The following is a 144,179-nucleotide window of genomic DNA, read 5'->3' as shown; positions in this document are numbered from 1 at the left end:
CCTTCTGATTTTAATAGGAAGGTAGGGCACCTTGGCAGGACAGGGGTGTGGGTGGGACTGTGATTCCCCTAACTCAGTATTGGAGCAGACACACCAAAGTAAAACTAAGAATATTTTCTTTTACCTTCCAGGCTGGTCATGACTCATGATTCACATGGCTGGCAAGGAAAGATCATTGAACATAAGAAAATAGCAAAAAGTGAGCAGGCCTTAAAGGAAATGAACTCACAGGAGCAGAGGGTGGATGACATCACCACAAACAATACATTTGAAGCAGTGCTTAGTCGGTGGTGGGCCCTGAAGACCTGTCCTAGATAATTTCAAAGACCTAGAGCCCATGCATTATTAATCTGTGGGTGGAAAAGTGTTAGGGGATATACTGACCGTCAGAGGTAATAATGACTTACCGGGTATCACAAGCCTGTGAATCTGCAGCTTCACAGATGTCTAGAATGTATTTTTGCTTTCCATACTAAGTGGGTTTTATTTACTGATTGCCTGGGGCATTTCAGCTGCAGGCCAGGGGTCGAATCCTGAGCCTTGTTTTGTGCTATGTGCATGTTCTGCTACAAATGGACACTCCTTCACAACTCGTACATTTTCCTTCACTTCTGTGTGTGTGAGAGTACATGTTTGCGTGTATACACATATGTGTGCTGGTATGTGAGTATGTGTATGCACGTGTGCCTATGAGGGCTAGAGGTCCAATGTTTGGTGTCTTCCTCAGTCACACTCCACCTCTCTCACTGAGCTTGCCAAGTACTGCTAAGAAATCCTAGGTGTCTTCCTGTCTCCAGCAGCTGGGTTTACAGGGAAGAGAAGGTGAGGGAAGAGGAGAGGAGGTATATTAGTCAGTGTTCTATATGTAAGGGATTTGTTAGAGTATCTTACAGGCTGTGGTCCAGCTGGTACAACAATGGCAGTCTGCCAGCAGAAAGTCCAAGAATCCACCAGGCTGAACATCTAAGTAGGGCTTCAGTCTACGCCACAATCCCTAAGTGGTTCCAATGCCAGGAAGGAATGGACTTGCTAGTGAGAGCAAGAGCTCCAGGCAAAGAGAGCAAGCTCGCTCCCTCCATGTCCTTTGCCTAGGCTGTCAGCAGAAGGTGTGGCCCAGGTTAAAGATGAATCTCCCCACCTCAAAAGATCCAGATTAAAAGTGGGTCTTTGTAGTCGGAAGTTCCTGTGTCCAGCCTGGTCCCAGGGCTGCTCAGACCCAAGTAAACACACAGGCTTATATCAATTATGAACTGGATGACCTATGGCTCAAGCTTCTCGCTAGCTGGCTCTTATAACTTAACCCATTTCTATTCATCTATAAGTTGCCACGTGGCTGTGGCGTTACCAGTCTGCTGGCATCTTGCTGCTCCTTGGGCGGTGGCTGGCGTCTCCTCTCCTCTCCTTTCTCCTTTCACTTTCTCTCTTAGATTTTTCCACCTGGCTCCATCCTGCCCTGCCATAGGCCAATGCAGCTTTATTTATCAACCAATCAGAGCAATACATATTCACAGTGTACAGATAAACATCCCACAGCAGGTCTTCCCACTTCAAATTATTTAATTAAGAAAAAAAATCCTTCACAGACATACCCACCCACTTGGGTTTCAGTTAATTCCAGATATAGTCGAGTTGATAACCAAGAATAGCCATCTCAGGAAGGGAAGGGAGGGCAGGGAAGGGGGGGAAGAGAAGTGAAAGCAAACTGAACCCAAAATTCTTGTCAAAAAGATCTACCCAAACTAAGCCTAGCATAGATTCAGAAATCCAAGAGCCACCAGGGTTTCTTGTTACACATCAATGCCAGGCATCCTCATTAGTATGAATCATGTGTGTGTGTACATATGCGTGTGTAGGTATATGCGCCTGTGAGCTTCATGTACTCATGTATGCATACATGCACTACATGTATGAGTGTGTGCACGTGTATGCGTGCCTGTGCGTATGTGTATATGTTGTGTACATTCATGTGTGCGTGTGTGTGTGTGTGTGTGTGTGCGCGCGCGCACGCGCACGCGCGCGCACATGTGCATGGGTGCATCTGTGGGTGTGTACGTGTGCATGCATGTACCTTTATGCATGTGTCTGTATATGGGTGTGTGTATAAAGAAAAATCTCTCACCTCCCCAGGTGTATAGGAACCAAAGCTCCTTCTTGGTCATGTTCCCGTCCTCAAACAGTGCAGCCCAGAAGCTAAGGTCAGCTGGAGCCCTGGAGACACCACTCCCTGGCTTCTCTCCACACTTCTCTTCCACACTCCCAGCCTGGGGGAAGGGGTCTGCATGGCCACTGCCGCACGAGCGCGCTCAGCCTCTCATGTATATCCAAACCTTCTGACATCACACGGTATGAATTATTGTCCTAAATTCAATACTGACAGTGACGGGGCTCGGGACAGTCACAGCACCCCCAGGCCAATTCTGCTATCAGTTGCTGCTCTTTTTGTCAGTGGTCTCCAATGAGTCCCAAGGCCCCCTGCTCCACAAGAGTTGCTCTAGACTCCTAGAGTTAAATTCAGAAGTGGGAGTTGGAGCCAGAACCAACCATACAGAACTGAATTTCTGAGCAATTATCTTTCCACTGTAATTAATTCATTTACTTATTCAGCCTGCACAAATGCACATCTGCTTTGTACAGCAGCCTCTTTGCTCAGGAGAAATATTTCCAATCTTGTGCACTTTATGCCAGTGCCACACATGTTCATAAACAAAGCACAATAGTGTCTCATGTACAAAATGTATAGATGTTGGAATCAAAGAAATATTGATTCTCTCTGGGAATATCAGACGAATCTTGGTACCAGGGGTGTGGCTCAGCAGTTAAGAGCTCTGGTTGCTCTTGTAGAGGTTCCGGATTTGGTATACTGCAGCTCACAGACATCTGTAAGTCCAGTTACCAGGGGTGTGAAGCCTTCTTCTGGCCTCCTCAGGCACTAGGCACACACGTTTATGTACACCCAAGCAGACAAACACTTCTGACGTAAAATAAAATTAATGTCTTTTAAAAGACAAGCAAATAATCACTGGGTGGCTATGTAGGTAGAGGATGACAGAGAACACACTCAGCGTACAAGATCAAGTCCTCAGTAAGATGCCAAGCAGTTGGGGGGAGATGGGGGTTGTGGGAGAGGGGGAGGCCAATCTCTGTCTTGATGGAAGTCAACTGGAAGAGAAACCATTGTAAAGCAAAAGCCACATGATGGACAGGAGGGAGGGGTGCCCATGTCCTGTCAGAAGTATGGGCAGTACAGTGACAAATGTTTTTAATATGATCATAACATTTGACCAACTGACCCAACTTCTAAAAGGTTATCCCAAGAAAATACATACATACATACATACATACATACATACATACATACATACATACACGATCAGATTTAGTTATAAGCTGTTCACCTGAAACTGAGTTTTAATGATTAAAACAAAACAAAATTTTTAAAAAATGAAGAAGAAATGATGTAAGGTAAATGTAGGTGGCACATCCTTGGAATTCCAGAATATGGGGGGCTGAGGCAGGAGGAATAGAAACTTGAGGCCATAAACAGCAAGACCCTGTCTCGAAAGATGTGTGGTGGCCCCTGCTGCTAGAGCCAGTGCCTGGGAGGCTGAGGCAGGAAGATGGCTACAAGTGAAGAACTAGACAGGGCTATAGTGAGTTCTAGGCCAGCTTGACCCCATCTTAAAAATTAAACACAAGAGCAAAGGTATAATAACAGGCTATCGGGTTACCAATTCTGTTCTATCCTTGGAGATTTTCCACCAAGCTGAGGAAAATTAAGCTTCAGGTCCTTCATTTTCATGAATTCTTTCAACATACTGGGAGAGGCCCTTCCAAGTTCACATAAATAGCTTCATAGTCTGGTCTTAAAGAGAATTTCCCCCAAAAGTATATATCTTTACCACATCACAAACCTCAACCCCTTCCCCCGAGTCTATCTATCACTGCAGTTATAGTTTAAATTATTCAATAATAACCCAGGTACTCCAGCATGGATGAGGAGGTGCTCACAAGGCTCTGCCCCTTCTGAAAGCTGTTGGCAGTTGATGGTTACTGCAGGAGGAAAAGGCAGTTTTCTTCAGGAGTGTGGCTTCTCACGGTGCTCCTGCTCTCATGGCTGGCCCTCTGCTCATGTACGTACAGGCAGCACTAACTGGCTCAGTGATTTTCAAAGGAGGGGAAAGAGGATAGAGTCAGGAGCAGGGTGTGGAGGAGTCTTGGAGAAATTGCAGGGGTGGAATGGAGCTAATATGATCAAAATACATTGTACATGTGTGTGAAATTCTCAAATAGATTAATCATTTTAATTAATAATAGGTAAAAAATAAACAAGGCAAATGCCACTACAACACTCTGCCAAAACAAAAGACCCAAGCATCTCGTGACAGAAAAGATGCAGCTGGCACAGGAAAATGTTTGCATTTGTATAACCACCATGAGATGCCCCTTCCATCTACCAGATGTTAAGTTGTTGTGTTTTTATTAGTATATATTAAATGCACATAATAATTTGTTTCATATTGACATTTTATATATGTATATAAGGTATTTTTACATTTTTTGTGTGCATGCAAGTATATGTTACTGTGTATGTTTGTGTGTATGAGAGTGCACATATGTGCAGGCATGTATGTGGGTCAGAGGTCAGCCTTTGGTATTGTTCCTCAGGAGCTGTCCACATTAGTTTTTGGAGAGAAGGTCTCCTACTGGGATGTTGGGCTCACTGAGTAGGCAGGCCAGCAAGCCCCTATCAGCCAGCAAGGATCTTCCTGTCTCTACCTCCCCAGCCCTGGGGTTACAGTACGAACTACCACACCTTGTTTTTTACATGGGTGCTGGAGATGGGATGCCTGGCTTTTGACATGCATGCTGAAGCCTGAACTCAGGTCTTCGTGCTTGCATGGCAAGAATTTTCATGTCTTTTATGTTTAATTTAATATTTTGGTGATCAAGTAGGTTTAATTAGGGTTACATACAGGAGCATGTACCACCTACCAGTGGCTACATCACTTCCTTTCCCAGAAACCATTAACTGTCTATAGGTCCTCATTAGACCCTTCCTGCTAGCAACCTTTAACTGCCTGTAAATCTTCGGGAGGGGCAGGCCCTTGTGAGCCCTTCTCCTGTCTGTGACTGAAGTAGATGGGCCTAATCCTGTGCAAGTCTTAGCATTCAGTCACGGCCTCTGAGAGCTTAAGAGTGTAATGGCTGCATCAGGACCAGAAAGTAGCACTGTACAGCACTCCTTCATTGGGCCATTACATCTATTCTTCTCCCTCTGCCAGAGTGTTCCTGAGCCTTGGAGGGAATACATATATGTCCCTTATAGGGCAGGGCATTTCATCATCTCTCATTATTAGCACATTGGCTAGTGAGTGTCTGTGCAGTAACTGACACTCACTACAAAAAGAAGCTTCTCCAACCAACACTGATGGCAGAACCATCCTGTGTACACAACATAAATATTTAGTAGGTGATTTGATGGCATGGCATGTCCATTTGCAGAAACGACAGCAGTGGTATCCCAATTAGGGTCTATGACCTCCCAGTCATGGACTCTTCACCAGGTTTCCAGTAACAGATGCCTGCCTGTCTGTGGAGTGGGCCTCAAGTTCAATGAAAAAGCAGTTGTTTATTCCCATAAATAACAGTCATGTAACTGTTGTACCAGCAGGCACATTCTGCCTGGAGGGTGGGTAATATGGCATGCAGAGTCCACTGCTGATGACAATCTTCCCCCAGCAGCCTGAACAGCCCCGTCTAGCGCTGTGAAAGCTAGCCAGCAGGAAGGAGCGTGATTTCTCTGTATATCACACCCCAAAGCATGTGCCATCTCCACAAATGGGATCATAGCATCTAGTTCTGGTGAATAACAGCAAAGGCCTGTATTGTTTGGGTGGATCTTAAGGGCTTCCTAGCCAGGTTGTTCATAGGATGGTTAATTTTTTTTTTTTTTTTTTGAGACAGAGTTTCTCTGAGTAGCCCAGGTTGTCCTGGAACTTGTGTAGACCAGGCTGGCCTTGAACTCAATAAAGATCTACCTGCCTCTTCCTCTGAGTGCCAGAATTAAAGGCAAGCACTCCTAGCTTGTTAAATGTTGGGGGATATTAGACCATACTGTAAACCCTAAGTTTGCATTTGCATTGATTAAATAAAATTAACCTTAGGTCAGGAGGCTGAATTAGCAACTAGTTGACAGAAAGTCATCATCAAGGGCATCCAGGAGAGACAGAGAGACACAGGAAGTAGCAGGGAGGGATTTGGAGTGGCGCAGCCTGTCCTGGTCTGGTGGAGAGAAAGCACTGGCCTTTGGGGGATACCTTCAAGGAAGGAGGGGTAGCTATTTGCTACTCAGCCTCTCTGAGCTCGCAGGTTTTCACCAAAGCCTTTGAATCTGGAGTCTTACCTATAAATAGAAGGATAGAGATTTCGTTAAAGCTACCTTCAGTGGCAGTGGCAGAGCCAGAGCCTGCAGAAACAGAATTGCAGCCAGGCTGTGGCCTGAGCAGCCGGGCTGCAGTCAGAGCAGCAGGCCTGTAGCTGCAGAGATGCAAGTGCTGCCTGAAACAGCAGTGAGTCAGGCATAGCCACTGTGCCAAAGTTAAAACAACAGTTAATATCTTCAATTGTTTTAATACTGATAGAAATGCAGGGCTAATTAAGCTACTCTGCATTACTGGAGGGAATGCAAAATATTAGCACACTTAGGGAGAAAAGTTTATCAACTTATAAGAAAAAGTAGGTTGCTACAAAATCCTGTGCATAAATATTTATAGCCACTTTATTTATGATCTACCCAAACTGGAAACAATTCAACTGTCCCTGGCCTGGTGAATGAATAAATAATGTATGTTATGTCCATACAAAGGAATAATGTGCTGTGATAAATAAAAATGAGATACCAATACACTCAACAACATTGATGATTGGACATACATGCTATATGTGACAGGAGGCTGATCTAGGAGAGCTGCAAGACTTTGAGGCTACCCTGGCCTCAGTAGTTTTGGGCTAGCCTGGACTACAGTGTAAGCCTTTGTCCCAGAAACAAAAGTGAAGCTGTAGAAAATATTTAATGACATGAAACACTAGTTATACTATCCAGGTTTCTCTAGAGGAACAAACCCAGTAGGAAGTCCACATATGAGGGTATATATGTGCACATACACACATAAATAAGTATCACACTGACTTGTATGACTGATGTTTGGTCCCATGATAGAGAGCCAGAAATCTTGCTTGGTCTACAGTCTAAAAAGCAGAAAGCCTCAGAACAAGAGGACCAATGATTGCGTTCTAATAAAGGAGGAAAGCCTGGAAGCTTTCTAGTGAGTCAGTGGTATGCGATGTGTTGAAAGGCCAAGAAGCATCTGCCGCCCACGGCAATGACAACAGCTACAAACAGCTACAGATGTGTTCATCAGGAAGTGTAGCGCTTGCACACCTGACTGGCTTGCTGCTGCTGCTGCTGCTGCTGCTGCTTTTGTCCACCTGGGCTGCCAGCCTATTGCATGGTACTACCCATGTACAGGGCAGGTCCTTCACCCCCAGATGCTGACTCTCCAGTGTCAGCAACCTAGAGAACCCTCCCAGACAAAGGCGGAAGTGCCCTTGGCTGCTCTAAGAGGAGTATCTTGGTTCAGTCAAACTGACAATCAGACTTAGCCATCATGGCAGACATGGATTAAACTGTAAGATGAATTGCTAAACACTCTTATTAATAAAAAAAAAAACCCAGAGCCAGATATGGGGGTAAAAACTGAGAGATCAGAAAAGAAAAAATAAGCCAGCCACGTTCTTACCACTTGGAAATACTCAAAGAGACCTACTTCCTGTATACCCATGCTTATATGACTTTCTGTTCTACATCTCACTTCTTATCTGTCTGTACAGACCTCCAGACCTCTATGGTTAGTGCTGGGATTAAAAGCATGTGTCACCATGCCTGGCTATGTTCCCAGTGTGGCCTTGAACTCACAGAGATCCAGATGGATTGCTCCCTCCCGAAAGCTAAGATTAAAGGTGTGCCACCACTGCCTGACTCCTATGCTTACTATAGTGGCTGGTTTTTTCCTCTGATCCTCAGATAAGCTTTACTGGGGTGCACAATATATTAGGGAACACAATATATCACCACATTAAACAGTGATGGACCCAGGGCCCACACCTAGAATCTGCACTCAGGAGAATGAAGCAGGAGGATTTCAGTGAGTCTAAAACTGCCCTGGACTACATAGTCTAAATAAGTAAATGAACACCCAATTTTGTTATTTTTCTCATTATTATCACAAAATACGTGGGAACCAACTTAAGGGAAGATAGGCTTGTTTGGCTCACCATGTCATGATGAAAAGATGGCCGCATGGCTCCTTGGCAGTAGAAGTATACAGCGGAACTCCTCACATCAGGTGGGATGATGAGAACAGGGTCAGAATTAAGGACAGACTATGACTCTCAAAGGCTTACCCTGGGGACACAGGTCTGCCCAGGCCAAGTCCTAAAAGTTCCAGAACTTTCCAAAATGACACTATCAGCTGGGGGGCGAGGGGAGGGCAAGCAGGATATGAACCTGTAGGAGATACTTCACATTCAACCCATAGTACAAAGTATAAAATAATATATAGTTGTTTCTACAAACTGTTTTAGGATTACTATTGCTATGATGAAACACCATGACCAATAAAAAAAAACAACTTGGGGAGAAATGGGTTTATTTGGCCTACACTTCCACATCACTGTTCTGTGAAGGAAGTCAGGACAGGAACTCAAACAGGAAGAAACAGGAGCTGATACAGAGGCCTTGGGGGAGTGCCACTTACGGGCTTGCTCAGCCTTCTTTCTTATAGAACCCAGGACCACCAGCCCAGGGATATCCCCACCAACAATGGGCTTGGTCCTCCCTCATAAATCCCTAATTAATCAAATGCCCCACAGGCTGATATTATGGGGGCATTTTGTCATTTGAGGTTCCCTCCTCTCAGGCGACTATAGCTTGTGTCAACTTGACCTAAAACCAGCCAGCACACAAACCGATTCTCTTATGGACAGAGCTCATAAGTGAATGCTTTAACACAGAAATGAAAAATATATAGCAACATGTCAGCTGAATAATTTTTGAAGCATTAGGTGATGGGTGAATGTGGTAGTTTGAATGAGAATGACCTCCAATAGGCTCTCATGTGTTAGCATGCTCAATCGCTGGTTGGTAGAACTGTTTGGGGAAGGATTAGGAGATGTGGCATTGTTGGAGGAGGTGAATCACTGGGGATGGGCTTTGTGAAGCGTGAACCTAACTGGTCTTAAAAATAAAAGCCCTGGAGTCAGATACCTGAAAGATCAGAGAAGCAGAGCAGCCAAGCCACCAGAGACTTCCTACCTCTCCAAAATCTCAGAACACATTGGGAAATCCTGTCTCTACAAATCCTTTGACTGAATGGGCCTGAGATCCTGTCTCCACCTGATTTATATTCCTGTCTCCACCCCTTGGGATTAAAGGTGTGAGCCTCCCATGTCCTGGGATCAAAGGCTTGATCCTCCCTAGTGCTGAGATTAAAGGTGTGAGCCACCACAGCTCAGCTCTGTTTCTCTTTTAGACTGGTTCAATCTCCTGTAGCCCAGGGTGGCCTTGAACTCCTCATCTTCCTGCTTCCTCTTCCCAAGTGCTGGGATTAAAGATGTGTGCCACCACTGCCTAGCCTCTGTGGTTAACAAGTGGTTAGCTCCACCCTCTGATCTCCAGGCAAGCTTTATTTCTCAGAATACAAACAAAATATCATACAACAGCTTTGAGGTTTCAAAAACCCACTCCAGGCCTGGTCTCTCTCTGTCTCTAAATTGAGGATTAGGATGTAAACTCTTTGTAGGGGGAGTGGGAAAGGGGGTTTGACATGGGGTTTCTCTGTGTAACAGCCTTGGCTGTCCTGAAACTTGCTTTGTAGACCAGGCTGGCCTCAAACTCACAGAGATCTGCCTGCCTCTGCCTCCCAAGTGCTGTGGTTAAGAACGTGTGCACCCAGCCTAGGATGTAAACTTTTAGCTACTTTTCCAGTACCATGTTGCTTGATATCATGCTCCCTGCCATGATGGTCATGGACGTATGCTCTAAAACTGTAAGCAAACCCCAATTAAATGCTTTCTTTTATAAGTTGCCATGGTACCTCTTCACAGCAATATAAAAGTAACTAAGACAGTGAATTTTAACATTATACTTTTAATCATTTGTATTTCTAATTCTTTTTTAGTTTGTTTGTTCATTTTAAGATGGGCTCTCAAATATGCCATGCTGGCCTTGAAGTCATCATGTAACTGAAAGACCTTAACTGCCTCATCTTTCTCCCTCCACTTCTCAAGTGCTAAAACTGCAGTTGTGTGTCACCGTATCCAGATAAATTTGCTTTAGTAAGTATGTAGCTTATGTAATTTAAAGTGGATTTTGATTGATAGTGACAGAGTTGAAGGTTGTTTTGTTTTGTGTTTCATTTTGTTCAGGTGCTAGAGATTGAATATAGGGCCTTGTGAATGCTAACCACATCCTCTACTTTTGAGCTGTGCTTCAGCCCCATACTGAGAGTTTTTAAAGAGCATATCCCATAATTCAGAATGTATCCCAGATCCCAGTATATATGAAGTCCTGAGTTTGAGCCACAGCAGCACACACACACACACACACACACACACGCACACACACACACACACACACACACACACACACACACACCACAACACAGAGGTAAAAACAAAAAAAACAGGAAATGGAAAGAAAAACACTTTAGAGTGTATCCAATATAATTTGTGATTGTTAATATAATACTCCAGCCCCAAGTACAGGGTTTTTAAAGCATATATCATACAACTGAGAATGTAGCTCAGGTCCTAGCATACACAAGGCCCTGAATTGGTCCCTTAGCACTACAAAACAACAACAACACAAAGAAAATAGGAAGAAAAAAAACTTAACAGTATAAAGGAATATGTGAGATAGAAAATGTGATGGATGATTAACTTGATTGTCAACCCAACAGGATTAGGGTTTCCTAAGATATAAAATTCTGGGCATATCTGTGGAGGAGTTTCCAGATCAGGTTAACTGGGGTGGGAAGAGTTGCTCTGAATGTTGGCAGCACCCACTATGGACTGGAGTCCTGGACTGATGAAAAGTCAAAAGCAGTCTCAGTACCAATGCCCGTCAATCTCTGTTTCCTGACTAGGGATATAATGTGGTCAGCTGCCTCTGCTCCTGCTGTCACGCCTTCCCCACCATGATGGGCTACACCCTCAACCTGTGAGCCAAAACCCCACCTTCTTCCTTTTGTTAAGTATTTGATCATAGCAATGAGGAAATTAATTAATACAGAAAATTGGCACTGAGGTTATCAATTAGGGAAGAGGTGGAGGATTAGAGGAGAGAAGCAAGAGAGGGCAACGGGGAATTGAACATGATCAAAATACATTATGTGCATATTACATTCATGTATGAGAATGTACCAATGAAACCTACTGCTTTATTCAGTTAATATACACTAATAAAATTTTAGGGCTGAGCATATAGCCCAATTGATAGAAGTACTTGTCTACCATGCTCAAAGCCCTGGGTTCATTCCTCAACACCATATAAACCAGATGTATGGTCCACACTCAGGCACTCGGGAGGCAAAGGAAAGAGGATCAAAAGTTCAAGGTCATTGTCTGCTGCAGTGATTTGGAGTCAGCCTGGGCTTCATGAGAAAAATAGAAAAATGACTACAATGATGATTTGCTATCTTCAACAATAATATTTAGCAAATAACTAAGAATTTAAAAGACAATAGCCGAAGTGTCAATACAATTACAAGAAAGTAATGCTCTAGGCTTTACAAGTTGGTATTACAGAGTGAGCCTACCAGCACAAAGGAATTACATGTTTACACTAAAGTAAGAGCCTTCTTTTTTTTTTTCTTTTTATTTTATTTTACAATACCATTCAGTTCTACATATCAGCCACGGGTTCCCCTGTTCTCCCCATTTCCACCCCCTCCCCTTCCCCACAGCCCACCCCCCATCCCCACCTCCTCCAGGGCAAAGCCTCCCCCGAGGACTGAGATCAACCTGGTAGACTTAGGCCAGGCAGGTCCAGTCCCTTCCTCCCAGACTGAGCCAAGTATCCCTGCATAAGCTCCAGGTTTCAAACAGCCAACTCATGCAATGAGCACAGGACTCAGTCCCATTGCCTAGATGCCTCCCAAACAGATCAAGCCAACCAACCTATTCAAAGGGCGTGATCCAGCTGGGGGCCCCTCAGCCTTTGGTTCAGAGTTCATGTGTTTCCGTTCGTTTGGCTATTTTTTTCAGTAATTGAGTAAAACCAAAATTTATTATAAGCCACAGTCGTCCAAGGGACCTCCATGCTATATATATATAGCCTCCATGGTTCTATGGGTTGTGGTCTGATTGTTTTTTATTTTATATCTAGAATCCACTTATGAGTGAGTACATACCATGACTGTCTTTCTAGGTTTGGGTTACCTCACTCAGGATGATTTTTTCTAGTTCCATCCATTTGCCTGCAAATTTCATGCTTTCATTGTTTTTCTCTGCTGAGTAGTACTCCATTGTGTATATGTACCACATTTTTTTTATCCATTCTTCCATTGACGGGCATCTAGGTTGTTCCCAGGTTCTGGCTATTATAAATAGTGCTGCTATGAACATAGCTGAGCATGTGTCTTTATGGTATGAATCAGCATTCCTTGGGTATATGCCCAAGAGTGGGATGGCTGAGTCTTGAGGTAGTTCAATTCCTAATTTTCTGAGAAACCGCCATACTGATTTCCACAGTGGTTGTACAAGTTTACATTCCCACCAACAGTGGAGGAGTGTTCCCTTTGCTCCACATCCTCTCCAACATTGACTGTCATTGGTGTTTTTGATCATAGCCATTCTGACAGGTGTAAGGTGGTATCTCAGAGTCATTTTGATTTGTATTTCTCTGATGATTAAGGATGTTGAGCATTTCTTTAAATGTCTTTCAGCCATTTGTGATTCTTGTTTTGTGAATTCTCTGTTTAGCTCTTTAGCTCATTTTTTAATTGGACTGTTCAGTATTTTGATGTCTAGTTTGATGTCTTGAGTTCTTTATATACTGTGGAGATCAATCCTCTGTCAGATGTGGGGTTGGTGAAGATCTTTTTCCATTCTGTTGGCTGTTTTTAAGAGTCTTCTAAGCAGGAGCTGTAGACACAGCTCAGCAGTTACAAGAACTTGCTGCTCTGGCAGAAGACTGGGGTTCAGTTTCCAGCACTCATATGATGGTTCACAGCCATCAGTAACTCCAGTTCTAGGGGGCCTGATGCTTTCTTCTGACCTTTGTGAGCACCCTGCATGTGTGTGGTGCACAGACATACATGCAGGCAAAACATTCATGCACACAAAATAAAGACAAGTCTAACCAACAAACAAAAAGGATCTTCTAAATAAAGCATGGCCATGTTTTTTATGCCAAAAATATGTTGCCTGCTATGAGGTCATTGGCATCACTAAGTTAGGCGACAATCTAATGAGATATTATGTGCCTTTCGCCTAAGCTTTCAAGGAATACTGGTCCTTTGAAATAAAGATGACATTTAGAGTGTTGGGTGGCGAATAGGATAGAATAGAGAGGGGGAAGAGGGAGGGGTAGGAGGTAGAGAAAATGGAAAAACAAGACATTTGGTGAGACCAGAGATAGCTCCTATCGTGTTCTGTGAGGCTCGGCTTCTTTAAAAGCTAAGGAGGAGGATCAGTCAAGGACAGGGCAGGGTTTGTGGTTTTAGGACCTCTTCCCTTAGGAAAAAGCAGGGGCTGACACAGCACTCCTTGGGAACAGCAGGGAAAAGCACTGGGCTGGGCATGCAGAGAGCCTCTCAAGTGGGTGCTCTGGAAGCCTGGTGATCCCACCCACATTTTTGCTCAGTTTTTCCTTGGCACTCACCCATCTGTGTTACTCATTGCAACACTTCCTGAACACCCCTTTTCCAAACCTCTGCTCCTTCCTGGCCCTCTGGAATGTTATCTCACACCTCCCTCTCCTCCCAGAATTCCACCACCCTGCTGGGATCCCTTTGACACCTTGCCTGCCCCAACTCTCTCCAGGGCTAACTTTAACTCCTTAGGGTTCTTCATATCTCCCAAGCACTGCATATAGAACCTCACTGCCCTTAGCATCAGACTGTGAGAGCCAAATCAAGGTATATCCACAAACTTGGACACTATAATGGGCTAATTACTAGATTAGCCCCAGATACAAACCACTTACAGAAAAAAGAAACCACATTTATTCTTCCTAAAACGTAAGTCCTACCTACACCTAACTCAAGCATAAATATAATATAGGGAAGATTTATTTTAACAGTATTTATACTGCATTTCCTTTTTGTATTTTATGTCAGCAGTCTTTCTGTTCTATGTCTGTTTTTCTGTCTACAGGGACAGTTATTAACTTATTTTTATTTTGAGTGTCATGTCAATACACACTGTAAGAGAGGGACTGATCAGACCAAAGTTGTTCATTTTTAACTATAAAAATGCAATCATGATAAAGAACTATGCTTCATATAGCTGGATGACCTAGAAATCACTACAGCCAATATTGTAAATGTTTTATTCTCATGTGTACCTTGCTCATGTAGCCAATCTGCTTTACCATAATTTTTGGATCCTTTTGCATTCTATGATATTGATACTAGTTGGGTAGAATGTTGTGGAATAATATTTTTGTACACTGTAAAGATATGTCATTCAAATTGGTTTAATAAAAAGCTGAATGGCCAATAGCTAGGCAGAATTTCCTGGAAGAGGACGCTGTGAGGAAGAAGGTGAAGACACAGAGCAAACCGGATGGGCAGTATGGAGATGAAGCAATAAAGCCATGAGTCAGAAAGTAAATTAATAAAAATGGGTTAATTTAAGTTATAAAAGCTAGTTAGAAACAAGCCTATGCTAAGGCTGACCTTTCAGAGTTAGTATAAATCTCCATGTCATTTTTTGTGAGCTGATGGCCTAAAGAAAAATCTGTTTACAGTGGAAACAGGGGACTCCCAGAACAGTGACACAAAAGAAAACCAATCAACTTTACTGCAAAATGTACAGCTCTGAGTATGGGTGAGTGGGAGCTAGAAAGAAGCACAAAGCCTGTCTGGTCACCTCCCATGGGTGTTGTGACAGGTTGGCTATGTGAGTCAGAAGGCTGGAATAACTACTTTACAGTTGGGGATCTTCAGTTTTAAGGTGGTGATTGAAGTCATGAGATTGGTGATGATCTTTATTGCAAATGAGTAATGAAAGGCAAATGGAGGAGGCATATAAGTAGCAGGGAAAAGAAGAGCCCATCTGTCTCAGCCCATTTTATGTGACTATAACTGCATATCACAAAATGGGTAAATGACTAAGAACAGGAATGTATTTCTCAACAGTCCCAGATCAAAATGATTGTGCTCCAGTGTCTTATTGCTGTGTCCCCATAGGGCAGAAGGTAAAGAGGCAGCAAAGGACAAGCTCTTCTCCCTGACAGAACAAAGGACAATGAACCTACCCTACAAACACCCCTTAACAGGAAAGCTCTTCTTCATCCTCACATGAGGTCATAGTTCTGGGGACCTGAGCATCTCCAACTAGGCAGCTCAAACCACCACACTCAGCTGAGAAACTTATTTTCAAACTAATTTAAACAACTAATATTTGAATGACTAGTTGTACTACATTTCATTTCAACTCCAACTAGAGAGTGTCAGCTGAGGGACATTTCTGACACTGACTGCAGAATGGGCAGAGACCCTACAGGTTAAGGACAAAGTCTTCTACAATACAGCCCGCACTTCTAACAGTCAGGTTCCCCCAGGATAGCCTCATTTCTTACTGACTGTGTAAATCCAAAGGCTCCATAACATCATCACATCTGATCCTTTGCCAGAGCATAGTATTTGCAGTAATATTTTATTATAAATGGTGCACATAGTGGCATGAGATGTGTGATTGGAAACCATAGGGATATTGAGGCAGGAGAATTCAAGACCAATTTATGCTAATAGCAAGACTCTCTCTCTCTCTCTCTCTCTCTCTCTCTCTCTCTCTCTCTCTCTCCCCACCCCACTGTGTGTTTGTGTTTGTGTGTGTGTGTATGTGTGTGTGTGTGTGTGTGTGTGTGTGTGTGTGTGTGAGAGAGAGAGAGAGAGAGAGAGAGAGAGAGAGAGAGAGAGAGATCAATGACATGGCACCGTAGGTAAAGGCATTTGCTGACAAGCCTGATCTGAGTTTGATCGCTGGAATCCACATGATGAAAGGAAAGTATGAACTCCTACAAGTTGTCCTCTGACCTCCACACATGCACCACCAAGGCATGTGTGCCCACATACATGTACATATTCTTAATAGACTTCTAAAATAACATAGGAAACTTTGATCTGGAAGAGAGCATGTGTGGGATGCCAGCTCCCACATTTTTAAAGGGTTCCTATGAGGAGGAAAGAGTAATAAGAAACATTTTAGGTAGAAAGATGGAGGAGATGAGACAGACAGAAACACAGGATAGCTTCAGGAGGACTTGGATCAAATCCACCAGCCCCTTCTATCTCTTCAAAAGGACTTTTTATTACAATGCCAAGGGGTGTGGCAAAAGATCTCCCCCTTGTTAGATACCACACAGCCAAGTGCAGACCCTTCCAAATACCTGGTAACCACACCCTTGGATAAGTCATCCCCTTATGCAGCTCTGTTGGATAAAGCAAGCTCAGATCTCACTAAGAAACCTCTGTGGCCCTCCACAGTTCCCCTCTCTTAATATAATAAAGGACCCCTCATATAGGCTGTGTCTGCCTTCGGTCATCTTCTTCAGCTAGACAAGCCTTACCCATCATGGAGATATACTTTCTGTCAAGCCTATTCTGTCTTAGGTTGAGAGCTAGGAAGAAGGTTGCCTATCTCTGACTCCCAGCCTCTGGCAGGAGGGAGCACAAAGCTTCACTCAGCTCTGACTCAGGTCACTACTGTGAGCTTGCAAGTAGCTGGAACAACCACAGCAATCCGTAGGGCTGCCAACCACACCCCCAGTAAAGGAGTAGAGGATAATAAAGATGAAATGTTCTTTTTTGAATGGGTCTAAGATGTCTATAACAGCTTTAGCTGTGCCAAGCCCTTTTAAATCAATATGCTCTTGATGGAAACGCATCAAATAAACTGCACCAAATTTAAAGATTCCTGTAGCTTCAACAAACCATGGTGCATTAATATCAACAAATTAACATAATTCTAGTATGCACATTACTATACATATTTACAACTAGCATGAATATTACTATACATGTTTACACTTCTTACAAACTTACATTCAAAAACAACCTCTCTATAGGACTACTTTGTAAACTTTAGCAAATATCTAAAAGCCATCTCTTAACAGAACTATATACATTTTCTTCCAATAAGGCAAAGTACATGAATGATGAGTCACCACAGTTAAAATTACAGATGAACTCAAAAGTGTTTCATTTCTGAGGTTTGAAGTTCCAAGTCAGTTTTGATAACATCCTTAAAATTCCACTAAGAGTTTGAAATTAGAGCCTAATTCATCAGCTGCTCAAGGGTCTTTATATCAAACTCCCTGGACCCCAGAATTTAGTGAGTGCTGCTGCTAGAGGGCTGCAACACTCAGGATGAGGCCACTCCCCCAAAAGTCACCTTTCCTGCTGGGCCCTCCCAGCCATTCCAGAACAGGCAGAAGTGCACCCAGTGGCTGATGGTCGTCAGCTGGTGAGCTGTCCCTTTACTCATTGCAGCTCCCCTGAGTGCAACAATTCAAACAGATGTTGCTAAAAAACTTCACTCCCCTCTACATCAGCACTTTATGACAATCTTTCCCAAGAACCTTGCTTCTGGGTGAGGATGGTCACCCTAGTAACTGAGATGCTTATCTACTCAATTAATAGGACTCAAAAACTGCCTCTTGAAGGGGCCACACATTAATTTGCTGCTAGTAAACAGAAGCAGTGTGGCTCTGGGCTCCGTTTCATTCCAGCTTTTACTAAATAGCAGCAAAATCTTTGTCCCAAACTCCTCAGCAATCTGGTGGCCCCCTTATTCTCCTACTTTCTCCAGACTGCAGGAAGAAACATCAATATCAGGAACATTGGTTCTGTCAGCAGCTGTGGTGTCGTCAGAGCTGACATTCCTCTATTCTACACATCACACCAAGCACTCAGGTAACCATCAAGTTTGATTTGATGACTGAGGGTACAAGTCCTCCTTCTTAACTTTTTGAAGGTGCATTTTAAGACTGCCATGAGCTCTTTGAACAATGCCTTGTCTTTGATAGATTTCTATTAGCCCAATGCTAATGCTCTCTGGCATAACCCAGGTTCCTTATTTGCCCTTAAGTTTTTTCCACACCCAAAGCAACTTCCCAGTGTACCAACCACTTTCCATTGCTTTCTAAAGGATCTCAAAGAAGCCTGACAAGTGACTTTAGCATTTACTTGCCTCCTGACAGGCAAGCTTTGTTCATCTGTTTCCAGTTTCAGGGAAGTAAGGCTAACAAAGCTTGCAAAAAAATGGTATTTGAGGTTGAAAGAAAGTGGCATTTTGGGCTATATGGGCAGCAAGCCATTTTTAACTCCTTAAGTTGTTTAAAGGGAATTTGTAATATCCGTTTGTATGATATTTCCCTGAAAGTCTTGCTGCTCTATTACAGGGAACATTTGAAAGCCTCATCTGGACTCACCCTGGCCTAAAAGGGCTCTTTTTACACAGTCTGTATTTGTCTTGAAATCAAGATCAAGCTTTTGCTTTTGCCACAGGAGGGTTTTGTCCTCCCTGTGTTCACCTTAGGACACCTGCATTACTGTTTGACAGGTGTACTGTCTCAATCAAACTCCCCACCTGGCACTGTCCTCAGAGTGGGTTGCATGGTTCAGACCAGTGCTTGGTGTCAGAAACGAGAGCCCCTCAAGACTCATGCCCTGCTGCCCCACCTCACCAGGTCAGTGAAAACATGACGAGAGAACTTGAAACAAGAGCCTTTTCAGAGAGATTTCCTCCCAGACAGATCCCCTTTGTCTCCACTTGTTTCTTCCCTCCAGATGCAGAGTCGCTGATGCTGCTACCTCTGCTCAGGCTCTCTGCCAGCCACTTTCTGTTCTGGGGGTAGAGGCTTTCAACCTCATTTCTGCTTCATTTGTACAGCCAAACACCACCTCAGCATTTCTCATGCTGCCATTGCAGCTACTACTAGGGACTTAGACTCTGCTCTTTTCATTGCAGGGAGGATTTCAAAGCATCCACTGCTCTCTCCATGCCAGAGCTCATCCCATCTGCCATCGTGTCAGCCAGCACCTTTCTCCCATGTCCCATACACCACCTCTGCCATGGTTCCACCCTTGGGGATACTGCCTGGTGACCATATGGACCCCAGTATCCCCAGAACGCACTCAAACTCAGAGGCGCCTGCTCTCTGGCCCTCTGTTTCCCAAATGCTGGCTTGAAGAGGAGACGCAGTGCTAACAGTGAGAGTCTGCAATGCTCCAGGAGTTTTTGTGCAATTATGGGCAGCTTTTCCATTCTGATAGATGACCCCCCCAGGTGAGTCTAATTCTGCCCCTACAGAAGATAAAGAGACCTGAAGAGCTTCCAGTTTTTGAGTAAGAGAAATTACTAAGTTTTTCAAGCCTTCCAGTTCCTTCCTTGTCTCATCCCAAGACTTCTGTTGCCTAAACTCAGCTTCATGGCCAAGAGGAAACTGACCCTGATTATGTGATGCTATAAAAGTGTTTTCAGGCACTGCTGGCAAAGTTTTGTCTCATCCACATCCACCTCAGAGAAAACTTCCCCCAGTGTCTCAGGGGCTTAGATCTAAGCTATCCCAAATTAATGCCCACAGACCAAAAGCTTCCACAGGAATCTTTTTTGGCCTGTTTTTCTCATAGTATTTTTGCATTTTGATTCTGATTCTCCCCCAGGAATATGTGTTCAGAGTTCCATAGTAAGAAAACCAAGGACACACTTCCTCTATGAACTCCAAGCACATCTGTACTTGTTGTAGTTCCACCTTAACCCCTCTAGTTTTTTTTTTTAACTTTCTACAAGTGAATCTTTAAAGACCTGCTTATTATCTTTGCCCCATTTCAGCACTTGGAAAATTCTACTCATCCTAAGTTTCATCTTACCCAATATTCCTATATGTAACCCTATATTTTTACCTAATTTTAATAGATAGAAATTAAGAGAGAAAGAAAGAAAGAAACCTAGACAAAGAGAGATGCATGTTGCAGCCTAATCCTTTTTATATACAATTTTTGTTCCCAAAGAATTAAATACCCCCACCTTCACTTTTACTTCCAAACTGGACATGTCCATCTGCTTCCTACAGGGTACTTTCCTACTCTCACTTAACTTCATCTGCACCAAGTCCCTAGTTCTGGTGCCATCTGTGGTGGTCCCTGAACCTATGTCCCTGTTCAGGGCACCATCTGAGGAAGGCCAGCTCCCACCTTTTTAAAGGATTCCTATGAGAAGAAGAAAGGAATAAGAAACATTTTAGATAGAAAGATAGTGGAGATGAGGCAGACAGAAACACAGAATAGCTTCAGGAGTACTTGAATCAAATCCACTAGCCCCTTCTGTCTCTTCATCCACTGGTCCCTTCTGTCTCTTCAAAAGGGCTTTTTGTAACAATGCCAAGGGGCAGGGCAAAAGACCTCCCCCTTGCTAGATCAAATCTCACAGCCAACTTCAGACCCTTCCAAGCACCTGGTAACCATGCATGTGGTCAAATCATCCCCTTATGCAGCTCTGCTGGGTAAAGCAAGGTCAGAGCTCAAATCTCACTGGGAAACCTCTGTGGGCTCTCACAAACATGGAACACCACCCTTTAATCATATCAATGTGTTCAGAAACTTCAGTCTCAACAGGTCTCAGTGCCCATATAGTTATTGCAATTTTATTGTGAAAGCATGATTGATTGCATCAATGACTACATGGTTGATTTCCACCTCTGACTCCTCTCTCCAGAGTGAAGGTGCACCAAAATCCAAAGGGAACATTGTTAAGTTCTCCAGGGGACAGTGAAGCACCCCAGTCTCCTTCTGTGTGGGGTGGGGGTGGGGGTGTAAAACATACCTGCTACTTTCTCAAAATACTGAGGAGGTAGGAGATCAGCTAACACTAGATAGATAAGCTTTGAACTAACTTCCATCACACACCATGAATAGTGGCACCCATTGTGGCTTTCTCAGCCACATGGACATTGTCAAATCCTGCAAATTGCATTTGAAGTTTGTCCTAGTTAAGAGTTCTATTGCTGTGAAACACCTGATGGAAAGCAAGTTGAGGAAGAAAGGGTTTATTTGGCTTAGACTTTCGCGTGTGTGTGTGTGTGTGTGTGTGTGTGTGTGTGTGTGTGTGTGTGTATTTTTTATTTTCATTTTATGTTCATTGGTGGCTTACACTTTCACAACACTGTTCATCATCAAAGGAAGTCAGGACAGGAACTCAAACAGAGCAGGAACCTTGAGGCAGGAGCTGGTGCAGAGACCATGGAAGGGAGCTGCTTATTGGCTTGCTCACCATGGTTTGCTCACCATTGTTTTTTAGTAGAACTCAAGACCACCAGCCCAGGGCCACTCACAATGGGCTGAGCTTTTCCCCATCAATCACTAATTAAGAAAATGCCCTGCAGGCTTAATTATAGCCTGATCTTTTGGAGGCATTTCTCAACTGAGGTTCCCTCTTCTCAGATGATTCTAGTTTATGTCAAGTTGACATAAAATTAGCCAAGACAAGGTTCTATTCAGCAATGAACAAGGGAGGGGAAAGGGAGGGATGGAGGAAGAGAGGAGGAATGGGAAAAAAGAGAGCAAGAAAGCAGGGGAGGACAGAGGAAGGAAGGGAAGTATAAAGGTGTGAGAAGGTGTGAGAAGCTTTAATGCCCCCCTCCCATGAACCCTGCTTCCTAGCTTTTTGCCTTTTGGTAATCCAGACTCTGAGTTTGGTCAGATAGCCAACTCACAACACTCACACATTATAAAAAATATATATATATAAGCAGAAGTTTGATGCGTTTGTGTATTTGGACTTAAGGAATGCATTTTCTTAGAATCAGCTTTCACACTGTGGGGAAACCCAACAATCCCAGCCAGCTCCTAGCAGGTAGCCAGCATCATCTACCAGTCTTGTAATCTATTTCAGCACACCAGCCAACACCAAAAGACAAGAACAATGTGACCAACCACAAGAATCGTAGGAAATATTTGGAATGGTATGTTTTCAGCTGGAACCTCCAGCTCACTCCTGCTTGATCCACAAAGCCCCATTCCTCTCTCTCCAAACCCCATCCTCTCAGAGAATCTCCAACAAAGAAAAGGAGACAAAGAGCCAGCTTCTCATTCCTTTTTTCCCCCTCGAGAAAGGTTTCTCTGTGTAGTCCTGGCTGTCCTAGAGCTCATTTCATAGAACAGGCTGGCCTCGAACTCACAGAGATCCTCCTCCCTCTGCCTCCCAAGTGTTGAGATTAAAAGCTTGAGCCACCACTACCCAGCCCCAGTTTCACATTCTTCGCAGCTGTGGCAGTTCCTCTCCTGAAGTTGCCGGTAGCCTAAGACCCTGCCGAAAGCAGTTAGCTTTTGGTCATACTTGGCACAAACACAGCTTGTGGAAGACATGCCATCATCCCTTGCCTACAGGGTGTCTAATCTCCCTGCTTTAGTTTGGGCACATGAGTTTTCCGGCCCCAATCTCTGTGGCTGGAGGACTCACCCAGGAGTCACTTTGCTCAAATAAACCTGTTGTTTTACTTTTTCAGTTTGGCTTGATCTGGCTTACTGCATCTGAGGAGAGACCTATTATCACATTACAGAAAACCTATTAGTATGAAACAGCAATGAACAACAGAAACACAAGACCATGAGAGCAGAAACCTAAGGAGCCTTAGAGAAGCTGCTTGTCTGGAGGAGTAAAAAGCCTTCCCACAGGAATCAAGGCTTGGCATGGAATCTGAAAGAATGTGAGCTCAGTTCAGGCCAGGAGAGGAAAGGCTGGCGGCTGATGGAAAGAAAATGCCTTAAAGTTATATAGCTTATGTGAAACATATAGAAAGGCAAACATATAAGCACATGTACATACACATTTATTTTGTATAGTAATAACATATTTAAGCAGGAATTGAAAGCCCAGAGCTAAAACTGTTATCCTGTTTTTCCTTACTAATATAGACTTGCTATTATGAGCCATCTGTGCCATGAACTCACTGTGCTCAGACCATCTGTAATGTTCCTAATCTAATGGATTAAAGGATGGCTCATGCCCTCATTAGAAGACCTCAAAAAACATTTGTTACATATGACAAGATACTGACTGCTCTACATTGTATAAAGCAATTCAACATAAATGAATCTCCATAAGAGTGGGAAGAAAATGCAGCATGCCTACAAACCCTTCTACAGTCTCTTATACATTGTTCCTCTTGGTAATCTCATGAGCAGGTATAACTTATTTTTATTACTCAAGAAAGTAAGGCTTTCAAGGTTTATTAATTTCCCCAAGATCACATAGCTCAAAAAAGGCAGAGCCAAGATTTAAACTCCAAGATGCCTCCTTCCAAAATCTGTAATCTCCATGGTAGCTGCTGCTGGCTGCCTTCCCTGCATGCTTCTGTTCTCTCTAGACATTAGTTTAGATTCTCCCAGGCAGTCAGTGGGCTACCTTCTAGAGTGAGCCTCTTGCCTACAGAATGTTTCTTAGCAACGGGTTCAGCTGACATTTGAAGCTGGTCAGTTCTTACTTCTGCAGGAACATCCCTCCCATGCACCTTGAAACATTTAGCATCTCTGAACTCTGCTGTAATCATTCTGCCAACTCCAGATGCCCACTCATTCCTGCATGCCAGTCTCTTGCTTTAGGATGCCTGCTCCCTTGGGTGTGTTGTGCTTTCTGCCAAAGATGAGTTCAGTGTTTTACCTGTTAGTTGGTAAGCCAACCATCAAAGGGAATTTCTCTGCTGCAAGGAATGGTCCAGGATGAGAAAGATGTTTGGAACAATGAGATGTAAGGGAAAGTCTACTGGGGAGCTCTGTACACAAAGCTGAGCACTCTGGATAGAGTGAAGCTGAAAGAAGCAGCTACTCAGCCCTCGGGGATTGTGTGTGGTGGTAAAACACAATTTCTCAGCAAGGTCATCACCAATCTGAAAATGAAGTAAAATGCTGGAAGGGAGCTGAGCCTCTCAGGAAGAGAGCTGTGATGCAACGATCACTTATGCATCCCTGGGCTTTTTTGGGGGGAATGGCCCAGCAATTTACCATACTACTGAAGCAAAGAAAGTAAGTAGTAACTTCTCAGTGCTGGACTTTCAGTTGTTAACAAGGCAAATACCTTACCCACTATCACCCCTTTTATGGCCCCTAAGCCTTGTCTGAGTACATAGCTCAGTTGGTAAGTCATTTGCCTAGCATGCACAACCCCTGGGTTTGGTCCCCAGTGAACCAAGCATGTCACAGAGAAGAAGGAAGATCAGTTTAAGGTCATCCTATGCTACATAGCTAGTTCAAAGCCAGCTTCTCTCTATAAGACTGTCTTGAAAAGGGGGGTGGGGCACTTAAGCCCTAACTCTTTTTGCCTAGAAACCATGCTGATTTGAGCTAGCAGCCTCATGGGACAGAAAGCAGACAGGGATTTCTATTTAAAACTTCTCTCGCATGTTCCACCCCGATGCTTCTGGTAATCATCCCACGAAGGGACTTGCTTAACTGGCTCTGCAACTCCAACGTGTGTGCCCGCACACACACACACACACATACACACACACACACACACACACACACACACCAGAGTTGTATAATAACCACACCTAGTCACAGTAGGACTCCATGGAATTTGTGTCTGCTTGCTTTTGCTTAAATTTTTTTTCCAAAACAGGGTTTCTCTGTGTAGCCCTGGCTGTCCTAGAACTCATTCTATAGACCAGGCTGGCCTCAAACTCACAGAAATCTGCCTGCTTCTGCCTCCCAAGTGCTGGGATTAAATGAAGGTATCACCATCACCCTGCAAAAAAACCTTTTTTAAATTCATCGTGTGTGTGTGTGTGTGTGTGTGTGTGTGTGTGTGTGTCTGTGTGTGTCTGTGTCTGTGTGTCTGTGTGTCTGTGTGTGCGTGCGCGCGCACCTGTATGTGTGCCATATATATGCAGTGCCTACAGAGTCCAGAAGAGGGTGTCAAATCCTGTGGAACTTGTGTTACAGATGGTTATGAGCCACCTGATGTGAGTGCTGAGAACTGAACTCGGGTCCTCTGAAAGAGCAGCAAATGCTCTTCTCTCTCCTTTTGTGTTTCTTTTTCCTCCTCCTCCTCCTCCTCCTCCTCCTCCTCCTCCTCCTCCTCCTCCTCCTCCTCCTCCTCTTCTCCTTTTTGGAGTTCTGCTAGGATGGCCTCACACTCTGTTTTCCTAACTCTGCCTTCTGAGTGCTGGGCTGCACCTGCCCTCCCTCACCCCTATTGCCCAGCTCAGGGTATCCCAGCCTGGGATCTGTAAATAAAAAAATTGTTCTTTAAAAGTATCTTAACTTGGCCGGGCGGTGGTGGCGCACGCCTTTAATCCCAGCACTCGGGAGGCAGAGCCAGGAGGATCTCTGTGAGTTCGAGGCCAGCCTGGGCTACCAAGTGAGTCCCAGGAAAGGCGCAAAGCTACACAGAGAAACCCTGTCTCGAAAAACCAAAAAAAAAAAAAAATAAAATAAAAAAAAAAGTATCTTAACTTGCCGGATGGTGGTGGCGCACGCCTTTAATCCCAGCACTCGGGAGGCAGAGCCAGGCAGATCTCTGTGAGTTTGAGGCCAGCCTGGTCTACAGAGTGAGATCCAGGACAGGCACCAAAAACTACACAGAGAAACCCTGTCTTGAAAAACAAAAACAAACAAACAAAAAAGTATCTTAACTTTCTGAACTTCCTGTTCAGAGTGTCAACTTGGTTGTTTTTGTTAATGTGTGTTTCTCTCTTTGCTTTGATAGTGTCAACTTGCTAGAATCCATCAGGAAGAGAGTTTCAACGAGGGACCGTCAAGATTAGGTTGGCCTATGGGCATGCTTCTAAGAGGTTTTTTTTAGTTAGGCTAATGTGGTAGGAAGTTCCACCTTCACTATGAGTGGTACCACTTCATAGTCTGGGCTAAATGAAACAGGTGAGTGTTGAGTCCTCAGCTTCTGGACTGGAGATGCACTGTGAGTAGCTGTCTCAAGAGTCTGCTATTGTGACTCCCTGACAATGATGGATGGCAGCCTAGAACTGTGAACTAAAAAATACCCTTTCTCCCTTGAATTGCTTTTGTTCAGTAATGTTAGGGTCCTGGAGAAGTGCCACAAAAGACCACCATCCATGTATGCAATCAGCAAGCGTGTTTATTACCAGCATACTGGAGCCATCCATCCTACACAGAGGCAAGATGGTGAGGACCCTGAGAGAAGCTCACAGACTCCTTTTAAGCACAGCTAAGGGGAGGGCCTAGGGCAGTTAAGTCACTTTAGATATGATTGGCTTAAGCAAGTGGCAATCATATTGGTACACTCTAATTGGTTAGGGCTAATCAGGCTACAGCTTTTCTATTTTGGGGCAGGCCTGGACAAATCCAGGGCTTTGTCCTTGTTTATTTATCACCTTGAGCTGCTGATTTTGGCTCAGGCCTGGTGCCGCACATACCAGGCCTCCTCATCCTTCCTGACAGGAGTGTTGGAGATTAACTCTCTTGAAGCAGAAACTGAGGCCTAGTTCTTAACTGAGTTGTTAGGGCAGGCAGTCACGACACTTGCCTGGCCCTCTCACAGGGTATTTTCTAATAAGTGGAAAATAAACTGAGACATCCATCTTTCCTGCCTGGACGTACTCCCTTTCCTCCCCAGAAGACGTTCTCTTCTGGACCAGGTGACCTCCTTTGTTAGCCCTCTTGGTCCTGCCTCCTCCAGCCTCTCCCTTTCCCACATGATAGTGTTTCCAACTGTGGTGATAATAATAATATATATATATTTATTATTATTGTATTGTATAATAATATTATATAATAATCCTTATACAAAAAGTAACCCAAAATAGTAGCCAGTTGCTTTTCTATTGCTTTTTTTTTTTTTTTAATCCCTGCAAGGAAATAGCTAAAATGACCACTTGGCTTTGGTAGGGTTGAGATACTGTTTTTCCTTGTTTGTTCTGTAGCTGAGAACAGCCTTGAACTCTGATCTCCTGCCTTTACCCAACAAGCACTAGGATTACAGGCATGGACCACCACACCCAGATCAAGCTCTGGAAAACCATCCCTTTCTGCTTCCCCACTAGAAGACTTACTGCATTTTGTGGAATAACATGTTACCTGATTCTGTAATCAAAAATAAAGCCAATCATTATCTTTTAGCTAATGGGTTAGAACTTTGTTCTTTAACAATAGGTTCTGCCTAGCCAGAGTTCATGGACAGTGTAGATAGGGTGGGGGTAATTCCGCCTTTCACTGCCCCTAACTGATGTTTAACATGTGGAAGAACATGGAAATCAGCAGAGTCACTTACGTAATTTCTGAAAAAAGTTTTATGTATTTATTTATATATTTTATGCATATGTGTTCTATCTGCATGTACACCTACAGATCCCATTACCGATGGTTATGAGCCACCATGTGGTCACTGGAAGTTGAACTCAGGACCTCTGGAAGAGCAGCCAGTGCTCTTAACCTCTGAACCATCTCTCCAGCCCCACTTAGGTAATTTTTTTTTTTTTAGTAAATTAAAAATAAAATAAAAGGTAAAGCTTGATCTGGTGGTACCTACATCTATTCTCAGATGGACAATGTCTGGATGGAGTTCAAGGTCAGCCTCAGCTACTCAGTTTGAGACAAGTATGGACAACACGTAACTCATCTCAAAAAACCACAGCAAAAGAACAAAAGGAGTGAGTGAGGCCTGAGGGTTATGCAGTAAGGTTGCTTACCCCGGTTGTCTGTCATGACTCAAGACTGTCAACAAACAAACAAACAAAACAAAACAAAAACAACCCACAGACTTGCAGAAGCCACAGAGAGCCTACAGGAAAAGGAATTCTACAAAAATACATCTACCCACCAACTGCAGCAACTGTTTGTCCAGCCTCAGATCAATATCACCTTCTTACTAATCATATGATCAAGAACAACCTTGTTACAAACCACATGACTGGAGATTATTGTTTCAATATATCTGAAGCTCTCCTCCTATTTCTATCTTTGGAAACTTCCCTTGGGGGTGGGTATAGCTCAGTGGTACGGCCCTCTCCTAGCATATGCAAGGCCCTGAGGTCAATGCCCACAAATGGAAGGAATAAGGATTATCAGAAGCAAAGCATGCATTATACTGACATAAATTTGTGTCAGTATATATATATATAAATATATATATATATTTATATATATATATATATATATATATATATATATATATTTTTTTTTTTTTTGGTTTTTCGAGACAGGGTTTCTCTGTGTAGCTTTGCGCCTTTCCTGGAGCTCACTTGGTAGCCCAGGCTGGCCTTGGTGATATATATTTTTTATTTTACAATACCATTCAGTTCTACATATCAGCCATGGGTTCCCCTATTCTCCCCCCTCCCACACCCTCCCCTTACCCCCAGCCCACCCTCCATTCCCACCTCCTCCAGGACAAGTCCTTCCCCCAGGACTGTGATCAACTTGGTAGACTCAGTCCAGGGAGGTCCAATCCCTTCCTCCCAGACTAAGCCAAGTGTCCCTGCATAAGTTCCAGGTTTCAAACAGCCAACTCATGCAATGAGCACAGGACTTGCTCTCACTGCCTAGGTGCCTCCCAAACTGATCAAGCCAATCAACTGTCTCACCTATTCAGAGGGCCTGATCCAGCTGGGGGCTCCTCAGCCTTTGGTTCATAGTTCATGTGTTTCCATTCATTTGGCTATTTTTTTTAATAATTGAGTAAAACTGAAATTTATTATATGCCACAGTCGTCCTAGGGACCTCCATGCTATATATATAGCCTCTATGGTTCTATGGGTTGTGGTCTGATTGTTCTTTATTTTATATCTAGAATCCACCAATGAGTGAGTACATACCATAACTGTCTTTCTGGGTTTGGGTTACCTCACTCAGGATGATTTTTTCTAGTTCCATCCATTTGCCTGCAAATTTCATGCTTTCATTGTTTTTCTCTGCTGAGTAGTACTCCATTGTGTATATGTACTACATTTTTTTCATCCATTCTTCAGTTGATGGGCATCTAGGTTGTTTCCAGGTTCTGGCTATTACAAATAGTGCTGCTATGAACATAGCTGAGCATGTATCTTTATGGTATGAATCAGCATTCCTTGGGTATATGCCCAGGAGTGGGATGGCTGGGTCTTGAGGTAGTTCGATTCCTAATTTTCTGAGAAACCGCCTTACTGATTTCCACAGTGGCTGTACAAGTTTACATTCCCACCAACAGTGGAGGAGTGTTCCCTTTGCTCCACATCCTCTCCAACATTGGTTGTCATTGGTGTTTTTGATCGTAGCCATTCTAACAGGTGTAAGGTGGTATCTCAGAGTCATTTTGATTTGCATTTCTCTGATGATTAAGGATGTTGAGCATTTCTTTAAATGTCTTTCAGCCATTTGTAGTTCTTGTTTTGTGAATTCTCTGTTTAGCTCTTTAGCCCATTTTTTAATTGGACTGTTCAGTGCTTTGATGTCTAGTTTCTTGAGTTCTTTATATATTGTGGAGATCAATCCTCTGTCAGATGTGGGGTTGATGAAGATCTTTTCCCAATCTGTTGGCTGTCTTTTTGTCTTATTGACTGTGTCTTTTGTCCTGCAAAAGCTTCTCAGTTTCGAGAGGTCCCATTTATTAATGGTTGTGCTCAGGGTCTGTGCTGTCGGTGTTTTATTTAGGAAATGGTCTCCGGTGCCAATGCGTTCAAGAGTGCTTCCTACTTTCTTTTCTATTAAGTTTAATGTAACTGGATTTATGTTCAGATGGATGATTGTTTTGATGTATTCTTGGATTCGGTTTGCCAATATTTTGTTGAGTATTTTTGCATCAATGTTCATGAGGGAGATTGGTCTGTAGTTCTCTTTCTTTGTTGCATCTTTGTGTGGTTTGGGTATCAGGGTAATTGTAGCCTCATAACCTGTGTGGCTTTTTAAGGTGGAGATTGCATGACCACGCAGCGGGTACATTGATGATGTAAGATGTTAGACCCAGAAGAGCAAAAGCAGGATCTTAACTTTCCAGACTTTTGCTTAGTATAAAAAACAAGTAAATAGGAATATGGGCGTCGTTTCTCCCAGAAAAATTGTTTCCAGCTGACTTGGTGGGCATTGGTTGGCTTTTAGGGGGAATAGGGAAGGGGTTGTCTTCTGAAGTAGACAGGCGTTGTGGCATGATGTGCGGTCTGTCATTCATTGCTCTGGAGCCGTGCATCCCTCTTGGCTTGGCACTCTGGCTGCTTTTGTATCTGACAGGATGCTGGTGAGACAGGAAAAGCCTGAAGTGGATCCGACCTGTCCAGATGGATTTAAGCTGGTTTCTGGAGCTTGGGGGGGTCGGGGGGGGGGGGGATTGAACATGTTGAGAGGCAGCTATGAGAAAATCAGTGACCATTTGTGGTGTTTAGTACTCTGCTTGTATTGGTTAGTGTTAATGGGAGAGACAGAGAGATTGGGACATGTTTTTAAGCTTTATCAGAGACAGATTATTTAAGGCACCTACTTCCTTTACTAGCTTGGCATCCAGGAGACAGGTGATCAATTGTTAAAAGAATTTAACAGTAATAGATGGTTACATTAAAGTCTGTTTTTGCAGAGCCCAGATGCTTTTGGGTCTGGAGATGTAAATACCTTTGAGCTGTTAGAATTTCTTACTTGATGATCCCTGGACTCCAGTTCTGTGGTGGTACTGTACCATTAGCTGAGCAGTGAGTTAGAAGAGGGAACTGGGAAGAGAAAAGCTTGTGTTGCATGGGAACTTATTTCTTTGGAATTAGGGACAAGGCAAAGATCAGGGCCCTGTAAGCACAGGCAGGTGGGGCTGGAGTGAGGTACATGGAAGAGAGCAATGAAATGAAAGTTCCTATCTTAGCTGGAAATCTTTTCCCATTAAATAACCCTGAAAGTGCAATTAAGTCTGGTGAGGTGGGTAAGGCTGTCCTCCCTACCCTGACAATAAGGAAACGAGGAGAGGTGATATCCCAAAACTCCCAGGACCGGGTCAGTGGCTCTGGTGTCCAGAAGGAAAGAAATGGATCACTTCCCTGCTGCGTTCTGGGTTTCCTGCCATGTCTGTAGCCAAGCCTAGGTCTGCTGGAGGTCTTAGCTTGATGTTCCCATGCCACCTTGGTGCCTGGGGGCAGTCAGCTGACCGGTTGTCTTTCTAGGCGGCACTTTCAACAAGGCTGTTGAGGGCCTGGCAGGGCACTCGCTAGCTCGTGGCCTTTTCCTCACTTAAACAGGGACCCAACAGCTTTTGGGAGCCAGTGAGTGCCAGCTCTTGGCAATTTTGTCCTCAGGCCTTTTATCTCTTCCCTGGCACACCTTGAAGGCCACAGATGACACTTTCACCTGTGGGGTCAGGAGCCTTGCTCTCCAGATGGTTAAGTTTTAGTTGGGGAGGTCTGGGGAACAAGAGATGAACTTTACTCTGTGTCTTGAATTTTTCTTTGCTTGATGTTTGCTGGCTTGAGGACAGCTTTTGGAAGACTTGCCTGAGGGCAGGCTATAAACTGATCTCTGGCTAGAGCCATCCTGACTATTGTAAACTTATTTGCATGGATCTCAGCTCTTCCAGACCCATCTGTGCCTCTCACGGCAGCTTTAGAATGAGTGCGAGGAGTTAAGGTGAGTTAAAGTGAGAGTCAGCAGAAGCAGCCCACAGCCCACTCGTTTAGGAGTTGAGGTTGGGTGGGTTAAAGCCTGACCATTGCCAGAGAGTGGAAAGCGGAAGTCAGATAGACAGAAGTGGTAGCACATGGCAGAGAAAACATCAGAAATGGGGAGGGAGAAGGGTTCAGAGTTTTAGCAGAAAGCTTGGGGATAAGGTAACTCTTTTTATCTGCCCGTTTGCTGGCGGAAGTTCCCACAAAGCTGTTATGCAGCCAATTTTACTGATATCTGCCCCTTTATCCCATGGCTGCAGCCAAGAGAGAAAAATAAAAAATTAAAATAACAAACCTAGGCTCCTGTCTCAAGCGTCCCTGAGGTAGAGGAAAGATCTATGAATTAGCACAGGTTACCCAAAACGCCATCACATTATGAGTAAGGGCTGGGGCATACGCAGCACGTGGACCACCTGGTGGTCTGACAACATTGACCTCCTTGTCGGGAGAGAAAATGTGTCCTTGCCAGCGCAGCCCGAGGACCACCCCCGGGGGTGTGGCATGAAGACTATAGGTCAGGCTGCAGCAGGGAAATGGGACTCACTGCAGCGGCTGCTGTACACAGCAGGATGCAGCTGCAGAGGCAGTCGCATGAGCACAGTCCCGACATGTACTGTGGTGGCAGCAGAGGTGGTGCGCAGGGTCGCAGGCCCTCCGCATAGGGGTTTCCACAACACTCAGCCATGGACGCTGAGTGTGAAGGGAACCTACTATCCAAGATCCAAGTCCACGGCACCAATGAAAGGATGAAACAGCACTGGTTGGATGGTGGAAGAGTCACAGGCCACAGCAGAACCCAATATTAGTTTTTAGAGCTTTATTGGGGGGAAGGGGGGGGGAGAGAGCCAGGCCTGGTGGAGGCAGAAAGATGGCGGGAGCAGTGCAGAGAGGAAACAGGAAGAGGAGCGCAGAGAGAGAACATGGGGCTCCGTGAGGGGCTTTCTAAGGCGGAGATTGTGTGACCACACAGCAGGTACATCAATGACATAAGATGTTAGACCTGGAAGAGTGAGAGCAGGATCCTAACAGCTATTCTTCTGAATAGAGGATGCCCCCCCTCAAGGCCTTCAAATGATTTTTGCAATTGATATGGCCAGGCTTGGGGCCTAACTCATTGGTATAGCATTTGCCTAGCATACACAAGGCGCTGTGTTCCAGCCCTAGAATAACAAATAAATAAATAAATAATTTGTGTTGACTACTAAACTCAGTTCAGGAGACCTTTTTACCCATCTAACTATTTAGCATTGAGTAAAATCATTGAGCCAAAACTACAAGTGTCTTCACAGATCAAAAGAAACTGGGGTGTGGTCAGGACAGATAAAGTGAGAGTAAGCAAACCAACTCAAAGCACTGGGTTTCCTCGATTTTCTACCATGGAAACATCATCACCAAAGTAAAACAGAGGAGTTGAGCATGGTTGGAGCAGGCCTGCCAGACCAGCATTCACAGGGTAGAAATGTGATGATCACAAGTTCAAGGCGAACCTAGGATACATATGTGAATGCCAGTATGGATGGCATGCAGAGAATAAAGCGAGAGGGGAGAGGGAGGGTGTGGTGGTTTGAATGAGAATGCCCCCCATAGGCTCATATATTTGCATCCTTAGTCCCCAGTTGGTGAACTATTTGAGAAGGATTAGGAGGCGTGGCCTTGTTGGAGGAGAAGTGTCACTCAGGGTGGAAGTTTCGCAAGTCCACACCAGGTCCAGTGTCTCACTCTGCCTGCTGCCTGTGGATCAGGATGTAAAGCTCTCAGTTCCTTCTCAAGCACCATGCCTGTCTGCTTCCTGCCATGCTCCCCACCGTAACGATAACGTACTAAACCTCTGAAGCCATAAACAAACCTCCAATTAAAAGTTTCTCCTATAATTTGCCTTGGTTATGGTGTTTCTTCACAACCAATAGTGACTAAGGGAGGTAAGGGGGAAGGAAAGCAGAGAGGAGGGGAGGGGAGGGGAAGAAAAGAGGAGGGGAGGAGAGGAGAGGAAGCTTGCTCATGCTCTATTCAATTAGTCTTTAAATCCTCCACACCCTTCACTTCACATGGGCTTTACAAATCCTGAAATCTGGGACAGTGACTTCTTGCTGCCACTTGACCTTCCACCAGACTAATAAAGTAGGTTAATGCAAGTCTACTCCTGAAGGATGGAACCACTCTTGGTGTGCAGAGAAATCAGGTTTCTGGTACTGTTTCACCACGTGTAGCAGCCTGAGCAGTCCTCAGAGAAGCAATATATCCCTTCTTTGTGAACATACAGCATTCATCATTTCTTTGTGGTGGACAAACATGGTTTTGCTATTTGGTAAGTGCTGATAACATGTAAATTTGTTTGGTAAGGATGGAGCTGTCATTAGGCCCACAGATCCAGTGACCCATGCTGTCACTCATTAGCTGTGACAACATGAGAAATTATTTAGCTTCTTTAAGCCTCTTCCTCTATAAAGTATTGTTTAACTATGTCATGGTTTTTCTCAACTTGACATACGTGTTTCTAAGGATCTTCAGTTAAAGAACTGCCTCTGGCAGATTGGCTGTGGGCATGTCTGTAGAGCATTTTCTTAATTGCTAACTGATGGAGGAGGGCCTACCCATGTGGGTGGTGCCATGTCTAGGTGAGTAGACCTGGACTGTCTAAGAAAGGTAGCTGAGGGAGTTAGAGAGATGGCTCAGCAATTAAGAGCACTGGCTGTTCTTCTAGAGGACCTGCGTTTAATTCCCAGCAGCCACATGGCAGCTCACAACTGTCTGTAACTCCAATTCCAGTGGATATGGCACCCTTGCACAAACATACATGCAGGCAAAACACCAATGCACATTAAAATAATCTTTTTTTTTTTTTTAATTCTGAAGAGGGCGCCAGATCTTGTTACAGATGGCTGTGAGTCACCATGTGGTTGCTGGGAATTGAACTCAGGACCTCTGGAAGAAGTCAGTGCTCTTAACCACTGAGCCATCTCCAGCCCCTAAATCTTTTTTAAAAAGGAAAGAAATGAAGCTGAGCAAGCCAGAGAAAGCAAGCCAGTAAACAGAGTTCCTCTGTTGGTTTTGACTTCAAGGTCCTGCCTTAAGTTCCTGCTATGGCTCCCTTCAGTAATGGATCCTAACCGGCAAGCTCATTTTTAAGCTAGTTTCCTGCTCTCAACCAGCCTCCTGTGGCTGGAAAAATAAACACAGTTGGCCCTTCATATCCCTGGGCTCAGTATCTGTGGACTAAAAATATTTGAGGGGAAAAAGATGCTTCTGCATCAAATGGACAGACATTTTTCCTTGCCTTTATTCCTTAAATAATATAACATGATCTTAGTCACTGTTCTATTACTGTGAAGAGACAAAATGACCGACTCTTAGAAAAGAAAGCATTTAATTGGGGGTTCGCTTACACTTTCAGAGGGTTGGTCCATTATTATCAGGGCAGGGAGTATGGTGGTCCACATAATACTGGAGCAGTAGCTAAGAGCTACATCCTGATCGACAATTAGAGAGAGAAAGGGAGGGAGGGAGGAAGGGAAGGAAGGAGGGAGGGAGGGAGAGAGAAAGAGAGAGACTAGGCCTCAAAGCCATGTCCAGTGACATACTTCCTTCAACAAGGCCACACCTCCTAATCCTTCTAATCCTATCAAAGAATTCCACTCCCTGGTGACTAAGCATTCAAACATACGAGCTTATGGGGGCCATTCTTATTCAAACCACCCAAACCACCACACATTTATTTACATAGAACATTATAGTAAGCATTAAAAATAATGTAACAGGAAGATATGCATAGGCTATATGCATAGGCTATATGCAAATTCTATGCTATTCTATATATGGGACTTGAGCACCTGTATGATTTGGATATCCCCGAGGGACCTGGGACCATATCCCCATCTATACCAGGCCATGACCACATCTTGGCATGGGATGGGCAAAGCACTTAAAAGGACAGAGATGAAGACAGGAGTCACTTTCCTCTGGGTTTGAGAAAAACAGACTATACTAGTTTCCACTGTTGTTTCTCCCTTTAAAGGAACTGCTTTTGGTGTGCTTTGCAAAAACTTTTGCTATAATTTAATTCTGTATGACAGGTGAATTTTATTGATTTTTTTTGTTACTTTTATTGAATAGTCCAATGTTTTGATAAACTCTTTAATTTTAATAATTATCACGGTTTTTGGAGAATGTTTTCTAAGACTTCACCCAGGGTATGCCAAAAAAAACAAACAAACAAAAAAAAAACACATGAATGTAGGTGAGGGTTAAACTTTTCTATCTGAGGGGTATTAGGAAAGAAACACAAAAAAACTTTCTCTTTTACTTCATCTTGAAAAAGCTCCTTGAAAATTTCTCTCTTTCTTTGTCTTTACACAGTTTTTATACATATATGTTCCTAACAGAAATCTCTGGACAATGTATGAGTTACATTTTGAGGGTCACATTGCATTTCTTGAGTAGACAATAAGAAGCAGACTCATTCTGATAACACATGAGAAATCACACTGTTTCACTCGGACTTGGAATGCTACACTGACTGGTCTGCTGGTGCGACTAGAAGTGAGTAACCATGGCAATACTAGGCTGTCATTCAGGCTCCCTAATGTGCTGTCTGTAAAGCAAGGAGGGGGGCACACAGCGCTGAGTACTCCGCACTTTCTAAAGGGACAGTGACCTTGAAAGCGTCCCAGGACCCAAACATAAACAGTTGGCTGAACCTTGAGTCTTGTATCATAAAAGTGAGATTAGGAGTTTGTGCTGAGAGTGAGTTGCTGAGAGAATACAGACTGTATTGTATGTCTTTAATGTTATCAGTCAGAGTTTTGCAAGTGATGATCTGGCACTAAAGTTGCTTCATGCCTGACCTTGGTTCAATAACCAGACACCTGGGGATCTGTCCTTCTGAGATTCATTTGCAGAGGCAACTAGTCTACTCTGAATTTGCTCTGAGGTCTTAAATCATCCAATGGTATAAAAAGCTGTCTTTGTAGCAGAGAATATTGTTATTTTCCTATGTCAGCCAGAGCTATGAAAAATATCCTAGTACTATTTCTAATTATCAAAAGTATACAGCTTAAGAAGAAAGCATCTTTAGACAGTCCACAGAATAAATGCCCATAATATTGAGATTTAATCATGAGATTACATGTACACATTACATGAAAATGTATGGTAATGGGGAGATTCCACAGCTGTTTTTGCACATGAGAAATTACAGACAGAAGCAATTCAGAGTCTGTGGCCTTGTAAGCTTTGCTTGACGAGATTTCTCCATCAGAGAATTATTCATCTGGTAGGATGACATCTGAATTATTAATTGCCATCTACTGTAACATGCCATGGGCCACGGCAACTAATATAAATTTTAAGGTTTTTCATAAATTTGAAGCTAGTGATTTCTTACTCACTTTAATAGAAACCTTGCATAAGTTTAAGTGGCATATCTGAGTCATACGAACCTTTTGGATACATTTTCATTCCACTGGTGCTTGAATTTTTTCCCCTCATCTTTAAAAATGTTTTGTACTTAACTTTATAGTAAGTATGACTTCCATTAATCCATATACATTCAATGCTGCACACTGCTGCCATGGTAGGCAGAAATGTAAGACAGTCCCAAGGTCCTGTCTCCTGGTGTTCCCACTGTTCAAACATCAAATAAGGTGCTGTTGCAAACTGCAAGAATTTTCCTAATCAGCTGACCTTAAATTAAAGAAATTATCCTGAGTAAACCAGACCTAATCATTTGAACCCTTGAAAAAGGCTGCACCCTGAGTTGGGCAAGGTGGCATGTGCCTGTAACCCAAGCATTTGGGACATGGAGGAAAAAATGAACATGAATTTAAGGTCAAGGCAAGCCTGGGCAACTTGAGAGACTGTATTTCAAAGAAAACCCTAAGGAAGGAAGGGAAGGAGGAAAGTGGAAGAAAAGACAAAGGAAGAAAGGAAAAAAGGGAGGGAGGGAAGGAAGGAAGATAAGAAAGAAAATGTTAGGGCATGTATATATGAAGATATGACCCCCTCCTCATGTGATGATATGTGAACCAACACATAGGGTCAGTGTTTCCGGAAGTCATTTATACACTGAATAACTCAGAATCACCCACCTCTACATACAAGTAAATGACTGAGTAAATATAATCTGCAGATCTAAATGTATCCCCAACTCAACTCCTTATTGCCTATAAAAAACTGGACACATAAACACAAGAGGAGTTACAGACATTAGAACGGGGCTATCAGGACGGCTCAGCAGATACAGGCACTCAGCAGATACAGACACTCAGCAGATACAGGCACTCAGCAGATACAGGCACTCAGCACTCAAAGGCACTCAGCAGATACAGGCACACAGCAGACAAAGGCACTCAGTGGATAAATGCCACCAAGCCCTAGTATCTCAGTGTAATTCCTAGATCCTGTGGCACATGCATGTCCCACCCCAACACATAACCAATCAACCAACAAAATACAATTACAAAAATAAGTTAGAATAAAGAGGCACACAGAACTGAATAAGTATCTTCTTTTCAAATTTTAATTTAAAATATTAGTGTGGGGCTGGAGAGACAGCTCAGCAGTTCAGAGCATGTACTTATCTTGTAGAGAACCTGGCTTCAGTTTCCAGCACCCACACTTGTTGACAAATTATTAAACAGTCTTATTAAATAAAAAACACAGAGCCAGATATAGGGGTGAAAACCTGAGAGATCAGGAAAATAGGAAAAGCCACAAGCTAAGCTCACTTTACCACTTCACCGGCACCTCAGTCTCCAAAGAGAGCTACTTCCTGTATACCCACGCCTATATGCCTTTCTGTTCTGTTCTCTCATTTGCTCTCTCAGCCCAGCTTCCCCTTCCTGCCTAGCTCTGTCACTTCCTGTCTGTCTGTACAGACCTCCAGACCTCTATGGTTAGTGCTGGAATTAAAGGCGTGTATCACCATGCTTGGTTCTGTTCCCCAGTGTGACCTTGAACTCAGAGATCCAGACAGATCCCTGCCTGCCAAGGGATAGGATTAAAGGTATGTACTACCATTGCCTGACTTCTATGTTAATATAGTGGTTGGCTTTCTCCTCTGATCCTCAGGTAAATTTTATTGGGAGACACAGTATATTGGGAGACACAATACATCACCACACACACTGGGTAGCTCAGAACCACCTGTCACTTCTCTGTCTTCAGGCTGTGATGTCCAGGTACCAAGACGCCTCTCAGTGACCCATGCCTCTGGAGTTAATACCTCCACCTGCAATGGACCATGAATGATGTGTGGGATCAACTGGACACAGAATTAGTAGCATGTGGCTTTTGAAGCAAGGCCATAAAAAGATATTGAGGGTTTTGCTTTGTTCTATCTCAGAATGCACATTTTGGAAGAATTTGGCACTTTGCCATGAGAACACTCAGTGGTCCTCAGGAGACAGTCATCTAGTAATGAACTGAGGCCCTTGCCAGCAGCCATTACCACCCACTGCATCTCCAGCCATAGCTAAGAAATGAAGTGTCACCCAATGATGTCTTAAATCAGAACTCCCAGAAAGATTACTCTTAGATTTCTGTTTTCAGTTTTATTTTGTTTGTTGTTTTTACGAGATGGGGTCTCTTACAGCTCAGGGTAGCCTGCAAATCACTATATGGCTAAGGATGACCATAAACTCCTGATCCTTGTGCCTTTACTTCCAAGTGCTAGAAATACATGGGGATACGAATAGCATGGATTCCTGATATACAAAAATTATGTGAAAACAAAATTTTCCTGTTGTCTGGAGTTACGCTTTACTTTTTCATAATCTATTCATCTGTATTTCTTTGTGGGGGTAGGGCAAGGTCTTGCTACCTTGCCATAGCTAACCTAGTACTATGAAACCCAGGGTAGCCTTGAACTCACAAGCTTTCTGTCTCAGCTTCACGAATATGGGATCAAAGGCATACATCACCCCATTTGGCTGACAGCGTTCTTAAGAACTGACTTCCAGATCCCTTAGGCTAGGAAAGGAGTGAGACACAAAGACAGGCGTGGTGGCAAATGTCTGTGACCCCAGGAATCAGAACACTGAGGTGGGAGGAACGCAAGTTAGAGGCTAGCCTGGGCTACTGCAACTAGACACTGGAGACAGAGACAGAGACAGAGAGGGAGGGGGGAGAAAACAGTAATGACTCTTGGTATAATGTGAACTACTACATAGATACAGATTTTAATAAAAAACACGCTGGCAAAAAAATTTAAACTATCTATTTATTATGTGTGTGTGTGTTTGTGTGGGCGTGGCTGTACATATGTGGAGGTCAGAGGACAATTTGGAGGAGAAGTGCTTGTTTTTTCCCAAGCTACAAGGATTTCTGACTCTGTGGTGGTCATTGTCTTCTCATTCCATGTTGAGAACCTTGAGACTGTTTGCAGCAGAGAGAGGAGACAGAAGAATGCTGACGTGTGGTGTCACAGTTCTCAGTAACACTTACTTTGTCCCACACAAATGACATCGGTGACACGTCTTTCTGGGCCTTCTCCCAGGACAAAGCTAGCTTCTCATGTGCCCCGAGAATAGAGACAACGCGGGTCTCTCTTTATTGACACTTGACTATCTTTAAAGAGAGAAAAGAAAACACACTGGAGCACACGTGAGGGATGTTCCTCACCGGCTGCATCCGAAACGCCAATCTTTCAAATCAGGAATATCTAGAGTTTAACACAAAGCGCAGGGCATACTCAAAACAAAGCAAGGGTGGGTAGCCGAGGGAGTCAGCTCAACAGCAGACCACATGCTTAGCATGGAGGAGGCAGTGGTCCAGTCCTCAGCACCAAAACCTAAAGATGACAACAACTTTAAAAGGCAAACGGGAGAGAGGTCTAAAAACCTGTGAGGTCTGATGTCTGCTGATACCAATGAACCAGGCATAGAATAAACGTGTTTTGAGGTTGCAGGGTTCTGTAGAAGGGGCTGGGGCAATAGTTGATATGGTAAAGTGCTTGCCACACAACCATGAAGGCCTATGCTCAGTCCTCACCACCCCTGTAAAGTGGTGGGGTTGCAATGCCAGCACTAGGGAGGCAGACAGGCAGATCTCTGCATCTTGCTGCCAGCTAGTCTACCTGAACCAATGAGCGCCAGGTCCCAGGGAGAGAACCTGTCTCATGGAGCAAGGTGGATGAAAACCAAGACATCTGGGGAGGGAGGGAGGGAGGAAGAGAGGGAGGGAGGGAGGGAGGGAGGGAGGGAGGGAGGGAGAGAGAGAGAGAGAGAGAGAGAGAGAGAGAGAGAGAGAGAGAGTCAATTAATAAAAAAGTAAAGGTTCTGTAGCAGTCAGTGTTGCTGTTGTCATTTTAAAGACAGAGTCTTACTATGTAACCCGGATTGGAAATCGAGAATCTCCTGCCTCAGCCTCAGCTGGGATCCCTTGGAAGAAATGGGTCTCTTAATATAGTCGGATACACTGTAGAGAATCATACATGTGCTATATAGTATGCATGTTTCCTCTTAGCAGTAATGTGCTTTTTAGAGTCTGAGTCTATCTGCAGTATCTGTAGTATGTGAGCAGCTAGACCATCTCTGTTGGATAGATGGAAGGTTCCAAGAGAAGTTCTTCAGGGTCAGTTTGTCACTGGAAAAACAGACTTCACTTCAGGTCTCCTGAATGCTTCTTACAGAGTTGCTAGGGGAAAAAGAGCCAATACTATTCTCAACTGTTACTATTACTATTATAGTAAGAGTAATGGAGTAAAATAGTAATTACTAGTAAAATAATATTAAGAAAGAGTTACTATATTAAAATAATACAGTAAAATAGTAATTACTATTTTAACTCACTTTTAAGTTTTTACTAATTATTATTTCAAATATTTATAAAGTGCTGCCTTATAAAAATGAGATTACGCTGGGCAGTGGTGGCGCACGCCTTTAATCCCAGAACTCACAGACAGGCAGATCTCTGTGAGTTCAAGACCAGCCTGGTCTACAGAGCTAGTTCCAGGACAGTTAGGGCTGTTACACAGAGAAACCCTGTCTTGAAAAAAACAAAAAACAACAACAAAAAGAGATTACTGTTATTCCAGTGTTGACTATTCCTCTGACCCATGCATTTGCTCTGATGCCACTCCCCAGAATTTCTATTACTATCAATTGATAGGTAAAAGAATAGCTTACACATAAAAGGAAGTTTCTTATATCTCTGCACACACTGACTAAGGATATACATTTGCCGTTTCTGATTTTGAAAACTGGAGCTGTAGCTCAGTGGTAGAGCTACTGCTTCTATGTTTAAAGCCTTGGGTGCAACCCCCAGCAGTACAAAACAAAAACACACATATATTTATATTTATATACATTATATACATATACCTCTACATTTGGCTTTTCAAATAGACTTTTTGAAGGATGAGCAGAATGGAACAGTAGACAGAAAAATAGTTTCAATAGGTCATAAAAAGAGAAGTGTGGTGGTTTGAATGAGAATGACTCCAGTTGGCTCATGTTTGAATACTTGGTGCCCAGTTGGTGGAACTGTTTAGGAAGGATTAGGAGCTATGGCCTTGTTGGAGGAGGTGAGTCAGTTGGGAGCAGGCTTTGTGGTTTTAAAAAAACAAAAATCAAAAAGTCCAGTTAACTCTGCTGTAAACAGCTTGTGGCTGTTGTCTCAAGATGTAAGCTCTCGATTATTGCTCCAATGTCACATCTGCCTGCCTGCTGCCATGCTCCCTGCCGTGATGGTCATGGACTAAACCTCTGAAAATGTAAGCAGGCCCTCAGTACACTCTTCCTTCTGTAAGTTGCCTTGGTCATGGTGTCTCTTCACAGCAGCAGAAAAGCAACTAAGACGAGAAATGAATCGGAGAATACAGAGTGTTGCCCCACTACACTGGAAAAGGCAAGGGAGCCAAAAAGCAAAGCAAAGCAGAGGGCCTGACGCACTTGGAGCACCCTGTGAAGGAGTCACACCCTGAAGGTACTCCCTCTGTAAACCCACTCTCTGTTCCCAGGAGAAACTGCAGGCCTCTGAGATAACACAGCCTATCTCCTGTAGCCTTCAGCAGCCAACGCTACTCACACCAGTGCAGTAAGACTCGAATGTCCTCCAAGGAAGGATCCTTGGAGGGTTCATTTCACACCTGCAGTTCTTAGTGACAAGTGAGAAAAAACACAAGGCCGGGGGGTGGCTTCAGTGTTGAATAGTCGCTGCTGTGTGCTCCACATGGTATAGACATTTCACAGAAGTAGTTTCAAGTACAAATGAAGGCTTAGTTTTTAGGAATTTATACTCAAGCTTGTTCAACAGATACAGCGGTAAAGTCAGGATTTGAAGCTTATTCTTTGTAGCTGGCAAGTTTCTCTGGTACTGTGACCCATTTATAAAATAATCACTCAGAAGCTTATATTAATTATAACTGCTTGGCCATTAGCTCAGGCTTATTACTGAATAGCTCTTACATTTAAATTAACCCATAATTCTTATCTATGTTTAGCCATGTGGCTTGGTATCTTTTCTCAGTTCTGCCTTGTCATCTTGCTTCTTCTGTGTCTGGCTGGAGACTCTTGACTCAGCCTTCTTCTTCCCAGAATTCTCCTGTTTGCCCCACCTATACTTCCTGCCTGGCTATTGGCCAACCAGCATTTTATTTATCAACCAATCAGAGCAACACATATTCACAGCATACAGAATGGCATCCCACAGCAATTCTCCCTCCAGAATTGGTGCTGAGCTCATTAAGCATTTCCTAGAAAACCATCTCTATAGGGTACTTAGACATGACTAAAAGAAGCCATCTCACATGATTCTTGATTGTTTCTGGGTCACAGTCCTTTGCAAGAATGCCTCCCATAAAACTGCACAAATGGAAATATATACATTATTTTTGTAGCATTTTAAGAGACTAGATAAGAAGAAAATTACAATCTTTCATACTCCTTCCTATTCTATATTTCTTCCCCCTTTCTCAGACTATGAGGGTATTGAAAACCAGAGAAAATGGAAACAGAAAATTTTGTTTTGAGACACTAAATACAAAATTCTAACATAGTATTATGCTATGTTAAAGAAAACTTGAACAAGGAGTCATTAAAAATATAGTCATAATAGTCTTTATATCCCACAGTTTTGATCTTCAACCCACCAGATATGATGTGACACTGAGAGATGAGGCTTCGGGAACTCATTCTCAAGAGAACAAAAGTAGCTGAAAATCAAATTCAATGGAAAATCCCAGAAAGTCTACTGCCACTTAGCCTGGAGAAGCTTTATTGAAAAATACATTTGATTTTTTATATAGGCTAAATAAAATATCTTAAATGACATTATGCAACATGTATTTATATCTCCATTTACAGGAAGATTTAAGGCAATGTATATGTTTGGAGAAAATAAAACAAAGTACTATAAGTGACAGAAAAGAAAGACAGAGAAGGAAGGATGCCTCCTCCTGTTGAGACCGGGGTCTTGCTGCACAACTGAGACAGGTCTCCAACCATGCTTCCGCCTCAGGCTTCAGTGTGCTAGGATTACAGATGTGTGCCACAATGCCCAGCTTCCGAACCGACTTTAAACATGAACTACTCATGGAGCAATTAGACCTTTATATCCTGAAGGCAGTTTTTAGAAAGTATGCAGCACTTAAGAATTTTATACTTTTAGTATCAAAACAAATGGGGGCTGGAGAGACAGCTCAGCAGTTAGGAGAGCTTGATGCTTTTCCAGAGGACCTAAGTTTGGTTTCCATGCCCCACATCAGGCAGTTCACAACCTTCTGCAACCTTTAGCTCCCCAGGCACCCTCCAACACATGACATGTAGTCACACACACATACACACACACACACACACACACACACACACAAATAACATAAATCTCTTAAGATTCTTACTGTGCTGGGAATGGAACCTCAGGGCTTTAAGCATGCTGGGCAAGTGCTGCATCACTGAGCCTCAACCCCAAGCCTTACAATGTTCAAAATATTTTAATTTTTCTTTTTTTCACATATATTTTCTTAATTGCTCTTCAGTTTATTTTGTTTTCATGTGTACACATGTATATGTGTGTGTAGATGTAATTCTGAATGGTCTTATTAAATAAGAAACACAGAGCCAAATGCAGAGTTAAAAGCCCAGAGATCGAGCAGCATCCAAGAGCTAAGACCACCTTCTTACCCCTCGCTGTAGTTGTCGTCCTTCCTCTCAGAAAGAGTCCTACTTCCTGTGTGTCTATCTTTTTATTGACTTTCTGTTCTGCCTTCTCATTGGTTGTAAACCCAACCACATGACTTCCTCATCACTGCCTGTCTATACAGACCCCCAGGTCTCCGTGGTTGGTATTGAGATTAAAGGCGTGTGTCTCCAAGCTGGCTATGTCCTTGAGCACACAGACTTTGCCTGCCATGTGATCAGATTAAGGGCGTGTGCTACCACTGCCTGACTTCTGCTAAATGGCTTGCTCTTAGCTCTGACCCCCAGGCAACTTTATTAACATACAAATAAAATCACATTTCAGCACAAATAAAATTTCACCATATGTGTGTTCAGGTGTATGTGCATCTATCTACAAGTCAAGAGCCAGAGACCAACACTGGGTGTCCTCCTCAATTTTTCTTTTCCTTGTTTTTTGAGGCAGGGTCTCTCAGTGAACCTGCAGCTTGGTAATTCAGCTGGATTTCCTGCTCAGCACAATCAGCCTGTGTGTCCACCTTCCGGTGCTGGGGATCCGAATTCATGTCCTCGTGCATGTACAGTAAGTCATATCTCCAGCCCATACACTGATTTTTTCAAAGCACCTATCATGCACGTTTTCCAGAGACGTGAACTGGAGCGAGGCTCAGGGGAAGACTTGACAACCAAGTGCTTGTACTGGTGAGATGGCCCAGCAGATGAAGACACCTGGCTCTCAGCCTAGCAGTCTGAGTTGGATCCTGGGACCCACATGCTTTGGGAGAAACCAATTCCAGGAAGCTATATGCCAACCTACTAGGGTGCCCACAGTCACAGATGTACACAACAATCTAGCAAAAAATTAGAAACAAAGATCAAGTCCCTGCTCTTCTCATTAGATCATACAGTTGTGCATCAGCTGGCCTCTGTAATGTCTGTGCACTAATAAAGAACAGTTCTGCACATGAACACGGCACCTGGGACACTGTGGAAACTTCACAGGGGAAGGATTGCTACCTTAACTGGTGCCTTTACATTTGGAGATCGTATAGACATACAACTAAGCAAGTTCACATGTAAAATATCCTAACTGACAAACTTCAACCTTGTACAGACCCATACACTGAGCAGCAAATACAATTTGTCACAATCATTCATCTACTCAGCACAGAGCCAAGACCAGAAGTCAGGTTTCCGAAACTCTTTATACCACATTGTCTCTAGACCTATGTATATATTTCTGTGGTTTTTTTTTTCTTCTACACACCTAATTCTCTCCCTTCATAATTTCCCTTGTGTCTTCTGTATAAAGCTCTATATGTATATACCTTGGCACACAAGGCCCTGCGTGGGCTGGCACAGACAACTTCTCTGGTGAGCTATCTCCTCTAGGGGAATATTCCTGAGTCCAAAGGAGGTTAGGCTTCTATAAACATTCTATTGGATTTTCAATTCCAGTAACTTTTCATGTCAAATTCTTGTCCTGTCCCTGAAACCTGGGCAAACCACCTCTATTACAGCAAAACCTAGTGAGTTCCCACTTTGCAGCCATGCAAATGCTGTAGTAACCAACTACAGCCATCCTAGCACGATGGCATCAACAGTAATCACAGAATGACAGATTCCCAAAGGGAGAGAGTATCAGTTAGCAGGAAGCAGGTCACTAAACCCCCCTCATCCTTCCTCCAGCAACGTTTCTTTCCATTGCCAACAGAACAGGGTTTGAACCATTAAATCAGCTTCCTTATACAACTTTAAATTCCCTGAACAGATCTATGAATGTTGAAGATTCTGCTTATGTTCGTGTGTGTGTGTGTGTGTGTGTGTGTGTGTGTGTGTGTGTGTGTGTACATGTGTGGTCGGTTTTCTCCTTCCACTATGGTTTTCAGGAAATGAACTGTTAGGCTTGCATGGCAAGTGCTTTATCTGTTCAGGTATTTAGGGGATATACTTTTTTGAGACAGGGTCTCATGCTAGAACCCCCAGTGTAGTGAAGAATGATTTAGAACTCCTGATCCTCCTGCCTCTATCTCCCAAGTGCTAAGATTGTAAATGTATGGCTGGCTTGTGGTAACCTTTGTCCCTTTCATATACTTTTACTCATATCTGGTTCAGACATAATCTCTCTAGAAAACTATTCAGATACTTAAACAACTCTGTCCTCTACTTTCTTCAAAGCCTGGGCTTTTTAAGAACTGAGGTTGCCTCTAGTTGTTACTATTGGCAATAAATACAGAATACATTCAAAGGCAAAACAAAAACAAACACAAAAAAAAACCCTCAAACTGCACACACACACACACACACACACACACACACACACACACACACACACACACACACACACACACACCAATGAAAATTAAGACTTTCCCCCAATCCCATCATGTAACTTAATATCAGGTGTTTCCTTTCACATTGCTTCTGCACATATTTCAGTGTTTTATATACAAAACATACACAGAGAACATGATTAAGTCATATACGTACCCATTACATAGCGCTTAGAATCATGCTGATATATGCAAATGTTATCTACTTGAATATTTATGCAGATTTGCTTTTGTTTTTACAGAGTTTTCGGAGCAGCCTAACAGCATAGTATTCCATTACAGGGACATACCAGGCTTACTTCCGCCCGATTTAGTTTCCCCAGACACCAGCGCCGCCGAGGACGCGGGGCTCCCACATTTCCAAACGCCTTTTCAGTCGTCGGGCGCGGCCCGGCACCGAACGCCCTCCCCACCCCCGCCACGCGGGGCGGCGGCGGAACCCAGCGGGCTCCGGTCTCCCGGCGCCTCCCCCGCACCCGGCCTGGTGGGCGGGGCTCCGCGGTGGGCGGGACTCGGCGGGCGGGCGCGGCCACGGCTCCTCCCCTCTCCTCCGGCGGCGCCGGCGGCGGCAGCACTTCCGGGTCGGCGCGGAGGCGGGGCGGAGGCGCCGCGGCTGTTATTGTTCCGAAGGGCTGGGCCGCTGGGATCCGCGCTCGGCGCTGTCAGTTCGCCCCGCTGCCCCTTGGCCCTTTCTGCTGGCTCTGACGGCGGCCGACGGCGGGCGGGGCCCGGGTTCGCGGCCGAGAGGCGCCGGTGAGGGCGCGGAGGAGGCGCACAGCGGGAGGAGGAGCCGTGAGCCTGGCACGGAGCGGCCGCGGCCATGGCGTACGCCTATCTCTTCAAGTACATCATCATCGGCGACACAGGTGAGGCCGGAGCGGGCCGTGGCGGACCGGGGCGGGCAGGCGGGGCAAACGGCGGCGGCGGCGGCGGCGGTGGCGGCGGCGGCGGGCGCGGGTCGGGCGGCGCGGCGCCTCCCTTCCTCCCATCCTCCCTCGGTTCCCTGGCCGCCGCTCCATTTCCGCAGTGCTGGCGCTGGTGACGTGGGCGCTGCGAGCGGCCGCGGCCTGGCCGGGCCTTCCCCGCTCCGCCCGGGCCCGCTGCAGCCGGGCCCGTGGCAGCCGTTTGCGACTCCCGGAGAGTGTGACAGCAGGGCGGCCGTCCCCGGGGCCCCCGCCTGGACTGTCTCTGCGGCCCGAGGAGGGAGAGGGAAGCTGAGCGAATCGGAGCGCGACGGGCCCCGGTCTGGATTTTTGTCCCTGATCCCACCTCCCCGACCTGCACGCTTCCGCCTAGGCCTGGGCAAGGCGCACCCTGAAGTGGGGCAGCCTGTTGAGAGAAAATTATTATTTAAAAAACAAACAAAAACATTTTTTAAGCATTCTCAACTTTCAAGTCCGAATAAGCCAGATCACATCACATGACTTGATGGCAGGGCTGTTCCTTTCAGGGTCATTAAAGCACTATAGAGCCCTGGCGACTTCTGCCACGTGTATGCTGGGGTTATTTGGTTATTTGATAGTAATGCAAGGCGGGTCAATGCTCAGGGTGTGAGCATACTCAGGTATGCTGATTGAGGACTGATTTTTTTTTTCCAGTTGTGTTAAGTCACAACTGCTGATTTTCAGATGACCTCGTGTACATTTGAAGAAAAAAAATAAGTTCCCAATTAAAAATATGATCCTAATAAGTTTCTCAAGCAAATAAACAAGCTTTTTATGAAATACTTTGAACACCCGCGATTTGGGCCTTACTTCGAGTCTAATAATAAGCCTAAAGCTTGTTCAGGTGTTAAAACTATTAATACACCAGAGTCTGATTTCAGTGGTGACAGTTGCACAACCCTTTGCACAACTTTGGAAATGTAGAAGCAGCTTGAGGTTGGCCTATGTGTCGTAGTAGGCTCTATAAGTAACTGGAAGTATGTTGATTGCTGCCTAAAATAAAAACTTTCTGCTGTATAGTTTTTCAGAAAGGTTTTTTTTGTTTGTTTGTTTGTGATTTTTTTTTTTTTTTTTTTTTTTTGTGTGTGTGTGTGTTTGTAAGGAAACTGGATCGTTTTCTGTGCAAGGTACTGGGTAAAGCCATATTTTGTAAACTGGAAAGGAGGGATCTAAAACCACTGACTTATAAAAAAAGAAAATTGGAGATGTCAGATGAACTACCATATGCCCGGGTTTGTGAAACAGAAATGACTGACCACTTGGTCGTCTGGGCAGTAGCAAAAATTAGGTTTAGAATTTGCATGGTATCTTGCTTTTATTGGGAATTTACTGTGGATTAATAAAAGTAATGTGCAGGGAATAATGGGACTACAAATAAGAGCAAGCTGGTGCTCCATTCTCATGAAATTTGTCCCCATCCCCAAACAGTCCCTGTGCATTTGAAGGGAAGGCACTCCTTCCTTGGCATTCTGTTCTGACCTAGTTCAGGCACTTGACTGCTTGACGCTGAGCTGTAGAGTAGCACTTTGTCCACACTCCAGTTCAACTAGTATAGTTTAACATCGGTGTAGTTTTCCTGAAATGTCTGTGTCAAGAGGCAAACTCCTGCTCATTCATGTCTTTACCTTTTTAGCTTGACCCTCAGTGGACTATAAAGTACCTGCCTGCTCTTCTAGCATTCTTTCCCACTACATCACCTTCTCTTGTCTGATGCCCAGTGGCGAGTTTTTGAAGCTTTCGTTGGTCCCTCCTCTCCTCCTCCTCCTCCTCCTCCTCCTCCCTCTGTTTGGCCTGCCTTCTGCCACAGTCTTTCCCTATGAAATTTTGTTAGTCTTTTAATAAAAGCCTTGCCCACGTCTTCCAAATGCCTGCATAATCAACATATCTTGATCTCTTTTATATTCCAGTGTTCTCCTGGTACCTTGGTTAGAAGTGACTAACTACTTATTGTCTGGATTATATTTCTCAATTTGTATCATTTTTTCTGAAGTTAATTCCAGACTGATTTTGTAGGTATTTGTGTAGGCATCTGCATTTGCTTATGTACTTCTTGAGGGTAGAAAAGGTGTTCTGTGTGGCTCTGTGCTTTAGGTCAGACCTAGTCAAAGGTAGGTCTCATGTATTTGACTAAATTAACAAGGAGCCAAACAGACCACTCTCTTTATGTTACTATATGATAATAATTTCAGTTTTTAACCTCAATTCTGCTACCTTTTTGCTTATTGGTTTTATTCAAAATCTATCATTTTATTTCATTGAGAGTATACTAACAGGTGTAATGTGATTTTTCCCTTTAAAAAACATGTTATTAACTTGATCAGTTTAGATCCATGTTATTTTTTAAGTCATAGGGTGAAAAACGTGTGTTGGAATGAAGGAAAATACTGATTTTCTTGTCTAATACTCTTGGTGTAAAATAATCATTCTTGGGCTTTTCTTCTCTGAGGTGTATGTGTTTTAAATTAAGATTAAGACCAGTGAGATGGCTCGGTGAGTAAAGGTAGCTGTCACCATCACTGAGACCTGAGTTTGATACCTGGGACCCACGTGGTGGAGAGAGAGAAAACTTACTCTCATGAGTTGCCTTCTGACCTCTATTCATGTGCATACACAGATGTATCAATGAAAATGAAATGTAAACACACTTTGATTTCCCAAAAGAAAGGAACCCACTGTGCGTAGTTTCACTTTCCAGAGATTCTTTCATAGATGAGGTTTTCTTTTTTAATATTTGCATGAGCAAGGTGTTGTTTTCCTATTGTAATGCCAGATGCAGTTAAAATGTAGTTTCTGTTTTCATTGGTAATATCTTTCTGAGAAATCATTTAGAAGATGTGTCTATAAATATAAAGTGGAAAGTGGTTTTGCTTTGAGGAAGCCTGATCTAATAATATAAATAGATGATTATCAAAAGAAAAAGCATGTTTCAGAAATCTGGCATCTCTGAGTTTTTAACCTTATCACCAGTTCCTCCTGCTCCCTCATCCGATGCTCAAATGCACAAGCCAGTTGTGTTTACTCCTAGCTAAAAATCCCTTTTTTCTCTTTGCCTAGATGATGTTAATACTTTGTTTTCTGACCGACTCCTCTTCGTTTTAAGATAGTGAGAGACCGCACACTTCTCCTATTGGATTATAGTGGTCTCTTTCCTCCCTTCCCCTTCTCTGTTCCTCTACTCTTCTTCCCCACTGAAGCTTTCAGTTTAAATGATCTTTTTTACTGGGAAGGCTTTTCTTGTCACTCATTTTTAAATAAGTTTGTATGCCCTGAGGGAGGTACTGCAGGGCCTTATTTAGGTGACATTTGAACTGAGATTAAATAATGAGCACAGTCAGATTCATGATATAGGCAACAGGGAATGTCAGCAGTTCAAAAGAAGTACATACTTGAAGCATTAGGTGACCTGGGCTAGAGATCTGAGAGCCAATCACAAATGGAATCCTCTTTGTCCAAGATTTCATTATTTGAACTGTTGAAATTATGAAGTCTTTTAAATTTCTTTAAATTTTTTGGGTATATGTGAGTGCATGTGTGTGTGCAAGCGTGCGTGTGTGCAAGCGTGCGTGCATGCGTGCGTGCATGCGTGCGTGCCTGTTGCCTTTAGAGGCCAGAAGAGGGTGTCAGATCCCCTGGAACTGGAGTTGTGAGCTACTGTGTATGGGTGTTTCAAACTGAACCCATGATCTCTGAAAACAGCAAATCCCCATAACCACTGAACTATCTCTCCAGGCCCCAAATTAAGGAATCTTATGGGGAAGAAAAAAAAAGTATCATAACATGAATATATTTATTAATAAACTCTCACTCTAATAAATTCCTCCCCAGAGTTCCTTATTTATCCCCACACTCCTTTGACATCAGGGTTTGGTGACTATACCATAGGTCAGATAACTGCAAAGTGAAATTACAGATCCTGCACCCCCAAAACTCAAAGTCTTATTTACTTGGTGAATATTATTTTGGAGCATTAGTTCACATGTAAAACCATTGACACCTGGGAATCTGACAGTTGTCTTCTGGGATCAAGTGGGCGGTAACCTTTCTTTAGTGAGTAGGAAAAAAGGCTAAGAAGGTCTTCCTTCCTTCCTTCCTTCCTTCCTTCCTTCCTTCCTTCCTTCCTTCCTTCCTCCCTCCCTCCCTCCCTCCCTCCCTCCCTCCCTCCCTCCCTCCCTCCCTCCCTCCCTCCCCCTTCCTCCCTCCCTCCCTCCCTCCCTCCCTCCCTCCCTCCCCCTTCCTCCCTCCCTCCCTCCCTTCCTCCCTTCCTTCCTTCCTTCCGCAAGGAAGAGCCACCTGAACAGTACAAAGTCAGTGACCACAGGTGTGGTCACAGCATTAGATTCAGTAGAAATCAGACTCTTGATGAAATGGTGTGATGTTTTTGATGCTTTGCACACTGCTGGATTAGGAGGTGAATGTGATGCACAGGGCAAGTTACAGAAATGTAAACTACACATGCATTTCTGTTCTTTGAAGATACATTTTAAAATATATTGTGCACATATGTAGAAAAGGTCCTTAACTCTGGGTGTTTAGCAGTTATTTCTGGAATGGAGAGAATTCAGCTTGTATTAGGAAAGTTGGTATTGGTGAAATGAGGTTTTCTGTACTCTTTCTGTTTTTGTTGTTGCTTTTGAGACAGGGTCTTGGCTGGCCTGGTACTGTGTATTTTGGCCACAAGCTCATGGGATTCCTCCTGCTTCAGTCTCCTGAGTGCTGGAATTATAGGCTTGTATTGCCATGTCCAGCTGTCTTCTAAGTTTTAATATTGTATTATCCATTAAGTTTTAATACTGTGGTATTAGTGTCCATGTTGTTCTCCTCCCTGTGTGCATGCCCCCATCAAGTTTCCATCATGTCTGTCAGTTTTGTTATACTCAATGTATTTCATGGCACTGGGTGTTTGGGGGAAAGTTTTCCATTAGCAAGAATCACTACTTGAATAAACCCCGTGGACTACTACTACACTGCCATGCACCAAGCTTATGCCATTTAACTTCTCTGCTCATCCTCAGTCTTAGAGGCTGTGTCCTTAACACAGAAGACATGGAGCCTCCTCATTTCATCTTGACTTCTAATTTTCTGTTAAACCTTCTCACTTGATTTCATCTGCTTTGCTTATTTACAAGCTTTAAAATAGTCTACATTTTAGCTATTATTCTTTGCTTGTAAGTAAAAGATGTTATTCAAAAAGATGCTGGATTCCCTGTGCTGTCACAGCCCGGTAGTCACCTCTCTTTAGTTCCTGCATGTTTCTTCTCAGATTCTCTTGAGATGTTTTACTAGTTCCACAGTGGCTTTTTATTTTTAGTAGTTTTTGTTAACAGTAGTAGTACTTTAATATACCTCGCCTGGTCAGTGGCGATCCTTTACACTAGTTGTTCTAAATTGATTTTTCTTGCTGGTGGACTTCTGTTTTGTGTGTTTTTTTTTTTTGTTTGTTTGTTTTGTTTTGTTTTTTTTGTTTTTTTTAAACATACTCCCTAAGGAATACCGAGGCTAGGTTTATGTCGACTTTTCTATCACGTTAGCTTTTAGCACTTTCTAGGTGGTAAATTGTCAGAAAGGATTCTTAATGCTTTCTATAGTTTCTGTGTAATATCAGTGCCATGTTGTTTATCCTTAGCCCTTGGTTTGGGTGACTTTTTTTTAAATCTTACTTTATTGCTTATTTATTAATTGAGAGAGGATCTCACTATATAGCCTAAGTTGGCCTCACATGATTCTTCTGCTCCATCCTACTCAGTGCTGGGATGACAGACTCGTCTCCTTGTTTTGGCTTTGTTTTTGTTTTCATGTGTGGGGATCCTGTTTTGGGGTTTTGTTGTTGTTATTGTTTTTTTTTTTTTATAGACAGATTTCACACAGCCCAGGCAGGCCTCTGTTTCTTGGTGCCAGGAAGAATGATGTTGTAAGGATCCTCTTGCTCTCCCCTTCTGAGTGCTGGGGTTACAAGGCATGGACCACTTGGCACAGCCTGGTTTGTTGTTTGTTTGTGTTTTTTTTTTTTCTTTTTTGAGTTATGGTCTCCATTTTGTAACATAAGTCAGCCACAACCTCAGATCCTCCTGCCTCTGTCTCCAAATATTGGAATTACTGGCTTGTACCATTGGGTCTGTTTATCTATTAATCCCTCAAAACATTCGTTTAGGTTTCTATTTTACAGATGAAGGAAAGTAAGCTATGTTGATTAGAAAGAGTTATTTTTAGTATGTGGTAGAACAAAGACCTTGGGCTGACTACTGTGCTGTGATATTCGGTGACCTAGCTTCATTCCATTTGGCATCCTTCTCCTGCCTCAGTTTTACCTTTTTTTTTTTTTTTTTTTTTTTTGTCTGAGACAAGGTCTCACTATATGGCCTGTCTGACCCAAGACTCCCTGTATAGACCAGGCTAGCATCAAATGCATAGAGATCACCTGCCTCTACTCCCCAGGTGCTAGGATTAAAGGGGTGTACCACCATGTAAGACCCCTGAGTTTTGCTATTTATAGCTATGATAAAGCTTAGATTTCTCCCAGTTGTCTTAAATATTCTCTCATTCTCTCTCTCTCTCTCTCTCTCTCTCTCTCTCTCTCGCTCTCGCTCTCGCTCTCGCTCTCGCTCTCGCTCTCGCTCTCGCTCTCGCTCTCTCTCGCGCTCTCTCTCTCTCTCTCTCTCTCTCTCTCTCTCTCTCTCTCTCTCTCTGGTTTTTCGAGACAGGGTTTCTCCATATAGTTTTGCTGCCTGGCCTGGATCTTGCTCTATAGACCAGGCTGGCCTCGAACTCACAAAGATCCGCCTTGATCTACCTCCCGAGTGCTGGGATTAAAGGCATGCACCACCACCACCCAGCTATCTTAAATATTCTCATCTTCAGGTATAGCTTATGGTGATTGTTGTCTGTGACCAAATTTAGAGAGGAAGAGAAAATGAAGATTGATGGCTGTGTTATTGCAGCCAGCTCCTTGAAGGCAGAATGGTGCCTGGCACAGTCAGTACTGTTATGAATGATACATGTGTGATATGTAGGTTTTGCTGGACAGGCAGCATGGCATTTACGAAGTTATTTTTCATTTCCAGAAATTGTAAAGGGCACAGAAATCAGTTTTATGTAAATGAGGGATAAAGGCTATATTAATTTTCTGTTGTTACCATAATAAGCTACCAGAAAATTAGCAGCTCAAACAAAGCAAATTTATCTTAACATTCTACAGTTCAGATGTCTTGGCAAAAGTCAATCCCTTGGCGAGGCTGGGTTCTGTTCTGGAGAGCCCTTGCTCATTCAGGTTGTTGGCAGAACTTAGTTCCAGTGGCTGTAGTTATAGGGCTCCTATCCCTGTCTCTTTGCTGGCTGCCATCTGAGGGCTTTTTCCAACTTTTCATAGCCATATACACATAACAACTGCACACACACACAGGAGGGAGGGAGGGAGGGAGGGAGGGAGGGAGAGAGAGAGAGAGAGAGAGAGAGAGAGAGAGAGAGAGAGAGAGAGAGAGAGAGAGAGAGAGAGAGAAAGCGCGCTCTGGTTCTTCTCTCTCTTCAAAGGTAGTGACAGACAGTTGTCCACATTTTTTCTTGTGTCTTGTCTTTCTGTTTTGTTTCATTTTGTTTTTCCAAGACAGGGTTTCTCTGTGTAACAGCCCAGGTTGTCCTAGAGCCCGTCTTGTAGACCAGGCTGGCCTCTAACTCACAGAGATCCACCTGCCTCTGCCTCCCGAGTGCTGGGATTAAAGGTGTGGACCACCATGCCTGGGCTGTGTGCTGTCTTTCTAAATCTCCTTGTGTTTTCTGGTTAATCTAGGAGTCTCCACTTTTAAAGATGCATGTAATTAGGGTTTATCTGGATAAACAAAATAACCTTTCCTTCTTCAGATCTTGACTTTTGTTGGTTGGTTGTTTCTTCTTTCTAGACCTCACTGTAGATTCAAGGCTGGTCTCAAGCCTGCAGCAGTCGCCCCTCTTCAGCCTCCCAGGTGCTGGACTTACAGGCCCTCAGCCACCATATCCAGCTGCTGTAACTGCTTGTGTCTGCACAATACCATCCACAGAGAGACTATTTTTTAGTTAAGGAATGGGAAGCTGTCATCGCACAACACGGCTCATAACTGACTAAGCTGGATTTGAAACCTGAGTCTTTCTGACTCCAAAGTCTGCTCTCTCCCTTGTATGTGCTGATTCTTTTGATTCTCCTAAATTCCTTATCAAATTGTCTTCTATGTGTTTGCTAATCTCTTGGTTTGTTGAGTTACTATTGAGTGCTGCATAGTTCTTTAGTCCCTTTATTTAAAGAAATAATACATGCACGCGTATAATCAGGGCAGAGTTAGATCTATCCAAAGCTAAGATCAAATACTTTTCTCTGATGCTTACAGCTATGATTGTGCACACTTTCTTTGAGTTTTAGTGTCTTTATAACATGGGAGTGAAGACGTTAGGTTAGATATGTGTGTTGGGTACTTTTCTATTGCCGTGACAAAACACTATGACCAAAGCAGTGTGTAAAAGAAAGTGTTTAATTGGGCTACTATCTCAAGGTTAAAGTTCATGATGACAGAGCAAAGGCATGGTGGCAGAAACAGCTGAGAACTTACATCGTGATCCACAACTATGAGGCAGAGAGCAAGTGAGCACTAGGAATATCTTTTGAAACCTTAAAGATTGCCCCCAGTGACAAACCTCTTCCAACAGGGCCACACCTCCTAATCCTTCCCAAATATTTCCACCAAGTAGGTGCCAAGTATTCAAACATAGAAGCCTATGGGCACCGTTCTCATTCCAAATATGTGGCTGTGAATTGAGTAAGAAATGGTAATAGCCCATCATCCCTTTGTTTTGTTTTCTTGAATGTTTATATACTTACCTTATGTTTGTTTTAAAAGCCAGCCCAGATTTGACCATGCTGCCTAGTATCCAAATAATACAGATTAAAAAACAAGTTATTTTGCTCTCTATGAGTCCTAATATATGGATTTCTTTCTCCAGCCTCCCCCCGTCCCTACCCTGCCTAGGACATTTCTCCTTACCTTGCTTATTTATGACCAAGTGGTACTTTTTAATAATCTGCTTTGGCTTGTCTTTAGCATTCCTAACCTGTGTTGTGTTTTCTTGGACTTAACCATATTTTCTTTTGTATCTAGATGGTTTATATAAGCTTCCTTATATTAAGATAGTTTGTTAACAGTCATTTTATTTTATCCTTCCTATCTGTTTGTCTCTGTCCATCCATCTATCCTTCCATCTCCAACTCTACTAGTGATTTTTCCCCTGTATGTGTGCATTTATTTGTGTGTGTACATGTGTGTAGGCATGTGTGCACATGCACATAGAAGTCAGAAGTTAATGCTAGGTGTCTCTCTGCACTTAAGTTTTTCTTGGTTTTTTGTTTTCTTGAGACAGGGTCTCTTGATGAAGCTGGAGCTCACCAAATTGGCTAGACTGGTTGGCCAGCGAGTTCCAGGGACCCTCCATCTCTGCTGTCTACTTCTCTCTGCCCCCCCCTCCCCCAACCCTGCACTGTATTACAAACACTTATCATCATACCAAGTCTCATGCTTGTTTGGCAAGACCTTTACTGGCTGAACTGCCTTCCCAGCTTCCACTAGTGATTTTTCTTTTTTTTTTTCAAAGACTCAGGATTTTATTTGAGGGCAGACCTGAATGATGACAAGAAACAGAAACCCACTTCAACTAGCTGAGGAAAGAAACTAAAAATTCTAAAGATGAGAGCACAACATAGGGTGCAATATGCCCATAATCTCAGCAAGTTTGATATTGAGGCAGGATCAGGAGTTCCAGGCCATTCTGAACTTAATAGTGAATTTGAAGCCAGCTTGGGCTATATAGTGAAACACTGTTTCAAAATAAAACTAATACTACCAAAAATAGGCTTATAGAATACAAGAAAAACTATAAGTTAGGGTGTCATGGGTGTTTGTTTACTGAGAAAGCTTGCTTGAAGTACTTGTGTGAAATGATGACCTAAATTGTTCCAGGATAATAAACTCAGTCAGATACTGAGATAGAGACCTGATAAATTTTAGTAACAGTGGAAAGTCGATTGGCTGACCCTTTCTCCATGTTTTTCCCTATCTATTGGCCTAGGAAATCACTCTGATCTCTTCCTGTCTCTCTCTAGCAGACCTCCTCAGTCCTTCAACAACTCTATGGCTAATCCTGGTCAGCCAATTGCTTACGCCACACTTTGACTCAGGGTGGCTTTATATCGGCACAGTGGAATGGCTGTAAGAAAAATTGTCCTACAGCATTTCCCACTTTCATCTAAATAAAAAGGAAAGGTTTTAACTCTAGCATAGTAAAACTATATATAATAAGAACAATTTTCAAGTAAGAAATACATTCACGATGTCCAGTCCATTAGTATTTGGAAAATTCAGAAAAAAATACTCTATTGTATATTCTATCTTAGTGAGTCTAAAGTTTTGTACCTAATTTATTTTTCTATCATAACTAAGGAGAACTGTAACTATAACTGTCTAATTTTCAATCCCATGAGAGATTTGAGAAGGATATAAAATTACCTGAGTAAACAGGAAGTGCAGAGCAAGCAACTTCCAAAACTAAGAAATGACAGAGACATCTGGCTGCCTGGACAGTCACCACAAGGTTCCTCTGTAATGTCAAGGCATCCATCTTCAGCTTACAGGCCTAAAATATCTGATAGACTATTCTGTGAAGCAGGAATTCTGAAGGACTGTCCTACCTTGTCTTGGCAAAGTTCAGCAGTTGCCTTCTTTTGTGTCCTGCTTGTCCAATTTGGACAGCATACTGTCAGCAGTCGAGGCAAGGGCAATTTCTTTGCCTGGTAGCTAACTATGCCACAAATGAGAGCAAAGTCCATATGGTGGTTCTTCGATACCTGTCATCCTCTTTTGAAGTAAATTGGTGCTGCCAGGAGCTTCCAGGAGCAAACATATCTCACTGTTGTGAAAAGCCTTATGCTATTAAAAGATTAAAATGCCATATTCTGTAGTTCTCAAGTGTTTGAAGATCATCTATCTATTTAAAATATGTCTCTGATTGGCCTTGAAAACACACCTAACATGACTATAAGTTTGATTGTTATAGATGAGTAACTACTAAGCCATATTTCTTTATTATCCTAAATAGCTTTCAAGGACTAGAACTTTACATTTTTAAATGAGCTGCTTACGTACAGTACCTTAAACAAGACATAGAAACATAGTACAATATAACAAAAAAAAAGTTTAAATTTGTATCAATATACAAAAATCTATACCAATATAAAATATTTGAGACTAGTAGTTGCTTTTTTAGTTTAAAAGTAGATTCAATTATCTACCCTTTTATCCTGTCATTTCTATAGTTCCCCTTTTTCTTTTCAGAAAGGGATCCCAGAATCTAACCTCCTTTGCTTAGTTTCCTTCCTGACCATGACCAATAACAACTTGCAACTAACCCCCTTAACAGTGACAAACATCTATAATCCACCAAAGACCAAAAATCACCCACCCCACCTCTTGGGAATGTGGGCATTGTGTTCTTAAAATTACTTTCTGCTGTCTGTAGGTGACAGCATCTTTAGGGAACTCTGAGAAAATTGGGATATAATGGTCAAGTCCTGGGAGAGCTAGCTGTTGTCCAGTTTCGGTGTGATGGGAAAGTGCAGGGCTTATCTGAAGTCCTGACTGGAGTAGTCTAGAGGCTGGACCATCTTAGCTAACCACTTTGAAGTTGTCATGAGCAGTTTGTAGTGCAAAGATGATTTTTGGTTGGTGATTGTCAGCTTAGTGGCACTACCACAATCCAGATGGGTTCGTCATTGTGGGGCCCCAGTATCCTTTTGGAGAGAGACTTCAAAGGTTGCTGTTAGGAAGGCTCATGGTTCACTGCAGGAAACTTAAACATTTTAAATGTCATATGAGGCAGTTATCAGAGAGCTTAAAGGACCACAACCTATTAAATACATCTGGGGTATACAAACTCAATTCCTAGTTACCTGCTTCAGACTCAAGACCAAAATCACATACAGGAAGCTAGATGAAGTTTATTTCTAGAATTAGTTAATACTCTATATGACCATTAATATCACAACAGAAGATATATATATATATATATCTTAAAAATTTAGGTATAATATTTCTATCTTAAGAAAATTTTAGAGAATCAAAATAAAACCAAAGGATTATGAGATTAGTGACAATAGAATAGTTTCTAATTTTAGTTTTTCTTCTGTTTGTACCAGGTGGCTCTTCTGACATGAGACAGAGATTTGGGATTTTCCTTTAACAAGCATGCTTGGAGTTAGAGAAGGAGAGAGTTATACTCCAACTCTAAAACCAGCTTTAATTTTTAATTGAACTGGGACTACAAAAAGACCATCTGCCTTATATGTCTTTAGAGAACAGTAGAAACAAACATTTGGGAAGATTTATGAGATTTTTATCCTATTGGAAATGTGTTACGATTTTAGGCCAATTTACCCTTTTTCTTGGGACATTTTTTTCTGGATGATTCATCCTTCTTCAGATGTCTAATTTGTCAGTTGCTTTCCAGATTCCTTAATTGGTTGCTTTTATTCTCCTGGAAAGATAAAAACAAAACCCTGCCCCAACCTTAACTTTAGGGAGTTTCCCTTCTCGGCAGGTTGAATGACCAAGCTGTTTGATAAACTATCACGTCTCCTAATCAAGACATCTCTCTTGTTCAAATAGAATCTTTATCAGTATTGACTGTATCTATAGCTTTCCTTCTCATGTGGAAACAAAATCAAAACCTCTTCCCCAATGTAACACATACCCCAGTTTCCATTCTGAGGTCAACATATCCTTAAAGTAAGTTAATAAAGCATTGTTTAATCTATCTCTGGAGGTCTTGATTACCCTTTTTTGTTTATTAAACATACCTTTTAAATTGTGATTGGATATTTTTCTAACTGCTTGTCCTGTAAGATTGTATGGTATATCTGAAGTATGCTCTATGTTGCAATATGCAAAAAACAAAAAACCAACCCTGTTTCATTTTACTAGAGGCGTATACTGGAGTATTATCAGTCTTAATTTGTACAAGTATTCCCATAATGGCCATAACTTATTACAGATTCAGCCTTCTCTGAACTCAAAGCAATTGCCCATTGAAATTCTGAATATGTATATATAGTATGGTGCACATACTTTAATTTTTCAAGCTCTGCAAAGTGAAACACATCCATTTGCCAAATTTCATTTCTTGTTTTTTTTTTTTTTTTTTTTGTTATTTGGTGGGTTATGGATGTTTGTTATCATTTAGGGGAATATAGAATATTGATACAAATTTAAAGTTATTTTTGTTACACTGTATATATGTTTCTACTCTTTTTAAAAAAAAACAATTTATTTGTTTATTATATATGCAGTGTTCTGCCTACATGTATGCCTGCAGGCCAGAAGAGGGCACCAGATCTCATTATAGATGTTTGTGAGCCACCATGTGGTTGCTGGGAATTGAACTCAGGACCTCTGGAAGAACAGCCAGTGCTCTTAACCTCTGAGCCATCTCTCCAGCCCCAAATTTCATTTCTTTGAGTACACTTTGGAGTACTTTCTGCAGGTAGTGGACTTGGTTATACAAAGAACAAGTAGGATATATACTTATAATTTCCTTAGCTTGTTGCCAAGTGATAGAAAAAAAAATTTTCTTCAAATCCTTACTATTAATATGGTGTTTCTTTTGAAATTCTGAGGCTTCTAGCACATTTCCTACCAATAGCTGATGAATTTCCTCATTATCTTGTGCTAGAGGATAGACCCATATGGAATCTGATATGTGTTATATAGGAAGGTTGATTTCTATTTCTGATTATTTATTGTAATTGAATAAATAACAAAATTAATTCTAAATCTTCTGAAATAAGTCCAGTGGCTTCAATATGTAAAAGAACTCGTTCATCATATTAAGAGTCTAACTATATTAAGAGGTTCTGGAAAATCTAATAATATCATGAGAATAGCATATAATTCTTAACTTTTGAGTGGAGTCATAAGTGCTTTGATCCACTTTACTTAAATTTCCTGACTTATAACCTGCCTTTCCTGATTTATTTGCATCAGTATAGAATGTAGGGGCTTCAGAAATTGGTGTTCCTCTCACAATGTGAGGAAGAGTCCAATTAGTTTTTATAAACTGAAGTCTCTTACTTTGGTAATATTTGTTCTAATCTCTCCCAAGAAATTACTGCATACTCTTTGCCAGTTTTCATTTTTTTCCCCTCAAAATGAGGCAATTCAGCATTAGTAAACAGTACCACAATTTTTGCTGGGTCTATTTCCATTAATTGATGAAGTCTCAATTTTCTTTTCAGAATCAATTCAGAAAGCTTTTCTCCGTTTCTCCATAGGTCTTTAATTTTTTGTTCTATTTGTGTGGCAAAAACATCCATTCTAAAATATTATCTTCTCTCTGCATACAAATTCCTGTAGGAAAATGCATAGTAGTAGTATGACCTGGATATAATCAAGCTCTGGACCCAAGTGATCCACATGTGCATCCTATAGTTTGTTTTCTACCAAAGCGAATTCTCTCTGAGCCTCAGCTGATAATTTCTTGGACTATCTTTAAGTCCTTATAACCTTGTAAGGTTTGAAATAAATTACTTAGCTCTCAAGTTGATAATCCATTTCTGAACTGTAGCCACTTAATATCTCCCAGCAATTTCTGAAAATCATTAAGAGTTCGTAATTGATCTCTCCTGATTTGTACTTTCTGTGGTTGACTTTTTTATAAATCTACCTTACATCCCAAATAATTAATAGAGTCTACTCTGTATTTCTTCAGGAGCAATTTGTAATCCCCAGCAAGGCAAAATTTTCCTTACTTTGCCAAGCATTTTTTCTAAGGTATCTGTCTCTGAATCAGCTAGTAAGATATCCATATAATGGTAAATTATAGATTGAGGAAACTGTTTATGAATTATTTCCAATGATGTGGACAATATATTGAGTCAAGGTGGGGCTGTTTAACAAACCTTGGGGAAGAATTTTCTGCTGGTACCTTTTAATTTATAATAATTTAATTCCCAAATTATTATAAGTAGATACTGTGAAGGCAAATTTTTCTCTGTCCTGTTCTTGTAAAGGTATAGTTAAAAAGCAATCTTTAAATCAATCACTATAATAGACATCCTTTAGGTATTAGAGAAGGCAGGGGAATTCCAGGTTGTAAAGAGCCCATGGGCTGAATCCCCTTGTTAATAGCTCTTAAAGCTGTTAGCATTCTCTATTTTCCAGATTTCTTTTTAATGACCAACATAGGAGAATTCCAAGGACTGGTCAATTCTTCATTATGTTGAGCATTTAGTTGCTCCTATAACCAGCTTTTCTAATGCCTGTAGTTTTTCTGATGTCAAAGGCCATTGTTCCACCCAGACAGGTTTGTCAGTTAGCCATTTTAAAGGTAGGGCTGTTGGTACTTTTGAAAGATCAGCAACTATTGTGCCCTGCTTTTATGTACAACCTGAGCAGTTTGTGACTGTTTTTGGTAATACTTTTTAATATTTTTTCTCAAAAGCATTCTCTATTTTATAGTTTGTTTCTGAGATTGGAGGAATGCTAATCTGTGTTTTCCATTGCTGCAACAAATCATGTCCCCATAAATTCATTGCTATGTTAGCCACATATGGTTTTTTAATTTTCATGTCTGTCTTTCTGGCCCTATACACCTGACCCATCTTTCACTTTGTTTTACCTGAGAAAAGGTTCCAATCCCTAGAAGTTGAACATTTACCTGAGAAGGCCAATTTGGATGACAAGATTTTGGTGAAGTTATTGTTACATCTGCACATGTTTCTACCAAACCCTCAATTTTGATGCCATTTACATGTATTTTTAGCTTTGATCTTCCACCATTTATAACAGTTTGCCACAATACTTCTTTTCTGATCTCTCCTAAACCTTTTGTTGTGTCTATAGAAGTTGTTATGTCTTTGGTCACATCCAGAGGAGTGTGGTTTTTAACAGCACATATTAAGTCTTTTAATTGCTCTGTGGATGCGATTCTCCAATGCCAACAGGGAAATGATTGAGCCAGATTTGATATTGGTGCCTGCAGGAGGCCCCTCAGGGTGTTTCCCAATGGCAGAGAGTTACCTTGCCTGCCCCTTGTTGATCTGCATTCATTAGTCCAATGCTGGCCTTTGTCACACCTGCATACTCCAAAAAGCTGGGACCTTCTGTTTGGATTATCTCTGGAAAAAACATTGTTTCTAGGAAAACCTTACCTACAATCCCTTTTCAAATGACCTTGTTTACCACAATTAAACTATTTGACATTTTGGTTTTTCTTAAAATTTCTAGAAACTACTTCTCCTGTCAAAGCAGCATCAAAAGCATGAGATCCAAGCCGGGCGTTGGTGGCGCACGCCTTTAATCCCAGCACTTGGGAGGCAGAGCCAGGCGGATCTCTGTGAGTTCGAGGCCAGCCTGGGCTACCAAGTGAGCTCCAGGAAAGGCGCAAAGTTACACAAAGAAACCATGTCTCGAAAAAACAAAAAAAACAAAAAAAAAAAAAAAGCATGAGATCCAATATCAGCTGTATTTCAGATCCATTCATCTATGTTGATCTTGCCTTTGAAGGTTTAATCACCCTTTTGCATTCTGAATTAGCATTTTCAAAAGCCAAAGATTCTTTTACTAACTTCTGGATTGGATATCATTCTATTTACAGCTGAAGTCAATCTTTGTTTAAAAAAAAAAATCAGCAAAGGCTTCTTTTGGCCTTTTATAACTTTAGTAAATGACTCAATCCTCTTTCCTGATTCTTCAACCCTGTCCCAAGCATTCAAAGCTGCTATATGGCATAGGACCAAAGTGTGATCATCAAATGGAGACTGTTTTTGGAAATCAGCATATTGGCCCTCACAAAGGAGCTGATCTTGGGACATTTCAATACCTCTAGCCCTACTTTGTTGTTCTATGACCCGAGCTTCCTCTCTCCACCATGTTTTCCATTGTAATTGAGGACCAGCTTCCAATATTGTTGTAACTAAATCTTTCCAGTCTTGTGGAATATGTGGTCGCCCACAGAGGTTTCCTAGTGAGATCTGAGCTTGCTTTACCCAGCAGGGTTGCATAATGGGATGGCTTGACGACATGCATGGTTACCAGGTGTTTGGAAGGGTCTGCACTTGGGCTGTGCAGTGTGCTTTGATCTAGCAAGGGGGAGGTCTTTTGCCTCACCCCTTGGCATTCCTATAAAAAGCCCTTTAGAAGAGACAAAAGGGGCTGGTAGATTTCCATGTGCTCCTGAAACTATCCTGTGTTTCAGTCTGTTTCTCTCCCCACTATATTTCTATCTACAAATTCCTTATGCCTCTCTCTTCCTCATAGGAACCATGTAAAAGGTGGGAGCTGGCCTCCCACAATAATAATAATTCTGTTCCAATTTGCTTATGAGTTTAACACCTACCTCACAAAGGGTAAATGCATACCATGTGAAATGACTGGTTCCTTACATTTCTTCAAATCTAACATTTCTATAGGATCCAAATTAACTTCTGCATAGCCTCAGGGGTGCCTATCATCTGATGGCCATTTGTGTGTGGTAACTGGATAAGTTAAGGTTGGTTTTCTAATAACCTTAGGCTCTTTCTCTTCAGTTTCATCATGCAGTGGTGCAGTAGGTTGTGCTCTAAATTCCTCTGTCTGTGTCTGAGTATTTTTCTTCTTTTTTTTTTTGTTTTTTTTTTTTTTGTTTGTTTGTTTTTTTTTTTAATATATTTTTTATTTTACAATACCATTCAGTTCTACATATCAGCCATGGGTTCCCCTATTCTCCCCCCTCCCACGCCCTCCCCTTACCCCCAGCCCACCCCCCATTCCCACCTCCTCCAGGACAAGTCCTTCCCCCAGGACTGTGATCAACTTGGTAGATTCAGTCCAGGGAGGTCCAGTCCCTTCCTCCCAGACTAAGCCAAGTGTCCCTGCATAAGTTCCAGGTTTCAGACAGCCAACTCATGCAATGAGCACAGGACTTGGTCCCACTGCCTAGATGCCTCCCAAACTGATCAAGCCAATCATTTTCATTAGTAGGTCTTTCTAAAGCTTGTATCTTATCAATAGTAAGTCCTTGTAAGACCTGTATCATATCAGCCGGATTTTTCTTATTTTCATTAGTAAGTCTTTCTAAGGCTTGTATCATATCAATAATTAGTCTTTCTAAACCTTGTTTCTTATGAATAGTAAGTCTTTCTAAGGTTTGTATCTTTTTTTATTTATTTTATTTTACAATACTATTTAGTTCTACATAACAGTTTGTATCTTATCAGTCAAATTTTCATACTTGGCACAGTTATCAAACCATTTTTAAGGATAAAATATGAATTACCAAACTGATGGTAATTAAAATTGGTATTATCTGAATCCTAACTGTGTGATTTATCCTCTCATTTATTTTTCCATTTGCAAGTCATCCATAGTAGCACTAGACAGTGTCTTATCTCCCTGTATTATGATATTTCTGATTCTTAACATGGGAAAGATCACACACACACACACACACACACACACACACACACACACACACACACACACCTTTTTAAACCTAATTCAGCATTTAAAAAGTCCCAAGTGTCTTAATAGATCTGATGCTGCTGACAAAGCTGGGGGGGCCCCACACAGGGCAAGCGCAGTGGGGTGCCCTGAGCCTTGCTAATTGCATGCTTGGGCTAGGGGCCGTGATGGCTGCTCACATGCTGTGCAGGGAGCTGGATGAGTTGCATGAAGAGCTAACATAAGGAAACTAGTAGGAGAAATCCGTGGGATAGGACCCGCTTGCTAGTGCCAGAGGGTGGAATGCAGTGTAGGAGAAAACCAAGCGGCCTGCTGGGAGCAGTGTTGGGGTGGCTGAAGGGGAATGTACTCTGCTGGCTATTGCTGTGCTGCAAGACTAAAGACACCCGCTCCTGCAGCAGTAGGGCTGAGGGGAGCAGGCCGGGTTAGTGCATGAGGTGGCTGGGCCGACAGTGGGCTGGTAGGGAGGGATGGCGCTGCTGTTGCAGCTTCACTGCTTGGGGCATGATCTAAGGCCTGGAGTTGAACGCCAGACAAAACGATTACCTAAATTGTTTCAGTATAATTAAAAACTCAGGAGTCAAAAATTGAGATAAAGACCTGGTAAATCTAAGGAACCACAGAGTCGATTGGCCGACCCTCTCTCCAAGTTTTTCCTGATCCACCATCCCCAGAAACCCCTCTTCTCTCTCCCTGTCCCTCTCTAGCAGACCTCCTCAATCCTCCAACCACTCTACGACTAATCTCAGTCAGCCAATTGCTGACTCCATCCTTTGTCAAGGTGGGCTTTATGGGCACAGTGGAAGGGCTGTACGAACAATTCTCCTGCAACCCTTACGACTGTCACTTAGACCAGGTTACGTAGACTGTCCACACTGATTCTTTAGTGTTCAAGACAAATTCTGTAGTCAAGGACCTGTTTAGTTTTTGTACATGTTCCGTGAGTGTGTGAAAGTGTGTTCTTGAGTGTGGTGGGTTCACATTTCCATACCTGTCCATCAGTCATTTTTCTCTATGGGTTTAGAGTTTTAAGAGAAGATGCTTATGAATCTCGGCTTGTGACAAGTTTCTCTTGTAATTATGGCAGGTTGGTTCTTCCTCCCCCTAAACTTGAAGGCTATTGAGTAAGGTATATATAGGCTCTGGGATCCTGCATCTTTACTTCTTTGTCAGCAAGCTTTCCTTGTTGTGTTACTTAGTGTAATTTTTAGCATTTACATATTTGATACTACTTTTGAATATTAACTTCTGGCCCATGATTGCCCAATATATACCCCCCACTTTTAGGAATTAGTATTGTTATGTAATAAGCATGGCGGGTAGAATTGGGGCCCCTTGTGTATCCCAGCACTCTTTTCCTTGTAGAGGCAGTCCCTTGAAGTAGTGTTGTAGTGTCCATTATCCCTGGGACAGTGTCCACATTAATATGTTTGTATGTATGTCTGCGTCTGCAAGAACATGCAGTTTTTATCAACTTTGTAGTAACCCAGTGTTGCTTTTCTTTCTTTGAAGCCTTTTTGTTCAGTATTATTTTGAGGGATTTTCCTGCATTAATGTGTCATGCATGCCCTGTTACATCAATATGAATTGCTTGATTGATTTAATTTTAATTAAATTTATTGTTTAATATGCCACAGCTTTCCTCTTGTTTCATGCATGGCTAGTTGTTACTGTTACCATAAAGGATAATGCTGCCTGGATATTCCTTGTTTCTGTCTCCTTGCAGCATGTGGTAGGGTTCCAGAAGCAGCCCTTTCAAGGGAAGTGTGAGCTGAAGGAATGTCCACTTTAGCTTTACCAGCCTGTCTAACTCACTCACCAAAGTTTTTATCAGTTGATGTCTTTCCACTGACTAACACCGTTTTTGCTTATTTTTTGAGACAGGATCTTGCAATGTAGCCTAAGTTCACCTCTGAAGAGGAATCCTTCCAAATGATGGGTGTGCACCACCAGGCCTGGCAGGGTCATTTGTTTGTTTGTTTGTTTTTAATTATGAGACAGAAAGGTTTCTCTGTGTAGGCCTGGTTGTCCAGGAACTCACTCTGTAGACCAGGCTGGCCTGGAACTCAGAGATCTGCCTACCTCTGCCTTCTGATTGCTGGGATTAAAGGCATGAGTCACCACCTCACAGCAAGCAGCGTCATTTTTAAGGCATAGTTTTTTAAAAGTAGAATTGTGTGTGTGTGTGTGTGTGTGTGTGTGTGTGTGTGTGTGTGTGTGTGTGTGTGTACATACATATAATTTAAGTAAAATTTATAAATATATGAGTACAATATTAACATACATCATTTCCACCCCTTCCTCTCTCTAATTCCTCCTGTACCCCCCCACTCCCTTTTGTATTCAAGATTTATTTATTTTCGTTACACACACACACATATACATACATGAATATATTACTATGTATATGTTTAGAGCTGACCACTTGGTATGCCTCCTGGGGGACTTATTCATTCATTCTCTCTCTCTCTCTCTCTCTCTCTCTCTCTCTCTCTCTCTCTCTCTCTCTCTCGTGCGCGCACCATTACTTGCCTTCAACTTAAGGGTGAAGTCTTGTGAGAATGTTCCCATCTACGTTTGCATGTCAGCTGGTGGTGTTATTCAGATCTTGTTTAGGCAACATACTGTTAAAATTTTATGGATGTAGCTTCCTGTTACATACAGAAGACAGTGTCTCCAGCAGACATTTTTGTCCTTTAGCTCTTACCAGTCTTTTGCTCACTTCTTACTTGATGTCCCCTGAGCCTTAGCTGTAGAATTATGTTGTAGATGTATCAGTTGTTCTCTACATTTTGACTAGCTATGAATTCCTATAATTTTAATATAACCCATTACAATATTTTTAAATTATTTTGAGTCTATAATTTGAAAATTTCAATGTCTTTATATATATTGTAATCAGTGAAGAATTTAAATTTATTTCTGTCATTAGGTTCCATTGTGGCTAAGTCAGATAGGAAGGGATCAAGACATAGATGACAAACATACATGCCCATCACGAGCTTTTATAGGCACATCCCACATTAGGAAGCAATATGAATTCTTGCTTCCTGTGTGGGATATCACATTTCCCAAGATGTGTTATGGCATCTCTGCATTACAGAATATTGTGAAGGCTATTGCTTTGTGGGATTAAATCATTAAATTTCTGAGTTCTCTGTTTGTGAAATTAATACAGGGTCTGCCAAGTTCTTGTTCAAGCACCCATTTCTTTTCTCTAACTTCATCGCAGTATTTGAAGTTCAAGTAAGTGTTTTATTTATTTACTGCTGTTCATGCTTGCAATGCTGACATATGCCTGTAATTCCGCCATTTAAGAAGCTGATGCAGGAGGATTGTGAGTTAGAAACCAGCTTGGGGTATATAGTAAGTTCCAGGCAAGCCTGAATATATCAAGGCCTTATCTCAAAATGAATTAATTACTGTTAATTAAATAAGATTTGTAGAGGACTTTGGCATTTGTCCATTTTAGCAATAACTGCTATGCATCTAGAAGTCAAGTGGTATAACAAGTCCCTCTCTGGACATTTTCCAAGAGTCAGTATTTATAAGATTTTGATTGGTGTGGTGTCTCCACAACATGACCTTGGTTAAGTTCAGATCTCTTTATCTGTTTTCTCATGTGATGCCAGGCTTACTGACTTTACTGGTTTTTTGTTTTTGTTTTTGTTTGAGCTTGATGTAAAACTATGTACAGGTGCCTTGTAAACTACAAAGTAGATTACTAAGAATAGTACTTAAAGCTAATTGTTTCCTTCTTTGAGCTTCCTAAAATTAAATTAGTGGGGGTAAGTTTTGCCTATTCAAAAAGGCTGTTTAGTTTGCTGATTTCAAACCACATGAGTTTAAGAAAACAAGATCATGCCGGGCGGTGGTGGCGCACACCTTTAATCCCAGCACTCGGGAGGCAGAACCAGGTGGATCTCTGTGAGTTCGAGGCCAGCCTGGGCTACCAAGTGAGTCCCAGGAAAGGCGCAAAGCTACACAGAGAAACCCTGTCTCGAAAAAACCAAAAAAAAAAAAAAAAGAAAAAAGAAAAAAAGAAAAAGAAAACAAGATCATGTTAATCACAAAATAGTAGCTATTTTGATTTTGGATGTCTTTTGTACTCAGTAAACTTGAAAAGGTTCCTTTCTGTCTCAGCTGTCTTCATGACCCACTCAGGATTGGGACAACAACTAGTTTTCACTAGTCTTCAGGAAATCAGCGACACGCAGTAGTCACCTTCTACCTGAACTTCTCTGCTTAATTCTATGATGCTGCATGTGCTGGCTACTTTAATATCAACTTAAGGAAACATCATTTGGGAAGCAGGGCTCTCAGTTGAAAAACTCATAAAATTGCAATCATAAATGCAAGTTTATAGGGGATTTTCTTAGTGATTGACATGGGAGGGCCCAGCCCATGGTGTGTGGTGCCACCTCTAGGCTGGTGGTCTTGGGCACTGTAAGAAAGCGGACAAAGCAGGTCTTGAGGGAGCACAGCCTTTTAGTAAGCAGCACTCCTCGATAGCCTCTACATTGGTTCCTGTCTCCAGATTCCTATCTTGAGTTCCTGCGCTTCTCTGGATGATGGTGACTGCAATCTAGAACAAGAGATAACCCCCTCCTCCTCAAGTTGCTTTTGTTCATGATGTTTTATCAGAGCAATAGAAACCCTATTCTAACTGCATGAAAGATTTTTGAACCCCCTTTCAAAAGAAGGAGGTTTGTAGTTCCGCAGGCCTGTTTTGAAGAAATGGATCTGTTGGTAAAGAGCTGTCTCATCTGTTTGGATAAAGTATCTCCTTCAGTTTCAAAGGGAGAGTAAAAATGTGCATGGCCCCAGTCACTTCTGCTCACAACTTTGCTTCAGTTGGTAGAAAAATAAATAGCAGAATGAGTTTTCAGTTATAAATTGAAACAAATAATTGTATTCTGATGCTAGTATCCTAATTTTATCAACAGAATTGTGCAAAAATTTCTATTTCTATTTCTATTCTAATAAAAATTCTATTTCTGTGTTGTCTAATAGAAACCGACTCTGTTTAAACAAGATTTTAGTGAAAAGCTTGGATAGTTCACAGAATTTGCAGGAAGGCAGTAGAATTAAGTTTCAAAATGATTACGATCAAGGAAGATAGGACACAGCCATATTCATGGTATCACAACAGTCTGCTTAAAAAGATACTGGGCACATCCAGTGGCCTCTGTTGGGCTCTTTCATCTCTGTTGTAGCCACCATGGACTGTTCTCCAGTCCTTGGGGACTGCAGCACCCTCTCAAGATTCCAGGTTCTGAGCAGCAGTGTCTGATTGGCCCAGTCGCTATCAGTTTTCACCTCAGCTTCCAGAGAGCTCAGAGAAGGGGACTCACAATGACAGACTGCCAAAAACAAATGTCCCCTAGTTTTTGTTTTTGTTTGTTTATTGTTATTTGTTTTGGTTTAGTTTGGGGTTTTTTGTTTGTTTAGTTTTTTTGTTTTTCAAGACAGGGTTTCTCTATGTAGTCCTGGTTGTCCTGGAACTCCTGTCAACCAGGCTGGCCTCGAACTCACAGAGATCTACCTGCCTCTGTCTCCTGAGTGCTGGGATTAAATGTGTGCACAGCCTCCACCCAACCTTGTTTTTTTGTTTGTTTGTTTTTTGTTTTTTTGTTTTTTTGTTTTTTTCGAGACAGGGTTTCTCTGTGTAGCTTTGCGCCTTTCCTGGAACTCACTTGTTTTTTGTTTTTTGTTTTTTAAAGCAAGGTCTCACTATGTTGCCCTTAGCTATCCTGGAACACCCTATGTAGACCAGGCTGTCCTCAGATTGTGATAAACCATTTATGACCTAGCATGCTTCTTATAGGTCATGTGCAATGGATTTTATTCCATAGTAATAATATTACACATATATATTTACTTTCTTTCCATAGCATCATGAAAAAAAGTTTCTTTTTAAGCCACTTAGTTCTGAGACAGTGTCTTACTGTGTAGCAGACTGACCTTGAGCCCTTAATGGTCCTTCTACCCCCATCTCTTGTGTTCTAAGGGTATAAGAATGGAGCTTCATGTCCACTCTGGTGTTGTTTCTTTTGCTTTACTTCCCAACTCTGGAAGTTTTTATTTAAGAAGTCTATAGTAGAGTACAGCTGGCCACACTTTTTATCTATTTTATTATTTTTTGAGACATGATTTCACTGTGTAGATTTCAAGCTTGCAGTTTTGCTACCTTGGCCTCCCAAGTACTGGGCTCATAGCTCTGTGCTACTATGCTGCCCAGTTCATGTTTTAGTTAAGCAAAAGAGAAGTGTTCTAGATTCCTCATGACTGATTTATTTTATCATGATTCATAGCAAAAATAGTATAGATGAGATCTTTCATTGGATATGGGTTAGATTTTTTTTCCAGGGTTGTTGGTGTATATGTGTGTGTGTGTGTGTGTGTGTTTGTGTGTGTGTGTGTGTGTGTGTGTGTGTGTAGAGGTGAGAGGATAATTTTGGGTGTCCTTTCTTGGGAGCTGCCCTTGTTCTTTGAAAAAGGGTCTCTCATTAGATTGGAATTCATTGAGTAGTCTAGGCTGGTAGGCCAATGAGCCAGCTGCTGAGCTCCTGTCTCTGCCTCTCCAGTGCTGGGTTCACAAGCACATGCCACCACACTTGGGGATTGAACTCGGGTTCTCCTGCCTACAGCCAGAGTACTGTACTGACCGAGCCATCTCCCCAGCCCCCCAAGGTTTCTTTTAGAGAAGGCCCAGAATCAGGTCCATTTGACATCGTAACCTGGAGCTCAGAAACATATACAAGCAGTACTCATCTTAACCTTGCCCAGTCAAGTTTAACATTTGGTGTTTTGTTTTAGTTCATCTGTGTTGGTTATGACTCGCTAAATTGAGCTCATGACCTGGCAAGTTATACTTAGTATTTAAAAACATTATCCTGGGACTGGAGGAATGGCTCAGGAGTTAGAGCACATGCTGCTCTTGCAGAGGACCCAGGTTCAGTTCCCAGCACCCACATCAGGTGACTGGCTCACAATTCCTTGTAACTCCAGCTCCAGGAGTAGCTGACACCTCTGGCCTCAAGGACCTGCACACGCGTACACAGACAAACACACAATTAAAATAATAAAAAAATTAAAGTATTTTTTAAAAAAATTATCCTGGAACACTCTCTGGTTCTAGCAACAGACATTGTAAGTTGAGAAGTAGGGTGTGCCAGCTGGTGGTGGCGGCGGCGCACGCCTTTAATACCAGCACTCGGGAGGCAGAGCCAGGAGGATCTCTGTGAGTTCGAGGCCAGCCTGGGATACAGGGCGAGATCCAGGACAGGTACCAAAACTACACAGAGAAACCCTGTTTAAAAAAAAAGAGAGAAGGAAGAAAGGAAAGGAAAGGAAAAAGGAGAAAGGAAAAAGGAAAGGAACAGAAAGGAAAAAGGAAAGGAAAAAGGAAAAAGGAAAGGAAAAAGGAAAAAGGAAAGGAAAGAAAAGGAGAAAGGAAAAAGGAAAGGAAAGGAAAGGAAAAAGGAAAGGAAAGGAAAAAGGAAAGGAAAGGAAAGGAAAAAGGAAAGGAAAGGAAAGGAAAGACTGAATAAGCGATAGAAAACAAAATCTAAGGAACATAGTAAAAGGACTGAGGATGTGGCTCCATCAGTAGAGTGACTGCCTAGCATGCATTAAATCCTTGGGATCAATCCCCAGCACCACATAAAAACAGACAGGCATGGTGTCTGCACACCTGTGATTTCAGCATGTAAGGACACAGAGGCAGGAGATCAGATCCCTCAGCTCCATAGCAAATTTGAGACCAGCCTGGGCTTCATTAGAGTCAGACTCAATAAAAAACTAGGAACTGAACCTGGGTCCTCTGCAAGAGCAGCATGTGCTCTAACTCCTGAGCCATCCCTCCAGTCCCAGGATAATGTTTTTAAATACTAAGTATAACTTGCCAGGTCATGAGCTCAATTTAGCGAGTCATAACCAACACAGATGAACCAAAACAAAACACCAAATGTTAAACTTGACTGCGCAAGGTTAAGATGAGTACTGCTTGTATATGTTTCTGAGCTCCAGGTTACGATGTCAAATGGACCTGATTCTGGGCCTTCTCTAAAAGAAACCTTGGGGGGCTGGGGAGATGGCTCGGTCAGTACAGTGCTTGCAATGCAAGAACAAGGGCAGGTGGCCCTGCCTTGGCGGCCAGGCAGAGCCTGAAGGAACAGGTCTAGCCCCTGACGTCATTGGAGGGCTGTGGCTCATGTCTGCCTGTAGCAGTGTGCCAAGGGCCTTAGATGGGCTGTAAGGCTGCTGCTTGTGTTCTGTAGGAGCTCCAGAAGCAGCTGAGGGAGTGTTAGGCAGGTTGGCTATAGAGAGTTGCCGAGTGCTGTCGCCCTCTGGAAGCTGGGTTGTGCCCCTGCCGTAGAGATTCCAGTCGCACTAGCAGGGAAGCAGTCAGTTGACTCCCATGTAGTATACTCTTGTGAGCTGACCTTTTCAAAGGAAAAGTCAGGACGTGTAGATTCAGGACAGATCATGCCAAACATGGAAGTCTAATGTAGCATACTTTTATTCCCTAGAATATTTTCCTCTCTGAAAAATGTCCCATTTAAATTTTATTTTGAAAAAGTGATAGTTTTTCTTCAAGTGTAGAGTAGATTTGTCAGAGAGAAATGAATAGTCTCTATGCTCTCTTTAGCAAACATGACATTAACTCAGCATTCACTGAGTGTCTACTACTGAAGGAAGTTTCAGATGAGCAGAAAGGGGATGTGAACTGTACCTGAGGAAGAAAGCTGGATGTGCACACAGGGAGTGAAGGCACAGTATGCTAAATGCTTGATAAAGTAGGCCTGGGTGGTTTAAAGGAAAGCACTAGCATGCTGCCACTTTGTGTCCTCTTGATGCTTCTCACAGTCGATGTCATTACGGCGGTAGTGTGTCACTGTGATAGGAACGGAGCCTGAAGCCTTGCAGGAGCCTTTCCTCTCAGTGTCCCACAGTATTCAAATCTAGTCCAACAAACACTAGTCGTCTCTCACATTGGTGAGTTGGTGGTCTGCATTGAAGTGCCGAAGGTTCACCAATGCTAAAAACTAAGAATAGACCTACTTAGAGGAATTAGATATGCCTCTGCTCTACAGGGCTAGAATCAACAGAGCTAAGGATTGGGACTTAGCTCAATCTTGTCTAGACAGTACAAGGAAGGCCTGGATTTTGTCTTCAACAGGGGGTAGGGGTGGGTGGATGCAACAGAGCCAGCTGTAGAAGGTCTCTGATTGAGGACCTGCATAGTCTGCCTTCTGAAACCGAGTGTGAGTGTCCATGCCCTTGTAATAACATAGCAGGGGTAGCAGATGGTAAAATAACCCCTCCCTCCCTTCTACCTCCTTTACCACCGTTTCCCTGGTGTAGTTGCAAGTGGTAGAGATTAACAAAATAGAATATTGCTGATAAGTGTTAGAAAGCTAATGTAGTAAAAATGAAAAAGGTGTTACAGGAAGTGAGAAAGAATTTTCTGTATCTAAAGAATAGGCACGCAAATGCAGGCTCTTTATTTTTAAATAAAAGTTATGTATGTACTAATACAAAAGTATAAAAGGCATGAAAACTGGTTATGGAGATGGAAGATGGCCTCATACAGCAGAGTATAGAGGTTAAAATGTACCAACCCACATGACAGAGTCTTCAGTGAGTACAGCCCAAGTAGGTAGGGGAGTTTCTTTGCTGAGAAACCTGACAAATTGCTTCAGCCAAGATGAACAGTAACTTTTATGATGCGTTAAAAATAGAAGTCTCTGGCCTTCTCCCAAACACTCATAGCCACAATCTAATCATGACAAAAATCAAATTCCAACAGGGAATGCACTCCAGGGCAGCTGAGTGCTAACCCCCAAACTGTCAATCTGATCAAGGGCAGGGAAAGGTGAAACTTCATCATGGCCCTGGAACCCACCATAGTCCAGGAACCCACCGTGGTCCGGGAGCCTAAGGAAACATGTTAACAAAGGCTTCAAGATGCCTGGATGATATCCTGAAGGCAAAAGCTAAGAAAGGGAGAATGGGAACTTTGAGGAGATAAAGACAAAGAGGAGCTGAGGATGTGATTTAGTGGCAGAGTGCTTGCCTCACAGTGATGCCCCAGCACTGGGAAGAAAGACCAGAATGGGAAGGAGTCAACTGTGGGTGCTTAGCCAACAGCTGCTGGGCGCAATGTGTCCACTGCCTTCATGACCCCGCTCTTCAGGGCCCTTCAGTGAAGCCTGACTCGGTATGTTGGCCAGAGTGCAGGTCTGTTTTCTAAGAGTGCATGCCACACCCAGGAAGAGCAAGATCACCACAGAGGCCTGTCAGGATTCTCTCCAGTCTTGACTGGAAAATGGATTGTGTTCTCCCCAGAAGCCAGACAGTGATAACATTTAACCAGAAAGTATCCCCATTTAAAAATCAGAATGCCTGGCTCATTTTGTGAAAGGTTATGTGCCTTATGGATATTGTCGTAGAACAACATGTGGTACTTAACTCTTAAGGATGAATTAAGCCATAAATTAAGAGGGGGAAAGTCACTGGATAGTAGAGGAAGAACACTAAAGAAGTATGTACAAGCACAACATGGTGGTACTTGCCTGTAATTATAGCACTTGAGAATCTGGGGCAGGAGATTACAATTTAGGGCTAACTGGGCCCACCCAATAAGACCCTGTTTCAAAAAATAAAAATAATTTGAACATACAAAGGCAAACTGTGTAAGTGATATGACACAGGGACACATAGACATTCCTTTGAAGTGACCTGCTTTCCTCATTTCTCCTCCTTGTTGCATCCCAGTGTCCCTGTGTTCTGTCACCTTCACAGGTAGATAGATGACTTGCATAGCAGGGTGAGTTCTCCATGGCATCTTACACTCCCACCCCAAAAACCCAAATGGACTGGTTTTTGGTTTTGTTTTGTTTTGTTTTGTTTTGTTTTGACATAGGATCTTGGCTATGAAGCCCAGATTTGCCTAATACTTCAAACTCCCAGCAATCCTCCTGCTCCAGCCTCCCACATGCTGGGATTACAGGCATTGCTGTTACAATTTTCTGTTGATTCTTTAGCAGTCTTTCAACTCTGTCAGCATACTTGTTTTTAATGCTTTCTAGTTTTCAGGAAGTGTCTTACATTGTTCACACTACATTGTTTGGGTAATGTGACATTAATTTTTTTATTTCTGTGACCAAGTTGTAGTACCTAGAACATAACGAGCAAGTATTCAATAAATATTTTTCTTCTTTCTTGTGTTGGGTTATTACTGCTTTTTCTGGGTTTTGACTTACTGATTGGATTTTGTTCTAACAGCTTAACTGCTTTTGTTTGTGGCTTCTTCCCTGTGTCTTTGTTTCTCCAACATTGTTCCTCTCTTATTTATTTGTTCTTTGTGGTTTTGCATAGTTTGGGTTCTTTGTTGGTTTATTGAGACAAGACCTCTTACAGCTGAGGCTAGCCTCAAGTTCGTAGCCAAGGATGGATTTAAACTCATAATCCTCTTGCCTCTGTGTCTGGTATTACTGAGGTGTGTCACCATACCTTGCCATTTTTAATAACACATAGAAACTGTGTAAAATAACAAGCTTTGTTGTGACATCTCAATGCATGTATATAACATGCGTTGATCACATTTGCCCTCCATTACCTTGTTATTGCCCTCCCTCTTCTTCCTGATCTCCTTCCTCTTCTTTAATAATCCTTCTATTTTTATGTTTTTGTTTTGTTTTATGGTTTTGGTTTTTTTGTTTGTTTGTTTGTTTTTGTTTTTGCTTTGTTTTGTTTTTGCCTCTATATAGGGCCTGTCAGAGAAAAGAAGTGAGACTCGCCTCTCTCAAGTCTAGTTTATTTTGGCTAACATGATCCTATCCAGTTCCATCCATCTTCCTGCATGTGATATGATGCCCTTGTTCTTTACTGTATTCCACAGTGTATATACAGCCCACATTTTACAGTACTCTTCTGTTACCTTTCTTTATGAGGCACCTGCCTTTAGATTTAGTCCATACCTCACTTCCAGATTAGCTTATCTTGAAGTCCTTGAGTACGTCTTCAGTGCTCTCTTTCCAAGTGAGACTGTAGGTTGTGGGTTGAAACTTTGGCATGTCTTCAGGGGCCATATCTACTCAGCTTGCTGTAGTCAGCCATCAGAACAGTGTGCAGTTGAAACAATGGAGAGCCACACAAAATCAATAATAAATTAAAGTTAAATAATGAAGAAGATTGCTCTTCAGATGGAGCCTGCCAGCAGCATGTAAACAGTTGAAGTCAGCTGTCTTAACAGGAAGCTGATTGGATATGAAAATCTGGTTTTCAGAGATACCAGCATAACCGCTTTTTAAAGAAGTTCTTAGAATATGTCTTTAAAACTTCGATTGGGTCAGAGAAATTTGGATAGAAATTTTTATCCTAGTTATATTCATCTTGAAGAATCCTTAGTTTAATGCTTATATTAAATTTTTGAATTTTCAGCATACTCTTACATTTTGTTATCTGAACCTTGAGATACTCCTCTGAGGGAAGAACACTGTTTCCTCTTTTCTTTGTGTGTGTACATGTGTGCATGGATGTGTTGGTGTTACTGGGGATCAAATCCAGGGCTTTATGAGTGTTAGGCAATGCTTTACCAGTGAGCCATGCATATAGTTTTCTTTTTCTCAGTTTATAAATGGGAAAATTGAGCTCAGTTTCTATACTTTATTTTGTTCAAGGGTTATGAGTTAAAAAACTAAAAATATTTAATTAAAATTAAATTAAAAGGAAAGAATAATAAATATTTATTATAATGAAGCTATATATAGTAAGACTGTTTCTAAAAAGGTTTTGTGTGAACCAGGCCATGGTAGCGCATACCTTTAATCCCAGCACTCAGAAAGCAGAGGCAGGCGATCTCTGAGTTCAGGGCCAGCCTGGTCTACAGACTTGTATAACACTTAGACCCTTAGCCAGTTCTAATCCCAGCCCCTAAAGAGACTAAGACTTGAGGATTGGTGCAAATTAAAAGACAGCCTAGGCAAGACACTGACTCAGAAAACCAAAGTCAAACAAGCTTAAGCCTAGGCTAGGGTGTTGACTCACTGGAGTATTTCCTACCTCCACCCTCTCCTTCCTTCACTCCTGAAGGACCGTAGTTGGTCAGCACTGCTTTACTAGTTAGCAGTTGGCCCTGCTAGTTTTCATACCCTTCACTTTAGTTTCCCCTCATATTTTAAATGAAAATTGTTTGGCTTGTGAAAAATTCTCACCAATTTTTAAGAATCTTTAGGTTACCAGAGTCCTAAAATGACTCGTTGGATTCTTAGGAATTATTCCCATGTTTCTTGCAAAGGACTTCTTGCCTAAAAATCTCTAGAGAACTAAGTAGATAAACCTTCAAGCCCTAAACAGACCTACAGATTCTGTGGGGTGGAGCTTCGGGAGTCTGATTTTTAATGTGCCTAGTGTTTGCTACTGACAGGTCTTTAGGTACTTGGTTCTCCCAGTACTGTGTCCTACAGAAGGAAGAGTCAGTGACTTGAACCCTGAGTTTAAAAAAAAAGGTAAAAGGTAAAAGGCTTGCTTTAAGTTCAAGGCCAGTCTGTGCTACATGAACCAGGGCAGGGAAAAGGAAGAGAAGAAACAGACTTGATGGTAGCAGCACTGATAGATGAATCACTCGTATTAAGTGGAGAGATGAAGCGATACCTAACTCAAGGCCTTAGTTAGGTGTGGAATTATCCAATAAACAAGCAGGTAAATACCTTCCACCAAGCCTGCTAACCTGAGTTTGATCTCAAACCCTCATGGTGGGAGCAGAAAACTGACTTCTGCAAGCTGACCTCCTACACCACATGTACACCATGGCACACATTTTTACATGCATACATATATACACCACAATAGTATTTTCCACATCAGGTGCTTTGGAGGAAGAAAAGATGAATAAATTTCAGATCTTGTCTCCAAGGAACTTTGTTTATAAAAGAGATGAAAATAGACATTTAAATAACTGATAGTGGAAATTAAAGTTAGTAATAAATGCCTTTTCAGAAATAGAAGTAAGTCCATTAAGAATCGTGTCCAGCTAATCGAAGAAAGGCCTTTGTGAATGGAGACAATTGGCTCCACAGAGCTCAGGGAGAGGTGGGCAGTGGCAATAGTGTTCTGTTTGCTGAGGAAAGCAGAGTGCCTTTGCCTTCTCAATACGCCCATCCTTTCCACACTCTCAAAGTCCTGCTCCTCTAGACCTTTTCCTTTTTCTGAAGCCATCTCAAACAAAGCTGAGGTTGAGGGTTAGCTTACTAACTGCTACATGTGGCAGCTCTGAGGTTGCCGAACCAGATGAAGTTATCCTCTTGAGAAACATGGGTGTGTTTTGAATGTGAGATTCTTGGAGATTTGTCCACTGAAGAAACGGATTTGATACAAAGAGAAGCATAAGCTTGGAGGTAAAAAAGGCTGGCTAGTTCTCAGGGCCTACAGAAAAGGCTGAGCCCTTTACAGAAAAGGGACACTATTCCGATCAGTCCACACTGCTCTAGGGTGGAAGGGTGCCACTCGGGTGGCACAGCTGCGTAGAGGGAGCTTAGCATTGAAGAAGTAGAGTTTTGTAAAAGTCTGTTGGATTTTGACTTTTTAGTTAAGTAAAGATAATAAATGAGTTCTAAAGTTACTCTGTGTTGTAAGTGCTTCATAATTTTAACTGACTTAATTCTCTCAGCTCTGTGATATAGATGCATTCTTATCCTCTTTTTGTAAATGACACAGAGTACACAAGTCTTGTGCAACTTCCCTGGGTGGTGCTGTGGTGGGGACTGCTAAGAACTAGTTGCTTTCTAGGAGTTTAGCTGCCATGCCTCTTTTGCATGGAAAGCTAATGAAAAAGGAAGAGAAAAGGGTTATTTTAAAATTTGAGAACTGCAAATAATGGCTGACTGGATGACAGTGGCAGAGCCCTGGCTGCCACTTTTCTATGCTTTGTAAGTAGGGTCAGTGTTAGCTTCTGTGGTTTTTACTTTCCTCTGATTATTTGTTTATTTTTTAATTCCTAGGTGTTGGTAAATCGTGCTTATTGCTACAGTTTACAGACAAGAGGTTTCAGCCGGTGCATGACCTCACAATTGGTAAGTTTTATACAAGAATAAAACATTTGAAGAAAAAAAAAAAGAAACATTTGAAGTTTTCAATAGCTTATGTGCAGTATGCCAGTGGATCCATTGTAAAAGCAGTGAAACTAGATTTGTTGTGCAGAATTTAGTCTCCATTACTTTTTGGAAATACATATTGTATAAATAAATATTAACTGACTTTTCATACAGGGTTAGAATACAAAAGACATTAGTACTTAAGATTTCAATTATATTTAATTATGAATCATACTATTAAGAGACAATACTGCACCATGGTAGGAGCTTACTGGAAATTAAAGCAAGTCTGTCAGTAACTGGGCAGGCTGCTTCACCACTCCACATTCCAGCTTTTCTGTCTGTGGAGGATGATAGTAAGAACTCCACAAAGTTACTAGGAGCAGTAGGTGAACTGTAGCTATAAAGCATTGGAACAGTGCCCTCCAGCGTGGCAAAAACTGCTTTCTTACCTATAATTATTAACCAGGACCATCAGCAGAGTAGGAGTTATAAATGAGGTAAGTTCTAGTAACAAATAAACAGTGTTAGTTATTGTTATTTTGTATAGTGCTACTACTACTTTTTTACCAGTATGCAAAGCTGCAAATTTAAAATGAGTGAAAAAACTAAGAATTTTAGATAGTCACAGTTTGAAAAAAATATATTGATGGCCAGGCATGGTGGCATGCTCCTGCAAACCCAGTACTTGAGAAGCAGAGGCAAGAGGTTCACCACAGGCTCAGAGCTAGAGTGGTCATTATAGTGAGTTCCAGGCCAGCCAGGGCTATGTAGCAAGATGTCTCTTAAAAAATTAAATTATCGATCATTCGATTGATAGGTAATCTATAGCAACAGTTCTCAATCTGTGGGTTGTGACTCCATTGGGGGTCGAACTAACCTTTCACAGGGATTGCATATCAGATATCCTGCATATCAAAGGAGTAATTGGAAATCTCATAATTCTTTTGCTTAGTAACAGTCACTGACTGTTTATTTCTGTCTGGGAGTTGTTTTTGTTTTGTTACTGTTTATTTAAGAGAGATCTCAAAATGTAGTTCAGACAGGCCTTGAATTTGCAGTCCTTTTGCCTTCAACCTCTGACTTCTAGGGTTACAGTTGTGTTCTACCACATGCAGCCTCTTAACTCTAGTGATTCGGTTACTTTACTGATTACTCTTTCATGAACAGCAAATGCAGGAGGACCTAGGAGTTCAAGGCCAACCAACTTCATCTCCATAGTGAGTTTGAGTTTAGTCTAGGCAACCTGAAGCCCTGTCTCAAAAAAACAAAACAGAACAAAACCAAGCGAGAGGAGTGATGAAGGGTAGTTCAGCCAAGACTAAGGTTGAGTGAAAAATTCTTTTAGAAACCCACTGCTTTTAAACACAGGTATTCTTCTACTTAGGCAGACAGTGCTTTCTCTAGAAGACATGGGTGATTAAATGCAAATCTTAGTTAGCATCAGGCATAGGATTCCTCCCTGTGAGGGAGGCTCCAGAGGTAATGCCATTACTCTTGATTGCCCACCAGAATGTAATAGTATGACAGCCCTGTTGTTAAAAACACAGTGCACTTTTGTTGCAGGACAAAAAGAAATCAAACTGGAACTTCCTACCTGTTGGTTAATTTCATAGTTGGAAGGTGCTCGGCAAGCCTCTTTGGGAGATAAGCTATCAATGCTGTTACCCAGCAGCAAACCCTGCATGTTACAGTGCTGTTCTTTCAGGCACGAAATACCCACTTTTGCAACAGTGGCACAAGGTTATGGCGGTAACTGTACGCTTTTGGATTCGATTCGAGGCCTGTTCCACAGGAGGGAATTCATGTCTAATACTCTAAATTTGCTTAAAAGCCCATGGCTAGGGAGGTCGTAGGCCCTAGCCCCTTAGGGCATATTACTGTTGTCATATTAGATGAACAGAATCATTATCATTATACAGACAGATTAGTGTTGCCCTTAGTGGTGAATGCAGAGCCTCAGGACTGGTCAAAGTAGTGAGAAGAAGTGACTGTCAGTGCTTAGTCCTAAATGTTACATCTATATCAAACACCCTGTCCCCACTCCCTGGCTTAGATAAAAGAGGGCATAGAAAAGAATGTTAGAATTAAAAGATGAAGGTTGCTAGGAAGCAGTATCTCCTGGGCACGACATGTCCATTTTTCCCCTGAACTACATAAGATCAAGCAAACAAGACTAGTCAGCATTCCAATAGGCAGCACTAAACTGAGTGGACTCCATCAGAGGTCTACAAAAAGAGGACATGCATCTGAAAAGGGGATGATGTGTTCAGCACTGGGGAAATAGAATTGGGAGGTGCATATGATCATGATACATTGTTTACATGTATGAAATTGTCAAGGATTAAAGAAAAGATATTTTTTAAAAGATGTATTAGTTGCTTTTTTTATTGCTGTGATGAAACTTCGTGCCCAAGGCAACGTATAAAAGAAAGCATTTGATTGGGCTTATGGCTCCAAAGGGTTAGAATCCCTGGTGGTGGAGTGAAGGCATGATAGCAAGAGCAGCTGAGAGGTCATTTCTGGAACCACAAACAGGAGGTAGAGAGTACACCGGGAATGCACAAGCTTTTCGAAATCTCAAGGCCCACTGCTAGGGATACACCTCCAACAAAGCCATCCTTCCCGTTTATACCAGCTAGAGACCAAGTATTCAGATGTGAGCCTATGAAGGCCATTCCCCTTCAGACCTTCACAACAGAACAACCTCCAACAACAGGAATATCTGTAAACCACTTGTTTTGATAGTTTCAAGTCTATACAGTGATGATGGGTGGAACTGGTAACACTGTTGAAATCTAGTTCCATGACACCCCCCCCATTTGTTTGCTTTGCAGTGGATTTGAAACCCTAGTAGTAGCCAGTTGTACAAAAGGAGTGTCCTAAAATGAGTACCAAGTCGTTGTTCTTAAGAGTTTTTCTAAAAGCTGCGCTTCCTTGTCGTTGAGTCCTGTGCATAAATACCGAAGTTGCTGCAGTGCACCCCGTAGAGCAAATGATCCTGATCCCTGTCAGAATTGGCATACACGGTACTCGGGAGAGGACAGCTGCCAGCTGCCTTCACTAGCTGGTTGGCTTATGGTAGACATGGGAAATTGGAGGCTAGAAGAAGAGAGAAGGCAGGGATCGTTTTCTGCTTCACTCTTAGCCTGGGCAGACTTCTATTCTCCATTGCTTCAGCTCCTGTCCCTTGGCTGGCAAGCCACTGCTAGTGCGGCTCCCGAGCTCTGACCCCAAAGTCTCCCTGTGTCCTCCTGGTCAAGAAACAGCTGCAGCTCCCTGCTGTGCCTCATCTGGGAGCTGAGGCCCCTCCTCTTCTTTGCTTCCTCCTGTGTTGTAAGCAGTTCTGTACACTAGGTACTTAAATATTGAAGCATGCCTTTTGCTTTTCTGACTAAGACCCTGGTTGGTATATCTCCTTTTCACATCTAGCCCTCACAATTTTTTTTTTCTATTTTTTTTTTCCGGGAGGTGAGGATCGAACCCAGGGCCTTGCGCTTGCTAGGCAAGCGCTCTACCACTGAGCTAAATCCCCAGCCCCTATTTTTTAAAATTTGATTCTTTGACAGTTGTGTGTATGCATGTATGTATATGCATATATGATGAACTGTAGCCCTTGTTGCCCATAACCTACCTGTTGAAACCCTTCTCAGCAAGCCCCTCTCTTACTTTCCTGTCTGTTTTTAATGTGTAACCCACTGAGTTTAAATAGCCTGCATAAGAGTGGGTGGGAGGTTATTTACTGGAGCCTGGGCAACCTACCAGTGATGAAACTGAAGAAAGTGACCCCCTGCCTCCAGCCACCATTCACTGTCCTTCAAGAGAGGTGGGGCCTCCCGAGCTCACCCTTCTTCTGTGATGAAATTTGATGGGCTCAGTCTTACGTAAGTGCAGCTGCAGCTAGTTCATGAGTCTGTCAGCTGTTTTATGTCCAGAAGATACTCTTTCCAGCACTGTGCTCCAATGCAGTCTTCTCCAGACCCCTTCCACAATGTTCCCAGAGGCTTCGAAGTAGTGTGATATATATGTCCCACTTAAGGTCAGGTACTCCATAATCATTTCTTCTCTGCACTTTGACTGGTTGTGACTCTGTATTAACCCTCTGCACTGCAAAAAGAAGCTTCTCTGTTAAGGACTGGCTGAAAGCTGCACTGTTCTATAGTTATTAGTGTAAGTATTTAGAAGATAGTTTGATATTATGTTTATTTAGCAAAATAATAATAGTTGGTTCTCCTTTATGGCCCATGACCTCCCTCCTCATGTGTTCTTGGCCAGGTTTACAATACCAGGCATGAGTTTCCTCCTGTGAACTGGGCCTTGAATCCAATCAGAAAGCAGTTATCTGCATGATATTCATGACATGCCAATGGGCATATCTTGCCAGGCCAGTTGATTTTTGTAGCTCAGTAATCACAGCTGGCTAAGATTTTGATAACTTCTCCTTAACAGCTTTTGTAGCACCTTTTGACACTGTGAGAGCTAGCTAGCAGGAAGGAAGCGTCCAGGTCAATTCCAGCTGGATTTATTCATGTCCTGCTACCAAAGTCTCTAGTGCCTTGAGTAATAATATGTGACTATTTAAGTTTTGCTGGGCATGCTGGAGCAATGGCAACCGCTTATATTGTTCTATATGCTCTGGCAGCCCTCTGACCAACAGCTCTGGGGATATAGAGTTGTTGTTGTTGGCACTGGGGTTTTTCAAACTTCATCTTATGTAACAAAATCCACCTCATAGATTAAGCAAAATGAGACTTTATTGTTTTAAGTATTTCTTTGTGTCCTACAGAAACTGGGGGAGGGGAACAGCTGGATCAGGCCAGAAGAACGGCCTAAAGCTTTTAAGTGGAAGGAAACTTCTGCCTCTTTACCACGCATTTCCTTCATACCTGCTTTATTTTTCTCTCTGCCTATCCCCGTGGTTTGTTGTTTTTGTTTTTCCTGTCTCTGTGGCAATTAATAGTTAACTATGAACAGCTCCAAGGTTGTATTGTTCAGAAGATTAAAGGTTTTTGTAAATGTGTATCCAAGCTCTTTGGGAAAGAAAGTTCACTGCCTCGATTTGGTAGAGACCCACTTAATGGCTCTTATTAACTGGGAGCTACATATGTGGGTCAGCTCAGACCATAGGCCCAGGGTCAGCTTGTTCATCTTACCAACTCGGGCCTGGTGGTGATTTAGACGCATCGTCACATAATTACCATCATAATTCCCTAACCCTTAAATGTTAGCTAGTTGTCTTAGTTACTTTTCTGTTGCTGTGAAGAGACACCATAACCAAAGCAGTTTATAAACTAAAACATTTAGTCTTAGTTAGGGTTACTATTGCTGTGAAGAGATGCCATGACCACGGCAACTCTTATAAAGAAAACATTTAAATGTGGTGGTTCACTAACACTTTAGAGGTTTAGTCCATTATCATCATGGCAGGAAGCATGGCAGCATGCAGGCAGGCATGGTGCCGGAGAAATAGCCAAGTCTCCTACATCTTGCAGGCAACAGGAAGTTGACTGACTATCACACTGAGTGAAGCTTGAGAAAAAAAACTCAAAGCCCACCCCCACAGAGACACACATCCTGCAACAAGAACACAGCTACTCAAATAAGGCCACACATCCTAATAGTGCCACTCCCTTTGGGGTCATTTTCTTTCAAACCACCACAGGGGCCTAATGGCACACACCTTTAATCCCAGCACTTGGGAAGCAGAGGCAGGCGGATCTCTGTGAATTCAAGGCCAGCCTGGTCTACAGAGTGAATTCCAGGACAACCAGAGCTACATAGTAAGGCCTTGTGTCAAAAAGAAACAAAACAGCATAAGAAAGAAAAAGAAAGCATTTAATTGGGGGCTTACTTACAGTTTGAGAGGGTGAGTCCATGACCATCATTGTAGGGAGCATAGTGGCAGACAGGCAGGCATGGCATTAGATCTGTAGCTAAGAATTACATCCGGATCTGCAGGTTGTGGGGAGAGGGGGACTAGGCCTGGAGTGAGCTTTTGAAACCTCAAAGCCTGTCACCAGTGACACACATCGTCCAACAAGGCCATACCTTCTAGTCCTTCCTAAAATAATTCCACCAGCTAAGAACCAAGCATTCAAATATACGAGCCTAAGGAGGCCAGTTCTCATTCAAAGCACCACACTAGCTAGCATATTTTTATTTAGTTCAATTAGTCAGTTGTATGCTCTTTATAAACACTGGGTCTTGAGCTTATGGTTTCTATCAGTCTGCTTTCTTAACTTTCTCTCTTGCTTTTCTCTAACCCATAAAGACAGCATGCCCCATTGAGGCTTAGCTGCTTGCTCTCCAGTATTTTTTCATTTCTCAGATTCCTCTTCTCTGTGGCATTGGCTTGACAGTGCTTCTTATTCCAGGTACGGGAAATGAAAGTGTATGTCTGTTATTATAAGGAATTCTTATTGACAGGAAAGGTGCAGAAATGTTGGAAAACAGCCAGAGTATTTCAGTGTGATGCCCAGCTCCAACTTAGGTGGTAAATGAATAAGTAAGTCATGTTTTAAAACTTTATGATCAGGATTGTTTTTTCTAAACAGTCAGCATAAATCTTAAGGAAAATGTATGTGGGCATTTTGGCTTTTACCTGCTGTGTTCAGGGAACCTACATTCAGTAGGTTGGAATGTTTGCTAAGTGTCTTCACTCTGTTGTGTGCTTGCCTTTGCCTCATGGATAGCTAGATATGACTTATTTAAGCTTGGGCTGTGACTTTGGTGGTTTGAATGAGAATGGCCCCCATAGCCTCAGATATTTGAATGCTTGGTCACCAGAGAGTAGAACTGTTTAAGAAGGATTAGAAGGATTAGGAGGTGTGGCCTCGTTGGAGTGTTGTTTCACTGAGGATGGCCTTTGAGGTTTCAAAAGCCCGCACCAGGCCCAGTTTTTCTTTCTCTGTCTGCTGCCTTTGGATCAAGATGTAAAGTTCTCAGCTATTGCTCCAGTGCCATGCCTGTCTGCTTCCCACCATGATGACCATGGACTAACATTCTGAAACTGTAAGCACACTCCCAATCAAATGCTTTCTTTAATAAGAGGTCCGTTGGTTTCTTCACAGCAAAGGACAGTAACTAAGACAATAACCAAGAAAGTGTTAAATGATAGAGGGTTTGAGGGGTGGTTCCGTAGTTAAGAGTATTTACTGTGTAATTATGAGGACCAGAGCTCAACCCCAGTATCCATACACACCTGGAACTCCAGCTCTGAAGGATTTTGACACCCTCTTTGGATTCCATGCTCACACAGGCATGCATACCTGTACATATACACTCACACACAGACACATTCACACAAAAATAAATAAAATAATTCTTTCATTAAATATTAAATGATAGAAGAGAAGAAGTGAAAGATTAGGAAATTAGAGGAAATAAAAGATTGGATTAGTGTATTAGTCAGGGTTCTCTAGAGTGACACCTTATAGAATGAATCTCCACATACATATATAAAGGGGATTTATTAGAGTGACTGACTTATAGGCTATGGTCCATCTAATCCATCAAATGGGTGGCTATAAATGGAAAGTTCAAGAATCCAGTAGTTGTTCAGTTCATAAGGCCAATTGTCTGAGTTGGTCTTAAGTATACACTGGAATCCTGAAAAGGCGGCTCTAATGCCAGTAAGGAAATGGACTTGCTACTGAGGGCAAGAGCAAGGAGGCAAAGAGCAAGGCTTCCTTCTTGTGTGTCTTTAAACAGGCTTCCAGCAGAAGGTGTGGCCCAGATTAGAGGTGGGACTTCCTACCTCTAAAGATCTAGATTAAAGGTGTGTCTTCTACCTCAATTATCTGGACCAGAAGTGAATCGTCCCATTTCAAATGATCCAGTTAAGCAAAAATCCCTCACAGATGTGCCCAGACATTTTTGGGTTTTAGTTAACTCCCAATGTAGTTAAGTGGACAACAAAATACCCATCACAGTTAGACAATGTCCTCATATATTGTTGATCCTGTCTCTGAGAGATGTTAAGATGAAGCAAAACAGCTGCTTATAAATAGCTTCATAACATAATTATATTGAAAATTTGGAGGATTGCCTGGACCACCACCATCAGTGTGATATGGAAATGTAAACAGGGACTTAAATACTGATTACACAGTTAGTCGGGTCCGCCATGAGCACAAACACACATTATAGTCTCTCAGTCCCTCTTTCTTCCACTGCAGTGAACCTGCAGCCTCTACCTCAGCTGCCTAGTGTCCCAGTCACAGCCAGGACTTTGTTCATACTGATGTCTAGACCCACTCAAGAATTTCAGTTTCATACTTCTCTCTCATCTTCCAGCTCAGTTTCCAGGGCCACCTGTGACCCATTGGTCCACCATCTTTTCACTCAGCTGCTCACTTCCCTGCTTCCCAGGCTTAACTTAATCATTATCATTCCCATATGCCCTTCTATCCCTCCTCCTTCCCTCCCTGTGCCCTCTCATTTCCTTATTCTCTTGTAAACAAACATATGTCTGCTCCATGTCTGCATGTGCACCATTAGACACAGCTGGAGAAGCGCACGCTAACAAGTCTCAGTTTTCATTTCTCAGGATATTCAAGGGAACCGTCTGTATTTTCTGACAGTCGCACTGTATTTTCGTTTGTCTGTAAAACCATATCCTATGTTCTTGTGTTTAACCATGTAGTGCTTTTCCTGTTTTCACTCTCATTGATAATCTTGGTTTGTATTTCATTCAGAAAAATAAGACAAGTCAAGAAACTTTTGCACAGGTTCCAGCAGCTCTACCTTAAGAGCACTGTGCCAAGGAACTGCTTACTCCAGATGCTGTGGAGGATCTCTGAAGATCCTCACCACATACTCACAAGCGGCCGCCTTAGCAGTTCTTTTCTCCTGCATCATTAACTTTTCCTTTTATAGTGATTATTAGTCATGGCTGTTTTCAATCATTTTCTGTCACTTTAACAAAATTCTTCACAAAAAATTATCCCTGTCTGTCTCTGTCTCTCTCCCTCTCCTTTTCCCCCTCCTCTCTCGTCTCTGCTCCTATTTCCCTCCCTTCTTTGGTAGTGTGGTGGTTTTGTTGAGACAAGGTCTCATAGGGTGGCCTTGAACTCCTAATCCTCTTTCTCCACTTCCCAAGTGAAAGAAGTTTTCACTACTGTACCCAGTTCTCTGTGTGTTCTTCCTTGAGCTCTCTCGTTAGCCCCTCCCCCACCGTGTGCATCTCAAGCTGCATATCTAAATATACACATCTAAGACATCTCAAATGGTTTCCATCTGAGAACTCCTTTCTCTTCACCCCGGCTTTTATTCAGCTTACTGTTTTCCAGGTTTTGTAAAACAAAACAACAAAAAGTGGTTATTATCTTGTCAGTTTTAAATTGTTTTTGTGAATGTGGGTCTATTTTATAGCGCCTATGAAGTGTTTCTGTGTTTCTGTGATTGAAGGCTCTTACTGCCAGGCCTAACAACCTAAGTTTGATCCCAAGGACTCAAGTGGTGGTGAAAGGAGAGAAATGCTTCTTGAAGTTGTCTCTGATCCTCTCCATGCACCCTGTCTGTCTGTCTGTCTGTCTGTCTGTCTGTCTGTCTCTCTCTCTCTCTCTCTCTCTCTCTCTCTCTCACACACACACACACACACACACACACACACAAAATCATACACATATACATAGTAAATAAATTTTTTGTCTGTTTATCCATTGGCTTTGAAGGGCTTTTGTGCCATTGGGTGGTAGTTTTATGTATGTCTATGCCAGAGCAGATATAAAAAAAGTACATATGCTACTAATATGCATGTGTGCGTGCGTAGATGAGCAGATGTGTAAAAACTATTGTATTTTCTGTGGCATAATTTTACAGTTCTGCATTTTTCATTCTAGTCCATCGTGACTTGTGGGTCTCTTTTCTCTAGAGTGCCAGTATTTCTGAGCCTGAAAAACATGAGCATCACCATAAGTTCTATGTATTGACTGTATGCGTCCCAAGAATAGAATAAGCATCAAGCTGTATATCATGGGGGACAAACTATCTTTTTATCTCATCCTCCTGGTCACAGCTAAACAAATTGTAAGGGGCTTTGTTTTGCTTTGTTTTTTGGAAGAAGATCTTATCAAATTCAGGCTGGTTCCAGGTTCACTTTGTGGCTGAAGTTGGCCTTGAACTCCTGATTTTGCAATCTCCCAATGTTGGGATTACAAGAATATGCTACCATGCCTGAGTATAATCATATATTTTTTTTTTTTTTTTGATTTTGAGACAGAGTCTTTCTATATAGCCTAGCTATCCTAGAACTCACTATGTAGGTCAACCTGGCCTTGAACTCAGAGAAATGCCCCTGCTTCTGCCTTCCAAGTGCTAGGATTAAAGGCACATGCCACCAGCCCAGCCCTGTAATTTTTTTTTTTTTTTAATATTGCTGTGTAATCTGGATGGCCTCAAACTCAAAGCGGTTTCTCCTGCTTTAGCTTCCCAAGGGCTGGAAAGACAGGCCTGATTCATCACTCCTGGCCCTTGACCTGGATATGCAGAGTAGTAAAATATGCTCTAGATTATCTAGAGTCTAGATGACTCAGTTAAAGTGATAGAAAGCTTCTAGAGACCTCTGACTTAGCTTAGATATTTTCCAAAGTTAGCAGCTGTGTTTATCGCATATCCTAAAAACAAATACTTTGTGTTTAGTAGTTGAGTGTGAATTATTTCACTAGTTCCTTTAACAAATTATTTTCTGTTCTATTTAGGTGTAGAGTTTGGTGCTCGAATGATAACGATTGATGGGAAACAGATAAAACTCCAGATCTGGGATACAGTAAGTATAGCATTTATAAAAGTGCCTTGCATGCTTGTTTTGTTTAATGTTAAATATGTTAGACAGAATTTCTATAGCACTGAAATGAAATGGACTTAGGTAAGATTTTTCTTAATATTCAGTGGATGTGTTTGCAAGAACTGAGCATTAGTTAGCAAATCTGAGTGACTGCTTGGGCTTTGTGGTCTGAATAGAAACACTCCAGGGACTGGATACATGTATGCTTTTAAATGCTTATTTATTTCTATGTATTTGTGTGAGTTTGTATGAGTATATGTACACCACACATATGCAGTAGATACCTGTGGAAGCTAGAATAGGGCATTGGCTGCCCTAGAATGAGTAGAGTTACAGGCGGTTGTGAACTGCCATGTGGATGCTGGGAATCAAACCCAGTACCCTCTGTAAGAATAGCAGCTGCTCTCAACCACAGAATCATCTTTCCAGCTCCTAGAAATTGTATTTTTAAGGAAAATAATCACCAAGTCTAAATTTTAAAAAAAGTAGTAAATGTGATGTCAAATAAAAATACCACTATTATATAGTTATTTATCCTGGAAGCTCATTTATTAATTTAATTTGATTCAGTCTGTTCACTTGAAGCCTCCTAACTTAATATCCTATTTCCATTACTTTCCCATTTGATGAGTAAATATTACATGTATTCTATATAGTTTTAAATGGTGTTTTCTAATATGAACCCAGAATAAGCAAATGATTGCAAGCTGCAAATGCTAGTCTAGTTACTGCCCAGCTTTGTGAGTCCTCTTGCAGTATACTCAGTAACCTGGTTTTCCTTTTTAAAAGATTATTTATGAGTGAAATTTTTTTAGATACATAGAAGTAAAGTTACAGTGCGTGCCATAAGGCCACAGTTTTAAGACCCTTACATACTTAAAAAGGACCACGGGGCACTTTAGCCTTTATGGATTATCAGTACAAATAGTACTATATTAAAAATTAAAATTGGATTAACCTCCTGACAGGCTAGCCTGGGCTACCAAGTGAGTTCCAGGAAAGGCGCAAAGCTACACAGAGAAACCCTGTCTTGAAAAACCAAAAAAAAAAAAAAAAAAAAAAAAAAATTAAAATTGGGAAACTTACTAGGTACTTGGTTTTTGCTTTCATTTGTGGTGTGGGGGTTCTAATATGAGGCTTTGTGTATATTAGGCAAATGTCCTACCACTGAGCTATATCCTCAGTCTCCAGTTCATTTTAAAATAATAGTGAAAAGCTGGTTATTTATTAGGATAAGCAATGCAGCACTTATGAAAATCAATCTCACTCTTCCAAAGCAGAAATAATCAACATCCTTTGGTAGTGAGAAGATTGACACAGTGTTAAAGATTTGAACATCTCGATCTGTCTGCTTAGTAGGAGATACTGGAGTCCCGAGTCTCTTACTGCATCAAGTGTTACATGTGTTTAGCTGAAGTATACAAAGACAGTCCAATTTCATGCAAGTGGACAGTTGAGAATCACAAGTTGGCATGAACCTTTATGAAATGCAGGGAATGTAATTATCATATACCCCTAGTCTGTCTTCCTCTATTCACTCAGTTTTAGTTTCTCACTTGGCAATGCAGACGCTATTGAGAAAGTAATCAAAGAAAATACACAGTCTAAGACTATATTGCTGAAAACAAGCAAGTTGCCGAGGGTGGTTGCAGGATATAGATTTCCTCTTATTTCCCATGTGTGCCACAGCTATCCTTCCGGTGATAAACATTCTATCTGCTCTGTCTTGGAGTTCTCCATTGGACTGTGCATTCTTATGCCTTCTGACCTCTCTTCAATGGAGAGCTGACTTACCAATTTCTTAAGGGTTTCTTCCATTAGCCTGAAGAGTCTTAGTACTGCATGTGATACCTGTACGTGTTGATGTGCAAGTGGCTGTTCGGGGATGCCAGAGGTCATGTCAGGTGTTCTCCTTGATCATGGTCCACATTGGTTTTTTGTGTGTCAGAGTCTGGAGCTCAGCAGTTGTACTAGGCCAGTGGTTTCAGGGATCTATTATCCATATCCCCCTCTACCCTAAAGTACTGGAGTTATAAACATACCGCCATACCCAGTGTTTTATGTGAGGACTGGATAGCTGAGCTCAAGTCCTTTTACTTGGGTGGCAGGCACCTTACCAACTGAGTTGTGTCCCTGGCCCAACACTTTTTTAATTTAGATTTTCTTGGGCAACATTTTCAAATCAAAACTGCATGGAAAGCCTGGACACAGTGGCATGTGTCTGTAATCCCAGCACTTGGAAGGGTAAAAGCAGGAAGATCGAGAACTAAAGATCATCTTCAGCTGTATGGTGAATCAGATGCCAGTGTGGACTAAATTAAACTTTGTCTCAGAGAAACAAAACAGGGAAAACAAACAAAAACCTACATGGAAGGGCTGAAAAGTTTATCTCATAGATCACTTGTTTGCCTAGCATGCATTAAGAATCTGGGTCCCACCGCTAGTGTCCCTAGTGAAGGACAGAAGGAAAGAAGGAAGGCAGGAAGGAAAAGGCATGATAAAGTCTCTCTCCTAGCGACTTAAAAGTATGATCTCCTACCAAAGGAATTACTTTCTGTTTCATTCAAAGCATTACAATCCAGGCGGTGGTGCCACACACCTTTAATCCCAGCACTTGGGAGGCAGAGGCAGGTGGATCTCTGTGAGTTTGAGGCCAGCCTGGTCTACGGTCTACAGAGCGAGATCCAGGACAGGCACCAAAACTACACAGAGAAACCCTGTCTCAAAAAAAAAAAAAAAAAAAAAAAAAAGAAAAAGAAAAAAGCATTACATAAGTAGGTTGCTTTCTTAACTGATGATCTTAATAACACATGTTCAGCAGTGTAGTGTGAACCAGACTACTTGCTGTATTTTCCAAGCATGCCCTCATACCTTAAGGAAAAAAGGAAAATAGAAGAAACCCTGTGTTTCCACTTCCTCCAGCAGGACAGCGGGCTAATCTCTACCCTCTGTTTTCATGAGGGAGTTTGATGCCTTGAAGACATCATAAACACTAAGAAAGAATTCCAGAATTGAAATTGCTCATTAATTTCTTTTTGAATGTACAACTTAGCCAGATGTGGTAATGATATACCTGGCTAAAATGATCTAGCACCCTTAGGCTAAGGAAATCAAGAGTTCAAGACCACCCTGGGCTTTCTAGTGAGACACACTCAAAAAGTGGGAAAGGACTGGCTAGATGGCTTAGTGGATGGAAGCACTTGCTACCAAGCCTGACAACCTAAGTTTGATCCCTGTAACCCACATAGTGGAAGGAGAGAACCTTCTTCTGAAGTTGTCCTCTGACCTCCACATACATGCCATTGCATGCTCATTCCTGCACACATATGCATACTAAATAAATAAATGTAATAATAACAGTAAGCATATCTGTTGTCTCTTTAGGTTACGCCTTACAGAGAGTACCTCAGTGTCTCTGTTTGTCCCCACCTCCAACACCTCTTTTTTGACTCTGCTAAGCACCTTGTGCATACTAGGCAAGTGCTCTACCACTGAGCAGCATCCCCAGTCTTTTCCTCTTATTTTCATAAGATTGCTTTCTTTCTTTCATGCTTGAATTCCAAAAATCTTCAGTGAATGATGTCAGAAATAAGAGTGATCCCACACTTACCTGAGTGAAACAAGGTTCCCCTATCATAAATGTTTCATAGTGTGTCTGTTTATTTGGATAGCTTGCTGCATTTTCAGTGGTCCTCTCTTTTCCTTATCCAGAATAATTTCAAAAGTAGAGTGTTCTGTGGAAAAATAAAGGTTGTGCACTGTTTTGTCTATCTTAAAAAGTTAATATCCTGCTCTGTTGGTGATTACACCTATAATCATAGCATGCAGGAAGCTGACCGGGAAGATCAGGAGTTCAAGGTCAGTCTGGGCTGTTGGAGACTCAAAATAAAAAGAAATGGTCCCCATGTTCACGTCACTGTGTGTTAGGATGCTATTCAGCGTATACCTATTTCCATTCCTCCCGTTTTGTTTTGTTTTTTCGAGACAGGGTTTCTCTGTGTAGCTTTGCACCTTTCCTGGAACTCTGTAGCCCAGGCTGGCCTGGAACTCACAGAGATCGCCTGCCTCTGCCTCCTGAGTGCTGAGATTAAAGGCGTGCGCCACCACCGCCTGGCTCCTCCCATATTTTAAAAATAACTTTTCCGCAAAAAAATTTTATGCCTGCCTTCTTTCCTTTTTACTTTCTCTTTTAATTTTGTTTTTGTTTTACATAGCTAGAGTTTCATTGTTAGATCAGAGATAAGTATTCTTGTAACACTGACTCTCACAAATGTAAAATTTTGAATGGCTAGCTCTTTGGCAACAAGATAGCACATTAAAGTGCCTGCTATAAATACACTTAGGTTAGATCTGGTGGGACTAAGAGGACATTTTCACACTGTGTTCATCTCATTTCAATAGTGTCAGGACGAAGCCACATGGGCGTTAGTGAGTGTGGAGTGCAGTAGACAGCCCCTCAGCTTTGTAAAACCTGGATGGTTTGAACTGATGCTCCGAGGAAATAGAAAGTAGGTAGATAGGTGGAGAGGGAAGAATAGGTTTTTAGGAAGGGGGTTAACAAGAGAAACAAAGTCAGGGATATTCAGAATATTGGTGATACAGTAGGAAGAAATTGGCTTTGTGAGCAAGAGTGTGTGTGTGTGTGTGTGTGTGTGTGTGTGTGTGTGTGTGTGTGTGTGTGTGTGTGTGGTGTGTGTATTTCTTTCATTCAGTTGGTTTTTGAAACATCTCATTATCCTTAAACTCCTGCATTAGCCCCTTCTCCAGAAGCTGAGACTGCAGGCTTCACCACCATACCTAGCTATAAGACATTGATTGGTGTCAGACTCTCAAGAGCTTTGAGTTATTATGAAATTTTTGAACAGTACCATAATGTGTATACAGTTGAACTTCATGGAAGCAGTAGAGGAAAGCAAGCTGAATTTGCTGCTGTCAACATCCTGGTTACTACAAAATTGATGTCAATGGAGAGATTCAGACACATAGGAAAGCCTATTTAGGGGAGTGTTTGAGCATTGTAAGGACGTTTTAAATGGAGCACAGGGTTCCAGCAATCCTCTCATGAAAGAAGCAGCTGTGGGATTTCTTTGTGTACAAGCATCCAAGATTGTGATCTTAGCACAGAGCATCACTGTGGTTTGAGTGAGGATGGCTCCCATAGGCTCATATATTTGATTGCTTTGCCCTCAGTTGGTAGAACTGTTTAGGGACAATTAGGAGGTGTGGACTTGTTGGAGGAGGTGTGTCACTGGGGGTAAGCTTTGAGTTTTCAAATGCCTGTGCCATTTCCAGTTCGTTCTCTCTCTCTCTCTCTCTCTCTCTCTCTCTCTCTCTCTCTCTCTCTCTCTCTCTCTCTCTCTCTCTCTCTGCTTCGTGGTTGTTGTCTCAACATGTAAGCTCTACTACATGTAAACACTACTGCTGCAGCACCCTGCCTGCCTGCCGCTCACCATAATGAGCATGGATTAATGCTCTGAAACTGTAAGCCACACACCCATAAACTCCTTCCTTTATATAAGTTGCCTTGGTCTTGGTGTCTCTTTTGGGGGGGGGCGGGGTTCAAGACAGCAGACTTGCTCTATTGGGTCCACCCTCCCCTGTAGTTGGATATTTTGATTTCCATGTGTGTGAGGGAGAGGGAAGCAGGGGGCACCCTCAGTTTAATTAGGGTTGCTGGCAGGAACATGAGTAAGGATCTGTTCACAGGAGCATGTGCACCTTACCAGTAGCAATACCAATGAAGAAGTTGTCTCTTTTCCCAGCAACCACTGACTGCATTTATTTCCTTAGTGACAGATGGGGCCTTGTGATTCCTACCCACTCTCAACAGGTCCAATCTTTTGCAGTCGTGTGCTGATAGTCACAGCGCTGAGGGTCCAAGAGTGCGGAGTCTATGCCACATCCTAGAGAACGTGTTCACAGCACTCCACTTCTGATATTTTTTCCTTTCCATCTTCTGCATTGTTTCCAAGACTTGAATGGGTGATACATAGCACCTTCTGGCACTGGGCCAGCCAGTAGAGAGGAAGCTTCCAGCCCAGTTAATGCTCCATTTCTCTATGGCCTACAGTCGAAGCCTGTGGAGTCTTCAGCAGTAGTTAGTAGTTAGGATCTAGTTAGGATGGGCAGCCAACAGCCATGGCAATAGCTTGTATCTTTCAGGGGCCTCCCTGACCAACAGCTCCTTTGGAGGTGGTCCACTCCTGGTACTGGGGGTTTTGTCTGATAACCTCTGGATGGGACCTTTTTGTCTACGCATGCAGAATGCCTCTTTTCAAACTTTTTTCTGATATCTTTTGAGACAGGTCTCACGCTGTCACCCTGCCTGGCCTGGAACTTGTTGTGTACTCTAGGTTAGCCAACTTGTGAGCTTCCAGACACTTCTCTCTCCCATCTTGTTGTGGAGGTTCTAGGATTGTGGACACAAGCCACTGGGTCTTGTTTATTTAGATTCTGGGGATCAAACTCGGGTGTCAGGCCTGTATCACAAATGCCTTTATGTGACAAGCAATCTCTTTAGTTCTCTTATGTTTTAGTTTTGAATTAATTTACCAAGTATCGGGTCTGGCTGACTTTCCCCTTTACTCCTAGTTACCCTGCATTTCTCTGCTCCTCCTACATGGTTAGCTATCTGGCTGTTGTTTGTTTGTTTGTTTGTTTGTTTGTTTGTTTTTAATCAGCTGCTTTGTGAACTGATTGAAACTCCTGGTCTGTAGTCCCCATCTCTAACCCAGGTGATTTGGTTTTGCTTTCTGGTGCAGTTCACTTAGCCAGTGATAACTGTTTGACTAGATTGTCTTTCCCTTTTATAGTTTTACCTATCATGAATCCTTTACTGCAGAAAACATCTGGCATATTAGGTTGAAGTTTCCAAAATCCTTCTAACCAACACTTATAAAGAGGACCTGTATTTCCTAGTTCATTTAGAATTAGACCATTATGTATTAAAGTACTTTTTAAAACTAGATTACCTGGCTTTAATATGATCAAGAGAACTAAGTATTGGGCTAGTTTTATGCCATTAGTGTGTGCATGTTTGTTTATAATTGCAGAAGCCATAATAAGACATTTTACAGCACACGTATGTAGCTAGAGTTTTCCTGCCTGGCTCACAGTCAGGACAAATCTTTGTCACCCGCCAGTCCCACAGCTGCTCAGACCCAACCAAGTAAACACAGAGACTTATGTTGCTTCAAACTGTATGGCCGTAGCAGGCTTCTTGCTAACTGTTCTTATGGCTTAAACTAATCCATTTCCATAAATCTATACCTTGCCATGTGGCTCGTGGCTTACCGGCATCTTTACATGCTGCTTGTCCTGGCAGTGGCTGGCAATGACTCCTTCTGCCTTCCTGTTCTTTCTTTTCTCTTCTGTTAGTCCCGCCTATACTTCCTGCCTGGCCACTGGCCAATCAGTGTTTTATTTATTGACCAATCAGAGCAATTTGACATACAGACCATCCCCCAGCACAGCCAAGTGCAGACCATCTCAGACACCTGCACTCAGGCCTGTGGTCCTGATCATCCTCTATTCGGACCTGCTGGGTAAAGCCACGAGGAACCCGAGAATGGGCTCCCACAGGACATACAGAACATCCCACAGCACACGTATTTTACAATTGCTAGTGCCATTTCCAGAGACAAGGCCAGAGTGTTCTCAGACTTTCCTGTTGCAAATCAGGTGTCAAAACCCAGAAAACTACGAGGTGTGAATCACTTTTTATAACATGATAAAGGGCACAGATGCATTAGTAGTCTTTGGTTGTGATGTGTTTTTGTTGTTTGTGTGAAGTCAGTGTGAAGTGGCAAATTATACAAGTTATTTCTGTTGGGAACCCATTTGCTCTTTGCAAAACAGTTTGAGAGGAATGGGATTAAGTTATAGACTTTTGTCCTTAGTTTTATTTTCCTTTTTACTGTATCTTGCCTGCGCTGAAGTTTTACATTTTTGCTTATAGTAATATTTTTCTAGCAATGTGTTTATCTCTATTCATTCCACAGAATGTTCCAAAGAAATCATTCTAAAACAAGTGGTTCTCAACCTTCCTAATACTGGGACCCTTTAATACAGTTCCTCATATTGTGGTAAACCCCAACCATAAAATTATTTCATTGCTACTTTATAACTGTAATTAACTACTATTATGAATCATAATGTAAATATCTGATATGCAGGATATTTGGTGTGTGGTCCCTGTGAAAGGGTCATTTGTGCCCCCCTCCAAGGGGTTGTGACCCACAGGTTAAGAACCACTGTTTTAAAGGCTGCATGCATCCCTTTGTTGCTGGTCAGCCACAGAAAACATAAGAGCTTTAAGTAGGATTTTGTTTTTACATGTATATCACCTGTGGGGTTTTTTTTGTTTGTTTGTTTGTTTTTTTTGGTTTTTCAAGACAGGGTTTCTCTGTGTAGCTTTGCACCTTTCCTGGAGCTCACTTGGTAGCCCAGGCTGGCCTCGAACTCACAGAGATCCGCCTGCCTCTGCCTCTAGAGTGCTGGGATTAAAGGCGTGCGCCACCGCCGCCCGGCCACCTGTGGTTTTTATATGCATGCTTGTGAGTAGGTGCCCATGTTGGAGGATTCATGTGCCTGTGTGTGTGCATGAGGAAGCCAAAGGTTGATGTTAGATATCTTCCTTGATGGCTCTCCTCTTTCTTTACTGAGGCAGGGTTCTCATTAAACTTGGAGCTTGATGATTGGGCTAGTCTAGCTAGCTAGCTTGCCCTGGGGATACCCTTGTCTTTGCCTACCAGCAACTGGGCTTATAGGCATGCTGTCAGCTTTATGTGAGTGCTGGGGATCTGAACTCTGATCCTTACACTTCTAAGCTGTCACTCCAGCCACACAACTTTTGTTTTGAAATTATAATACATATCCTTTTTGTGTTATTTGCCATAAAATCATGGTATACATGATTCACAATAAAATGAATGTCTTAAAGATAAACTTCGTTGCCCCAGACTAAGCAATCAAAGAAGGGATTTCCCACATCTGTAGAAAGACACATCTCATTAAATGCACCTGTAAGCCCATCTAGGATCTTTTTGTTAAGTTTTATTTTGTTTTTGCTGTGTTTGAGACATGCCCTCCTATGTAGCACAGGCTAGCCTAAACTCACAGCCGTCCTCCTGCCTCAGCCTCCCATGTGTTGGGATAACAGGCATGAGTCACTGTGGCTGGCTTATTTTCTAGGTGTTTTGTTTTGTTTTGTTTTTTAACCTCAAACTATGTGAAAGGAACTGGCTGTTTGTGCAAGTTGGTTTTTTGTTTGTTTTTCCATGCAGTGGCTTTTGTCCTCTCATTCAGCATAAGACACTTAACTATTAGAACTGGCTCTTGGGAGAGGATTGCTAACTTAGATCTGGGAGTTACTGTTTGAATGAGAAGTGTGTCCACTTACGTGCAATGGAATACTGACCATTTTGTACATGTGGCTGAGACACTGGGTTATACAATTTCATTCAGCAGGCTTCTTCTGAGTGCTACATGAGTACCAGACCCAGTTCTAGGCATGGAGAGTGGGTGATATTCGAGACAGGGAATATTTTTGGAGGGTCAACAAGAGAAAGTGCTGGAACATACTGACTGAGTTTTAGAACAAAGCAGAACATGACAGAAAGACGTTATATTTATATCATAAAATCAGTACTAAGAACATGGAAACCTGAATATTTTTCAAGTTAATATATTTTAAGTACAAAATTACATCTATAGTCATCTCCTTCCCCAATCTTTTTTAGCAGAATGTTAATACCACAAGATAGAAAAATTATTGAACTTGACGTAATCTCTGGTGCCTGTTTCACAGGATATAAAGATGACTTTTACATCCGGTTGCCTCTTGACAGGCATTGTATATCAAATGCAGAGAAAATTGATTGTGTGAAGAAAAATTATATAAATTTAATTCAGAGCCTTTTTCTGTTTTTCATAAAATGATTGCTCAAAGAATTCCATCTTGTAGCTGTTGAAAGCCCACTGCAGTTTATGGTATAACTGATAAAATCTGCATCCTTGGCCTTCTGACAACCTTTCCACCAGCAGATGGTGGGCGTAAAGATGTCATTCATCATTTATTTACAATGGGCTTTATTTATTCTAGTGTCAACAGCTGCCCCGGGGAGTGGGTTATTGAATTCAAATGTGAGGCTCTGGGTTATTTGCTTCCTTTCAAATTTGTCTTCAGAGCTTCGTTGCTAGGAGTCCATTCTGGGCTCTAATAATGATTCATGTATTGTGAAGCCATTCAGTAAATTGGGTTGTCAGAGATTGCCAAAAAGGGTTAGGGGTCTTGTTTCGGGGTGGGAGGGTAGTGGGAATGCCGCCTGTGCATCCTGGTGATTGGGCAATAGTGCTGTTCTATGACTTTTCCCTAAGACTGGTGAAGTTTTCTCCTGTGTATGACCTCCTTTCCCTCATGCTCGGTTAGGTGTAATATGAAAATGTAAAGGATATTGTTTTTAAGGAAGCTTCTCAACCTTCTGTTTCTTCACAGGCAGGGCAGGAGTCGTTTCGTTCTATCACAAGGTCATATTACAGAGGTGCAGCGGGGGCTTTACTAGTGTATGATATTACAAGGTGAGTATTATCAGTTTTTCATCTCAGTATGAGGAGATTATTTCTAAAGAAGTGTGGTTACCAGTAACAACAGTATATCATCTTTATGCTCTAGCTCCTCACCCTTATAACTGTATCTTGAATCAAATTTAAATTTATTCTCAAAATCTGCAGATCAATTTAAATAATCCCAGATTGATCCATCTGGTAGTATTATATAGTTACTGGAATTTTCTAAACTGTGCTAAAAGTTGTATTTGTCCTAACTGAAATCTAAGCAGTGAACTCTAAATCCAAATTTTGTACTTTAAATATGGTTCTCATAGTGTAAGTGGCTGTGGCTAACATGGTTAATGTAGGGGGTCTGTAGACTGTTCATTGTGCACTATGAAGATAAATACTGAAAACTGAAATCACATACCATTATGTTTAGGAGAGACACGTTCAACCACTTGACTACCTGGTTAGAAGATGCCCGTCAGCATTCCAATTCCAATATGGTCATCATGCTTATTGGAAATAAAAGGTAAAAGAACTAACCTAGAGCTTAACTTGCATTCATGGTGAACATTTTTGTTACTATTTGTGACTGATTTGCCTGCATGAAGGTACTGTCTTCTTAAGTTTAAAGTTTCATTTAAATCCTAAGGTATTTCTTTAGATATTACCGTTAAGTTTAGCTTTTTATTAGTCAGTTTATTTTATGTGTTTGGGTGTTTTTGCCTGCATGTGTTTACATGCACCATGTGTGTGCTCCAAGGTGGTCAGGAGAGGACAACAGACTCCTGGAACTGGCAGTTGTGAGCTACCATGTTCATGCTGAGAATTGAATGCAAGTCCTTGGAAGAGACTTGCAAGGAACAGCAGTTGTTCTGAACCTCTGAGCCATCTCTCTAGTCCCAAAATTTACAATTATTGTTGTTATTGTTGCTGCTGCTGTTTATTATTATTTAAAATAAGATTTGTTCAAGGGTATACTTTTTAAAAAAACAGCCCAAGGAACTTTTGTCTTTTTGTTCTTAATTTCAGCACTCAACAAAAGCAGGCAGATCTCTGAATTCTATTTAGGCCAGCCTGGTCTGCCTAGTGAGTTACAGGCCAGCCAGGACTATATAGTAAGACCCTACCAAAAAAAACCAAAATAAAATAAAACCCACTGATTTGATGGAAGGACAAGGAGCTATTAAATATCCAGACTGAGCTGTATTATAGCACAGTAGCAGTAATCTGAGAGGTTGAAGCAGTAAGATCATCATTACAGAGCATGAGCCTGTTTCCCAAAAACTTGAAAAATACATGTGTTCATATTTATATTATTCCATTTGCTTTAAATGCTTAATAGAAATAAGTATCTGTACAAAATACAGGAAAACATTTCTCATTTTAATGACATAATAGTCATCATATCTATTAATACAATAAAAGATTATTTAGATATATTTAAGTGCTAAAGCACGAGTAGTATTTTTCAGTAAATATACGAGTCTCTTACTTGCTTGGTTAGAGTTACGCATCCCCCCCCCCCCAAGATATTTTATATTATTTGAGGCTATTGTGAAAGGCGTTGTTTTCCTGAATTCTTTCTCAGTTCATTTGACATTTGTATATAGGAGGGCTACTGGTTTTTGTGAGTTAATTTTGTATATAGCTTCTTTGCTAAAAGTGTTTATTAACCGTTGGAGTTCCTTGGAGGAATTTTTGAAGTCACTGTGGTCATTTGAAAGAAAATGGCCCCCCCAAAGGGAGTGGCACTATTAGGGGGTATGGCCTTGTTGGAGGAAATGTGTCACTGTGGGGCTGGGCTTTAAGGTCTCCTATGCTCAAGCTATTCCCAGTGTCACAGTTCACTTCTGTGTACTGATTAAGATGTGGAACTCTCAGCTTCTTCTCCAGCACCATGTCTGCCTGTATGTCACCATGTTTTCCACCATGGTGATAATGGACCAACCTCTGAAACCGTAAGCCACTGAAATTAAATGTTTTCTCTTATAAAAGTTACTGCAGTCATGGTGTCTCTTTACAGCAATTGAAACCCTAAGACAGTCACTTATATACATATACTGTTATATCATCTACCAATAAAGATACTTTGACTTCTTTTCCAATTTATGTCCCCATGATCTCCTTTAGTTGACTTACTGCTCTGCTAAGACTTCAGGTGCTACATTGAATAGATACAGAGAGAGTGGACAGCCTGTCCTGTTCCTGATTTTAGTGGAATTGCTTTGAATTTCTCTCCATTTAAGTTGGTGTTGGCTATGGACTTGCTGTAAATCACCTATATTATATTGAAGTATGTTGTATCCCTAATCTCTCCAGGACTTTTATCATGAAGGGGTGCTGGATTTTGTCAAAGGCTTTTTCTGCATCTAGTAAGATGAATACATGGTTTTTGTCTTTCAGTTTGTTTATGTGGTGGATTACACTGTCAGATTTTGGTATGTTGAACCATCCCTTCATCTCTGGGATGAATCCTATTTGATCATGGTGGATGATCTTTTTGATGTGTTCTTGGGTTTGGTTTGCAAGTAAAATATTGAAAATTTTTGCATCCATGTTTATAAGGGAATTTAGCCTTTCATTCTCTTTGTTCATGTCTCTATGTAGTTTGGATATCAAGGTCATTGTGGCCTCATAAAACAAATTGGGCAACGTTCCTTCTGTTTCTACTTTGTTGAATAATTTGAGGAGTATTGACATTAACTCTTCCTTGAAACTGGTAGAATTCATTTCTAAAATCATCTGTCTGGCCCTGGGCTTTTTTTGGTTGGAGACTTTGAATAACTGCTTCTACTTTACTAGAGGTTTTAGGTCTTTTTAAATTCCTTATCCGATCTTGATTTAACTTTGGTAAGTTTTGAGAAAATTATCCATTTCTTTTAGATTTTCTAATTTTATGGAGTACAGGTTTTTAAAGTATGTCCTTAAAATTCTGGATTTCCTCAGTATCTGTTGTTATATCTCCCTTTTTCATTTCTCATTCTGTTAATTTGGATAGTCTCCTTTTAGTTAATTTATATAAGGGTTTCTTAATGATTTTCTCAAAGAATCAACTCTTATTTGATTGGTTTTTTTTTGGTATTGATTTGTTTGTTATTATTTGTATGTTATTGATTTTAGCCTGAGTTTATTTCCTGCTATCTACTCCTTTAGGGTATGATTTCTTTAGTTTTTTTTCTTTCTTTGTTCTAGCACCTTCAGGTGTACTGTTAAGTTACTAGTAAGAGAGCTCTAATTTGGGGCGGGGGGCACTTAGTGCTATGAACTTGTCTCTTAGAACTACCTTCATTGTGTCCCATGACTTTGGGTATGTTGTGCATTCATTTCTAGGAAGTGTTTATTTCTTTATTTCTGTCTGGACCCATTTTTTTATTCAGAAGAGAGTTGTTCAGTTTCTGTGAGTTGGTAAGGTTTCCATTGTTGTTGATATCCAGCTTTAATCTGCGGTCAGATAGGATGCAGGATGTAATTTCAATTTTCTTGTATCTGTTGAAACTTGCTTTGTGACCGAGTATGGGGTCAATTTTGGAGAAAGTTCTGTGAGGTGCTGAAAAGAAAGTATATTCTTTTGTGTTTGGGTGAAATGTTCTGTAAATACCTGTTAGGTCTATTTGGTTTATAACATCAGTTAGCTTTAGCATTTCACTGTTTAGTTTTTGTCTGGCCTGTCTATTGATGAGAGTGAGGTATTGAAGTCTTCATTATCAGCGTGTGAGGATCAATATGTGATTTAAGCTGTAGTAATGTTTATTTTAACAAACTCAGGTGCCCTTGTGTTTGGTGCATAGATGTTAAGAATTGCAATGTCCTCTTGTGGATATTTCTTTTGATGAGTATGTAGTGTCTTTCTCCATTTCTTCTGATTAGTTTTGGTTTAAAATCTATTTTGTCAGATATTAAAATGGCTACACCAGCTTACTTCTTAGGTCCATTTGTTTGGAGTCTTCTTTTTTCATCCTTTGACCCTGAGGTGATCTATCCTTGATGTTAACGTGTTTCTTGGATGCAGCAGCCGAATGAGTCCTTTTTCACATCTGTTCTGTTAGTCTGTGTATTTTTATTTGGGAATTGAGACCATTGATACTGGAGGTGGGGTGGGGGAGGAGAGGGGGAAGAGAAGAAAGAGAGGGTGTTTCCCCTCATTTGATTTGCTGGTCTCGGAATATTTATTCCTTGTGTTTTCTTGGATGAGGTTAACTTCTTTAGGTTGGAGCTTTTCTTCTAGCACCTTCTGTAGGGCTGAATTTTAGATAGATACTACTTAAATTTAATCTTACCATGAAATGCCTTATTTTCTCCATCTATTGTGAAAGAAAGTGTTGGTGGGTATAGTAGTGTGGGCTGCCATTGGGGTCTCTCACAGTTATTAGAGACCTTCTGGCTTTTACACTCTCCATTGAGATTGAGAAGTCAGGTTTAATTCTGCCTTGATATGTTACTCGGTCTGATATGTTACTTGGTCTTTTTCCCTTGCAGCTTTTAATGTTCTTTCTTTGCTCTGCACATTTAGTATTTTTATTATTATATGCCAAGTGGACTTTCTTTTCTGGTCCAGTCTATTTAGTGTTCTGTATGTTTCTTGTACCTTTATAGGCATGTCCTTTAGATTGGGAAATTTTCTTCTTTGATTTTGTTGAAAAGGTTTTCTTTGCCTTTGACCTGTGGGGTTTTTTGTTTGTTTGTTTTTGTTTTGTTTTTCCCACTTCCTCTATTCCTATTATTTTCAGATTTGGTTTTTTTCTTAGAATGACCCAGATTTCCTAGGTATTTTGTGCCAGAAGTTTTTTAGATTTAACATTTTCTTAGACAGAAGTATCCATTTCTTCTGTCATATTTTCACTGTCTGAGATTCTCTTTTCCATCTCTTGCATTTTGTTGGGGAGGCTTGTTTTTAAGGTTCCTGTTCAAGCTCCTATGTTTTTCATTTCCAGATTTTTTTCAGTTTGGGTTTTCTTTATTGATTCTATTTTGACGTTTATGTCTTGAACAGTTTTATTTATTCCCTTCCACTGTTTGTTTTTATAGATTTCTTTAAAAGATTTATTCATTTCCTCTTTAAGGACCTCTATCATATTCATAAAGGGCTTTTTGAAGGGTGTGTGTGTGTGTGGGTGTGTGTGTGTGTGTGTGGGTGTGTGTGTGTTTCAACTGTTTTGGAATATTCAGAGTCTGCTGTGCTAGAGTTGCTGGACTCTAGTGGAGACATAATGTTCGGGCTGTTCTTGATCATATTTTCATGCTGTCGTCTAGGCATCCGGGTTTGGAAAGATTCTAGGTGTAATTCTAGGTGCTGGTATCCAGTCTGGTCTTTGTTTGATGGGTGTTTTTTGTTCCTTGGTTTCTGTTGCTCTCTCTGGTTCTTAGGAGAGTGTGGTGACTGTGTGTTGCCTGGTGGGAAATTCCTCTGGGATCCTGCTAGGTGTGGGCACTATAGGTTCTAGGTAAAATGTGTTTCTAGATATTGGGAGCTGACACTTAGGAATGGGGATGGGTTTAGTGGAGGGCTGAGGGGGCCACAGGAGGGAGGAAAGCAGTGTGTTCCACCAGGATTTGCTTAGTTCCTTGGGAATGGGAGCAACCCAGCTGGATTTTGAGGAATAGAGGGGGAGTGAAGAGCTGCAGTTAGCCTACGTGCTTCCATTGCTAGAGTGGCCTAGGAATGCCTCTTGGAATTGGGGCCTGGGATAAAGCAATATGAGGGGGAGAATAGTTTGGAGGGGAGATCTGTGTAGTCCACTGGAGATGGGAGAAGAGGGGAAGGGTGGCCTCAGCAGGTGGTCTGCTGCAGAGCTAGGGATAAGACTGGGGGATTGGATTTGGAGGGAGGAGGGAAAGGTGGAAATCTGCTCTCCTGGCTGGAGAATAATCATATTTTTAAATGGTAGAAATAGAAGTCATTTAATAACAAGCATGTTTAAGTTTTTCTTTCATTAATTAGTAAAGAAACCAGTTAGCTATATGTCCAGTCCAAAAGAGAACTCAGAATACTACACATATTCAGATAAGGAATGCCACCAGATGAATTTACAGACAGATGACCACTGAAGACTATTCGCAGGATGATAATTGTAGTTCACACCTCCTGCATTGCTATTAGTAACAACGTTATTATCTGTTTCCACAAATAAACCTCTGTCTCTACAGTCTTTGAAACACTGTGAAATATGGTAGCAATAGAGGGAGATTATAACACTGAACACATATATTGGGGGGCATCGTGTCTTTTTATCAAACTAAGAACATAGGTGAATGGCGGTTGTGCCTGCAGACTCACTCTGCACAGGGCTGAAGCAGTAAGATCATAGGCCTATGACACTGAGGCTACACAGTGAGACCCTGTCTTAAAAACAACAGTGTAAGCTAAGAAAAAGGGAAACAGTGGCATCAGAAGCTAGTGCTTTTGTTTGGGGCGATTGAGAACAAGATCTTTACTGTGTAACTGGCCATCCTCCTGTCTCAACCTTCTCAGTGCTAGGATTGAAGATGTGCACCACCATGCCTGGCTACAAAAAATAATTTTTGAAAAATAAGTAAAATAGATAAGGATCATATTATCAGTATCAGAAATAAAATGGTGACATTACTACAGATCCCTCTGGTACTAAAAAGAAGAGAATGTTGTGAACAGACTGAATGGAGAGCTATGCCACATTCACGGGTCTTAAGACTATGTGTGTCTCATGTATCTCAGTGTCTTAGGGTTTCTGTTGCTGTGAAGAGACACCATGACCATGGCAACTCTTTTTTTTAATTAATTTTTTAAATTTATTTTACATACCAACCACAGTTTCTCCTTCCTCTCCTCCTGTTCCCTTCCCCCACCTTCCTGTTACCTCCTCCCCCCCCCCCCCGCCCCCATCCACTCCTCAGAAAGGGTAAGGCATCCCATGGAAATCAACAAAGCATGGCATATCAAATTGAAGCAGGACCACGTTCCTCCCCCACTGCATCAAGGCTGAGCAAGGCATCCCACCACAGGGAATAGGTTCCAAAAGCCAGCTCATGCGCCAAAGACGGATTCTGGTCTGACTGCTAGGGGCCCCACAGACCAAGCTACACAGCTGTCACCTACATATAGAGGGCCTGAGTCGGTCCCATGCAGGCTCCCTAGCTGTCAGTCTTGAGTCTGTGAACTCCCACAAGCTCAGATCAGCTGTCTCTGTGGGTTTCCTGGTCATGATCTTGAACCCCTTGCTTATATAATCCCTCCTCCCTCTCTTCAACTGGACTTCTGGAGATCAATCCAGTGCTTGACTGTGGATCTCTTGTAAGGAAAACATTTAATTGAGGTAATGGCTTACAGCTTCAGAGGTTCAGTCCATTATCATCATGGCAGGGAGCGTGGCAGCCAGGAGTTATAGGGGCGTGCAGGCCAATGTGGTGCTGAAGAAGGTGCTGAGAATTCTTACATCTAGACTTGCAGGCAACAGAAGTGGTGTGTCACACTGGGGTGGTATCTTGAGCATAGGAGACCTCAAAGCCCACCTCCACAGTGACACACTGCCTCCAACAAGGCCATAGCTACTCCAGCAAAGCCACACCTTCTAATCGTGGCACTCCCTTTGGGGGACATTGCCTTTTAAACCACCACATTCAGGCTGGCTTCAAACTCTGTAGCCAAGAATGACTCTTACCCCTTCCCTTCCACCCCCCAAAAGCTGGGAATACAAGCATGAGCCACCACATCTAGATTATGCAAGATGGTAGTTTTTCAAGATTTCTCTTAAAAGTTATTCTAATTCCAACCAAAATTTTATATATTTGTATGGGATTTAGTCAGAATCTGAGTTTAGAATTTTTTTTTTTAAATGTTAAAATGTAGTCTAGCCATAGCAACTTTGACATAGGGAAAAAAATTGGAAGATCTACTTGTCTTACTAATACAGATTTTCAGATTTTTATTGTTGTGTGTTGTTGAATGGGGGAGTTGTCTGGTTGGTTTTTGTTTGGTTTGGTTTTTTCACAAAGTCTCTATAGTTGGCCTAGAACTTACTCTGTAGACAACAGGCTATCCTTGAACTTCAGTGACTGCCCCTCTGTCAGTTTCGTCTGTACTGGGATGGTGGGTATGAGCCACTGTGCCCAGCAAGGTTTATAAGAAGGCTGCTATCGTCACATAGTACTTTAGTCAGCGTCCCAGCATTAGGAGAAAATGCCCAACTGAAAGTCACATTCAAGTGAGAGGAGGCTTCATTCGATTGCTCAGTGCCCTCACTCAGGGTCTATAGCAGTGGAGTACACACATTGTGGCGGAAGCTCTCAGCAAAAAAAGGGAAGAAATAAAGAAAAGAGACCTAGTCACTTTGAGGTGTCCAGGAAGCAAAAACAGGAATGAACTGTTGATAAGCTCCTCCGAATAACTGTGCTGAGTGAAAGGCAACTGGCCAACCATGTGAGTGTGTTTACATAAACAGTAATTAATAGTAAAGGTTTGAACTTAGTAAAACATGCTTGAAGAAACTCTCCTTCACTAATCCAGTTCTTTGTGAAAAACTGCAAGGAGACACCCAGCCTTGTAGCTTAGATTTTTGTCTGTCCCTACACATCGCCCTGTGGTTTTGCTGTAAGAAGAAACTGAGAGTTAAACCAAGATAAAAATCCATGTTTCTTTAACACTTTGGATTTTACAACGTTTCCTATAACCTCAGGAAATTGAATGGCAGATATTTTGATCACATTCTTAGAAACTCAGGCACTGTGGCCAGTGGATGAGGAGTTCAGGTCGGTCCTCCTCGTTTAAACTGTTAGCCAAGTGACTTTTTGCTTTGGTAACCCACTGTGTTTGAAGATGGAGTGCTATACAGTAGCTGTCTTCCTGCTACTGCTGTAAGTACTTAACATTCTGGAACTTGGACTTGGAATATTTTTCTGCTGGAATTCTAGTCACTTGAAAGTAGGCAATGTAGTTCAAGCATTTTGACCTTCATAACCCGTGAATAATGTAGCTAATTATGCATGTATGACATGGTGGAAAAAACGGTCAGTGTCAAGTCCCATGGTGCATTTTCCACTGACTGACTCCTCTGTTTGTGCTGGGTTAGTTACTAATATAACTCCTTCTCTACTGTGTTCAGTGACTTAGAATCTAGGAGAGAAGTGAAAAAAGAAGAAGGTGAAGCTTTTGCACGAGAGCATGGACTTATCTTCATGGAAACTTCTGCCAAGACTGCTTCCAATGTAGAGGAGGTAAGTAAGTGAGGGGCCTCATCCATTTGCTTACAGACATTGTATTCCGTAGTCCTTAACATTGTATTGACTGGTTTTTATTCTGTAACTTTTAAGTTTTTAGTAGTTGTTGAATATAATAAAGTAGAACAGTTGCTTTTCTTTGAAATTCTTCTGATGTGTATTTCCTGTTCGGCTCTTGCATTGTCTTCTGAAGCCCAGTAGCCTGCATATGTCAGTATATCTGTGTGCAGTATCACTGTTTGAGAATCCTGCTGTCTTTAATGGGTAACAATTATATTATCTCATATTTTTTTCATTGATCTAATCAGCCCAAACTGTTAGTTTTCTGAATACATTTTTATGTATATTATTTGGATATACTGCACATAGATTATTAGAATTACTATATTCTGTATTTTATCCAAAGAGGAAATAAGACTGAGAAAGCAGCTTACGGAAGTAACGCTCCTCCCGTGAGACCAGCTTATAACAATGGAAGAGACCCAGGAAAACAGTAGCTGGAAAAGCTCCTTATTTGAAGTAGAGCCAAGGCAAGGGCCCTGTGCATCAGCTAGCATAGCACTGTAGACATAGAATCTCATTAGTAAATACTAAATTAATACTTGGTGCTCTTCAGTTAACTCTTGAATTCAGAAATTAACTGTGGTAATTCTGTGACACTGGTTTATTCAGTGAAGAAATCTTCCTTGGTAAGATCCACTTATCTATCCTTGATGAGATAGCCTGCAATGATTCTAGATGTGTTTCCTACAGGCACCAGCTCGTGCTTGTTAGGAGCAGTAGTTACAGATTGATAACATGCATTTCCCGTCACCCAGAACACCAATGAGAAATGTCCTCCACCCTTTTGTCTGTCTTCAAGTAGAAATGCACACGTCCATCTGAAGCTACCGTTTCAGGGAGCTTCTCCTCTCTTGGTGGTGTTGTATTTGACATCATAAAGGCCAGTCTTTGGTGGGGAAGGGTTTCAAGACATCTGAAGCATGTCTGCATTCACGAAGAATCACATTGTGAGGTCACATAACAAGGCTTAGATTCATGGGAAACGTTTATCCTAATTCTGTCTCTAATGCCTTTGTGTGTGTTTTTTCTTAACAGCATTCATTTGTAGTAAATTGCTGTTGTCCTGTTAGTGGGGTATTTTAATGAAAAGCTGTGTTCCTGGAGTAGATGAGCAGCACTATAAACCTATACTTATGATTTATAGACTAATTGTTTAAATTTCATCTGAGCAAGAATTTGCCTTACTTATAAGGACATAGCATTTACTTAACAATGAAATCTAATTTGCCTTCCAAAAGCTGAACATACTATGATGAAGTATTTAATATGGAGGACTATATTGTGATCTTAAAAAGGGTGGAATCAAGTGGGACATGTGACTAATGACTGGAGTCCCCGCACTGAGTCCCAGGTGACTCAGAATTGCCGTGAATTTGAGACTAACCCAGTAGCTAACTTCTGCTCCTGAGGAGATAGACTAGCTTAACTTTCCTGCTGCCAAGTATAGCTAAAAAAAAAGCCCGAGTCCCAGGAAAGGAGCACCTTGATGCAACAGTGAGTCCCTAGGGATCTGTGGGCCGTAGAGTGCTGTTCTAGGCTAGGGCATGATAAAGTGCTTGTCTGACTTGCACAGGACCTACGCTAGATCCCCAGCCCTACCAGGAAAGAACGGGAGAGGGAGGGAGGGACAGAAGCTCATGGTGGCACACATTTGTAGTACCGGTTCTTCAGGCCAGTTTGCTGCGTAGTGAGTCCTACTTCAAAAACAACCAGGAAGAGGCTAGAGAGATGGAGCAGCACTGGCTGTTCTTCCAGAGGTCCTGAATTCAATTCCCAGTACCCACTTGGCAGCTCACAACCATCTATAACTGTAGTCCCATGGGATCTGATGGCTCTTCTGGTGTGCAGATGTAAATGCATCAAAACACCCATATGCATAAAGTACATAAATAAATAGGTCTTGGAGGGGAGGACAAAAAATTGACTAGTAGTCACTGCAGAAAAAAAGAGGTGCCATACCCACCACCACTAGACTAAGATTTTCCCAGCATTACTTAGTAAAGAAATAGAACCACCACTTCCCACTTAGAGCACTGGAAGCAGAGGAAGCCCACCAAAGTAGAGGCCTAAATGCAATCCAGAGTTTCACAACATAGTCCTCAAAATGCCTGGGTTCCAGTAGAAGATTCCCTGTGTACCTAGACCAGGAAGATTGTACACTGAATGAACAAGAGGTTGGGTTTGGTGGCTTACACCTGTAATCCCAGTGCTTGTGAGGCTGAAATGGGGGTGGGGGATTCCTGTGATCAGTAGCGTGGGCTGATAAGTGAGTTCCAAACTAGCCTAGGATACAGAGTAAGACCCTGCCTGAAACAAAAGCAAAGAACCATTGAGATGGAAAAGATAGAATTATTGAGGTGAAATGTCTTAAAGTGTTAGCAAAAGAAATGGAAAAAGCAGGTTATGGACCACGTGTAGCCAAATTCAAGAACCATATAGCACACACAATACAGTAGTAGCTTAAATAAACCCCAGTCATAAAAACTTAGCTCTCTTTAAGGAGTTAGACCCTGAGTTCCTGAGGAATATGCATATGCCAAGAGCTATAAGGAGGAATAGCTAGAGAAGGTACAAGCCAACACGGTCATGAGATGTGTGTCTTCATAAAGTCCACAGGGGTGCGAAAACTCTAGACTCCAAAGGTATCAGTCACAAGCTCAGTCAGCATGCCTGCATCACCCACCCACAACTGAGAAGCATGAATTGCTAGTTTTCTCGGCTCCCAGCTCCACTTCCAGCTCCTGCTTAGGCTCAGCCACATGAAGACTCTCTACGTGGTAGAGGACTGATGTGACCCCGGGACTGTTACCTGTTTGAGGCCAGGGTACTCCTGTGCTGTTTACATAAATAAACCTGAGGTATGACTACCAAAAACTATGAAAAGTTTTAGAACTTGAAAGTGTAATAATTGAAATTAATAAGTCTGATAGAGGTGTGACTGAGAAAAGTAATAGCAATTGACATGATTAAACAACAGAAGCCGGTGCTGGGGAGATGCTCAGAAGTTACAAGCACTGGCTGCTCTTCAGAGGACCTGTATTCAATTCTCAGTACTTCCATGGCAGCTACCTTAACTCCAGTTCAGGGAATGTACTGCCCTCTTCTGGCCTTTGTACATACTGCATGCGTGTTGTGCATAGACATATAAGTAGGCAAAGCACCTGTACATAACATAAAAATAAATCTTTTTTTTAAGTTTTAAAACAATAGAAACTACCCAGTTTAAATTGCAGAGATAGACTAGGGATGTGGCTTAGTGGTATAGCATTTGCCTTGTATGCATTAAACCCTGGCTTTGATCTTTTGTTAAGAGACTTCTAAACTGCAGGAAAAAAAAATCGGCTGAATAGTACCAAATCGACTTGTGGGATTATAACAAAAGTAGTTATGTTTAATTAGTCCTAAAAGAAGGGAAAGAGTGTGTCTCTGAAAATATACTCAAAACAAAAATGACTGATAACTTCATAGATTAGGAGGATCAGAGGGACGGTGCATACAGATTCAAGCCAAGCCAACCCGAACAAAATAACACCAAATAAATCCATAGCAAAGAATGGTCTGTATGGTCAAATTTCTGAAAATGAAAGAAAAAAAAAAAACAACTTCAAAACCCCAGGGTGTTTGGAGTGTGAGACACAGGAATTCAAGAGACATTTCTCATCAGAAACCATAAAACAGGCTAGAGATGTCTCCGAGGTTATGACCATTTGCTGTTCTTGCAGAGGACTGGGGTTCAATCTTATCATTTATGTGGCAACTCACAGTCATCTGTAACTCCAGTTCCAGAGGGTTCCCACTCCTTTATCTGGCCTCTATGAGTATTGCACACATGTGGTCCACATATATACATGCATATACATAATATTTTTTTCAAAAGAAACCATGGGAACCAGAAGAAAGTGGCAAATTTTTCAAGAGCTGAATAAAAAAATTGTTAACCTAGAATTATTTACCTACCACAAATGTCTTTCAGGAATGAAGGGAAAATCAAGGCATTGTCAGATAAATAAGTTTGTCAATTGCAGATCCACCATAGAAGAATGTCTATAGGAAATAAAATGAAAAAAGATATCTCAGAGCATTGTAATGAAAGAAAAACATGCTAAAATGAAGATGACTATGACACACTGTTGAGTGTTATAAAATATGTCTTATGGTTAAAGCAACCTTGCTCAGTGTAGGTATCAGTGTAGGCAAAGGGAAATCTTTTAATCCATAGATGATGAAGGGACATCATAGAAAGAACATTCTCTAAACTGTACTAGGTTTGGTTAAAACAAAGATACTAGTAGACAGTGGTTAGTTATATGTGTATGGGATAATACCGTGTGCTGTACTTGAAAGATCTTATAAAGAGACACACCAGAAACAATATATAAATCAAAGTTAAGGCTAACAATTGTTTAAATCAAAAGACAGCAGGGAAGCTGGGCATGGTAATGCATTCCGTAGTCCCAGCTTCTTGGGAGGCAGACACAGGAGTATTACAGTCACTTTGGGTCACTTAGGGGAGGCACTATTTCAGAATACAGTCTTTTAAAAGGGCTGGCATGCCAGGCGGTGGTGGCGCACGCCTTTAATCCCAGCACTCGGGAGGCAGAGGCAGGCGGATCTCTGCGAGTTCGAGGCCAGCCTGGGCTACCGAGTGAGTTCCAGGAAAGGCGCAAAGCTACACAGAGAAACCCTGTCTCGAAAAAACCAAAAAAAAAAAAAAAAGGCTGGCATAAATGGTAGAGTTTTTTGCTAATGCCAATGAGCCTTGGTAAGACACATGCACAGGAAAGACGTAAAGGAGAGAAGTGAAAAAATATGATAGACTTGGGCTTTGTATGTCAGTAATAATAATATGTAATAGAAAGCTCAATCAAAAGATAGAGATAAGCAGAGAGGACTAAATAATATATCTCAGCTACGAGAAGTCTACAAGAAACTTCAAATACAACAATATAGGGAGATTGAAAGTGAAGTAATTGAGAAAATAATATGTAAACATTAATAACAGAAAGTGGAAGCCGGGCAGTGGTAGCACACTCCTTTAATCCTGGGAGGCAGAGGCAGGCAGATCTCTGTGAATTTCAAGCCAGCCTGGTCTACAGAGTGAGTTCCAGGACAGCCATAGTTACACAGCGAAGCCCTATCTGAAAAAGACGAGGAGAGAAAGTGGAAGTAGCTATATTAGTAACAGGTGAAGTAAATATGAGAGCAAAGATAATTGTCAGAGACAAGGGGGAATATACTCCATAATAAGTCAGCTTACCAGGAAGCCATGGGAGTCTTTAAATGTGCATTTACCAGACACAGCTTAAGATTCCTAAGGCAAAACCTGGTACAATTGAAAGGAGATCTAGCCATGTCCACAGCTAATGTTAGAAAATAAAAGCTTTCTTAAGTGCCTTAAGACCGGAGACAAAATATTGGGTCATCAGATAAAAAATAGAATTTATAAAATTGACAAGCTTCTGGCAAGACTGACTGTCCAGGAGACACAAAGCTACCAGCATCGGTAACAAAAAGATAATAAGAGAGTGCTGTAAATAGTCACACCACAGAGATGACAACACAGAGAATTGAACCAGTTTCTCTTGAGCAAACTATCTCAACACCCCCCCCCCCCCCCGTATCAAATAATTTCAGATTTTCAACCACTAAGACTGTTTATTTCCTGTAAATTCAGATGGAGTGGCTCCTGGGTATGGTTCAGCAGCCCAGCAACATCATTAAGGACAAGTATCTCTCTATCCTGCTCCTCTCTCTTCAGCCTGTGTATCCTCAGCCTTGTGATCATGTGCTAACAGTATTTAAACATCCCACAGTCATCTGGTAACATTAAGAGTTTTAAATATGGTCTTGGGGAGCCCATGATAAAGGAACCACTTGAGCCAGTACAGACTTCTGACTTCCTTGTGGGGTATACAGTTGTGGTGAGGTGAATGTTGGCAAGAATTGTTAAACTCTGGGTGTTATTTGCCAGAGCTGCAGTTTTTTGACTGCATATTTTCACTGTGATTAACCTAGTAAGACAAAACATGGAGTTATTTGTTAGATAGATAGAGAAGTGCATAGCTCAAAGTGTAGGAGAAAGTTAGGAAGCATCACCACACTCCAGGAACTTCATGTGTTTAGCTATGTAGAAGTTCCTCAAATAATTAGTTTGAATAGTCCTTTAAACTGTTAAGAAAGTTGAATTCATAATTTAAAAGCTTCCCCAGAGCCAGGTGTGGTGGGCCCACACCTTTAATCCCAGCACTTGGGAGACAGAGGCAAGTGGATCTCTGGAGATCCTTGTCTACATAGTGAGTTCTAGGACAGCCAGGGCTATGTAGAGAGACCTTGCCTCAAAATAAACAAACAAAAAAGTCTTCCTCAGAAGAAATCTGTAGGTCCAGATTGGTTTTTTTGTTTTGTTTTGTTTTGGAGAATTTGAAACATTAAGAAAGAAATGAATACCAATGTTCTAGACTCTTTTCCAGACAGCAAGAAGTAAAACTTTTATGAAAATAACATTGCTCTGACACAAAACCAAAGACAATACAAATAAAAGAAAAGTACAGACTGGTAGACTTTATAGAGATGTAGACAAAAGTCCTCAACAAAATCCCAGCAAGTAGAATTTCAGTATGTATACATGTATGTGTGTATATAAAACGTATACACGTCATGACCGAATGAATTCCTCTTGCCGTGTTTGCTTGGTGTCCAAAATGGAATCATTGTAAGCTGATCATAGCAATGGATGCAAAGAAAACATTTGATAAAATTCATTACTCATCCAAACACTTTACTTTTCTCTTTTCTTTCTTTTTTCTTTTTTCTTTTTCTTGGGAGGGAGGTAGTCTCAGAAAATAAAATTGAAGAGAATTTCCTCAACTCATTAAAGAGTGTACCCACGCACCCCACATACAACTAAAGCTAATGAAGTATACTTCATTACAAAAGCCGAATGTCTTGCCCCTTAGTTCAGGAACAAGGAAAAAATGTCTATCTCTGCTCTACTGAGCATATTGATGGGAGGTCTAGCCTACACACTATTATTAGAAAAAAAAATGAAGATGTACAGCTCAGGACAGAACAGATAAAACTGTATTTGTATAATTACATCAGTGGGAAAATCCCCAGGAATTTACAAGGTAAGAATCTAGAATTATTAATGTAGTTCAGCAAGGTTGGTGGATACGTGATAAACACAAAAATCAATTATATTTCTCTTCAAATTTCAGTACTACCTATAATTGCACAAAAATTAAATGCTTAGATGTAAATCTGAAAATCTGTATAGCAGGCTAGACATATGGCTCAGTGGGCAAAGTGCTGGACATGGCAAACAGAAGGCCTGAGTTTGAATTATTAACACTATCACACACATGCCTGCAACCCCGGGGGTGGGGGGGTTGGGGGAGGTTGGAGAGGGGAAAAAAAAACCCAGCAAGCAGATCCCAGGAGCCAGCCAGTCTAGCCAAATCATTGAGCACCAGGCTCAGTGAGAGATACTGTGTCAAAAAGTAAGATAGAGCTGAGCGTGGTGGTTCACACCTTTAGTCCCAGCACTTGGCAGGCAGAGGCAGGAGGATCTCGGAGTTCCGGGCCAGCCTGGTCTACTTAGCAAACACCAGGACAGCCAGGGCTGCATAGAGACATCTCATCTCAAAACACTTGAAAAGTGAGCTGGAAAAGCAACTGAGGATGACACCCACCTCACTCACATGTGCATATTACCAAACACGCAGAAAATTAAATATGTATGTGATTGTTTGTGTGTGGGTATGTATAAAACATACAATAAAAACTACAAAAACTAATAAAGGAAAAGATCTAAGTAGATGGATAAACAGTGTGTGTTCCTTGTTTGTAATATTTAGCTCCTTGATGACTGGTTGTTTGAATGAAAATGGCCTGCATGGGCTCATAGGGAGTGGCACTATTTGAAAGGATTAGGACATGTGGCCTTGTAGGAGGAAGTGTGTGACTGGAGGTGGCTTTGAGGTCTCAGAAGCTTACACCAGGCCCAGTGTCTCTCTCTTCCTGCTGCCTGCAGATCCAGATGTAGAACTCTCAGCTCCTTCTCCAGCATTATGTCTGCCAGTGTGCTGTCATGCTCCCACCATGATGACAATGGACTAAACCTCTGAAACTGTAAGGGAGCCCCCAATTAAATGCTTTCCTTTATAAGAATTTTACCTGATTTCACTGTCCACTTAGAGTTTATTTTCTTGTATAACACCCAAGACTCCTGGGGCTCGCCTTCAGCTGCAGCAGTGTCCTTTGTTACTAGGTGGTCTCATTACTGATGTGCCCTGTGCCTTTGTTAAGCCAGCTGTAACTGTGGAAAGATTTCTAAGCTACGCACTCTGCTCTGTAGATGTGCATAGCTATCCTCCCTGAGCATCGTCTTAGTGGTCACAGCTATGAAAAACCTGAAGCCAGGCAGTGAGACTCATCCTGTTTTTCTGCCATGGTTAGAGTTGTCTCTTCACAGTGATAGAACACTGACTAAGAAAATGACACTTTACAGACTGACGTAGAGGCTTAACAGTATTTCTATCAAAAACAAGTTCCACTAACGTTTTTAGTACATGTAAGGAATAATGGTAGACATACAGAGAGGCAAAGGGACTATAGTAACGAAAGCAAAGGAAGGAAAAACAGGATGAGTCTCACTGCCTGGCTTCAGGTTTTTCATAGCTGTGACCACTAAGACGATGCTCAGGGAGGATAGCTATGCACATCTACAGAGCAGAGTGCGTAGCTTAGAAATCTTTCCACAGTTACAGCTGGCTTAACAAAGGCACAGGGCACATCAGTGATGAGACCACCTAGTAACAAAGGACACTGCTGCAGCTGAAGGCGAGCCCCAGGAGTCTTGGGTGTTATACAAGAAAATAAACTCTAAGTGGACAGTGAAATCATGTATAAAATGTTCAACTATTTATCTTTTAGCAGGGACACTTGGGACCTAGGCATACTTGCCTCCAAAGGAGTAATTCCCCACCCACCCACCCCCTCTCTGATAGGAATAATTCTTAAAAGGAAACATTTTTTAAATTGACCTTCCAGAACCTGTGCTCTGCAAAAGATTCTTATGGAGATGGGAGAGAGAGAGGGAGCTTTGCACACCAAGAGAAAGCACTCTTTAAGCCAGAGCCAATAAAAGACCAAAATCTACACTACACTATAAAAACTAAAATCTCAGCTGGGCGGTGGTGCTGCACACCTTTAGTCCCAGCACTCGAGAGGCAGAGGCAGGAGGATTTCCGTGTCGGGGCCAGCCTGGTCTAGAGAGTGAGTTCCAGGCCTGCTAACGCTCTATAATGAGACCTTGTCTCAAACAAATAAATAGTGAGTCCTCAAGGAGATAGCACTGCATACCTACCAAAATAGCCCAAGTGAGAGGAGAATGACAACAGCAAATGCTGGTGGGAATGGAGACTAGGTCACCCACACATGGCTGGTAGGACTGAGTGACACAGCCACCTAGAAAACATTCTAGCAGTCTACACTAAATGGAGCTACCAAACAACCTAGCAGTTATATACCTCTGGGCACTCACTCAAGATAAGTGAGAATCTACACAGCAAACTATAGACTAGTATTCATAATAGTCCCAAGCTAGAAATAACCTGGTGCCTTTGGGTCTAAGGAAACTTCCTTACTAAAAAATAAAATGGGAAAAACTGTTGATACATGAAAATACTGGATGAACCTCCAGGCTGCTGAGCTCACTAAAGTCCAACACCAAGCCTAGTACACTGGGTGAGTCTTTCTGCCCCGTTTCCTTGAGGTGACGAAATTAGAGTCCACAGAACCGATGAGTCACTGCCAGGGCCCAGGAGTGTGTTGCATGAGAGGAAGTGCATGAGACTATAAAAAGACAAAAGTTAAGAGTGTCTTAGTCACTGTTGCATTGCTATGAAGAGACACCATCACTAAGGCAACTCATATAAAGGAAAGCATTTAATTAGGGCTGGCTTACAGTTTCAGAGGTTCAATCCATTATCATCATGGTGGGGAACATAGCAGTCATGCAGGCAGACATGGTGCTGGAAAAGTAGCTCAGAGTTCTACATCTTGATCAGCAGGCAGCAGGAAGAGAGAGAGATTGGGCCAGTATGGTCTTTTGAAACCTCAAAGCCCATTGCCAATAACACATTTCCTCCAACAAGGTCATATCTTACTTAATCCTTCTAAGCCTACCAAAGAGTTCTACCTCCTGGTAACTGAGCATTCAAATATATGAGCCTATGGGGCCATTCTTACTCAACTGCCACAGAGTCTTGCAATAATAATCTGTCTTTTTTTATTTGCTTATTTGGGTATTTTGGTTGTGATGGTGTACTATGGTTTTCTAGGACATCACCATTGGGAAGACTAAGGAAAAGCTATACTAGGTGACTATATTGCTTCATACACTTGCGTACCAGTTGACACTTGTGTCAAAATAAAAAGATTGATCAAAAATAACAACCAACTTGGTGGCTGAAGAGGTCACTAATAGTTAAGAGATCACATGAGTTAGAGCACCTGCTGCTCTTCCAGAGGACTTGGGTTCGGTTCTGAACACCCATGTGGTAGTTCCCAACCATCTGTATGTAAATCCAGTTGTATTTCTTTAATCCCAGCATTCAGGAGGCAGAGGCAGGCAGATCTCAGTAAGTCTGAGGCCAGCCTGGTCTACAAAGCAAGTTCCAGGACAGCTAGGACTGTTACACAGAGAAACTCTGTCTCAAAAAATGAAAAAAGGAAGAGGACGAGGAGGAAGGGAGGAAAAACAAAAAGAGAGAGCAGGCTGAGCAAGGAGAGAGAGAGAGAGAGAGAGAGAGAGAGAGAGAGAGAGAGAGAGAGAGAGAGAGAGAGAGAGAGAGAGAGAGAGAGAGAGCGAGCAGGCTGAGCAAGCCATGGGAGACAAAGAGGCAGTAAGCAACTCTTCCATGGCCTCTGCTCTAGATCCTACTTCCAAGTTCCTGCTCTGACTTGTCAGTGGTGGACTGCCTGCTACCTGAATTTTAAGATGAAATAAATCCTTTTCTTACCTGAGTTGCTTTTGGCCATGGCATTTATCACAGTAGTAGTAAACCTAACCAAGAAAACCAGTTTCAACAATAATATTCTTATTCTATCGTTTCCCCCCTAATAATTTACCTTTGACACTTTTGGTAACTGTCATCAGTCCTTTTAAACATAATGTCCAAATACTGTACATGCCAATCATAATAATGCAGTCAGCTATTCAGAGGGTGTTAGTGCTTTCATGTGTAATGTCCTTGTTTTCAAGAGCCAGAATTCACAGTAGTGTATTAATGTCTGAGAGCCCACTGTAAAGAAATCTACTGAAGAAGTGAGGTATGACTGCTCATGCCTGTAATATTGGCACTCAGGAGACTGAGGCAGGAGATTGGCTGTGAGTTTGAGGCTAGCCTAGGCATAGAGTAAAACCTCATTTCAGAGAAAAAATTGCTGTTTTATGTAACTCCTAGTTTTCTAAGCATATCTCTCTCTCTTTCTCTCTCTCTCTCTCTCTCTCTCTCTCTCTCTCTCTCTCACACACACACACACACACACACACACACACACACACACACACACACATATTTTGGGGAAATTGTGAATCTGTTAACACAGCCCAGTACGTCGTTTTTTTCCCCTCTAACTTGATGGTACCACTTACATGTGGTGGGCAGCACAAAACTACTGTGTCTTCTGATTCAACTGTCTCATACACTTTTGTAAAGATGGGTTATCTTAGATGAGTGCGTCTCCAGTGGTACTGGGTGTTCAGATTGCCCAAGACTCCTGCTGCAGTGCAGACCCCACTTCAGTTACCACAGAGGAAAGGCTGGCAGTGCTCTTTCTTCCCAGCCCTCACCTCGTGTTGTTGCAAACCCTCCTCTCGTGATCTCCATCCCTTCTTTTCTATTCACTCCTGGCTAGCAGTATGTAATTACATGATTAAGTCTCCACTGTCTTAAAAACCCATCACTCCAGTTCTGGATATGTTCTCTTCCAGTCTCCAATGAGAGTTTCCTTAGTCCTTTTTCTTACTTAGTGTTTACCCATGAGTAAACTCATCTACCCTTATGATTGCCATAGCTAACAAATGGATTTCTGTTCCTATCTTAAATAGTCTCTCGGGTACCGTTGACTGCTCTTAGAAACAGCTTCCTTAGCTTGATGATACCATCTCTTTATGCGTCTCCAAACTTCTCAAAGTTGAGTAGAGATGCCTGTTAAATCCAAGTTCAGATATCACCTTAGGTTAGTAAGTTCAGCTCCTCTAGAGAGCTCTTCATGAGTGTTCTTCAGACTGTAGGTATAGACTGGTCACACTGAGCTAGAGTCCTTTACTATTCTAGTCCAGCCTCCAATATTTTTTTTTCCTATGTGTTTCTCTTCTCCTTTAGTCACTCATTCTGGTAATCTGTATTACTTTTCACCTGTTGCTTCATTGGCCCTAATTACTTCCTAATTAGACTTCCTGTCTTCATTTTTCAGTGTTCCACACTGTTGTCTGAGATCTTCCAAAAAGTGAAAAATGATTGTTACTCTCCAGTTTCTTTAAAACCGTGGAGTGGTCCTCCACAGTCTGAGCATCAGACTCCATGCTTGGACAGCCAAGGCCCTTTGGTTGACAGCACCCTATGATGTACTCTCTTGTTAAAGTAGGAAATAATCGTCTATAAAGTGTGTCTCCTTCCTCCTCCACAGACGTGCCCTCTGCTTGTGAAATGAATGCCCTTCTTCAAGGACACGGTTAGATCTGGTCTCCTTGGCAGTGCCCTCTATGATACTTAGTGTGTCTCCCCCACTGAAGCCAGTGACACATGTGCATACCAAGTCTGGGGTTAGGTTTTAGGTTCCCCGTTCTGCTTTTGTGTCACATGTCTTCTATTAACCTCTTTCCCCTACTTAAGACCTCGTTTCTACTCTCAGTCTTCTTTCTGGCTCCATGACCTATATCCATATATCCATACACACATATGTACAAATACATAAAAAATTAAATCTACATATGGCAGAAAACACAAAATTTGACTTTCTGAATCCAGCTGTTTTGTATAATTAACATTTGTATCCTACAGATGTCATGATTTTATTTTTCTTTATAGCTGAGTAAAATTTCATTTGTATGTGTATCATATTTTCTTAGTTTATTCTTCTGTTGATAGACATCTAGGCTGGTCCATTACCTGGCTGTTGTGAATAGTGAGGCAATAAACATTGGTGTGCAGGTGTCTCTGGTAGAACTTGAACATTCTTTGCAGGCCAGGGAGATGGCTCAGTGATTAAGAGCACTTACTGCTCTTGCAGAGGTCTTGAGTTCTATTTCCAGCACCCATATGGTAGCCTAAATGATTTGTAACTCTAGCTGCAGGCAGTCTGATGCTCTTTTCTGACCTCAGGCAGGCTCCAGGGCACCAGGCATGCACATGGTACACATACATATATGTAGGCAAAACATTCATACAAGTAAGAGAACCCATCTGACTGCAATATGCCCAGGAGTCCTTTGGCTGGGTCATATGGCAGTTGGTTTTTAGCTTGTTGAGAAACCTCCAGTGATAGTCTCCACAGTAGCTCTTCCAGTTCCCATTCTCACCAGCAGTGTACAAGGGCGCTCTTTCCCCACGTCCTCACCAGTACTTACCCTTGGTTTTCTTGGCATTAGGCATTTCAGCTTGGGTTGGGAGTCTCTAATTTTAATTTTTCTTCCTCCTCTTCCTGTCCTCTTTTGAGACAGGGTTCTTTGTGTAGCCTTGGCTGGCCTGGAACTCACTCTGTAGACCAGGCTGGCCTAGAACTCAAAAATCTGCCTGCCTCTGCCTCCCGAGTACTACAGTTATTTATGGTGTGCGTCACCACTACCCAGTTTGCCTCTTAGTCTTCTAACCACTTGGTAGTTCCTTTTCTCCCCTGCATTCATTTTATTGCCTAGGAGATTAGAAATGTGTGAAACCAGAAAAACAGAGACATCCTTAGAGTTCTGGGAAGGAATGCTTTCTCTAGCTTGCTGTAGCCTCTTGATCTTCATGACACAGACCTAGTAAAATTACCGCGAATGCTAGTGCGTGTGTGGAGAAAAGGACATTCTTGCACTGTTGGTTGGAATGTAGGGTACTGTGGCAATTGTGGAAAAAACAGGAAGCTGAAAGAAGCTAAGGCAAATTGGCTTTAGCATCCATTGGTTGTCTCTCCTCTTTACCTCATCCCAAAGAGTAGCCCCAGCAGCACCGCCTTGAAATAGGGTTTGAAAGCCACTGTGTCCTGAGGCTTCTTGCACTAAAGTAGATTACGGAGGATCCAGATGAAGTTAGAAGGTCTGTATGTAAGCTCCATAATAGAAAGTTTGCCTAGTGTTTTCACAGGACTGCTCCATCTGTGTACATTTGTCCTGTCTCGGTGTATCTGACTCTTTAATGTTCACTCTGTGCATGACTTGCAGCTGATACACTTTTTAGTGTTTTATTTAATCACGATATTTCACTGACTGAGGAGCATTGACCACCATTCGTTCACTGCAGTATTCGCAGGGCTTGCTGACTTAAGCCCTGCCCCTTTCTCCAGTACAGCAGTCATCTCAAGCCACACCAGTGAGGGCCGGTGCTGAGCTTGGGGCCAGAAGAGCCCAGTCCCGCCATAAGTGGTGTACTAGCTTCAGAGGCGTAACTGCATCCCACACCCGTAAGCTTTCTTGAAAGAAATTGAAGTTTTCCATTTTTCTAAACATGAATTGAATTTCTTTAGGGAACAATATAAAGCTATATAAAACACTTAGTGTAGTGACTTACCCATAATAAGCACTTTATAATTATTGGCTGTTATTTTAGCACAGGAAAATTGATGCATGTAGTTGTTTTTAACATTTGAGAAGAAAATTGAAAAACTGCTTTGGTTACATCATTTCCCAGCTCAAAGAGAACGGGTCACTTGTCTTGCTGAACACGTCAGTTCTCTAGCATTAGCCCAGGGTGTTGGAGAGTTTTTCTGAAGTCAGACTTAACAGGTTTTCACTTCTGTCCTGCCACCAGGTGGCAGTATGGTACACAGGAAGTAAAAGTTAGGCAGTGTTTTAACTTACAAGCTGTAAAGCCATAATAAAGGTATGCTGTACTCCCCTGCCTCTCTCCAGTCAGCTCTCGGAGTGTTATGTATGTTGTGTGTTAGGAACCACTGCCACCCAGCACTCATCTTCTGTCAGTTAAGGCAGGAAGCCCTTTTACTCTATCTGGGCCTAAAATGTGCGCTCTTGTGCTTAGATTCTCCCAACCAACTGGTTTTAGTTCAGCCGCAGTGGAAACTACGTCCTTTCTTGTTTGTATCTTGTACTCGACACTTACTAGGTGCCTTTGTAAGTGATGCATGCAATACTCACCAGCATGTGTTCCCTGGGCTTATACTTGAATTATGCCCCGTTTGTAGTGGGTCCACTGGGGGGTGGGGGGTGGGGGGATGTGGTTGTTCTGTTTGTAGACAGAGTCTCGTGTAGTCCAGGGTGTCCTCAAACCCACTAGGAAGCTGAGGATGGCCTTGCACTCCTGATGCCCCTGCCATCACCACACATGTGCTGGGATTGCAGGCACCACCATACCCAGTGCATGAGGTGCTGAGGAGCAAGCCCAGGGCGGTGTGTATGCTAGGCATGCTCCCCCAACTGTGCTACACCACAGCCCTGCAGCTACCAGGTTGTGTGGTTTTATATAGGTAATTTGTGCTGCTCTACAGTCCTTGAAAAGTGCCTTATAATAAATAGTACCACTCAGATAACTGCTGCCGAGAGTTGGAAGATTAGTGCCTGAAGTAGAAGGCAAGAAAACAACTGTAAAGGACCGACTATAGCAATTCATCAAAGAATGGGTGAGGGGAAGACTGGTGAGGAAGAGTGTCACCGGATTCCGGTGCTAAAACAGGTACTCAGTGCACGGGAGCAAAGGATTACCAAACTCACTGGCTATAAGGAGATGGATGGTCTGTGCTCCATAAACATGTATGTGCTGAGCATTGTTTTACAGTGCTCATAGTGAACTAATTTGTCATCCCTTTCTCAGCTCATTTTTGCCCCATAATAATATCTATTAATTCTTCCTTGTTGCTTGCCCCCTTCTCCTTAGTAAGATCTTAAATAAATTTTCCCACAAAGAGATCTACATAAACCAAAACCAACAGTTCAGCTGGGCACTATGGCACATGAATGTAATCCCAGGAGGCTGAGGCAGAGAATCACGAGTATGAGGCTAGCCAGGACTGCATAGTAAGACCTTTCTCACAAAACAAAACCAAAAACTGTATTAGCTACTTGACGTGCTACTAGGGAAAACTGCCTGAGAAAAGCAACTTAAGGAAGGAAGGTGTATTTGAGCACACAGTTTGTTACAGCAGGGGTGCACTCAGGTGTGTGTTCACAGTGAGGAGGCAGAGAGAGAAGTGCTGGTGCTCACTGAGAAGCCAACCCATGCCTCCTCTTCAGTTCCCAACGATAGGCCATAAAATGGTGCTGCCCAGTTTATGGTGGGTCTTCCCACCTCAGCTAACCTAACTAGGTGACCCCTCACAGGCCCGCCCAGAGTCCAATCCAGTCAGTCTTCATAACCCCTCACAGGCCCACCCAGAATCCAATCCAGTCTTCATAACCCCACACAGGCCTACCTAGAGTCCAACCTAGTCTATATAACCTCTCACAGGCCAGCCCGCCCAGAGTCTAATCTAGTCTACATAACCCCTCAAAGGCCTGCTCAGAGCCCAACCTAGTCTACATAACCTCTCAAAGTCCTGCCCACAGTCTAACTGAGTTACATAACCCTTCATAGGCCTGCCTAGAGTCTAACCTAGTCTACATAACCCCTCAAAGGCCTGCCAAGAGGCTTGTCTCCTAGGTAATCTTAAATCTTGTCACATTGACAATATGAACCAACACATGAAAAATATCTATGACAACTGATAAGAAATGAGTGAAATTAGAATTTTTTTCAAAATTTATTTTTATTTTAAGTGTATGAGTGTTTTTCATGTATGAATATATGTTCACCATATGTGTGCCTGATACCTGCAAGCATCAGACATTGGATCCCCTGGAATTAGAAGTTAGACAGTTGTGAGCTGCCATGTAGGTCTGGGAATTGAACCTGGGTTCTCTGCAAGGGCCCCAACTACTCTTAGCCATTGAGCTATCTCCATTAAAATTACCAATGTTATCCCAGCAAGTTTATTATTATATCATTGTATATTTCTCATTACTGAAATTTTTACATATTAGAAGGAGAGATTTTTATCTATGATCCTAATGCTGTTAACTTAGAAGTTAGTTTGACCACCAGTGAACCTTAATAGTGTTGGTTTAATGTTCATTGTATTTGAAGAATCTTCCATTTTAGCCAATAGCTATAGAGTTTAAAATGGGTGTGCTGATGTCCACATTTGTCATGCTGGATTTCACATCGTAAGGAATCATATCAGTCATTAGTTGTCTAATATACATTTAATATTAATTTTTATTTGAAATATCTAAAAGTAGTGCATTTATGAAGTATTCTCTATATTGTACTCAGGTAAAAAACATTTTAGTGTCTTCAGTGTAGAATCAGAATTATAGAGATGGCATTATCCAAAGACTACTCCGTTGAGAGACCAAATTATAATGAAAAATCCATAACTATCTATATATTTTAATTCAAAGAAAATTAATTTCATGCCTTGCAGATATAAAGTACATCTCAAGTGTGTGTTACAACTATGCTTTTAAAAGTGCTTAATAAAGTAGTAAATAAATACTGCTTAGGAGATAAAGTTAGTATGGTAACGAGAAATTTTATGTAGCATAGCTTTCTTATGCCAGTTTTTAAATGATTTCTCAACGAGTTCATAAAACAACAATTTGCTTAACTGGTTGAGTCTTTGTATACTAGGTTAGGGTTAGAGCTGTTTGTTTCTGTGAAGTTACAACACATATGTGGGGCCCTATAGTTCTGTCTAGCAACACTAATATTATACTCCCATACATGGTGCCCTACCTATATGGGACCTTGTAGTCTGTCTGGAACTATGTTAGCATGCACACATGGGTGACCTACATATATGGGACCTTGCAGTCTTGCACACATGGTATCCTACATATATGAGACCTTGTAGTCTGTCAGGCATTGTTGGCATGCACACACATGGTTCTCTACATATATGGGACCTTGTAGTCTGTCAGGCATTTTTGGCATGCACACACATGGTTCTCTACATATATGGGACCTGGTAGTCTGTCTGGCATTGGTGGCGTGCATACACATGGTGCCCTACATACATGGGACCCTGTAATCCATCTGGCATTGTTGGCATGCACACACATGGTGCCCTATATATAGGAGTTGCAACCTCACGAGTCTTTGTCTTTTGATTCAGTTAGCCAAGTTTCTGAAGCCATTATTGTAATTAACTTGTTATTAGAAATAAAGTTCAATTTTTACTTACTTATAGGGATAACTCAGTTTTGAAGAATGTGAATCAGCTCTTAGTTGATTGAAAGCCAATTTCTCCCTTCACTTCAATGCCAGTACACACATGAAAAGCATGCTTGCATCCTAAGTGCCTTGTGGATCATCAATGATTAATTCTTCTCATTATTTTGCAGCAAATTCTCATGACCCTCTGTGATGATTCACACAACCACTTAGAATTTATGCATATTCATACCTCTGTTCCTGCCACAGTCTTTCAGATCTCCTTTGCTGACTGGGGTGTGCTTGGTACAGTAATTGAGCTACAGTAGATTGATTACTCTGGGGAGTGGTAAAGCCTTTAAAGGTGAAAACCTAACAGTCTGTTAATTGGGAAACAAAAGCTATGATGGCAACTTCAGCAGTCAAATGTTTCCAGTATTGAAAAGAGGGGAGTTATGATTTGTTCCTCTCCAGGAGGCCTTTACTTGTCAAATTTTCCATCGAATCTGTACTGGTGGCTCTGGAAAAGACCTATGAATTTTCATCAAAAACCACTTGGAAGATGCCTTTCCTCATAATACTAAGACTCTTACCTATTTTTTTCTCAAATCTAATAGCTTGGACCCTACTAGAATTTGTGTGCCCTCTGTAGCACTAGTAATATTTTCATAAACTACCTTAAATAGTCTACGTAAACATAGGATAGTTGTGGATATTTACAGACTTAACTTGCTGAATAGTTCCTCACACACATACTAATTTTCTGACAGTATAGTGGTACACTGGGAAGGAGAAGGCAAAACTATTCAGCATGAACAGTATCCCTTTATCATCTGAATCTGATTCTTTTACTCTTTATTTGAAAGATTTCTTGAGAGAGGATACGTGTGTGAGAGAGAATCCACAAATGAGTTTCTGCCACTGTGTGCATGCATTAGGTCCAGTTGATGCCCCCTCCTCCTGTCTCGGCACTGTAGGAGTGCTGGACCGACCAACCGACCACAGCATGGGCCACCACATCCTCCCAGGACTGAGCTCAGGTCCTTAGGCTTTCCTGACAAACACCCTGAGCTGCTGCACCCTCTCCTGGCCAGTCTCCGACTGTCATTCAGGCGACATAGTATGGCAAAAGCAGTGTGGAACATTGTCCTTTAAAATTAGCTTAGGCAAACATGTTGACATGTGTGAAATACCTAGTTGACATGGGTTCTTGTACAGACTTTTCATTAGGATACTCTTCCCCCCTCCTTGGCCATATTTCCTTTGGAGATAGAATTCACTTATCATAAAATCCACTCTTCAGGTGTACATTTAGATAAGCTTTAATTATTTACAGAGTTGCACAACCATTACCCCTGTCTGATAATTCGAGAACATTTCCATTTCCCTGCAAAGAAATCCCCTAGTTGCCAGTCACTGTCCAACCCTCAGTAACCAGTAATGTATTTTCTGTGCATGAATTTGACTGCTCTGACATTTCATTGAAATGGGGTTGAATTATATGTGTTTATTTCTTTTATGCAGCATATTTTCAGGGGTCATCCACATTATAGCCCAAACCTTTATCCTTTAAATGGCTAAATGTCTGTTACATCACTAGTCCACATTTCATTTTTCACTCACTAGTGGGTAAAAGTTCATGTTGTTTTATATTCTGGCTGTTAGGAACAGCAATGCTAATGATGTAAATGAGGCTTGGCATGCATCCTTGCTTCCCTCAGGTTAGAGGGAAAATGTTCGGTCTTCACCAGTGAGGATGCTGTCAGATTTGCCTTGTGATCAACAGTTGGGGGTCATAACCCTTTGCATATGCATATCAGATATTTACATTACAATTCATAATAGTAGCAAAATTTACAGTTATGAAGTAGCAACAAAATAATTTTGTGATTGGGGTCACTGCAACACGAGGAACTGTATTAAAGGGTCCTAGCATTAGGAAGGTTGAGAATCACTATGTTAAAGGGTCTTAGCATTAGGGAGGCTGAGAACCACTGTAGTATTAAAGGGTCACACAGCAGTAGGAAGTCCGAGAATCACTGTGTTAAAGGTTCTTAGCTTTAGGAAGGCCAAGAACCACTGTGTTAAAAGGTTGCAGCATTAGGAGGCTGAGCACCACTGTATTAAAGGGTCTCAACTTTAGGAAGGTTGAGAACCACTGTGTCAAAGGGATATCAGCATTAGAAAGGTTGAGAACCACTGTGTTAAAGGGTCACAGCATTAGGGAGGCTGAGAACCACTGTCTAGATACTTTATCATTCAGGAGCATTCCATTCTATTCCTAGTCTATTTGATGTTTTCATGATGAAAAGTGGTTGGATTTTGTCCTGCTTTTTATGCATCTATTGAGATGATCAGGGGTTTTGTCATTTATTAAGGATATACAAACAATTTCATGTGCCAAATGTTATGATATTCTCGAGAACATTATGGTGTGGGCGTGGGGGAGAAGTGGAGGGGGGTGGTGCGTGTGCATGCACCCGCTGTGCCTTGTGTATAGATGTCAAAGTTACTTTGAGGAGTCTGTTCTCTCCTTATGGGATTAAACTCAGGATTGTCAGGTTTTTATGGCAAGTGCTTTTACCCTCTGATCGGCTCTAGTCCTCTAGTTCTTCATCACCATCATGGGCATGGGTAGAGCTGGGTGCCCACAAAGACCAGAAGAGGGCATCAGATCCCCTGGAATTGGAGTTACTAGTGGTTGTGAACCCCCCAGTATGGGTGCTGGGAACCAAAAGTTCTTTAGAAGAGCAACAAGCTCTCTTAACCCCTTCAGTCCCATAGAGCTTATGTACTGTGTTCATTTTCTGGTGTGGTTTGAACCATACAAACCTATTTCTCTACTTTATATTTCAGGCGTTTATTAACACAGCAAAAGAAATTTATGAAAAAATCCAAGAAGGGGTCTTTGACATTAATAATGAGGTATGTACATGCAAATATTGTTGACTAAACACTAATTTTGAGTTGACTTCTACTTAGTATTTGGAGCCATGATTTGGGGGGTGGGGGTTGGTTTTTTGTTTGTGTGTTTGTTTTGTTTTTTCTGAAATGGGTCCATTGGATCACCCATTGCCACATTAGTTAGCAATCGTCTAACTGAAAGCCTGGTACATGTATTACAGTAGGTACATGCTTATGGTACCTGGTGAATGATGTGCTTCAGTTAGCAGCTATGTTATATGGTATGTGTAGTACAATAGGTAGATGCTTATGTTGCCTGGTGAGTGTAGTTCAGCAGTTAAGTGTTTATGTTCTGGTAGAGGACCATTTTATGAAATTTGATTAAAGTAAATGGCCCTGTGTATTCATTGCAATGAAAAACAATGTAAACTCCCCTCAGTTGTAAAGAAAACCTACATTTATCCAAATGTGCTTATGTTTTGGGGAGTCATGTCCTGGTGTGTAAATACGTGTCCTGTGGACTCGTGTGACATGCTCTCTTCTGGTCTGAGAGAAGGCAGTTCCTGATTGGAAATGACTATTAGAGCAAAACACATTTTTGAGGAGACCAAATAAATGCATATAGTTAACAGTTGGCATGGCTTTCCCTAGTGTTATTTTGAGCACAATTTGGTCAACATGATTAGGATAAAGTGTGACATTTTAGATGATTAAGAATGTCCTCTAGCTGTCATTTGGCCCTAAATTCTTCTCTCTGCGTGTATCCTTATTTCAAAATGTTTATGTGAATAGACCATGTTGTTACTTTCACATAAGCATTTCTGTTACTTTGTATTAAGACATCCAAAGAAGCTCTTAGCCTGTGCTTAGATGAGGCTGTCAGCTGCTTGCCTTGGCTTTCCAAAAAGTACTTAATGTTTTTAATTTGGAATAGCACAGGTTTAAATCTTACCTTTAGATTTACATGGCAGTACTTGTTGAGTTAACGTAAAGGTAACACTATTCAGAGACTAATGCCCCATCAAGTGAACAGTAGTAACTGGGCCTCTGGTTCAGGGCACCTGTGCTGTCTCTGGTTTTGTAGAGTAGCTGACTGCTTTGCTGTGCCTTCTGCGCCTTTGACTGGAATGTGCTGTCAGGAGCCAACAGGCCGTGCTATTTATTTGGCCTAATGCCAAGCCTGACTTCTTGATTCCTCAAGAAGTTGCTACCAGCCCAGAGGGGGCAGAACCAACGAGCCATAGGGCATGCTTTTTATTAAAGAGGAGTCAAAAGAGCGCAAAGAAACCGCACCAGCCGCTGTCAATACTGAGCCGCTGCCAGAAGCCCCGAGGCCGCCGCTGCTGCAGCAGAGGAACTAACTGCCAAGCACCATAAATCTGGGATTGACTGGGACGCAAAGTTTCCTTAAGAGCTTCACTTCTGGAGCTACTGGATTACTTTCCTAAAGTGGTGTATTTTTAGGTAAAATCCACTTGAGGGAGTGAGGGTTACGACATAAGTGTGAGGTTGACGAATGAAAGAGCCACTCTGTGTGTGGGTTCTTGGCAACATGCCATGTCTTTGGGGATCATAAAAATTATTGATGACACAGAACACTCATGTCCCCTGAGCCTGCACAGCTGATTCAACATGGAACAGAAATGCTGTCTAGAGGGAAGATTTTACATCCTGTCAGAGCAGCAAAGACTGTGGATATTTTTATCCTTTAATAATCGTTCCATGTACTAATTGTTACAGGTAATGTTTTCATTATGGAAAATCTGACAAACAGCATTCTCTGACTCCACTGACCAGTACCGTAACGACCTCTTCTCAAGGACATTTCCTCTGTGGTCTTTTTAAAAGAAAGAAGCACCTGGTTTCAAAAATCTACTTGAAATATTTTTTAGAGTTGTTTGGCAAAATTAAATCACTAAGAACTAGGCCTGGTCGGGTCTGCTTTTATTTACAATCCTGTTCTCTTTTACTTCAGGCAAACGGCATTAAAATTGGCCCTCAGCATGCTGCTACCAATGCAACGCACGCAGGCAACCAAGGCGGACAGCAGGCAGGGGGAGGCTGCTGTTGAGTCCATTGTTAACGGCTAGCTGCCCAGTGGAGCCACGCACCCCGTCACCCTCTTCCTCATGCTCAGCTGAGACATGAAACTATCTGAAATGGCTTTATGTCACAGGAGACTTTAATCCTTCAGATTCTTGTATAACTTTGAATAAATGGTTAATGTTCACTTAAAAAGACAGATTTTGGAGATTGTATTCATATCTATTTGCATTTGATTTCTAGGTCAATTGATGTGATTATTTTTGTTAAATGTTGTCTTGTGCCCTTAACTACGAGCTGAATTGTATTAAACACTACAAAGTCATGGTGAGTATTTTAAATCAGTTTGTGTGGTTAGGTTTCCCAGCACCTGTGGTTACCTAATGTTTAATATTATAGGACTGTCCTCAAAAGGTTTGTCAATTTTCAAGGCTATAAGGAAAAACAGAAGGACTCTTTGAATTCTGTATTTATCATTTGCTTTCTGTATATATAGTTTAATAACCTGCTTGGGTGTGATTTGCCAAGCTTGACGTCTAATGCATTTGCATAAATTCTACACTGTTCAGAGCTTGAAGCTACAGAAGCATTGTTAGGAATTGCTTGGACTCTGACTTTTAAACTTTTTGACATCGTTAATGAGCATGTTCATCTCTTCTTGTCACTAGTCCAAGAAAAATAAGCTTATGTGTATTACTAAAGGCTGTGTATGTGTTAACCTGTTTTAATGCCAAAAGTTTGCTCTTTGTCCACAATTTCTTGAGACCGCTTCACAGAAGGATTTGTTTGCCTTAATGAGTGCTGTTGGGTAAAAACAGTATGATGAGTGGGAAGGGCAGAAGCAGAACTCGCAACACTAAGCGACTCCAAGAGTGAGTACCACATCGAGAGGGCATGCCATGCCACTTTAATCCTCCCTTAGACACAATAATGTTCCCTTCTAGTCACACGATTTCGAAGTCTATTTTTCATGCAGGACAGTTTGTCAGCCTTGATGTACAGTGACTGTGTAAAATTTTTTCTTTCAGTGGCAACCTATCTATGATCTTTCAAATATGGTAAGCTTACTGTCTGTTCTGAGGGATATGACGAAAATAAATCTACCAGATGGAAAATCCTGTTAAAGTAGAAAAGCTTTAGTCGTTTACTCACTGTGGTGGTTTTATCCTTTCTTTTTCTCCCTTGGTCTAGAATGAAATTGTTACAGCAGTGCAAAATAAAATCCTATGTATAAAAGTGTCCTTTTTATGATGAGCACATTTTAAAATATATTTTACAGTCCAGTAACACCTTTACATGTGTTCCAGCATGTTTTCCTAAAGGGTCAGAATGTTCAACCCTTGTCAACGTGTAGGACTCACTGGTAGAAAGAACCCTTCTTGCTGCTCACCTTGCATAAAAGAACATGTGTGCCCAGAGACCTTGAGAAGCTCGGAGTTGGACCCTGTACTCCTGCTTCCTGCTGGCTTTTCCCGAGACCCGCCTGCCCTGCCACAGCTTGTATTGCTCTCACAGGGAAATCACCAGATGCTGTTATAAAGCTGTTGTGTGACACAGGGAAGAGAGCAAGAACTTGTAGGATTTTTTGTTTGTTTTGTTGTTGTTCTTCGAGACAGGATTTCTCTGTGTACCCTTGGCTGTCTCTCTAGACCAAGCTAGCCTTGAACTCACAGAGATCTGCCTCTGTCTGCCACCCAAGTGCTGGGATTGAATATATGTGCCACTGTGCCGTGAGGACCTGCAGTTTTATGAGCATCTTTTATTTGAGCTCTTTCCCCTTGGAGTGGATGTAGCAGTCCACTAATGGTGGCACTTTCTCGTTACTGTTTCATAGCAAAAGTCTAGACAACCTGAGTTCTGCTGTATTCCAAGAGAGAATGGGCCCTTGGATATGTTAACAACTTTGTTAACTTGTCAGAACTGGAAGTGCTTTTTTGCATCCCCTCTCCATTAACCACAATTCTTTCCTGGATCAAATGTGATGTGATAGCTAAAAACAAGAACCAGTATTTCATGTATTCTAATCTCCACCAGAGACAGAGGCAGTAGGAGCCCCTGATAGGCTGCTGTCAATCACTGCCGCTTTGCCTACAGAACTCACCAATCACCAAGGAACGTACAGCCCAAGCATTTTGTGATTCGCAGAGCCAACAGTATTGTCTGGGCTTTCCACTCCTGGCTCATTTATTGTGCCTATTACAAATAATGTAGTGTCGGGACCCTGTTGAACCATACTGTATTTGTGGTTTTGATTGATCTCCAATCCATTTTTATAGCACATATGGTCATATTTTAATAACAAGAATCAGTCATGGAAACATACAACTCTAGTGGTCAACATGTAGCACTCCAAAATTACAGTCTTCATGACGACCTTGTTGCCGTTTGTCCTCTAACTTTACAACAAACGGACGAAGGAGTACTGTACAATAGATGCCCTGTTCAGGCGATCAAGAGGGCCTGTGAACTGAACTGGATCTGTGCTCCAGTTGTTCTCTTTGAATCCTCTCACTGTGTGTCTCGGGCTGGCTGTTAACTCATACTCTGCCTCCCAGGTAGCTAGAATTACAGCTGTCTTTATCTATCTATCTATCTATCGTCTATGTATCTACCTATTTATTTGCGGAATTACTGGCGTTTTCAGTTTGTCTTTAAGGACATTCTGAAATAGCCAATTAAAAGAAAAGTTGGGACAGCAAGGGAACTCCATAGAATTGCCTGGAAGTCTATCGAGCATGTAACACACAAGCGATGCTGCTTGACAGGTGGAAAGAAAGGATGCACACTCCCCAGAGTTGTCCCCTCTTCTCTGCACATGTGCTGTGAGCTGCACGTGCCTGCCATCGACTCTCACACTAAAAACAAACATTTAAAACGGGAAAGTAATCCCTGTTTTCAAAGGGGTAGATAGTGGGGTAAACCATATCACGATGTGTCTGATTACTCAGGGAAAAATGATTTTTCCTAGCTTAGGAACAATATCTTTGAGATGAGGTAGATAGACAAACAGTTTAGATGTGCTTTGGGGATTAGTAGAGCCAGTTCAGCATGGCTCCTGCCATTGCCATATAGTAGATAACATTACTGACTTGTTTGAAAAGTTTAACTTGGGGCAGTGGTGGCACATACCTTTAATCCCAGCACTATAAAAAACAAAATAAATAATAATGAATTCAAACATGGAGTCTAGAGATGTAGCTCAGTGTTATAGCACATGCCTAGCAAATGTGAGGCCCGAGTTTCATCCCTGGGATCCCCCCAAAAAATGTTTTTAAACATACAGTAAGTTGATGAATATATATTGATTTGCTTCACCATATTAACATTTTACTATACTAGCATTGTATCTTAGGGTTTCTATTGCTGTGAAGAAACACTATGACCATGGTAACTCTTATAAAGAAAAAGAGTTATTTGGGGTGGCTCTCTAACAGTTCAGAGGTTCAGTCCAATATTTCAGGGAGCATGGTGGCATGCAGCCAGACATGGTGCTGGAGAAGTAGCCAAGTGGCCTACATCTTGGCTTATAGGCAACAGGAAATCAACTGAGATACTAGGCAGTATCCTGAACATAGGGAAACCTCAAAGCCCATCCCCACAGTAACACACTTCCTCCAACAGAGCCATACCCACCCCAACAAGGCCACACCCCCCAATGGTGCCACTCCCTGAGATTATGGGGGCCAATTACATTCAAACTGCCATATATTTATACCTTATGTACACATGATTGAGTTTTTTTTAATTCAGATAGAGGACCAGTAAAATGGTTCATCTTGTGAAGGCACCTGTAGCAGGCTTACTTTGGGGCTACCAACCAGATCCCAAATCATGACATGAAGATTTCTTATTAGTTATAAATGTTCAGCTTAGTTATAAATGTACAGCCTTATCTTTGCTCTTATTTTAATCTGATTCTCTTTACATTTTGCCTCGGGACTTTTTACTTTTCTTTCTGTATGTCCTGCTCTGTGTCTGCTGGCTAGCGGCTGCCTGGCTGGATCCAGGCATCTCCTCTTTCTCCCTCATTCTCTCCTCTCATTTCTCTTCTTGTTCTTTAGATTTCTCCTCCTACGTATTCTCTCTGCCCGCCAGCCCTGCCTGTCCCTTCTCTGCCTAGCTATTGGCCATTCAGTTCCTTATTAGACCAATCAGGTGCCTTAGGCAGGCAAGGTGAAACAACAACATATCTTTACACAATTAAACAAGTACAGCAGAAACAAATGTAACACACCTTGACACAGTTAAAGATTCCACAGCAGAAACAAATGTAACACACCTTTATACAGTTAAAGATTCCACAGCAGAAACAAATGTAACACACCTTTGCCCAATTAAAATAACATTCCACAACAGGCACCTATTGCCAATCTTGCCACTTTAAGTTCAGTCTCCAGGTCACGCATGGTAGAAGGCTAGAACTAATTCCCACGAGTTGTTCTTTGATCACCACACATTATGCACATGCAAAAATATAGTTTAAAGCTTTTAAATTATAAATTTTAAATTTTGAATTAAAAAAAATTCAAGTTAAAGCCAAGTTGCCAGTTTCTCCCATGAAACTTGTCAAATTATGACATTCTGGAGGAGACCATGGCAATGTAATAAAGCCATCTCATTCTGCTCTTCTCCCAGCAGTCTACCTTGAGACCTCACCTTGATACCAGCAGTGCAGAAGCTCATATGCACAAGATACTCTGTGGTGCTGGGAATAACTGCAAATAGTGGAAATGATCTATAAAGCAGATTGAACAATGGGCATCCTCACAACGGAGCCCTCCACAGCTGCAGCACTTAATCTCTAGGAACCAGTGTGACTTCCAGCATGTATTGCTAAGTGAGAAACTACCCTTATGGCAAGGCAATTCAAGGAAACGTAAACATACCCACTCACCTGTACAAAAGAAGCTCAATAAACTGGAAACTGATTCCCTACAAAGAATGGATGCTTATGGAGTGCAGATTCTGTTGGGAATCAAGCAGTGTAAATGAGAGGAAATGGCAGTCTCAGGACACCTTGTCCTATAGTGCAGACTCCAAATGTGGTCATGTTTCTTATACCCCAGACATAACTAAAACCAACACTCACCCCAGGAATGCAAGGTGAAAAACTAATGTATGAGCCTAGCTACATTTCAAAAGAGCACTAATTAGCACGCTAAAAAGATAGGGAAGTAAACTCAACAACGTTTTAGAAACCAGTAGCATGGCATGGCTTCCTGTCATCAGACTAAAGTCAAAATGAACTATGCACACTACCAAGAGGGTGTGGGCTTGCAGTTCTAGAACAGAACTGTCTTCTCTTAACATAAGGTTGATCAAGTAAACCCAAGTAGTGAGTGATTTCTCAGGAAGAGTAGCAAATATTCAGAGGCAAAAATGAGCCCATGGTATCAGCATGAAGATAGAAGGCTTTTGCAGTTTACGTATTCAGATGCATCAATTTCATTACATAGATAGTACATACCACAGATATGCAGATATGTGTACATATTTCCCATCTTTGTCCAACATGCCCTAGAAACAGACACTCCACTAGCACACCTACCCAGATGCTAATTTCTAAATACCATCCTCCCATAAGGAGAGCTCATTAGAAAAATACGTAATTCCTGGACTGGGCATAGAAATTTATAAATACACCTGGAATATCCTATGATGTGAAAGAAAAACAATGAAGTGTTTGGGAGAGAGGCCATGCCCAAGGATGGAGGAGCCATCTCTTCTGGCCAACATGAGCAAGTTAAGAAGCTACTACTGGGAATGGATTGGAAACCATAGAAAGGAATACCTGTGAACTTCCAATGATGCAAATAAATGAATTAGTGAATGGGAAGAGAAGCAACTCCTGCTCCTCACCCTTGCACTACTCCAGGGATTGACCTTACTGGGGCAGTGAGTGAAGGAAGAAAAGAAGGATATTGTCTTAAGGTTTCTATTGCTGGGAAGAAACACCATGACCAAAAAGCAAGTTGGGGAGGAAAGGGTTTATTTGGTTTACACTTTCACATCATAGTCCATCACTGAAGGAAAGCAGGACAGGAATTCAAACAGGGAAGGATCCTGGAGGCAGAAGCTGATGGAGAGGCCTCAGAGGGGAGCTGCTTCCTGCCTCGCTTCCTCTGGCTTGCTCAGCCTGTTTTCTCATAGAACCCAGGACCACCAACCCATGGATGGCACCACCCACCATGGGCTAAGCCCTCTCCCATTGATCACTAATTAAGAAAATGCCTTACAGCTGGATCTCATGGAGGCATTTCCTCCTCTGAGGCTCCTTCCTCTCTGATGACTCTAGCTTGTGTCATGTTGACACACAAAACCAGCCAGTACAGACATGAACACACAAAAGCTGGGATCAGGTGGTCTGGGCTCCCCATTGAAGAAGCCACAGTACCCAGAAGCTCAGAATGTTTATTATCTGCAGTTCAACAGAGAAGTCGAGTTGTTGCACACCATTGAGCAGGGAGACAGGCTTAGCTAACCTTGGTAAGAGCTGTCTTCAGGTCCTAAAGACCCACGGTAGGAAAGCTACAGTAGACATCTTCTATACACTCTATCAACATCTACACTTGGATCCAAAGGATTTGCCATCTGGGCCTCTCTAGTGGAGCTGAGGCATAGGATTCCTTAATGTGGCCGTGGCATGTCAACATCATCGATTCATTCAGGACATCATTCGCTCAGGGCTCCTCTACTCCCCTACTTCTGTGCAGTGTAATGTCAACTGACAAAGACACAAAGTGTAACTGAAAACAGTCACCACCACCATGCCGAGAGAGAGAGAGAGAGAGAGAGAGAGAGAGAGAGAGAGAGAGAGAGACTCCAGAATTCTCTTCAAGTATCATAGTGCCTCCCCTAGTGCAGCTTCTAAAATCGTGTTTAGCTTTAAATTGTCACCATTATTCTGGTTTAAGAGTGTAATGAGTTCTCCCATCTTTTTTTATCCATATAGTACTTTTTTCTGTTGCTGTTCTTACAAATTACCACAAGTAGAACTTAAAGGCTGTATTATCAAATAGGACTACAGTTCAATTCAAAGTGTCAATAAGCTAAAATCAAGGTGTTTGTGTTTCTTTCTGAGGTTCTCAGGCTGGTCCATTTTCCTGCCTTCCCAAAATTAAAGGCAGCTTGTATCTATTGGCTTGCATATTTTCTTCCATGTTCAAACACCTATGGCCAGCTGAATTATTCTCATACCACGTTTTTCTTTTTTCCTTCCCTTATAAGGACCCTTGTGGATTTAGCCAGATAATCCAAAATAAATTCTTTCATCTCAAAGTCCACTGAGGAGCAAACTTAATTTCTTATTTATTGTTTGAGACAGGGTCTCTCTAGGTAGCCATAGCTGGACTGGAACTCATTATGTAGACTAGGCTGGCCTTGAACTCACAGAGATCCTTCTGCCTCTGCCTTCGCAGTCTTGGGGTTTAAGGTGTGTACCACCACACCAACAGCTTGTCATCCCAAAGGAGCTGGAGCCCATGCTGTGCAATGGAAGCAGTCCCCAGCCCCTGACAGTAAATGGGAAGAAGCACAGAAAACCGGGACACAGAGATGGGTCAGTGCCCTGTGAGAAATCGAACTAGTCCTCCATTAGCAAGGATGGGTCCCAAAGACATGCAGAATTGAATATCTCGTTAATAGAAAGGTAAGGAAAGTGGGGTGTAGGGGGAAATGAGAAGAAATATGACTAGTGGTGGCTGTAGACATGACACCAAGATGAACAAAGAGCCGACGCCCTGACAGCAGAAACTACTTTGGCCATCTGGGGAAGAGGGCCACATCTCCTCAAGTCATGTGCAAGCACTTCACATCTCGGTGAGTTTGCATTCACATCACTGAGATCTGAGCATGTGTATGCATGATTAAAGAATAGATTTTAAAGAGCAGTGTGTGGCGTAGGAAAAGACCAGCTCCCAGATGGCTGTTTGCCTCTCGGTAGCTCTTGAAAGCTCCTGGCACCCACTGTAAACCCTGATAAAACACGTAGAGCTAGGTGTCCAGAGGGACGAAGCACTCCTCTCAGGGATACAAAGATGTAGTCAGTGGTTTCTATTAAACTACTCACCCCTGCAGTGCTGGGAATTGACCCAGAGCCCTTGGTAGGCAAGTGCTCTTCCATTCAACCACATCTCCAGCCTTTACTAAACTTTTTAAAAATGGGTCAATAGGGGCTGGAGAGATGGCTCAGCACAGCAGTTCTCAACTTGTGAGTCATGACCCCTTTGGAGTTGAACTACACTTTCACAGGGGTCACCTAAGACCATTGGGGGCGGGGACATATATTTACACTATGATTCATAACAGTAGCAAAATTACAGTTATGAAGTAGCAGTGAAAATAATGTTATAGTTGGGGGTCATCACAACA

At 42.0% G+C, this 144,179-nt stretch overlaps 1 protein-coding gene across 1 annotated transcript; it reads left to right on the top strand.

Annotated features, from left to right (window-relative positions):
* Nucleotides 1–47,885: 47,885 nt before the first annotated feature.
* Nucleotides 47,886–137,048, top strand: Rab2a (RAB2A, member RAS oncogene family). Its single transcript, XM_076563933.1, has 8 exons — nucleotides 47,886–48,178; nucleotides 81,765–81,836; nucleotides 92,558–92,625; nucleotides 103,139–103,221; nucleotides 103,634–103,726; nucleotides 112,275–112,386; nucleotides 133,719–133,787; nucleotides 135,742–137,048. The coding sequence occupies exons 1-8, from the start codon at nucleotides 48,133–48,135 to the stop codon at nucleotides 135,835–135,837; spliced, it is 639 nt and encodes a 212-aa protein (XP_076420048.1). The 5' UTR covers nucleotides 47,886–48,132; the 3' UTR covers nucleotides 135,838–137,048.
* Nucleotides 137,049–144,179: the final 7,131 nt, after the last annotated feature.

This window comes from Peromyscus maniculatus, chromosome 2, assembly GCF_049852395.1.
Source record: "Peromyscus maniculatus bairdii isolate BWxNUB_F1_BW_parent chromosome 2, HU_Pman_BW_mat_3.1, whole genome shotgun sequence".
In the NCBI taxonomy this organism is placed as follows: domain Eukaryota; kingdom Metazoa; phylum Chordata; class Mammalia; order Rodentia; family Cricetidae; genus Peromyscus; species Peromyscus maniculatus.
Note: the sequence above shows the minus strand (reverse complement) of the source record. Positions and strands in the feature narration are given on the sequence as shown.

Bases quoted from the DNA above. Each gene is read 5' to 3' on its own strand.
- Rab2a (XM_076563933.1), top strand. From the start codon at position 48,133: ATGGCGTACGCCTATCTCTTCAAGTACATCATCATCGGCGACACAG. The intron at 92,626-103,138 runs GTAAGTATAGCA...GTTTCTTCACAG, and splicing joins AACTCCAGATCTGGGATACA to GCAGGGCAGGAGTCGTTTCG. The intron at 133,788-135,741 runs GTATGTACATGC...CTTTTACTTCAG, and splicing joins TCTTTGACATTAATAATGAG to GCAAACGGCATTAAAATTGG.